At 37.6% G+C, this 107,091-nt stretch overlaps 2 protein-coding genes across 2 annotated transcripts; both read right to left on the reverse strand.

Moving 5' to 3' along the window:
- Positions 1–40,468: 40,468 nt before the first annotated feature.
- Positions 40,469–52,521, reverse strand: LOC149842979 (subtilisin-like protease SBT4.14). Its single transcript, XM_090000799.1, has 9 exons — positions 52,446–52,521; positions 52,206–52,349; positions 44,231–44,336; positions 43,638–44,160; positions 43,421–43,521; positions 42,875–43,096; positions 42,151–42,259; positions 41,773–41,986; positions 40,469–41,031 (listed from the first exon to the last, which is right to left on the reverse strand). Exons 1-9 carry the CDS (start codon positions 52,519–52,521, stop codon positions 40,469–40,471), a joined length of 2,058 nt encoding a protein of 685 aa, XP_089856925.1.
- Positions 52,522–57,875: 5,354 nt separating this feature from the next.
- On the reverse strand, positions 57,876–87,776 carry LOC149842980 (arginosuccinate synthase family). Its single transcript, XM_089999529.1, has 10 exons — positions 87,536–87,776; positions 85,649–85,707; positions 85,433–85,514; positions 78,444–78,582; positions 77,813–77,861; positions 67,087–67,269; positions 65,035–65,109; positions 64,763–64,948; positions 62,506–62,594; positions 57,876–58,566 (listed from the first exon to the last, which is right to left on the reverse strand). The coding sequence occupies exons 1-10, from the start codon at positions 87,603–87,605 to the stop codon at positions 58,014–58,016; spliced, it is 1,485 nt and encodes a 494-aa protein (XP_089855655.1). The 5' UTR covers positions 87,606–87,776; the 3' UTR covers positions 57,876–58,013.
- Between the last annotated feature and the right edge of the window lie 19,315 nt (positions 87,777–107,091).

Genomic DNA, 107,091 nt, shown 5'->3' on the forward strand with positions numbered 1-107,091 from the left:
TACTACTGCTACCATTTTGATGTAGGATTGGTTGGAAAACATCATGTGGCACCAACCATGATTGTTTGGGAAAGCTAGGTTTATATATATATATATATATATATATATATATATATATATATATATATATATATATATATATATATATATATACAGAGAGAGCGAGAGAGTGCTAAATGAAGCATGTTATATGGGTTGTATGAATTTTTTTTGTTTTATTTTAAAAGTTTGATCATACAGATGAGATCTGTGTGCCTGGTATTATACGGATCAAGGCATGTAGTGTTTGGTTTCAAGACATGGTTGGTTTTTATATTGTTTGAAAAATTGATGGCCAAAAATCATAAATCTTCAAGACTCCAAATATATATCATGATAGACTGCACCTGTCGATGGATTTAGAGAGGGAGAGAGAGGGAGAGAGAGAAAGGAGAACATTCACCATTCAACATTACCAAAATACATCCAACAGAATATTGGATGGGAGAGAAACAAAAGAGAGAGAGAGAGAGAGAGAGAGAGAGAGAGAGACCTGCCGGTTACAGATGCAAGCATGTGATGGTGCGTGTCTGAGAGAAAATTGGATGGCACGTCTCCCATGTACACGATGTATGACTGCCAATGTTAGACAGTTTAATATATGAAATGATTAATCTATGTCAAGTATCAACAGAAAATCTTAAGTTATGTGAACCACCAATAATTGCTTGAGATTTATGACTTCCAAATAATCAAATAGGCAAAATGATATCCAATTGACTCACTAGCTACCTACTTGTGAGAAATAAATTTGAGCTAGTCTCATCAATTACTTTCCTTCCTTTCCGTGGTGCTACTGCAATGGACCACCGTGAGTAATAGGAAGCAAATTATGAAGGACATTTTTGAAGTACCCATTTTTCTTTATCTGTTTGGCAAAAGATACTTGGAAGAAATTGGTAAAATGGATTTGGTAGGAAAAATAAGGGAATTTATTTGAAAGGAATTTGGATTCTTTTTCTTTGACTGCCTTTTACATGCATGCCAAACGGAAAAACAAATGCATTTTGGAATCCTTAATTCCCAAGAATCGCTCTACTTCCCAAGCAGAACCTTCACTTTTGCTAGACACAATGGAGGGCAAGGAGAAGATCGGTAAGTTGTTTTCACGTGGTAAGTATTAATAAGGTGATCAGTTGCTAGCCTGTGGTTGAGATCTTTTTCCCTTAAATTCTGGATGTTAGAAAACTTTCTGCATTTAGACAATCATAAAGATACCCTTGGCATTACAAAGAATGGAAAATCAATATATGAGCTGGATCCCAGCAACCTGGATCCGAACTTGAATTTAATGCTGCAAATATGGATCCGAACTGAAATTGCAGTAGAGTTGAACTCGTATATGAAGTTTTATATGGTAGTACTGATTCTGACAGTGTTTGTAAACGAGAGTTTTCATGGAAATAAGCATAAATAGGTTGATTTGTATTGTTGTATATATTCCCACACATGCATGGATCTAAATAGATTCAGATTGAGTCCAAAATAACATAAATATGAAGTCGATCTAAATATATAAGTAGATCTTATTTTAAAATTCATGTATGGGTAGCATGTCTAATTTGTAGTTTGGATCAAAAGTCCGTCTGGATCCAGTCCCATTGATGACCATTTCTGATCAATTAGACAAATCGTGCTTGGAGATCCATTTGTTAAAACAGGCAGGCTTAAGCCCTGGACAATGGAGCAGGGCCCAATTCTGGCATAGGTGAGGTTGGTCCAGATCTGACTCAATTCCTAATTTTCGTCATTTCTTTTTTGTAAACCCTAAATGTAGAACCACCCATCTTATACGTTTTGAACCGATTGATTGCCCTATTAATTGGGAATTAGGGTATCTTCAAAGGACTTGCTGTCAATTAGTAAATTGAACATATTTACAGCCTACAATTGTTGTCTTAAAACTAAAAGGCTCATCAAGTGGTTGGAATACCATGAGCTTCGGGTCCTATGATTCGGTTCAATTTCAAGGGGTATCCAAGCTTTTGGCTTGAACCACCTTGAACTGTGTCAAACGTAAAAAAGCTAATGGAAAGTGAAGATGATCATGCTTATCCTCAGCTTTGTACAAAAAATTCTCCAATAAACAAGGAACTGATTATATGAATTTTTAGGGTAAAATGATCCGCCCCAACCCCAAATTATTTGTTCCAAATCTGTCATATTCGGATATGGATTATCTGAATATCAGATTTTATAGGTCAGATCTACTTCGGAATAGGATTGAAGCTTCAGACCCATTTTTCACCCCTACGCTATGCCACTTTTCAATGATCAGATCCAGTGTCGATTCAATCAAGACCGGATCCATATCCGGACCTGTTTTGATCCCAAGGTAAAACTCAGTCAATGATTTTGTTAGTGTAAGTGAAACATAGACCTTGACAGACCATAAATTGTGTGCCTGGAAAGTAGTCAGTCTTCCATGCTCTTGTGGACATTCAGGGATTCCATGGAGCCAAACGTTTGCTTTGAACCTTGCAATGTTGTCCCTAAATGTGGGTCAATGTTTCCATTCCCAGCCATGTACTGGACCTGCTACTTGGCCCACAACCTACCGAGCAAGTTCATTTGGCTTCGCCAAAAATATTAAAAAATAAAAAACCAGTAACACTACAACAAAGCAGTAGATTAGCGACGACCACATTCCGTCGCTAACAGGCGTAGCGACGGATTAGCGACGACGAGGCGACGGTATGCTTACGTCGCGAATTTTTCGACGCTAACTGGCGACAGATTGATTCCGTCGCTAATTGCGACGGACTAACGAGTGTTGTATTCCGTCGCTAATTGTGACGGACTAACGAGCGTTGTATTCCGTCGGTACTAAACGGCGACCACGGCTTGGCGACGGATTTACTTCCGTTGCTATGCCGTCGCTAGATTTATATGAATAGCGACGGATGGTTCTGTCGCTAATCCATCGCAAACATGAAAAAAAATTAAAAAAAAAATATTTGAAAATTAAATACCGAGAACGGTACAATTTATATTTCCTGTAAATAAAAAACAAACCACACAAAAAATTCCATATAACAAGAATCTACAACAATTAATCGTTCCACCTTAAAATTAACAAGTTTAATTATTTACAATTCAACAATTACAATTAGGAAACATAAAAAAATAGAACTTCTTCAACACAGTTCTCTAATCATCGCCAAGATTTTGTGCGTCTTCTTGTTCATTGTCTTTATCTGTCCCTTCAGCTCCGCTACGTTGATTATCGCTAGCAGCCTACACAAGAAAAGAATAGTCAGTATTGATAAACAAAATATAATGAAATAAATTACACACTATATGTGATTCTATCATGTGCTCATGTGTGATCTAAAGCAATAAAAAAACTCTATATGTGATTCTATCTTGCTCATATGTGCTCTAAGGCAGGCAAAAAGTTATATATGTGATTTTATCATGCTCATATGTGTGCTAAGGCAGTCAAAAAATTAAATATGTGATTATAGCATGTTCATATGTGTTCTAAGGCAGCTAGAAAAACTCTATGTGTGATTCTACCATGCTCAGATGTGCTTTAAGGCAGGCAAAAAACTATATATGTGATTCGATCATGCTCGTATGTGTGCTAAGGCAGTCAAAAAATTGAATATGTGATTATAGCATGCTCATATGTTCTCTAAGGCAGGCAAAGCAAAAAAATTTATATGTGATTCTATCATAAATGATATATGTTCTAAGGCAGTAAAAAAACTCTATATGTGATTTGTGCATGCTCATATGTGTTTTAAGGTAGTCAAAAAACTGAATATGTGATTATAACATGCTCATATGTGTTCTTAGGCAGTCAAAAAACTGAATATGTGATTATAGCATGCTCATATGTGTTCTAAGGCAGTCAAAAAAACTTTATATGTGATTCTATCATGCTCATATGTGTTCTTAGGCAGTCAAAAAACTGAATATGTGATTATAGCATGCTCATATGTGCTCTAAGGCAGGCAAAAAATTGAATATGTGATTATAGCTTGCTCATATGTGCTCTAAGGCAATAAAAAAACTCTATATGTTATTATAGCATGCTCATATGTGCTCTAAGGCAGGCAAAAAACTCTATATCTGATTTTATCATGCTCATATGTGCTCTAAGGTAGGCAAAAAGTTATATATGTGATTCGATTATGCTCATATGTGTTCTAAGGCAGACAAAAAACTGAATATGTGATTATACCTGAGAGAGACCTGGAATCAAAGATCCTCTGTTCAGAACAAGATTGTTGATCTCATTTCGGAGAAAGGGGGCGACGGTGTCATGGAAGTAGTTATTCAGTGATTCTGTAACGATCTGGCGTACATCATCACCGGAAAGAATAGTTTGTTGCTTTGAGCTTATGTCGGCGCAAAAAGTCGGTGAGCCGTAACTGGAAGAAGCAATAACTGGTGAAGTGTTCATATTACTCCCAAACCCGAACACGTGACCTTTTTTGGGTTCACCTGCTGCAGTCACCCATGCTGTAGGATCAAATGATGGATACTGAGTAGCGTCGTCGTCATATCGCTCTACCATCTGTTGCTCATATGCCTCCTACAAAATAATGTTTAAAGTATTCATTAATAATTAATGATAACATTATGATAACTTGCATATATATTGCAATGATTATTAATAGAATAAATACATACCATTGTCGTTCTCGCCTTCTCTGATACGAAGACTCCCGTGGTCTTCCGTTTATGTGTTTCAACAAACACATCCTTATATGGTACACTGCCTCCTTTTTCTGCTTCCTGCGAAGTTAAATGACAAAAGATTTAGTACACAAGTTTGCAACAATACTTATAAAATTAATATTATATATTGATGAGTTACCATTTTCTTCAGGTGGCTCCCAAATGTCTTAGATCCACCTGTGTGTAGATGGGCTTCGGGCTTCTTCGATCGATTTTGTGCAGCCTTCGTAGAGCGATTTCTAAATGCATCTCCCGCCCACTTATCGCAGATTTCATCCCAGTAATCTCTCCTGATAGTAATAGGGTCATGGCCCTTCCATAGTATTGAACACATTATCAAACACATTTTTCTCTACATGCATCACATCCAAATTATGTTGTATCAATAGGGTCGGCCAATACGGTAGTTCCTAAAAAATAGATTTCTTCGACCAATTGTGATCCTTCCCAAATCCACGGAAGGGTGTAGGACTGCGGGCATCTGTTAATACATCTGGAAAGTATCGTAATCTTCTTAGAATCTCTATGCCAGACAATCTTGATGATGGACCTTCCGTTTCAGTTGTGCCTGCTTTAAACGCATTTTTTTGTTGTCGGAACGGATGATCGCTGGGTAGAAATCGACAATGGCACTCAAACCAGCAAGGCTTCCTTCTATGCCTCAATCTAAAAGCTTTGGAATCCTCCATGCAGTACGGACAAGCCAACCTCCCATGTGTGCTCCAACCAGATAGCATACCATATGCAGGGAAGTCACTGATTGTCCATAGAACAGCGGCCTTTATGTTGAAATTTTGTTTTTTGTGGGCATCATACGTGGTAACACCGTCATCCCACAGTACTTTTAGTTCATCAATTAATGGCCTTAGATATACATCAAGATTTTGGCCAGGTGAGGTCGGACCAAGGATCAACAGAGACAAGAAAAGATTTGGACGTTTCATACACAAGCTTGGTGGAAGGTTGTATGGAGTTATAAATACTGGCCAGCATGAGTATGGAGTTGATCTACCCCCAAATGGATTAAATTCATCTGTACATAGACCGATTCTAACATTTCGCACTTCCATTGCGAAGTTCTGATGAGTACGATCAAAGTGCTTCCAAGCTTCAGCGTCAACAGGATGCGTGATCTTGTTTTCATCGTGTCGAACTTTATTTGCATGCCATCTCATGTGTTTAGCTGTCCTTGAAGACATATACAATCGCTGCAATCTAGGAGTGATAGGAAAGTAGCGGAGCGACTTGTATGAAACTTCCTTTGATCTCGTGCTACCATTGCCTCTTGTCTTTGGCTTGAACCGAGGATGCCCACATGACCGGCATGATATGTTGTTTTCCTGCTCCTTGAAATACAACATGCAGTGATTTGGACAAGCATTAATCTTTTTGTAACCCATACCTAGAGCGTTGACAATAACTTTCGCACGATAGAAATTTTGTGGCAATTTCTCATCTTTGGGCAACATACTCTTCACAATCATGCACAAACGGTCAAAACATGATTGACTCAAATTATACTCGGACTTCAAATTCATTAGTTGAAGAACTGCAGACAAGATAGTGTGACTCACAACCGTTTCAAAGTGGCTCATCAGCATCTCTAAGTAAATCATAAAATCTACTAGCTGCATCGTTTGGTGATTCTTCATCTACGACAGTTCTTACATCACTAGAACTCATAGCAGAACCCAATTCTGTTCCTACGGCATCAAATATCAAATTCGTATATAGATTATCGTGCACCACATTCACCCGTGCATCAAAATCGTTTCTAAATTCTTCTCCATGAAACGTCCAGTTTTGATAATCACTCACAAAACCCTTCCTGTATAGGTGATGTCTAACGCCATGAGGTTCTAAAAATCGATTATTCTTACAAATCTTGCAGGGACACCTAATCCGACCTGTGGGATCCACTGTACTGACACTTGTCGTTGCAAATTCAATAAAACTGTCAACACCATCCATATATTCATGCGATAACTCATTGTTCACTATCCTACGGTACATCCATTCATGGTTTGCAGTCATTTTCTTATGATGTTACGAATAATAGCCTAACAAATTAAAAGAGAACAATCAGAATGCTACAATGAAGAACATGTCAAATTTATCATGCAATATATGATGTCATACAATAACAAGAATTTTGATGCATGCATTGATAACTTAATATTTTCATGTGCAAACTATTCATGACACGATACAATCATTTGAAACATGCTTTCATTATACAATTTCACATGGAAGTCATAATCAAATTGAAAGTTACATGCAAGCATGGATACAATTACATCAAACATTGCAATACATCGTAATCATTCATATCAAACAAATGGCAAACATGTACCTGCAGCAAACACACTTCAATATCTCACTAACTACTACCATGCCTAGCATGGACTCCGTACTCCAAAAATAAGAATACTTCAATATTCATACATTAAAATCATGCTCAGCATGATCTCCGAACTCCAACGAAGCAACCCTAAATATCAATAACTAAGTGAGTGTGTGAACAATAAAGTGTTACATCTAATAAATTAAATAACATGTGATACGCTTGCATCACTTACTCACCATGGGTATTTACCCGATTTGCATTGTTTTTGACACTTACTTACCACAGGTGGTTGAGCACGAGCTAGTTCCGTTGAAAAATCTGCACAAAAAAATATTGTTTTAAAATGAAGTCACCACGAAAAAAAAACTGTTCTGGCAAGGGGTCGACTCCCCTGTTGTTCCGGCAGGGGGTCGACCCCCTTACGGAACATAGGGGGTTAACCCCCTTACGGAACGTAGGGAGTTAACTGACCCCCTGTTCGGGCAAGGGGTCGACCCCCAGCCTTTCCGTCAGTGAGTCGACCCCCTACCGGAACAGCAGGGGGTCGCCCCCCTGCCTGAGCAGGAAAGGCTTGACCCCCTGCCTGTTACGGCAGGTGGTTACACCCCCTACCGGGGTCGACCCCCTGCCCGGGTCGACCCCCTGCCGGAAAGGCAGGGGGAAAGCGTCCCCTGCCGAAAAACGCAGAGGGTTAGCCCTCTACCGGAAACGGGAGGGGGCTAACCCCCTGTCGGAAACGACAAGGGGTTAAACCCCTGCGTTTTCACGCATGGGGTTAATCCCCTGCGTGAACCAGGAGGGGGTTAACCCCCTGCCGGAAACGGGAGGGGGTTAACCCCCTGTCGGAAAACGCAGGGGGTTAACCCCCTGCCAGAAAACGCAGGGGGTTAACCCTCTGCTGGAAAACGTAGGGGGTTAACCCCCGCGTTTTCGGGTAGGGGGTTAACCCCCTGCGTTTCCGGCAAGGGGGTCGGCCCCCGGCCGGAACAGCAAGGGGTTAACCCCCTGACTTTCCGACAGGGGGTCGACCCCCTGCGTTTCCGGTAGGGGGTCAACCCCCTGCCAGAAAACGCGGGGGGGGGGGGGGGGGGGGGGGCGTCCTTTACCTTTCTCCGGGCGGCGGGGCCGGCGGACGGTGGGACCGACGAACGGTGGGAGCGGGACCGGCGAACGGCGGGAGCAGCGAAAGAAGAAAAGGAAAAGCTGCCTGGGATTAGGGTTATTCGAAAGTTAGCGACGGATTAATTCCGTCGCTAAGCCAACGTAAAATAAAATTTACGAAAATAGCGACGGATGATATTCCGTCGCCACATCCATCGCTAAGTAGCGACGGACTAGATTCTGTCGCTAACTTCGTCGGTAAATGGTGCGACCGTAACGACAAAACAGTACGTCGCAACTTCCGTCGCTACTTAGCGACGGACTGGGCGACGAAATATATTCCGTCGCTATTTTCGTAAGCTTCATTAATTATAGCAACGGATTTTTGTCGCTCGCTAATCTGTCGCTAACTAGCGACGGAAAGATTTTGTCGCTAACGTCCGTCGCTAACAACGTATTTTCTTGTAGTGTAACAAAGACCATCATAAGTGTTTAATTTGGTACACCTCTCTTTCCATTTTTCAATCCACATATTCTTCTCGTTGGGAGTGTTAACTTGTACAGTGTAACTAGTGTCCTGCAATCCCGCGCTATAGATGTGTTTCGATATGGTCAATTTGCTAAGAATCTACAGTTGAATTATGCTTTTTTGACAAAATTACGTTAACTTTCTGATGAAAAACATGCTTTTTTGGGTTTAGAAAGATAACAATAATGATGGGATATTGATTTTTCAAACCCTAATAAAAAACCTGTTTATGTACCAAAAATTTGAATGATGCGAGACTAATTCACTTTATTCTTGACAGTTTTGCTCTTTTGTTTGGTCAAAATCATAGCAAACAATTGAATTTTTTGAGGTAACAACTTACATGGCACATGATTTTTTCAAGTGATAACTTACACAAGTAGTTTAACCAAGGCACCTAAATTTTTCAGGCAACAAAAAGGCAAAAATATTAAGAAAAAACTTAATGGGACAGATTTGTCATAGTTTCTAAGACCTTCTCAGAGGCTTATCTTTCCAAATTAAGTTTTGCTAGAGGCATTGTTGTTTATCTTGTGAATCATGTGAATTTAGCATTTAGGCAAAGCAAAAGTGTAATATCCAAAATTTTCTAAGTTCTTTTTTTATTAGCATTGTGGAATTTCTTGAAATTCGTGCCAATATAAAATCCTAATTTCTTTAAAAATGAATGTTTGAGTATATTCGTAAGGATTAAAGGGTTTAATTATATTGAATTATAGTAAATATAAACCCTACATGGTTTGGATATTTGAGAAAATTCTAAGTGATGTCTAATTGAAAACGTCTTACTTAAAAAGAAAATGTTGATTTCTCTTTTAAGTAAAATTATTTAAATAAAGTAAATTAACAAAAGTATATTTTAAAAATATACATATTAATATGCTTAATAAGATGGAATTAGCTTTTATTCAATTCCTTTATATTTTCACATGAGTTGTGGTTATATAAAACAAAAACGATTTTTAATTGGAATTTTATGATTATTAAATAATAGTTTAATATAATAGTTTTCTTTTTTATAAATTAAAAACCATTTTTAGTAGTTTAGTAGGAGCCCATAGGCGGGCCGTCCCATCCTATGTGGCATCTTACTTCAAATTCAAATTGAAAAAAAAGGTATAGTGATTTTCAAGGTTATTTAATGTTTGAAAAGTCAGTGTGGAGATCAAGGGCTCCAAATGAATTTCATTAATGAGATCAAGGGCTGGAATTAATTTCAGCCCATAACCTAATTTAAGAAGGGTCATAAAACCCTCCCATAGCCCATGCCCCTCTCATTTATGCTCAAAAAAAAAAAAGGAGAGCTTCTCTCTCCCCCAAAAACCCTCTTCTCTCTCTCCTCTCTTTTCCTTCCCTATTCTCTTCTTTTAGGGTTTCTTTTGGTTCTTGAGTGCAAGATCTAGAGCTCAAGGGGTGTGGAGAGGAGATCTAAGGTCCTCACCTTGCTGGAAGGAGGAGCTGATCAGTGGATCGAGCAAAAAGGGCCGTTCATCCATCAAGAAATACATTTTTTTCAACAAAAGGTAAGGTTTCTATGCTTTTCTTGCAAGAATGGAGTTCTTGGCATGGATTTTGATGCTTTTTCATGAGTTTAGATTATGATCAAACCCTCCTAACCGTGGGTTTGACTCAGATCTAATGATCCATGGCAAAAATACGTTTTCCCTTAAAGAAAAGCATTTTTGAAATCGGGTTTATCATAAAAATCGGTTTCTTAGAAATAGATTCGTAAAATATATTTGTATTTGATTTATTCCATGATTTTTATGCAAATATTAGTTTGGATTGATAGATTATGAAGTGTTCCATCTACTGTGAATATTTTAGAATTTTTGGAATTTTATTTCATGCGTATTTCCTATTTTTTTTAATTTTTCTTGGGATTCGGGTGACTCGGCTTGATTCACCCAAATGCATATCTCGGAATTCCAGGTTTTTCACTTGACCTCTGTTCAGTACAATGGTCGTTTCTCCCTCGTCCCGAGAAGTTTTGACAAATGAATTGTTGCGTTGGAAAGCTAACTCCATTGTGCATCTACTGTAGAAATTTGGGCTCTGTTCATGGAACGAGCACGTCTTTGTGACAGTCGAAACAAAAACTATTAGGTTTGTAGTAAAACATGCATAACTCCCTCATACAGAGAAGTTTTTACAAACGGTTTGCGGCTATGGATAGCTGACAACAATTCCTATATACTGTAAAAGTTTCAGCTCTATTCATGCAGTCAAAAAATTTTTGTGAGCTCTGTACCAGTCGGACAGAGTTATGAAATTGGAAAAATTAGGGCAAATTCATAAATCCAGGCTCAAAGGGTGCATAGTATATATGTTTTTATTCAATTTCTTTATAGAATTAGTATGCATTATGTGAATGATTATGCAGGTCTGATTTTATGCAATCTTATATGATTATGGTATGAATTGTAAATGGAAGGTTACACATTAAAGATTTAGGATCAAAAGGTCCAATAAATACAAGTTTATGTTTTAAATTCTAAAAATGTGTTGACTACATGTATGTTCATGATATCGTGATGATATGATTGTTTCATTGATATGGATGTTCATATATATTCTCCTTGTTGCATTGTCCATGTACATGCATATGCATTATGATGTGTGAAAATGAATAAGATGTTTATGCTACGCATGTGCTCTCCTCAAATGTCTGTTACAAGTTTAATTATATGACTTTGTCCAATGCTTTATAAGAATGCATCCATGACCATAAAGTGGTCTAAGTTTGATGTTGCATAAAAAGTATGACTGTAATCAAGTAATCATGTGACATTAAACTCAAGATACTTGCTTAGAGAGTAGCAGGTGATACAAAACTTTGTGGGGCAAGTTCTGTTACGGGCACAGAAGGTTGCTCCTCCCCTCCCACGATTTTAGGGGGAAAACCTCTGCATTAGACTGTAGCGTAAATGTTATAGTACTCATGAGGAAAAACTGATGCATCGGGTTGAAAGGTGTTGGGAATCTCTCTCATATTAACGTCCATCACCCCGTCTTAGTGAATGGACCTGGCCAGGCTAAAGCCACCCCTGTATGTAAAACACGTCCTGTGTCATGGTCCTGATCTGAGAATGTCTGTCTGTGTCGTATCAGCAGGGCTAAGAAGTGATAACTTAAATGGTGTGTGCATTAATTTGGCATCGCATGCATCATCTAATTAAGAAAATGTAACTAAAGATAAGAAAATATGCATGCATTGAAAGAGCTTCTGCATATGGTAAGTCATGCATTTTAATGGTTCATGCATTTTGTATTTTGAATGTATGGATTTATGTTTTTCTGTTAAATATAAAAATTCTAAACATACATGATTTGTTGTATGATTGTTTAAGTTAAATTCAATGTTAAACCATGAAATTTCTATTAATATCCTTGTCTTGTTATTCTGTCTTACAAGTTTAGCATAATTACTCTATTGAGACATGTTGTCTGACCCTATATGGTTTAAAAAATTTCAGGTAATGAGTAGGTACTTACGTGCGAAGGCGGAAGGTTGCGACGGGGACTGAGCCTACCTTTTCTCTGCTTCATGAATTCTGAACTCTTATTTTACTTTAATTCAATTCAATGACAAATGTGATAAATTTTGGATATTGTGGAACTTGATTTTATTTTATGCATGATTAATTAGTTGTTAAAGTTTAAATTCCATAATTATATGTTTGCAAGCATTCATCTGAAGTAGCACGCCAAGTTTTATGCCCAATGTGTTTTTAGGTTGTTAACTGCTAAAAGATTTAAATGTATTTCAAAAAAAAAAAATCCACCAATTTCGTGTTATAAAAATTGGGGTGTTACAAACATGGTATCAGAGCATAAAGAAAGTATGACTCAAAGCTCGTCCAACCGACCACCATCGCTGTAAGTATGCTTCCATTTTATTTGTTTTGATGACTTGTGAAAATTGTATGTCTGTAATTATTTCTGTTGTTATATGCGGCAAGAATCAGAACGTAGATCTAATAGGATCATATGAATGAGAATTTTTAGATTTATGTATAACTTATGAGTAATCTGAATCCATGTGTGTGTTTGTAGATGGCCGAAAAATAGTCCTCAGGTTGGACTGCTCAGAGGGGCTTCATTTTTTAAGCCCTCGCGAATCTGACGGCCTATTGTCAGAACCAGGCCGACAACGAGGGTAATGTCAATGGTGCAGGCCATCAGCATGATGGTCACATAGCGACACCAGTTGTCGCAACCAATGGAGCATCATACAAGCGCTTCATGGAGTTAAGTCCTTCTGCTTTCACTGGTAAGGAAGATCCGGATGCAGCGGAGGAATGGGTTCACGCCATAAGCGAGATTTTCGTGATTCTCGAGGTTCCCACTGAGAGGCAGGTTTTTTTTGCCACTTATCGGCTCCAAGAGGATGCCAAGAGTTGGTGGCAGACGACACGCGAGGTATGCTACACGCCTGAAGAGCGACGCGCCCTCACTTGGGAGGAGTTTACAGCGATATTCATGGACACCTACTTTCCTTAATACGCGCGCGATCATAAGAAACAAGAGTTTTTAGATCTTCGATAGGGGTCCATGAAGGTAGCAGAGTACACTACACGTTTCCGACATTTAGAGAAGTACTGTCCGCATACTTTTACCACTGACGAGGCGCGAGCTAAGAAGTATGTGCAGGGTTTACAAGATGGTCTGAGGACGATAGTGCTGACCAGCCGTCCTCAAAACCTCAACCAGGCCATCGAGATGGCCACAGTACTTCAGGTGGGGAAAACTAGAACCAACTTTTTGGTTTTCCAAAAATAATCTCGATAGATCGTAACGATGTTTTTGTGACGGAGGATGACTGGGAGTCTTCTAAAAAGACTCAGCCTAGCCGTTTCGACAAGTCAAAGGGCAATGGAAATAAGGCCCCTCGGCCAGCAGCGGAGAGTAGTAAGGCACCACCCGCAAAGAAGGCTAAGGAACAACAGGGCGGCACACCAGCACCGCAGTCTTATGCAGTATGTAAGCACTGCAACAAGAGGCACCCTAGAGTCTGCTATAGAGTCTTGGGTGCATGTCTAAGATGTGGAAAACATGGTCACTTCATCAAAGACTGCCCTATGAGGCCAGCTGAGGAAGGAGTTGCCCCTGTTCCTAGAGGACCACAGCAGCAGCGACCCCAGCAGTCCCAGCCGCAAGGCCAGAAGAAAGCTACTGGACGCGTATATGCGACTTCTGCAGAGGAGTTGCAAGAAGATGCCAACGTCATTGAAGGTACAATCCCTATTGCAAAGTTTGATACTAAAGTTCTTTTTTACACTGGTGCTACGCATTCCTTCATATCCGTACATTTTGCGAATTTGATTGGTGTCACGCCGACTTCTTTGGGATATACTCTGGAAGTTATCACACCTTCGAGTGGTAGCTCTATCGCTCGTACCTATCTATCTAGAGTAGAGGTTATGATTGCAGGGCAGAACCTCTCTGACAATCTTATCCTGTTGGATATGGTCGGTTATGATGTAATTCTTGGCATAGATTGGATGTATGAGCATTATGCTTCTATGCTTTGTCGTGAGCGACGCATTCAATTTGCTCGCCCTGATCAGCCTGTACTCGAGTACAAGGCATTTAAAAAGGAGAGCAAAGGACGACTTATCTCGGCATTAAAGGTGCACCGTTGTGTAGAAAAGGGGTGTGAGGCCTTTTTGGCCAGTGTTTCTTTGATAGACCCCAGTACTACACCACTGGAAGACTTGGACGTAGTTCGAGATTTTTCAGACATTTTTTCAGATGACCTGCCAGGCATACCGCCTACCAGAGAGGTGGACTTTGCGATAGAGTTGGTGCCTGGAACGGCCCCGATATCTAAAGCACCCTATCGTATGGCCCCAACAGAGTTAGAGGAGCTAAAGAAGCAACTGCAAGAATTGATGGATAAAGGCTTTATTCGGCCTAGTGTTTCACCTTGGGGAGCTCTAGTATTGTTCGTCAAAAAGAAGGATGGGTCAATGTGTATGTGCATTGACTATAGGTTGTTGAATCAGGTAACAATCAAAAACAAATATCCTCTTCCCAGGATCGATGATTTGTTTGATCAACTCCGAGAGGCCAAGGTCTTCTCCAAGATTGATCTTCGATCAGGGTACCATCAATTGAAGATCCAAGAATCTGACGTGCATAAGACAGCATTCAGGACGCGATACGACCATTACGATTTTTTGGTGATGCCTTTCGGGTTAACAAATGCCCCTGCGGCATTTATGGACCTGATGAATCGGATCTTTCGGCCTTACCTAGACCTTTTCATGATCGTATTTATAGACGATATCCTAATTTACTCTGAGAGCGAAGAAGATCATAAGAAGCATCTAAGGATTGTCCTCGAGGCACTTCGACAACATCAGCTATATGCTAAGTTCTTGAAGTTCGAGTTTTGGCTGAATCAAGTTATGTTCTTGGGTCACGTAATCTCTAAAGATGGGGTGTCAGTCGACCCTGCCAAGGTGGAAGCAGTCATAGATTGAAGACAGCCTAAGAGCGTATCAGATATACGCACTTTTCTCAGGCTTGCAGACTATTATCGTCGTTTCATTCAGGATTTTTCGAAGACCGCTTCACCTATGACGAAACTACTTCGTAAAGGAATTAAGTTTGTCTGGACCCAGCAATGCGAAGAAAGCTTTCTTGAGCTGAAGAAGAGGCTTACTACAACCCCTATACTCACATTGCTTTCTGAGCAGGGAGGCTTTGTGATTTATAGTGATGCATCAGGTACTGGTTTGGGATGCGTTTTAATGCAGCATGGCAAGGTGATCGCCTACGCATCACGTCAGCTGAAGGTGCATAAGCGAAACTACCCCACTCACGACTTGGAGCTTGCTGCAGTAGTCTTTGCACTAAAGGTATGGCGACATTATTTGTACGGCGAGCAATTTGAGGTCTTCTGGGATCATAAGAGCCTCAAGTATATCTTTTCACAGAAGGATTTGAACATGAGGCAAAGACGGTGGTTAGAATTTCTAAAAGATTACGACTTCTCCATTTTTTATCATCCAGGCAAAGCCAATGTAGTGGCTGATGCTTTGAGTAGAAAGGTTGGGAGCCTTGCGAGTTTTATCAGCAGTAAGTGGAAATTACTCGAAGACCTGATAGATTGGAAGCTCTTTGAAGCAGAATCGGGTCAGATTCAGATCGCTAGCATGGCAGTGCGGACAGAACTCATGGATCAGATCATCACCCAACAGAAGAATAATCTTGAATTCAATAAGATGATTGCAGCATGCAAGCAAGACCAGTCAACATTGCACTTAGAGGAGGATGGAAGCATCTGGTACGACCAGAGGCTCTGGGTGCCCGCAGAGCCCCAATTAAGGAAAGAGTTATTGGATGAGACGCATCGTACCGGATTCACTATACATCTCGGAAGCACCAAGATGTATAAGGATCTTCAGAGGAATTACTGGTGGCCCGACATGAAGAAGGATGTCGCTGAATACGTGTCGAGATGTTTAATCTGTCAGCAGGTCAAGATAGAGCACCAGAGACCAGGTGGTATGATGCAGTCGATTGAGATTCCACAGTGGAAGTGGGAAGACATTACCATGGACTTTGTGGTAGGTCTACCCAAGACACGCCAGCAGTATGACACCATTTGGGTGATTGTGGATCGCCTTACAAAGTTGGCACACTTCTTACCGACCAGGGCAAATTAAACCTTGGAGAGTTTGGCGGATTTATATGTCGACGAGATTGTCAGATTACATGGGATACCTATTTCGATTATCTCAGACAGGGATCTTACATTCACGTTAAAGTTTTGGGGACAACTTAAGAAAGCTTGGGGACAAAGCTTAAGTTTAGCACAACTTTTCACCCCCAGACGGATGGTCAGTCAGAGAGGACTATTCAAACACTCGATGATATGTTGCGAGCGTGTGCATTGGAGTGGAAAGGTGACTGGAGTAAGCACCTAAAGTTAGCTGAGTTTGCCTACAATAATAGTTATCATTCGAGTATCGACATGGCTCCATATGAGGCATTGTACGGGCAACCCTGTAGGTCCCCTGTTTGTTGGAGTGAGGTAGGTGATCGAACTGTTGAATCGCCTATAGTTTTGCAGCATTATACAGATCAAGTACAGTTGATTCGTAAGAGGCTTTTGACAGCGCAGAGCCGTCAGAAGAGTTATGCAGATCCAAAGAGGCGAGAGGTTTCTTTCGAGGTTGGTAATCATGTGTTTGTCAAAGTATCGCCAACCAAGAGCGTATTTCAATTCGGCAAGAAAGGGAAATTGAGTCTGAGGTATGTAGGACCATTCCTCATCCTTGAGAGGATAGGAGGCACCGCGTATAGATTGGCACTTCTCCTTCAGTTTTCCAACATCCACGATGTTTTCTGTAACGCCCCGGATTTCCAAAACAAAGCTAAGTTAAAATTTTCATGAATTTCTTTTTTTTTTCATTGCAGCGGAACTTAGAAAAGCTTTTAGCAGCGGAATAAGACGATAATGAGTCGTCAGTTTTAGAAAACTCCGAGCACGTTGCAGGTATGTGGCCAAGCAACTCATTGACCACCAAAGTGTTCCATTTTATCGAAAACATATGTTTATTACAACACTACTGCTTAGGAAAGCAGTGTAGGTTCAATAAAAAGGAAGCAGTACAACTCTGTCTAGAGAAACCCTGGAACTTGATGCCGCCTTGCTCCGCATATCGCCACGCAGGTTCAACACCTGAAATCCCCATTAAACGGGGTCAGAACCACTGATGGTCTGGTAAGTAGGCAAACACCTATCTATTCAACTCAAGTAAATGCATAGACCACTCAGGGTCGCAGTTCGTAATACGACGCTCAAGCCTCCATGACTTAGCGTATATCGCACAAGCCTCATCAGGGCTATGAGTTGAACATCCACGCAAGTCGTCATGACTTCGCATAAGCCTCTTCAGGGCTGTGAGTTAGAATAACCTCTCAAGTCTCTACGACTTAGCCTTGACTTCCTCAGAGTCACGAATGGATGTCTAGCTCAAGCCTTTATGCTTGGCACATCCGTATCCTACGAATCTAAGGACAGCTCTCCGAGCTTCACTTAGTCGTACGGATATCAATGGGGTTCTTTCCCAATCGGTCCAGTAGTATACCGACCATGACACCTTCACAAAGGTTATGCAGGACTGACTCAACAACGTCATCCACTCATACATTCAAAGTAGCGCTGTACCTAAGCTAATGCTTTGTTTCGATAATTGCACCTCCCCCTGGGCTTAGGGGACTCATATCTGGGCGACAACGCGACGATCTGGGGGTTGATTATTCTATGTATTTTAGATACCCCAGAGGCCTGTTGACCCCATCCCCCTAGTAGGACGGTACAACATACCGGAAGAGATCCTTACTAGGTATCCGAATGCATTCTGCTACTGCAGTAGTTGGGTTCAATCCTTAGATATTTAAGGATAACCACGACCTCCATACCTCTGAGTGACGAAGGCCATCAATGAACTCTATCAGGTTCGGGTGAAATATATGTCACTCAAGGCCGCGCCATCACCGTCTTCCTCGGTGAGAAATTCTGAAAGGGGCCTGCCGATCTTACAATTACTTGACGAACATTGCATGCCTATAGGGCAGCCTTTGAGAAGTATGTACCCGACCCCAATCAACCACACGGTTTTCACCGTGGAACAAAGGTTTTATTCATATGCATGCTTAACTCTGCTCTCAGCACTTCGGCCTTGACGAGCACTTCACCTCTTTCGGTGGAAACAACACACTCCGGCTCAGCGGCCCTTACGAGTCTGGTTGTCTGATAATTCTCAATGAGCATGCACATGACTCGATCTCTACGGATCGGCTACTTGGCGTATTTTTACGCAACGAACTCAGGACCTCGTCAAGGCGCTACCACTACTTTGGCGCAACGGCTCTTACAAGTATGATGCCCTTGCAGGTGTCAGGGAGACGAGTCATTCTGACATCGTTCCAACAAAGGACATCATTGTGCCACTTAACTGGTTTTGGCAGCTCTTCTGCCAACCATTCTGTCAACACCTTCTCTGTTCTACCGGCAGTGGTGCGACGAACCTTTCTACATTGTAGAAGGCGTTTCATAACTGGGTAGCACTTCTGCTACGTTCTTTCTGAGCCATTCTTAGCTCCTTCAGGAATTTCAGCAGCACTTCCTCACTTTTACGGAGAAAGCGTGCGTTTCTTTTATCCATTTCAGCGGCATCTCCCCTCTTTGGTGGGAAATCGCTACGCTTAACTCGGGAAATGGATGCGCACCGTTGTGCGTACTTTGCATCCATCAAGGTTGCAGGAACCTTGGGCCATAGCTAGGCCATACGTAATTGATTTAGTCTTTACGTAAAGAGCATTTTGCCAAAAGGCGAAGCCTTTCCAATAGGGGCTTCATTCGTCAAGCAGAATCTTGTACGAGGAGCGGTAAGGGAATCGCATGGGCGATTTTGGAGTTGATCTCCGGTTGAACGCTCACTTACGCGCCATATATGTAATATAAGCAGAAGCCTGTGCTTTATACAGCGGCGGCGTAAAGAAATGCATATACTATTGTTCAGGGTGTGTAACTGAACGAAATATTCTACATATATAACAAAGCAGAAGCCTTGGCATCGTTCGACGCGACGGCGTAAGTAAAGACATTGCAGAAAGCAGGAGCCTTGGCATCGTTCGACGCGACGGCGTAAGTAAATGCATAATCGGAAGTGCAGTAATCGGAAGTACAGAAAGCAGGGAGCCTTGGCATCATACGACGCGACGGCAAAGGTAAATTACATGGCCTGTGCGATATAAGACGCGTCGGCAGTATCAGCAGATATACACCTAGATCTGTATCCAACGATAGTTACGAGGCGAGTGAGTGAACACCGAAGTGTCCTAGAGGGCTCAACCAAGAACTAGGGTGAGATACTATTTTGAAGAACGCATATACTGCGTATTCGAACATATATATCCGACGATAGTTACGAGGCGAGCGCGTGAACACCGAAGTGTCCTAGAGGGCTCAACCAAGAACTAAAGCAAGATACTACTTCAGAAAGTATATTCTATATACAAACAGTCAAATACTTGAGAGAGATGGATCAACGAAGCGAACTTACTTCAAATCGTGGAAGAAACGGCTCCGGGTTGCTTCTTTGGCTTCGAGCCTGCCTTCGAGAGGTCAGACTAAGTCAGATGAAGCTGACTTAGTTGAGAAAGAGGTAGAGCAGGTCAAGCTACTCAACCTAAGTGGTTTGAACCTAACAGGGTTCAATCCAAGTCAACTGGGTTCAGCAGGTTCGAACTCAGCTCAAGTAGGCTAAGTCTGGGTTCAGAAATCCAAACCGGAATCTGGACCAAAAAGGACTTTGACTTTGACTTTAAACCCAACTAGGTTCAAGTCAAGTCAACTGGGTTTGGACCAGGTCAAGTGGGTTCAGACCCAGGTCAGGTGGGTTAGGACCAGGTCAGGCAGGCTCAGGCTAAGTCAGGCAGGCTCAGACCAGGTCAGGTGGGCTCAGGTGGGCTAGGCTAGGTAGGGGAGGTTTAGGAGAGAGAGAGAGAAGGCAAGAGAGAGAGGGGGTCGATTTTTATGAGAAGAGAGAGAGTGGGGAGGGCTATTTATAGCCCAAACCCACCTCCTCTTGGGTTTTTCCATGCCCAAACTACCCCCTTGGCTTCTTTTTAATTCCAAGAGGTTCCTTGGTGTGGGGCCCACTTGGATATTCCATGGGATATTTTTGTGGGTCCCACCAGATATTTTCTGAGGAATATTTCTGTGGGTCCCACCAATATTTCCGTGGGTCCCGCAAGAATTTCGGGTTTCCGGCGATTTTTTCCGAAAAATTCTGAGTACGCCATTTTCTTCGTATTGACGTAACTAAGAAAGTTGGCTCGTACGAATCTATTGATTTCGTTTAGTTAGGAAGTTATGGCTTCCCGAGTATTTGAGCATATATTCGCAATTCGACGAATACCCTAAGTATAACTGGCTCGCAGGAATTGATTCGTTTCGCATTCTGAGAAGAAATGCTATTTTTACCGGTAAATGCCTCATGAATTTTATTCAGATATTTTCTGAAAAATTGCGGGTCTTACATCATTACCCCCTTAAAGGAATTTCGTCCGCGAAATTCAGTTAAGATTACAAAGTGAAGAGTTCAGGATATTTATCCCGCATATCTGATTCGGGCTCCCAAGTGCAATCATCGACTCCGTGATGTTGCCATCTCACTTTAACAAGTGGGATGACCTTCGTTCTTAGCACTTGCTCCCGTCGGTCCATGATCTCCACTGGCCTTTCTTCTACCGTCATATCTTCTCGGATGTCAATGTCCTCATGTTGAATGACATGAGAAGGATCATGAACGTACTTTCGAAGCATTGATACGTGAAATACATCATGTATTTGCGCGTATTGTGGTGGCAATGCTACTTGGTAGGCAGTCTCTCCGATCCGGCTCAAAACTTCGAAGGGACCAACGAATCTGGGGCTGAGCTTCCCCTTCTTTCCAAAACGAAACACACTCTTGGTTGGAGAGACCTTGATAAAAACCTTATCTCCAACCGCAAAAGTGAGTTCCCTACGCCGCTGATCGGCGTAGCTCTTCTGTCGACTCTGAGCAGTCAGTAGCTTCTTTCTGATCATGTGGACTTGCTCAGTATAATGCTGCAACACAATGGGCGAGTCCAAGGTTCGCTCACCCACTTCACCCCAATGGATCGGTGATCTACAGGGTCGTCCATACAAGGCTTCATACGGCGCCATCCCAATGCTAGCGTGGTGGCTATTATTATAAGCAAATTCAGCCAACGCTAGGTGGGAATCCCAATCACCTTTCCATTCCAGCATACAGGCTCTGAGCATATCTTCAAGAGTCTGTATGGTTCGTTCTGATTGCCCATCTGTTTGGGGATGGAATGCTGTACTGAACTTGAGTTTCGTCCCCAGGGCTCTCTGAAGCTGCTCCCAAAAGTGAGAGGTGAACTTCGGGTCACGATCAGATATGATCGAAATCGGCACTCTATGGAGTCTAACGATTTCCCGAATGTAGATCTCTGCCAATCGTTCAGTTGAGTATCGAGTGTTGATTGGCAGAAAATGAGCAGACTTGGTGAGTCTGTCCACGATCACCCATATTGAGTCATGTTGTTTCTTGGATCGAGGCAATCCAACGATGAAATCCATCGTAATGCCTTCCCATTTCCATTCTGGAATCTCGATCCGTTGCATCTTTCCACCAGGGCGCTGATGTTCGATCTTAACTTGCTGGCAGATCAAACACTTCGAGACAAACGTAGCCACATCACGCTTCATACCCTTCCACCAGTACTTTCTCTGCAAATCTCGGAACATCTTCGTACCCCCAGGGTGGATAGTATATTTGCTACTATGGGCCTCCTGGAGTACTTCCTGTCTTAGCTCAGGGTTATTTGGAACCCAAATTCTTTCTTCCATCCATATTCCTCCATCTTCTTTCAAATGGAAGAAAGTGTTATCTTTTTCAGCACGAGCTTTCAATTCCAAGTACTGGGGATCCTTGAACTGTTCGGCTACGATGCGATCGAGGAACTCAATGTGGATCGTCAAACATGACATTTTGATTCTACCTGAATCAGCCAAAAATGGCTTCCACTTGACGAAATCCTCCATCAACTTCCATTGTCCGGTTAGGCTGGCCAGAGTGCCAACAGTCTTGCGACTAAGGGCATCTGCTACAACATTCGCCTTTCCAGGGTGATAGGAAAGCGTGAATTCATAATCTTTGAGGAATTCCAGCCATCGCCGTTGCCGCATATTGAGTTCTTTTTGAGAAAAGAGGTATTTTAGGCTTTTATGGTCCGACATGACCTCAAATTTCTCTCCATACAGGTAGTGTCGCCAGATTTTAAGCGCGAACACTACCGCGGCAAGCTCCAAGTCGTGGGTTGGATAGTTTTTCTCATGGACCCTCAACTGTCGTGATGCATAGGCGATTACTTTGCCATGCTGCATCAACACACAACCCAGACCTGTTCCTGAGGCATCGGTATATGCCACGAAGCCTCCCTGACCAGAAGGTAAGGTAAGGACAGGGACAGTGGTAAGCCTCTGTTTGAGAACCTCAAAGCACTCCTTACACTGGTCAGTCCATTCAAACTTGACTCCCTTTTTAAGTAATTTCGTCATCGGTACGGCGATTCGGGAGAAGTCTTGTATGAACTTCCGATAATATCCGGCAAGTCCAAGGAAGCTACGAACCTCAGTGATATTTTCTGGCTGCTTCCAGTCCATCACAGCTTCCACCTTCGCAGGATCCACTGCGATTCCATCTTTTGAGATCACATGACCAAGGAACATCACTTTATCTAGCCAGAATTCACATTTTGAAAACTTAGCATAGAGTTGGTTATCTTGAAGGGTTTTCAAGACGATTTTCAAGTGCTCCACGTGTTGTTCCTTGTTCTCAGAATATACGAGAATGTCATCAATAAAGACGATGACAAAGCTATCCAAATATGGTCTGAATATCCGGTTCATTAGATCCATAAAGGCAGCAGGCGCATTAGTGAGTCCGAAGGGCATTACTACGAACTCATAATGGCCGTATCTCGTTCTGAAGGCTGTCTTGGGTATATCCTCTTCCTTTACTCTGAGCTGATGGTATCCAGACCTGAGGTCGATCTTGGAGAACACTCTCGCTGTTCTGAGCTGATCGAATAAGTCCTCAATCCGAGGCAATGGGTACTTATTTTTAATGGTTGCCTGGTTAAGCATCCGATAATCGATGCATAACCGAAGGGATCCATCCTTCTTCTTTACAAATAGTACCGGGGCTCCCCATGGTGACATACTTGGTCGGATGAACCCTTGTTCCATCAGTTCTTCCAACTGACACTTCAACTCACTGAGTTCAGCTGGCGCCATTCGATACGGGGCTTTGGATATCGGCGCTGTTCCAGGTAAGGATTGAATTCCAAATTCAACCTCACGAAGTGGCGGAAGTCCTGGCAATTCCTCAGGAAACACATCGGGAAACTCCCGCACTACTTCCAAACTCTCAAGGGGTTGGTCGTTGGATTTTTCCACCGAGAGACTCAACAGGAAGGCCACACAACCCTTCCTAAGGTATTTTTGTACCTTAAGTGCTGATATGAGCCTTTTTTGTGGAACTGGTTTGGATAACCGGTATTCCATCTTAGGTAATCCGGGTCGAGATAGAATCACTCTGCCCTCGCGGCACAGAATCTTGGCATTATTCTGAGCCAACCAATTCATTCCCAGAATGACATCGTACTGTATCATATCGATCAGGATGGCATCAGTAGGCAAGTGTTGCCCTGCTATCTCAATATCCAAATTTTTCACACACCGGATACATTTGGTGCGTGAACCCAACGGGTTATATACTTCGATCATTTTATCAATCGGTTGCACCGAAGCGTGGAATTGTTCGGTGAAATCGTCAGAGATAAACGTATGAGTAGCACCACAATCAAACAAGACGTAAGCTGCATGTCCATTAACAGGTATGGTGCCTTCAATGAGGTCACCGGTTTCGACTTGTTCAGTCGTTACAGCGTATACACGACCTGCAGCAGGCCTTTGTTCTACTCTAGGTGGGGGTCGTTGGACTAGTGTTCGTTGTGGTACTTGTTGAGAGGGTCCGGCAGATCCGGCATTCCTCCTCTGCTCATCAATAAGCTTCTTCCTGCATTGTCTTGCAATGTGGCCCACTTTGCCACAGTAGAAGCATCCACCTGTGTCACGTGGACATGGTCCTCTTGCATGATTAACATGGCATTTTGGGCAGTTTGGGTTGGACTGCAGGTTGTTTGGAGCCATGTTCTGCCTCGGCCTTACAACTTGTTGAGTGTTGTTCCCACCTTGGAACCTTTTCTTCTGAAAGGGTTGTCGTGAACCCTGGCCACTTGGAAACATTCTCTTCTTGTTCCCACCATCAACTATGGGCCTTTTTGCTATGATCACTTTTGATCGCTCCCAATCCACTTGTATTTTTGAAGCTGCTGCCACAGCCGTTTGAAACGTTTGGGGCATGCTGGTGATAACCCGTGACCTTAGCCCTTCTCGCAGTCCATTGATGTACTTGTCGGCCCTTTCTTGGTCGGTCTCAAATAACCGGGAGCAGTACCGTTCAAGATTTTGAAATTTGGTGGTATAGTCAATCAGATTCATGCCACCCTGCTCCAATTCCAGAAACTCCATCTTCTTCTTGTTTCTGGAGTGTAATGGAAAGTAATTATCCATGAAAGCTCTCCGGAAGTCAGTCCAAGGAATGACTTCAACTTCCGAGAACTGGATAATCTTAGTGGTATCCCACCACTTCCGTGCGTTGTCTTTCAGCCTGTACGTGCCAAAGTTGGTCTTCTTTTCTTCTGGTACTCCCAGCACCAGGAAGGCACGTTCGGTTTCTTCGACCCAACTTTCTGCGAGCTCAGGATCGGCTCTGCCAATGAAAACTGGCGGGTCAAGCTTGAGGAACTTCTCATAAGTCACTCCTCCCAGGTGCTCGTTTCGTGGTGCGACTGGTTCTGGCCTCGTTTCACGGATGGCGGTAACCAGGTTGTTGAGTGTCTCCAACAGGAATCCTTGCGTATGGGACTCCTCGCTTGGTATGGTTCTCCTTGTCGTAGGAGTCATTTATCTATGCACACACAAGCACTTGTTTTTAGTTTCTCGATGTATATGAGGAAGTAAAAGCTTTATTTACTTAATATACATCACATTTACACAAGCATTGCCTTAAACAAAACGTCATGCCGCACTGGCAGACTTTAGGCAATGAGAAACTATATACATGAGTCTACTGACTCCAAAACATCACCAGTCTCTTTAAGACTTGGATTTCTTTGATGAAGACGAACTCCAAAAGGTCCATCTATTGCCACATGGCCTTGGTGCAGGCACTACTAGCTTCGGCTTGGGCGGCACTTCCGCACTAGCAAGCGAATACTGGGGATATATGAGAGACTCCAGTCCACTTTCCCAGTCAGCAAGATCAAGACTCTGGGAGTCTGGAATAATGATTGGCGAACAGAAAGAATCTCCTCTTTTGTTCCTGCCATTTAAGCTCGGCATATGTGATGCCGGATGGTAGCTTGGCGAGTGATAGACTTCTGCAGGGAAGTTCAAATCAAAATCCCTTAGCCTTGGTAATTCATCAAAAGATGTTGGGGTATGGTTGCTCCCAACACTAGAGTGATGCGGTCCACTGACACGCGAAGTCTCATCCCTGAGACCCTTTGAAGCCCGCCGACCCATATCGGCGGTATATTTCCTTTGGCATTCGTTGGCGGAATGCCCATCTTCGCCACAATATTGGCAGTCTTGGACTTCATACGGGCATATCCACTCATCGTGCATGACCTTGCAGCGATAGCAATATCCACGCGAGTCATGAGTTGCCATCTATACAAAGATGCACCCAGATCAGAACAAAAGTATAAAAATATATACTTACAGTGCGATATCGGTACCATGACGGATCTTGAACCAGGTTTCTCAGACTCATGCTTTGATACCAATTCTGTAACGCCCCGGATTTCCAAAACAAAGCTAAGTTAAAATTTTCATGAATTTCTTTTTTTTTCATTGCAGCGGAACTTAGAAAAGCTTTTAGCAGCGGAATAAGACGATAATGAGTCGTCAGTTTTAGAAAACTCCGAGCACGTTGCAGGTATGTGGCCAAGCAACTCATTGACCACCAAAGTGTTCCATTTTATCGAAAACATATGTTTATTACAACACTACTGCTTAGGAAAGCAGTGTAGGTTCAATAAAAAGGAAGCAGTACAACTCTGTCTAGAGAAACCCTGGAACTTGATGCCGCCTTGCTCCGCATATCGCCACGCAGGTTCAACACCTGAAATCCCCATTAAACGGGGTCAGAACCACTGATGGTCTGGTAAGTAGGCAAACACCTATCTATTCAACTCAAGTAAATGCATAGACCACTCAGGGTCGCAGTTCGTAATACGACGCTCAAGCCTCCATGACTTAGCGTATATCGCACAAGCCTCATCAGGGCTATGAGTTGAACATCCACGCAAGTCGTCATGACTTCGCATAAGCCTCTTCAGGGCTGTGAGTTAGAATAACCTCTCAAGTCTCTACGACTTAGCCTTGACTTCCTCAGAGTCACGAATGGATGTCTAGCTCAAGCCTTTATGCTTGGCACATCCGTATCCTACGAATCTAAGGACAGCTCTCCGAGCTTCACTTAGTCGTACGGATATCAATGGGGTTCTTTCCCAATCGGTCCAGTAGTATACCGACCATGACACCTTCACAAAGGTTATGCAGGACTGACTCAACAACGTCATCCACTCATACATTCAAAGTAGCGCTGTACCTAAGCTAATGCTTTGTTTCGATAATTGCACCTCCCCCTGGGCTTAGGGGACTCATATCTGGGCGACAACGCGACGATCTGGGGGTTGATTATTCTATGTATTTTAGATACCCCAGAGGCCTGTTGACCCCATCCCCCTAGTAGGACGGTACAACATACCGGAAGAGATCCTTACTAGGTATCCGAATGCATTCTGCTACTGCAGTAGTTGGGTTCAATCCTTAGATATTTAAGGATAACCACGACCTCCATACCTCTGAGTGACGAAGGCCATCAATGAACTCTATCAGGTTCGGGTGAAATATATGTCACTCAAGGCCGCGCCATCACCGTCTTCCTCGGTGAGAAATTCTGAAAGGGGCCTGCCGGTCTTACAATTACTTGACGAACATTGCATGCCTATAGGGCAGCCTTTGAGAAGTATGTACCCGACCCCAATCAACCACACGGTTTTCACCGTGGAACAAAGGTTTTATTCATATGCATGCTTAACTCTGCTCTCAGCACTTCGGCCTTGACGAGCACTTCACCTCTTTCGGTGGAAACAACACACTCCGGCTCAGCGGCCCTTACGAGTCTGGTTGTCTGATAATTCTCAATGAGCATGCACATGACTCGATCTCTACGGATCGGCTACTCGGCGTATTTTTACGCAACGAGCTCAGGACCTCGTCAAGGCGCTACCACTACTTTGGCGCAACGGCTCTTACAAGTATGATGCCCTTGCAGGTGTCAGGGAGACGAGTCATTCTGACATCGTTCCAACAAAGGACATCATTGTGCCACTTAACTGGTTTTGGCAGCTCTTCTGCCAACCATTCTGTCAACACCTTCTCTGTTCTACCGGCAGTGGTGCGACGAACCTTTCTACATTGTAGAAGGCGTTTCATAACTGGGTAGCACTTCTGCTACGTTCTTTCTGAGCCATTCTTAGCTCCTTCAGGAATTTCAGCAGCACTTCCTCTCTTTTACGGAGAAAGCGTGCGTTTCTTTTATCCATTTCAGCGGCATCTCCCCTCTTTGGTGGGAAATCGCTACGCTTAACTCGGGAAATGGATGCGCACCGTTGTGCGTACTTTGCATCCATCAAGGTTGCAGGAACCTTGGGCCATAGCTAGGCCATACGTAATTGATTTAGTCTTTACGTAAAGAGCATTTTGCCAAAAGGCGAAGCCTTTCCAATAGGGGCTTCATTCGTCAAGCAGAATCTTGTACGAGGAGCGGTAAGGGAATCGCATGGGCGATTTTGGAGTTGATCTCCGGTTGAACGCTCACTTACGCGCCATATATGTAATATAAGCAGAAGCCTGTGCTTTATACAGCGGCGGCGTAAAGAAATGCATATACTATTGTTCAGGGTGTGTAACTGAACGAAATATTCTACATATATAACAAAGCAGAAGCCTTGGCATCGTTCGACGCGACGGCGTAAGTAAAGACATTGCAGAAAGCAGGAGCCTTGGCATCGTTCGACGCGACGGCGTAAGTAAATGCATAATCGGAAGTGCAGTAATCGGAAGTACAGAAAGCAGGGAGCCTTGGCATCATACGACGCGACGGCAAAGGTAAATTACATGGCCTGTGCGATATAAGACGCGTCGGCAGTATCAGCAGATATACACCTAGATCTGTATCCAACGATAGTTACGAGGCGAGCGAGTGAACACCGAAGTGTCCTAGAGGGCTCAACCAAGAACTAGGGTGAGATACTATTTTGAAGAACGCATATACTGCGTATTCGAACATATATATCCGACGATAGTTACGAGGCGAGCGCGTGAACACCGAAGTGTCCTAGAGGGCTCAACCAAGAACTAAAGCAAGATACTACTTCAGAAAGTATATTCTATATACAAACAGTCAAATACTTGAGAGAGATGGATCAACGAAGCGAACTTACTTCAAATCGTGGAAGAAACGGCTCCGGGTTGCTTCTTTGGCTTCGAGCCTGCCTTCGAGAGGTCAGACTAAGTCAGATGAAGCTGACTTAGTTGAGAAAGAGGTAGAGCAGGTCAAGGTACTCAACCTAAGTGGTTTGAACCTAACAGGGTTCAATCCAAGTCAACTGGGTTCAGCAGGTTCGAACTCAGCTCAAGTAGGCTAAGTCTGGGTTCAGAAATCCAAACCGGAATCTGGACCAAAAAGGACTTTGACTTTGACTTTAAACCCAACTAGGTTCAAGTCAAGTCAACTGGGTTTGGACCAGGTCAAGTGGGTTCAGACCCAGGTCAGGTGGGTTAGGACCAGGTCAGGCAAGCTCAGGCTAAGTCAGGCAGGCTCAGACCAGGTCAGGTGGGCTCAGGTGGGCTAGGCTAGGTAGGGGAGGTTTAGGAGAGAGAGAGAGAAGGCAAGAGAGAGAGGGGGTCGATTTTTATGAGAAGAGAGAGAGTGGGGAGGGCTATTTATAGCCCAAACCCACCTCCTCTTGGGTTTTTCCATGCCCAAACTACCCCCTTGGCTTCTTTTTAATTCCAAGAGGTTCCTTGGTGTGGGGCCCACTTGGATATTCCATGGGATATTTTTGTGGGTCCCACCAGATATTTTCTGAGGAATATTTCTGTGGGTCCCACCAATATTTCCGTGGGTCCCGCAAGAATTTCGGGTTTCCGGCGATTTTTTCCGAAAAATTCTGAGTACGCCATTTTCTTCGTATTGACGTAACTAAGAAAGTTGGCTCGTACGAATCTATTGATTTCGTTTAGTTAGGAAGTTATGGCTTCCCGAGTATTTGAGCATATATTCGCAATTCGACGAATACCCTAAGTATAACTGGCTCGCAGGAATTGATTCGTTTCGCATTCTGAGAAGAAATGCTATTTTTACCGGTAAATGCCTCATGAATTTTATTCAGATATTTTCTGAAAAATTGCGGGTCTTACATTTTCCATGTGTCAATGTTGAAAAAATATGTACCAGATCCTACTCATGTTATTCAGTATGACGAGGTCGAGATTCAGAGAGATCTCACGTTTGAGGAACGACCGGTAGAGATAGTAGATCGACGGGAACAAGTGTTGTGATATAAGTCAATTCCACTTGTTAAAGTACGATGGCAACACCACGGGCTTGAGGAGTGTTCTTGGGAGCCCGAGGCCGATATGAGAGCTAAATATCAACACTTGTTCGGTACGTAATGTTAACTAAATTTCGAGGACAAAATTTTTTTAGGGGGATTAGATGTAATATCCGAATATTTCTAAGTTCTTTTTTTATTAGCATTGTGGAATTTCTTGAAATTCGTGCCAATATAAAATCCTAATTTTTTTAAAAATGAATGTTTGAGTATATTCGTAAGGATTAAGGGGTTTAATTATATTGAATTATAGTAAATATAAACCCTACATGGTTCGGATATTTGAGAAAATTCTAAGTGATGTCTAATTGAAAACGTCTTAATTAAAAAGAAAATGTTGATTTCTCTTTTAAGTAAAATTATTTAAATAAAGTAAATTAACAAAAGTAGATTTTAAAAATATACATATTAATATGCTTAATAAGATGAAATTAGCTTATATTCAATTCCTTTACATTTTCACATGAGTTGTGGTTATATAAAACAAAAATGATTTTTAATTGGAATTTTATGATTATTCAATAATAGTTTAATATAATAGTTTTCTTTTTTATAAATTAAAATCCATTTTTAGTAGTTTAGTAGGAGCCCATAGGTGGGCTGTCCCATCCTATGTGGCATCTTACTTCAAATTCAAATTGAAAATAAAGGTATAGTGATTTTCGAGATTATTTAAAGTTTGAAAAGTCAAAGTGGAGATCAAGGGCTCCAAATGAATTTCATTAATGAGATCAAGGGCTGGAATTAATTCCAGTACATAACCTAATTTAAGAAGGGTCATAAAACCCTCCCATAGCCCATGCCCCCCTCATTTGTGCAGGAAAAAAAAAAGGAGAGCTTCTCTCTCCCCAAAAAACCCTCTTCTCTCTCTCCTCTCTTTCCCTTCCCTATTCTCTTCTTTTAGGGTTTCTTTTGGTTCTTGAGTGCAAGATCCAGATCTCAAGGGGTGTGGAGAGGAGATCTAAGGTCCTCACCTTGCTGGAAGGAGGAGCTGATGGGTGGATCGAGCAAAAAAGGCCGTTCATCCATCAAGAAATACATTTTTTTTCAACAAAAGGTAGGGTTTCTATGCTTTTCTTGCAAGAACAGAGTTCTTGGCATGGATTTTGATGCTTTTTCATGAGTTTAGATCATGATCAAACCCTCCTAACCGTGGGTTTGACTCAGATCTAATGATCCATGGTAAAAACATGTTTTCCTCTAAAGACAACCATTTTTGGAATTGGGTTTATCATAAAAATCGGTTTCTTAGAAATAGATTCGTAAAATATATTTGTATTTGATTTATTCCTTGATTTTTATGCAAATATTAGTTTGGATTGATAGATTATGAAGTGTTCCATCTACTGTGAATATTTTAGAATTTTCGGAATTTTATTTCATGCGTATTTCCTATTTTTTTTAATTTTTCTTGGGATTCGGGTGACTCGGCTTGATTCACCCAAATGCATATCTCGGAATTCCAGGATTTTCACTTGACCTCTGTTCAGTACAATGGTCGTTTCTCCCTCGTCCCGAGAAGTTTTGACAAATGAATTGTTGCGTTGGAAAGCTAACTCCATTGTGCATCTACTGTAGAAATTTGGGCTCTGTTCATGGAACGAGCACGTCTTTGTGACAGTCGAAACAAAAACTGTTAGGTTTGTAGTAAAACATGCATAACTCCCTCATACAGAGAAGTTTTTACAAACGGTTTGCGGCTATGGATAGCTGACAACAATTCCTATATACTGTAAAAGTTTCAGCTCTATTCATGCAGTCAAAAAATTTTTGTGAGCTCTGTACCAGTCGGACAGAGTTATGAAATTGGAAAAATTAGGGCAAATTCATAAATCAAGGCTCAAAGGGTGCATAGTATATATGTTTTTATTCAATTTCTTTATAGAATTAGTATGCATTATGTGAATGATTATGCAGGTCTGATTTTATGCAATCTTATATGATTATGGTATGAATTGTAAATGGAAGGTTACACATTAAAGATTTAGGATCAAAAGGTCCAATAAATACAAGTTTATGTTTTAAATTCTAAAAATGTGTTGACTACATGTATGTTCATGATATCGTGATGATATGATTGTTTCATTGATATGGATGTTCATATATATTCTCCTTGTTGCATTGTCCATGTACATGCATATGCATTATGATGTGTGAAAATGAATAAGATGTTTATGCTACACATGTGCTCTGCTCAAATGTCTGTTACAAGTTTAATTATATGACTTTGTCCAATGCTTTATAAGAATGCATCCATGACCATAGAGTGGTCTAAGTTTGATGTTGCATAAAAAGTATGACTGTAATCAAGTAATCATGTGACATTAAACTCAAGATACTTGCTTGGAGAGTAGCAGATGATACAAAACTTCGTAGGGCAAGTTCTGTTATGGGCACAGAAGGTTGCTCCTCCCCTCCCACGATTTTATGGGGGAAACCTCTGCATTAGACTGCAGCGTAGAGGTTATAGTACTCATGAGGAAAAACTGATGCATCGGGTTGAAAGGTGTTGGGAATCTCTCTCATATTAACGTCCCTCACCCAGTCTTAGTGAATGGACCTGGCCAGGCTAAAGCCACCCCTGTATGTAAAACACGTCCTATGTCATGGTTCTGATCTGAGAATGTTTGCCTGTGTCGTATCAGCAGGGCTAAGAAGTGATAACTTAAATGTTGTGTGCATTAATTTGGCATCGCATGCATCATCTAATTAAGAAAACGTAACTAAAGATAAGAAAATATGCATGCATTGAAAGAGCTTCTGCATATGATAAGTCATGCATTTTAATGGTTCATGCATTTTGTATTTTGAATGTATGGATTTATGTTTTTCTGTTAAATATGAAAATTCTAAACATGCATGATTTGTTGTATGATTGTTTAAGATAAATTCAATGTTAAACCATGAAATTTCTATTAAAATCCTTGTCTTGTTATTCTGTCTTATAAGTTTAGCATAATTACTCTACTGAGACATGTTGTCTGACCCTATATGGTTTAAAAATTTTCAGGTAATGAGTAGGTACTTACGTGCGAAGGCAAAAGGTTGCGACGGGGACTGAGCCTACTTTTCCTCTGTTTTATGAATTCCGAACTATGATTTTACTTTAATTCAATTCAATGACAAATATGATAAATTTTGGATATTATGAAACTTGATTTTATTTCATGCATGGTTAATTAGTTGTTAAAGTTTAAATTCCATAATTATATGTTTGCAAGCATTCATCCGAAGTAGCACGCCAAGTTTTATGCCCAATGTGTTTTTCCGCTGTTAACAGCTAAAAGATTTAAATGTATTTCAAAAAAAAAAATCCACCAATTTCGGGTTATAAAAATTGGGGTGTTACAAAAAGGCATGAATTCGATAATTGGTTTGATTACCTTTGGTAATGGCGCTAGAAACGATTGAACCTCGTACCGATGAGTGAATCGCGTCTCCCCATTTTCTCATAAATTTCAAAATGGAGGTGAGTAATTTCAAAATATCTCACAAAAGGTCAAATGAGACCTAGCGAGAGTTTTTCTCTTTTTTTCTTAGAAAGGAAGAAAAGAAAAAATTTTGCAACGATCACAAAAACCCATAAAATTTTGATATTTTTAAGAAGAATAAACACAAATTTAATGTTAAAATATTATTTGAACTTAAGATATGATTAAATTGTAATTCGAGCTTTAATCTAGATTTAGAAGAAATTTCAAATTAGGAATTTATTTTGAATCGGGTTTTAATTTTTAATTAGATTTAATCTAGATTTAATTTGAATCTAATTTTGGAGTTTATTGTGAATAGAATTTTGAGTTTTGATCTAGTTCAAATTTGACTTAATCGTCAATTTGAATTTAAATGTAACACCTTTGACTTTTTAGATCATTTTTAATGAATAAAATAATATTAATAAGGATTTTTATATGAAAGAAACATAAAAATGCAAATTAGTCTAGGTTGAATTTGAAAAGATATTTTATAAAGAATCAAAGTTGATTTTATTGAAGTTTTCTTTCAAAATTAAATTTATAAAAAAGTTAAAATTTTAATAAAATAATTGGCAAATTGTGTCGAAATAAAGTCAAATACGATTTTAGATGAATTTAGGTTTTATTTGATGTGTATGTGATGTCATTTTATTAAGTTAAAATTTGGTTTGTCTGGATTTGAAATCCATTCTAAAATAGCATAAAATAATAAATATATATTTTATAGAATGAAAAACTTGAATTAACTAAGTTTAATAGAATGATAGAGGTCCACATGTGGGGTGTCCCCCTATGTGGGCCCATCTTATGTGCCAGCTCATGTTGGAATTAAATTTAAAAGTTGTAAGTTAGAATCCCTGAAAATTGATATTTCAAAAGTTTCCTAAAAATAAAACAAACAAAGAGAGAAAAAATATATATAAGTTAAAACTTAACAAATAAGTGATGTGTGTTAGGCTAAGTTGTTTTGAAATTTAGAAAGTTTGGGCTGAAAAATTTGGAATTAGAAAGTTTTGTAAAGGAGACAAAAACTATATAAAGAGCCAAGAGGGGCTCATGCCCCCCCCGTTATTGGTATGTTTAGAATTTTTAGCCTTCTCTCTCTACTCTTCTCTACTCTTCTCTTCTCTCTCTTATTTTCTCTCTTTTTTATCTTTCCTTATTGCTTCTATCCTTCCACTATTAAGTGTAGGAGGTTTGAACATCCGTTGAAGTTAGGTTGATCAAGGAGTTGCAGCCACACAATCGAAAGAGTTTTAAAAATAGTTTATTTGAAAAAATGTTTTTGAAATCATGTAAGTATTTTTCAAAACTTTATCCTTGTTGTACATATTGAAGTGGTGGAACTAATATGCTTATAAGTAAGTATACATTCAGTTCGTCATGGTTAATAAAAAATATATATATATGAGAAAGAACACTTATGTTTGTTTTTACTAACCAAACTGGTTTTCAAAAGAACATAAATATGATTTTTGTTTCAAAACCAACGGTGACCTTGAATAAATCAAAATTGGGGTTTTGTTTAAAATGAACCCATAAAAAGAAAAGAAAAAAAAATTGCTTTCATGAATCAGTGAAAAGAAAATATGGAACATGTGTTAGTCATTTCACCCGAATGTTTATTCTCTACTATGTGAAAGGTATGACATATGTCGGGTAAATAGATCATATCTACCTCATTCGAAGGAGATTTTATAAACGGTTTATAGTGTTGGAAAGCTGAGGAAATTTCATATATTTTAGAAAAAAATTAAACTTTGTTCTTAGAATGTGCATAGAACAATGACAATTAGAACAATCAAGTATACATGAGCCTAAATCGATCATATCTCCTTAATCCAAAAGAGTTTTTATTAACAGTTTGCGGTATTGGAAAGCTGGTAAAATTTCTTACATTTTGTAAAAATTTAAACTTAGTTCTTACACTGTCAAGAGAGTTGTCACAGTCGAAACAACAGAGCATATATGGGCCTAAGCGAATCTTGAACCATGTATGAATTGATTAAGCAATACATGCAGTGAATGTATGATCTGAGCCTATATTTTTAAATGCTAAATAAGCATGCAGATGCAACCTATAATGTTGTGTTTATGCAGGTACTAAGTGCCTAAAGGAACATGACATGAAAAGAGAAATTTTTGCATGTGCATGATTGAATGGACATTGCTATTGAAGTGCATGTGTTATGCATTACGTGTTTATATGATTGTGTAAGAATGCATATAGTTAATCATGATCAATGCCTATAAGTGAATGCATAAATGAGTTTGATATGTTATAATTGCATGTGTTGCATGATAGTATCTTTGGCATTGAATTTTGCATTCTTGATCCCAAATTAAAAGTCTAAAATTATATTCATTCTGTATATGCATGGATAAATAATAGACTTAATCATGTAAACATTGATTCTATTGAGCTTACAATGAGAGGGTAAGTAGTACTTTCGACTTCCTGGAACTTGTTTTGAGCATCGAAGGTTGCTCCTTCTTAGCCACGAAAATAGGAAAATGCCTCCACATTAGTCGTGGGGTGGTAGGTCACGAAACACATGAGTAGAAGTTTGATGCATCAGGAAAGAAGCGTTGGGAGCTCTCTCCCGGGACAAGTGAAAGGTGTCCCTCTAGAGCATAACCATAAATTGTTTGAATGTACCTCCTAAGTCATGGTCATGATCTTGATCTAGGTATTGTTTGTGTAATACCCACAGGGTTAAGAAATGATAAACTTAATTGTTTGTGCATTTATTTAAGCATGGCATGCATCACGTAAAACAATAACCTAAATAAAAACAATTAAAGTCACTTATGCATGAAAGATCTTATGTCCTTGAATGGTCAGTGCATTTACGTTTATCTAATCATGCATAAGATTATAACTATTTATAAATGATATTCTTGTGATGCGCTGTGATGATATGTATATTTGAATGAATAATTGACAACATCATTCTGTGAGTTTGTTGAAATATGATAATGTATACTAGTTTTGGTTTACCTGTGTCGTTATTTCCAATCAGGCTTTCACGAGTCTGACCCATTTTATGGATTTTCAAGTGAGGTATGATGTATAGCTGCAGAGCGAATGTGGAATGCTCCGACGTTGTTGAGAGCCAATATTTTTCTTTTTTGAGGATAGTTTTGAAAAAATATGTATTGTTATTTTAGATTGAAAATACTCTGATATGATTTTTTAATTATTGAGACTGAATTAAATTTTAATAGTGAATGTTATTCGTATTATAGTTCAGTTATGATGATTGTTTATACTGTAACACACCCAGAATATTTAACCCAAATAAAAAGGTTGTTTTCACTACTTTTAAAAGAAAAAAAAATTCAAAATTTTTTTGGTTAAAATTTTGGTGCGTTGCTCCATTGGGTTCACTATATCGGACCTGAATAGAGTCTTAATCTTGTGACAACTCTGACAGTTTTTGTTGTGCTCATCAAAGTCATTAGGAGGGCTACCAAAGTCCATAGTAAGTTTACTTTTATTTATTTTTATTTTATTTATTGGGGTGTGTTTAATCTGTAATTTCTATATTTTTGTTTGTTTTCTATATTTTCTAGTGTTGGTGTTGACATATACCATCGACCATGTTTTTATTTTTAGAAAAGCAAATCGAGGTATGTTGGATCGTATGACAGAGGAATCAAAAGATGAAAGTTGCACCCTTGAATCATCTGATCCTTGCTCACAAAAGGAAGAAACGCTCGAATTCTTGAAGAACGAAACCCATAACTTTCAAGAATCTAATCCCAAATCTATATTTTTAAATATTTATTTAAAACTCATTTTCAAAATCTTTCCAAAAATAAGGATCTAGATACCCGATGGAATCCCATAAATATTTTAAAAAGTCGATGGGAAAGCCATCGACCCCTAGGGCTTTCAAATGGGCTAAGTGCTAGACCACTTGTTTAATTTCACAGAGTGAGAAAGGCCAGTGTAGTACCTTTAAAACTTCAAGCTTTTATCCGATATTGACCTTGTCATGTATGCGTTATGATTAAAATCTTAGAATTATAAGATGATGCACCACATATTTTCTTGTCCCATCCTTGGTTTCAAAAAATATTTGGATTGCCATGATGGGGTTTTTAGTCTAATTTGAAGCTCTGTGTACTCAATTAGAGATCTCATATCGACTTAAAATTTAGTGCCAAAAGGAAAAAAGTGGCAGATTATTTGAAGCTGGTGGATTAATCTTGTGTAGTGCTTGTTTTGGTAGGGACGAAACCCAAGGACTTTTAAGAGTAATCTTGCAATACTTTGAACAATTTAGTTTTTATTGAAAAATCTTGGAAAACTATTAATATATACTTATAAGTCAAAAAAATTTAAAAAAATATTGTATTAATATCAGGTTTTTACAATAACAATTCTTTAAAATATCATGTTAAAATTTTCACTTTCTTGAAATATATATTTTAGATCTTGATTCAGATATGATTCTGATTTTGACCCAGATATGGATTTGTTATTAGCATTTCAGGTTCAGATTAGGATCTCCATGATAATGCAGAGTGCAAGGAGAGTGGCACAACAAAACTCACTCACACACCAAAATGCCCACACCAGCACAGTGATGTAGCCCATTCACTATCTCAAATGAAGCTTGTCCCTCGTGGCGGCCTGCAATGGGTTTCTGCTACTCTCAATATTTGTCATAGTTAATTAAATTCAAAATTACTTGTACTACCTAAGAATCCTTGCACCGATTGGATCCTTTTGCATATATTTTTGTTATTTGAATTTTAAATTGGATTTCAGTTTTTTTATTAGGCTTTAGGTTCATTTTGGATTCATAAACTTTTTCCTTTTTCTATAAACAATCATTGTTCAAACAAATTTGGGACGATTAGAGATTTATTTTTTATTCTTTTAAGCTTCCAAAATTTTCATTTTATCTTCAGTCGATTTTTAGTGTTTTGATAGTTTAGTATGCAATAGCATAGATCGTGGTGTAGTTTTTACTATCCCACTCTGAACCCTTGCATCATATTCATTAATCATTTGGAAGAAAATCACTATTTGAGGGATCTTTAATCCCATGAACCATCCACACAGGCACTTGTGTGTGCATAAGTAAAGCAAAGATATAATCCAACCAAAAGAAGGTCCAAAATCTATAACCAATGATTATCAGGCAACTATCCTTCTCCAATATTTGAGTGTTTCATCAACTAAATCTTATATATTTATTATTTATAATTTATTTAACAAGATATATGTTTTGTGAAGATTTTATTTTTTGAGAAGAAAGGCAAACATTCTCATTTTGTAGAAATTAATTCATGACATATACAAATATAATTAAAAACACGGTGATTGAGACAGCTGAATTAGAGATGAGCTATCAAAAGAGGTCCCAATTCTAGAACCGCTAAACATGAGCATTTTGAACCAACATGTCCGGAAGCAAGACGGTGCTCCTGTTTTTTGCTTTCTTCAATATCATCGATTCTCTACACTCGTTGGTGGTTCTAACCTGTAATAACTTTATGCTTGAGGTTGCCCAATAAAAAACAATCTCATTCTTGTGTAACCAAATCAGCTGCGATTGAAATCAAAACCCAGCTACTCCACTCGTAGTCTCCTTTGCCCGATCCTTTTGGTAGAGGAACACATCTCACAGACTGCAAAAACTATCAGTCATAACCTCGTTCTAGAAGAACTCCTGCAGCTTCCTAAACCATATGCACCCAGCGAAGAGGTGCTCATTAGATTCCACAACACACACACAAAAATAGCACCGACTAACCAGTTGAAACCCCATCAATTGAAGATTGTCATCAATTTTTGCCATGCCGTGGAGAACGATTCACCCTTGGAGGAAGGTCGCCCCCCCCCCCGTGATAGTGATCAGGTAGCCAGGTCGCAAAAAGGGTGGCCTGTATCTAGTAACAAGAGGTCATATTTTACTCTCCATCTTTCTCGTATTTTCACCTTATTTTGTCATTATTGTTCCTAATCCTCATTCTAGACAATGATCACAGCAAATCCCGAAGTTGTTGGCTAAACTATGTTGTCTAGCTACATTAATCTGCCATTGTCCCTCAACCGACCAACTGTTGTGAAGTTTTTACATCTGAACATGTTTTTCAAAAAGTGGAAAGGGATGACTCACAATGCATTTAAAATTTACAATACAAAGTATTATAATCCGTTAATGTTTAGCACTTAATTTAATGACATACCAAAATCTTAAAAATTCATAATCTAAAACATACTTTTTACTTCCTTAAAAGAATATTAATTAAAAAATAAAAAATAAAAACAATATGTATTGTCTGATTGAAGAAAAACTCAACTGTTGGAGAATATATAAACACCATATGATAATCCATGATTGTAGAGGGTGTTCAAGTTCAGCTCATTTCTTGATTGAATTGAGCCATGGTTGAGTTCGTGAAAAGCCTGAGCCAAACAAGCAAAGTACAAGCTAGTTCATTTACAATATATATATATATATATACTTGTTCATAGTTGAAAATAATAGAATTTACAACATAAACCTACTAAGCCAAACTCAAACTCGGCTCATTTACAAAATAAATTATTGTTTCAAACTTATAACGAATAGGATTTGAACTCTAAACTTATTGCGTGCAGGCTAAACACTTCAACCATGCATTGTTTCATTTCCAAGCGCAAGCTTTAAGATTTGAATATGAAGCATTTAGGAAACTGAAGAAGAAGAAAGTAATAATTGAAGAGAGAAAAAAGTAACATTAAAAAGGGTAGATAAAGCCTGCATTTTTGCTCATCCTTGAGCCTCTTCTCCAAAATAAGTGATAAATAAGTTTTACATGAAAAAATAATTACTAAAAGAACAATTCTTCTTATAAAGTAAAAGTGTAATTTCAATATCATGAAAGTTTGACATTTTACATGTGGGTGATTCCTTGGAATGGAGCCAATTGATATACAACGATGGGACTTCTGACTTTATGTTTTGAATCATCCCAAACAAGTGAAGCTGATGCCATAGGATTGGTGCCAAGAGGATCACCATTCACCTCTACCTTAAAGGATAGACGTTGTCCCCGTCTGCTAAATAAGAGAGTTTCTGGTGTGACACTGATCTTAAGCCCACTTGGGACATTGACCATTGCTTTGTAGACTGAAGTTGTTGCACCAACATTGGTCACTGTGCGATAGAACACGGCATGGATCGGGTCGGATCCATTGTTAACTTGGACCTGCATCGATGGGTAGTTGAGACCATCATAGCCTTGGCCGGCAGGTATGGCGGAGCAGTTGTTATATTGACCACCAGTCACGATTCCCAAGGCAGCACCATCTATGTGATCTTTACAGAGAAATTGGGCGTATGACAATTGGTCCATGTCATACACTAGGCCTGGGTGAACAGCATGTCTTGGATTAAATAGACCCGAACCGTAGGCAAATTCTGCGTCCTCATTCAGCCTTGGGTCCATCATCTTTGCTGGAAATGAGAAAGAAAAACGGTTAAAGATATGGTATAGGCACCTTTGAATCTTCAGACATAATGGGCTATCTGGGTTAGCAACTTCCAAGGTTAGGCACATCTAGAGCAGTTACGGTCATGGGTTGTATTCAATCCATCTTGTACATCTCACTTGGAAACCATGAGAATGTTAAAGCGGGGGGCCATACATAGATAGCTCCATCAAGTGAGATGTGCAGTTGCGATGGAATATAACATCATATCAAATAGCATGACAACTGCCCTCGTTGCAACTATTTGTAAGCACCTGCCATGGTTTTTTTTTTCCCTTATATTGGCAAAAATAGGCACCTACCATGTTGAGAATTGAGTATTCATTTCAATGGAGAGAGCAGAGACATTTTGCAGATTATTTTTATGAATTGCAATATAGAACTATTGGCATGTTATTTGGCGAATCTCTAATTATATTTTTGTTTGCAAAAGGCAAATCAATGGATTTCCAAATTCACACATTTACAGACCGAAGCAAATTAAAAAAAAAACAGAGAACAACACTACTATTTTGATGCAATCTACCAACTATAGAATTCTTTGAGTGAAGTAAAGGATCAAACTTACGAAACCACAAAGACAGATCTATACATCTACAATCAGATACTAGTGTGTATTTTATTTGTTTTAAGGCATCATTGTCAATGCAAAGCAACTATTATAGAGGAAAAATATCAAATAAAACAAAATAGAAAACAAATTTACCTGTGGTCATGAGAGCAGACTTGATTGCAGCAGGAGACCAACGAGGGTGGAAAGACTTGACGTATGCAGCCGCACCACTCACATGAGGACATGACATTGAAGTTCCAGACATTATATTATAGTTAACCATTCGTTCGTCATCCTTCTTCCCAGTCATTGAAGATAATGGTGTATATGCGGCCAGAATATCTAGCCCAAGGGCAGTGATATCAGGCTGTAATCAAGGGTATGGTTATTAGATCAAGCAACAATGATTAGCACTATCCGATCATTTAGAGGACAGAAGGGGATGCATGGCATCCAGTCATTGGGCAGAGTACCTATTCAGCCAATGACCCGATTTGCTCTCCCTTTTAAGCATGTAAAATACTGCATTACCTTGAGGATTCTTGGTGAGAGTGTATTCGGGCCACGAGATGAGAAAGATGCAATTTGTGGAATGCTCACATTAACTGTATAAGACTTGTATATAACTGCATAAGGCGACCTTCAAGAAAAATAGAGGAAAAATCAATTTTAATGGATGATGTTTGGAACAATCTTTGTGCAACAAGTATATACGTGATGTAATATAGCAATTCATAGAGCTTTGGAGAATAATTAAGATGGCAAAATCAGGTTTTTGGAAGGTCTGTTGGCTTCAGTCTCCCATTGCAGACAACATTGTCAAGAGTTGGCAGTCTTATTGATGTGGCCAAATATCGTGGGTGGGCTTTAATTAGAGTTCCAGATATGACTACTCCATTGCTTAACTTTATATTGACATCGAATTGCTTCCCAAATACGAATTCGGGTGATATTCAAGGATGGGTATGTGTCACAAATAACCCTATCCTCCTCTGGAATTAGCTAGATGAACAAGGTTAGGGGCCCAACCGAGAAGGAAGGAGTTGTAGGCTGACAGAGAAGGATCGTCACGTACGATACACGCCACCGCGCAACAACAACAACAACAACAACAACTACGCAATTGCGCAAAAAGGGAGTGAAGATGATTGTATAGTGGTGGTCAATGCATGGAAGCCTCTCACTTCAAGGTTTCATTGTAACCGTTACCCATGTCAGGAATTTAAGTGAGGAGATCGAGTTTCAATTTACTTACCTAGTGGAATTGATGTAATCATTTATTGTTATTGATTTGTTGGTATCCACTAAAACTGCTGGTAGAGCAAAAGGGAAAGCTGTGTCTTGGCTTTTGTAACTCTGAAAGATGATTCCAACCCCTCCAATGTCCCTAACACTGGAGTCAAGGTCTCCTTTTACCAAATCACAAAGAACAATCTTCCCTTTCACCTTGTTGGGATCTAGAGTCTGATCACAAAAACTGCAAACAAATTGTTATGCAATCATGAGTACAAGCTATAATCCTATTGCAGACATTTTATAGGGTAAGAATCTTCAACCCACTTTTGAAAAATATTTTTTGACAAATATAACCGTACGGATCGGATCTCTATGGTCAAAAACCTAAGGATTGCCTCTTGTAGCGAATTCTTTTAACGTGTACGTGAGATTTTATATATATATATATATATATATATATATATATATATACACTACACGTGCAAACGAACCCCAAGAATTTCTAAAAATTATCTTAACTTTCCTGAGGAACGCAAAGACTATACAAGTATGCAGTTGTTCTTACGTTGGATATGGCCCGTAGCCACCTGAACTGCTTCCTGCCTGGGCCCCAGTGATGAGTGGGTAATATTTCTTATTCGGGGAATAAGTATTTAATGATATGCCCTGTCATTTTAAAAAGAAGAACCAAATTAACAAACTTAATATATAAGCTAAAACAAGCGACCTAGCTAGAAAAAAAGATTGTGAAGAAAATTTTTAGTGAAGAGCCAAAGGTATACTGTAATCTGCATGCCATTGCCCAGTGCAAGTTTGGTTCTGAACTGCCGATCAATGGAACTCGCCGCCACCGTAAGGATCCATGGTGACACATTCTCCACCATGCCAGGGTCAGGGCCATCGTTCCCGGCCGACGCCACCGTGATAATTCCCTTACTCATGGCATGAAACGACCCGATCGATATTGCATCCTTGAGGTATCCATTGTTCATGCCGCCTATGGAGATTGAGATCACATCAACACCATCGGCGATGGCATCGTCGAAGGCAGAAAGAATGTCGATGTTGGAGCAGCCAGTGTCTTCCCAGCATACCTTGTATGCAGCAAGGCGAGCTGCAGGGACTGCACCCCGCGCAGTGTTATTAGCAAGCCCATACATGCTTGCGTTTGGAACTTGGACACTAGCTGCAGTTGATGCTGTGTGGGTGTCATGACCCTTAGTGTCAACTGTAGATAGTATATCAGAGGGTTGAAGTTGCGTGAAGGGTCCGTCTATTCTATAATAGTTGGCTCCGATGAGTTTGCTGTGTCAATTTAATTATTGAAGGTTGGGAGTGTAAATCTTTGATTGAATCAGAGAGAGAGAGAGCATACTTGTTACACCCACTAAAATGCTCAGATCTTTCACATGTGCCCTTCCATTTAGCAGGAGGAGGTCCAAGATCCTTGTCGTCAAAGCTCTGTGAATGGGGGCTGATACCTATGTTTATATGAGGAAAGATGGCATCATTTTCTTGAAAAGAATCAATTTTATGAAAGAAAGAAGAAGAAGAGCTCCTTCAAAATAAAATAAAAAAAAAAGAGCAACAAATGTGACTGGGTCAAGTTGGCTAGAAAACCAAGGAACAACTTATTCATATCTAATCAAACCATTCAAAGCAGGTTATATGTTCCCCCCCGAACAGGGCAGTTAGCTACATCTCATGATCGGGGGTCCCAAAGAGCACCACGTATGTAAGCATGTGCATCTCGTATCCCCATGTTTGTCAGCATTAATTAGCGTTGGAGTTTGATAAGATTGCAAAGACTTAAGTACCCTCTCCTCCATTGGTGCAAAAAAAAATGACGGTTCTTGAAAAGGAGTGGTTGTAAAGACTTAAGTGCCCCGAAGATGATTATTTAAGACCCAGTCTCTGCACTGCAGGATTATCCGAGAAAGAAATCTCCCCTGGAGGAGGCCATGAACATCAACCCTCTCACTCTCTCTCTCCCTTCTATTTCTGCTTCTGTGCACATCCATTAGAAGATCATACATTGCTCCATAAAACACCGACTGACCTGTACATTGACTCTTGTGAAGCCTGATTCAGAGTTTCTATCCTTACAGGAGGAGGGTTTGGGGGCTTCTCCCAGCGTGGGTATCATCATTCAACTAAATGAGTTGTAGATCCTGATTCAGAGTTTTTACCCTTACAAGAGAGGGGTAAAAACTCATCTCACTCTCTCTCCCTTCTCTCTCTACTTTTGTGCACATCCAACAAACGATCCAATATTTCTCCATCAAACACCGACTGACCTGCACACAGACTGTAGCATCGTTCAACTTGATGAGTTGTGGAGCCTGATTTAGAGTTTTTGCCCTTACAGGAGGGGGGTTTGGGGGCTCCTCCCAGCGTGAGTAGCATCATTCAACTTGAAGAGTTGTGGAGTCTGATTCAAAGTTTTTACCCATTCATATTTTAAGGCATTAGATCTCATGTTTGAACATCCACGCATGTGCAGTTTGCTTTCATCATTTTCAGTTGCTTTCTAGATTATACTTTAAATTCTTGTACATCTTAGATCTATCGATTTGTATGTAACCAGAGCTCATTTTAATTTGAATTTTTTACTGAAACTTTATGCATATATTTTCATGCTCTCCACCAAAAATCACATCATTCTGAGTTTGTTTTACTCACTTTAAAAATCGAGATTCAAAACCTGTTATTTTGCACCGTCACGATTTTAGCAGAATCAGGACCAACTTGCGGAAGTGATTTCTCCCTAACCAGAGATGATCTTTACGATCCGTAAAAAGGGTTGTTTTTAAATTGAATCTAGTTTGTCCATACCAAATTTCAGCGATTTCTATGGTGTTTTCATACCAGTTTTGGGTCAAAAACCATAACCCTGTCACCCTGTGTCATTTTAACGGCTCAGATTTTGGTCCATTTTGTTTGAATTTTATTTTCCTAATGGGAGATCATTTTTCAATTCTGTAAAACAGGTTCTCTTTGTTTATGTGTCTAGTTTATCTCTGTAAATTTTCAGAATTTTTCATGGTCAATTATTATTTTATTTTGATTAAAAACCAGAACCTTGTATCCAGATTTTATAAATGTTCTGATTTTGGCACCCATATCAAGACTGTTGTAGCACTTCTTCAACAAATCGTTATTTGATTGGCAATATTCTTCAGCAAATTGTTGTTATGATTTTTTTGAGTCTCTAATGAGTCCCTACTATGATTTGTAGTATTTTTGGGTCTCCAACGAGCCTTACAATGATTTATAGTGTTGTCCGATCTTTTAACTATGATTTATAGTGCTTTGGGGTCTCCAACGAGCCCCATAACGATTTGTAGGGTTTTTCGGTCTTTTAACTATGATTTATAGTATTTTTGGGTCTCTAACGAGACCCACAGCGATTTATAGTGTTGCTGGACCTCGCTATAGCGATTTGTAGTGTTTCTCGCTAAACACTACAACGATTTGTGATACAAATCGCTATCCGAATCAGGACCAACTTGTCAGGGCCATATCTCCCTAACCAGAGATCGGATTTCAAATCCGTAAAAAATGGTGTCTTTGTTATAAAGTCTAGTTTATTCCTGTAAATTTTCAGCGATTTCTATGGTCATTTGATACCTAATTTAGATCTAAAACCAGACCCTTATCAGTCTGTCTTATTTGAGTGACATAGGTTTTTATTTCATTTTGTAAGAGTCATATCTCCCCAACGAAAGATCATTTTCCAAATCCGTAAAAAGGGTTTTCTTACTCTATGTGTCTAGTTTATATCTAGAAAGTTTTATAACTGTTTATGCTTATTTGATATTGCAAACCTGTTAAAAATCGAGACACATAGAGGAAGTTTCAAACTTTTTAAGGTTTATAACATTTTATAACATGTCTCAGTTTTTAACAAGTTTGAAATATCAAATGAGCATAAAAAGTTATAAAACTTTCTATATATAAACTAGACACATAGAGGAAAAAAACCTTTTTTACGGATTTGAAAAATGATCTTTCGTTGGGGAGATATGACTCTTACAAAATGAAATAAAAACCTATGTCACTCAAATAAGGCAGACTGATAGGGGTCTGGTTTTAGATCCAAATGGGGTATTAAATGACCATAGAAATCGCTGAAAATTAATAGGAATAAACTAGACTTCATAACGAAGACACCACTTTTTACGGATTTGAAATCTGATCTCTGGTTAGGGAGATATGACCCTGACAAGTTGATCCTGATTCGGATAGTGATTTGTATCACAAATCACTGTAGTGTTTAGCGAGAAACACTACAAATCGCTATAGCGAGGTCCAGCAACACTACAAATCGCTGTGGGTCTCTTTAGAGACCCGAAAACACTATAAATCATAGTTAAAAGACCGAAAAACACTACAAATCGTTATTTGATTGACAATATTCCCAACGGAAGATCATTTTTCAAATCCGTAAAAAGGGTTTTTTTCCTCTATGTGTCTAGTTTATATCTGGAAAGTTTTATAACTTTTTATGCACATTTGATATTTCAAACCTGTTAAAAACTGAGACATGTTATAAAATGTTATAAAACTTAGAAAATTTGAAACTTCCTCTATGTGTCTCAATTTTTAACAGGTTTGCAATATCAAATGAGCATAAAAAGTTATAAAACTTTCCAGATATAAACTAGACACATAGAGGAAGAAAACCCTTTTTACGGATTTAAAAAATGATCTTCCGTTGGGGAGATATGACTCTTACAAAATGAAATAAAAACCTATGTCACTCAAATAAGACAGACTGATAGGGGTCTGGTTTTAGATCCAAATGAGGTATCAAATTACCATAGAAATCGCTGAAAATTTACAGGAACACCACTTTTTACGGATTTGAAATCCGATCTCTGGTTAGGGAGATATGGCCCTGACAAGTTGGTCCTGATTTGGATAGCGATTTGTATCACAAATCGCTGTAGTGTTTAGCGAGAAACACTACAAATCGCTATAGCGAGGTTAAACAACACTATAAATCCTTGTGGGTCTCGTTAGAGACCCAAAAACACTATAAATCATAGTTAAAAGATCGAAAAACACTACAAATCGTTGTGGGGCTCGTTGGAGACCCCAAAGCACTATAAATCATAGTTAAAAGATCGGACAACACTATAAATCATTGTGAGGCTCGTTGGAGACCCAAAAATACTACAAATCATAGTAGGGACTCATTAGAGACTCAAAAAAATCATAACAACAATTTGCTGAAGAATATTGTCAATTAAATAACGATTTGTAGTGTTTTTCGGTCTTTTAACTATTATTTATAGTGTTTTCGGGTCTTTAACGAGACCCACAGTGATTTATAGTGTTGCTTGACCTCGCTATAGCGATTTGTAGTGTTTCTCACTAAACACTACAGCGATTAATCACAAATCGCTATCTGAATCAGGACCAACTTGTCAGGGTCATATCTCCCTAACCAGAGATTTGATTTCAAATCCGTAAAAAGTGGTGTCTTCGTTATGAAGTCTATTTTTTTCCTGTAAATTTTTCAGCGATTTTTATGGTAATTTGATCCCCCATTTGGATCTAAAACCAGACCCCTATCAGTCTGCCTTATTTGAGTGACATAGGTTTTTATTTCATTTTGTAAGTCATATCTCCCCAACGCAAGATCATTTTTCAAATCCGTAAAAAGGGTTTTCTTCCTCTATGTGTCTAGTTTATATCTGAAAAGTTTTATAACTTTTTATGCTCATTTGATATTTCAAACCTGTTAAAAACCGAGACATGTTATGAAATGTTATAAAACTTAAAAAGTTTGAAACTTCCTCTATGTGTCTCGATTTTTAATAGGTTTGCAATATCAAATGAGCATAAAAAGGTATAAAACTTTCCAGATATAAACTAGACACATAGAGGAAGAAAACCCTTTTTACGGATTTGGAAAATGATCTTCCGTTGGGGAGATATGACTCTTACAAAATGAAATAAAAACCTATGTCACTCAAATAAGATAGACTGATAGGGGTCTGGTTTTAGATCCAAATGGGGTATCAAATGACCATAGAAATCTCTGAAAATTTACAAGAATAAACTAGACTTCATAACAAAGACACCATTTTTTACGGATTTGAAATCCGATCTCTGGTTAGGGAGATATGGCCCTGACAAGTTGGTCCTGATTCGGATAGCGATTTGTATCACAAATCGCTGTAGTGTTTAGCGAGAAACACTACAAATCGCTATAGCAAGATCCAGCAACACTATAAATCGTTGTGGGTCTCGTTAGAGACCCAAAAATACTATAAATCATAGTTAAAAGACCGAAAAATACTATAAATCGTTGTGGGGCTCGTTGGAGACCACAAAGCACTATAAATCATAGTTAAAAGATCAGACAATAGTATAAATCATTGTGAGGCTCGTTGGAGACCCAAAAATACTACAAATCATAGTAGGGACTCATTAGAGACTCAAAAAAATCATAACAACAATTTGCTAAAGAATATTGTCAATCAAATAACGATTTGTAGTGTTTTTCGGTCTTTTAACTATGATTTATAGTGTTTTCGGGTCTCTAAAGAGACCCACAGCGATTTGTAGTGTTGCTGGACCTCGCTATAGCGATTTGTAGTGTTTCTCGCTAAACACTACAGTGATTTGTGATACAAATCACTATCCGAATCAGGATCAACTTGTCAGGGTCATATCTCCCTAACCAGAGATCAGATTTCAAATCTGTAAAAAGTGGTGTCTTCGTTATGAAGTCTAGTTTATTCCTATTAATTTTCAGCGATTTGTATGGTCATTTAATACCCCATTTGGATCTAAAACCAGACCCCTATCAGTCTGCCTTATTTGAGTGACATAGGTTTTTATTTCATTTTGTAAGAGTCATATCTCCCCAACGGAAGATCATTTTTCAAATCCGTAAAAAAGGTTTTTTTCCTCTATGTGTCTAGTTTATATCTAGAAAGTTTTATAACTTTTTATGCTCATTTGATATTTCAAACTTGTTAAAAACTGAGACATGTTATAAAATGTTATAAACCTTAAAAAGTTTGAAACTTCCTCTATGTGTCTCGATTTTTAACAGGTTTGCAATATCAAATAAGCATAAACAGTTATAAAACTTTCTAGATATAAACTAGACACATAGAGGAAGAAAACCCTTTTTACGGATTTGGAAAATGATCTTTCGTTGGGGAGATATGACTCTTACAAAATGAAATAAAAACCTATGTCACTCAAATAAGACAGACTGATAAGGGTCTGGTTTTAGATCTAAATTAGGTATCAAATGACCATAGAAATCGCTTAAAATTTACAGGAATAAACTAGACTTTATAACAAAGACACCACTTTTTACGGATTTGAAATCCGATCTCTGGTTAGGGAGATATGGCCCTGACAAGTTGGTCCTGATTCGGATAGCGATTTGTATCACAAATCGTTGTAGTGTTTAGCGAGAAACACTACAAATCGCTATAGCGAGGTCCAGCAACACTATAAATCGCTGTGGGTCTCGTTAGAGACCCAAAAATACTATAAATCATAGTTAAAAGACCAAAAAACCCTACAAATCGTTATGGGGCTCGTTGGAGACCCCAAAGCACTATAAATCATAGTTAAAAGATCGGACAACACTATAAATCATTGTAAGGCTCGTTGGAGACCCAAAAATACTACAAATCATAATAGGGACTCATTAGAGACTCAAAAAAATCATAACAACAATTTGCTGAAGAATATTGCCAATCAAATTACGATTTGTTGAAGAAGTGCTACAACAGTCATGATATGGGGGCCAAAATCAGAACATTTATAAAATTTGGATACAAGGTTCTCGTATTTAATCAAAATAAAATAGTAATTGACCATGAAAAATTCTGAAAATTTACAGGGATGAACTAGACACATAAACGAAGAGAACTCGTTTTACAGAATTGAAAAATGATCTCCCATTAGGAAAATTGAATTCAAACAAAATGGATCAAAATCTGAGGCGTTAAAATGACACAGGGTGACAGGGTTATGGTTTTTGACCCGAAACTGGTATGAAAACACCATAGAAATCGCTGAAATTTAGTATGAACAAACTATATTCAATTTAAAAAACAACCCTTTTTACGGATCGTAAAGATCATCTATGGTTAGGGAGAAATCACTTCTGCAAGTTGGTCCTGATTCTGCTAAAATCCTGACGATGCAAAATAACAGGTTTTGAATCTCGATTTTTAAAGTGGGTCAAACAAACTCAGAATGGTCTGATTTTTTGGTGGAGAGCATGAAGACATACTCATAAAGTTGCAGTAAAAAAATCAGATTAAAATGAGCTCTGGTTACATACAAATCGATAGATCTAAAATGCACCAGAATTCAAAGTATAATCTAGAAAGCAACTGAACATGATGAAAGCAAACTGCACATGCGTGGATGTTCAAACATGAGATCTAATGCCTTAAAATATGAATGGGTAAAAACTTTGAATCAGACTCCACAACTCATCAAGTTGAATGATGCTACCCACGTTGGGAGGAGCCCCCAGACCGCTCTCCTATAAGGGTAAAAACTCTGAATCAGGATCTACAACTCATTTAGTTGAATGATGCTACCCACGCTGGGATGAACCCCCGGACCCCCCTCCTGTAAGGGCAAAAACTCTAAATCAGGCACATAAGTAGAGAGAGAAGGGAGAGAGAGTGAGAGGGTTGGTGTTCATGGCCTTCTCCAGGAGGAACCCTTTACCTCCCTTGATTTCTTCTCTAGAGAGAGAGAGGGTTTTACTGTGTTTTACGAAGAAGGAAGAAGAAGAAGATGACGATGGAGCAATGTAGGATCGTCTGTTGGATGTGCACAGAAGTAGAGAGAGAAGGGAGAGAGAGTGAGAGGGTTGATGTTCATGGCCTTCTCCAGGAAGAACTCTTTGTTTCCCTTGATTTCTTCTCTAGAGAGAGAGAGAGGGTTTTACAGTGTTTTACGGAGAAAGAAGAAGAAGACATGTTTGTCCTTTTTTTGAACAGAAAAAGAAAAAGACTTTGAAGAGTCAACATCATCCTCGACTTTCTGGATGGAGGACATGTTTGTCCTTTTTTTGAACTGTTTGTTTTTTCTTTTTTGAATGAAAGGCATTTTTGTCATTTTCTCAAACCATCACTTTATGGAGAAGAATAGCAAGAAAGGGTACTTAAGTCTTTGCAACAACACCAGAGTCCGATGCAAAGTTATGTCAACATACACGAGAATACGAGCCCCATGTGCTTGTATACGTGGTGCTCATTCAAATCCCCGAACACAGACGTGGGATTCAGTGAATCAACGGGGGCGAACATACACCACCCTTGCTTACATTCATAATACCCTTTAATGCTTACCTGTGTCCAAAACTCCAATGATGACATCACTTTCAAACTTGAGCTGCCTTTTTACATTCAAAGGGAAGCCGACGAAATCCCACGATCTTGTGGTGTGAAGCTTGTGATAGGAATTAGGAAATACTGATGTCACGCCTTCAGTTTCTGCACATTATTAAGTAATAGTATATTAAACAAGCTAAACTATTGGAAAAATTGATTGTGTATACAATAGTCAATGTACTTGTGTTTCATACTAACCAGCTAATCTTTTTGCTTCATCCGGTGAGAGTTTTGCAGCGAATGCATTGAAACTTCGCTTGTAACTGTAGACCATTGTCTCTCTTGCAATGTCATGGCTGCCAAAATGAATTTCATGAAATTAAAGAAAATTGCTCATCACATGCTCAAGGAATGCCAATAATTAATTGTGAACGAGTGGAAACTTTTTTCATAGTATACACATTTATGATTTAGTATCAATAACAAATAAATTTTCGAAACTTAAGTTTGATAGGAAAACTCATTCATTTGAGATACTACTGCTACCATTTTGATGTAGGATTGGTTGGAAAACATCATGTGGCACCAGCCACGATTGTTTGGGCAAGCTAGGTTTATATATATATATATATATATATATATATATATATATATATAGAGAGAGAGAGAGAGAGAGAGAGAGAGAGAGAATGCTAAATGAAGCATGTTATATGGGTTGTATGAATTTTTTTATTTTATTTTAAAAGTTTGATCATACAGATGAGATCTGTGTGCCTGGTATTATACGGATCAAGTCATGTAGTGTTTGGTTTCAAGACATGGTTGGTTTTTATAATGTTTGAAAAATTGATGGCCAAAAATCATAAATCTTCAAGACTCCAAATATATATCATGATAGACTGCACCTGTCGATGGATTTAGAGAGGGAGAGAGAGAGAGAGAGAAAGGAGAACATTCACCATTCAACATTACCAAAATACATCAACCAAAATATTGGATGGGAGAGAAACAGAGAGAGAGAGAGAGAGAGACCTGCCGGTTACAGATGCAAGCATGTGATGGTGCGTGTCTGAGAGAAAATTGGATGGCACGTCTCCCATGTACACGATGTATGACTGCCAATGTTAGACAGTTTAATATATGAAATGATTAATCTATGTCAAGTATCAACAGAAAATCTTAAGTCATGTGAACCAATAATAATTGCTTGAGATTTATGACTTCCAAATAATCAAATAGGCAAAATGATATCCAATTGACTCACTAGCTACCTACTTGTGAGAAATAAATTTGAGCTAGTCTCATCAATTACTTACCTTCCTTTCCGTGGTGCTACTGCAATGGACCACCGTGAGTAATAGGAAGCAAATTATGAAGGACATTTTTGAAGTACCCATTTTTCTTTATCTGTTTGGCAAAAGATACTTGGAAGAAATTGGTAAAATGGATTTGGTAGGAAAAATAAGGGAATTTATTTGAAAGGAATTTGGATTCTTTTTCTTTGACTGCCTTTTACATGACATCGCTCCATCAACTTTTATTCTTGTCTATCTACCAAAAGTGATTTGTAAAACAGGATGACCTAAGGTGAAAAGATTGAGAACATGTTAGAAGGATGTTATGTCATATAAGTATAGTGTATGTAGTGAGTTTGGCCACAATAAGTATAAACACAAATAACAATATGTTTGTTTACCTATGCTTTGCAAAATGTGTATTTATTAATAGTTGTTTAATAAATTGCTTATTAGTATTTATCTTTTTTTTAATGAACTACTCAAATATCTTATTTTATTTATTTGTTAAGAGTTATTTAAAGAATTGCTTCTTTGTATTTATCTATTATTTTTTAATAAACTTCTCTAATGTCTTATTTGTTAAAGAGTTCACTTTTTTACAAGGTGGTTTGGCTTCGACTGATACACCCATTGGAAGTCATACTCTACACATAATTGAACTTCACAATTTTGAAAACATTGGATGTAAATTTGAGCAAATTGTTAAAGATTATATGTAAATTTGATAGAATTGTCAAAGATTGTATGTAGACCCTATTAAAATTATTCTGTAAATATACTTTAAATATTAATTTCTTTTTTAATATTATGTATATTTTATATGTTTAATTTCATACTGTGAAAGATGTGTAAGCATCACATTTTAATGTTAGTATGGACATTCACAAAAATATATTTTGGTCATATATTGCATTCATTCTATTCATTTAAGAAATGAATTTATTCATACATTGTATTCATTTTATTCATTCAAAACTTACATTGCATTAATTTTCTTCATTCAAAAAATGGACCTACTTATACATTGCATTTATTTCATTCATTAAAAACTGAACTTGCTTGTACATTTTATTCATTCATTCAAAACTAAACGTGTTCACATATTACATTCATTCATTCAAAACTGAACTTGCTCATATATTGCATTTATTTCATTCATTCAAAAAATAAACATGCTCATACAATTGCATTCATTCTATTTATTAAAAAAATGAATTTACTCATACATTGCATTCATTTCATTAATTAAAAAATAAATTTGCTCACGCAATCATTCATTCATTTAAAACTGAACTTTCTTATAAATTGCATTCATTCCATTTATTCAAAAAATGAACATGCCCATGCAATTGTAATAACCAACTGATCAACTGTAATTGCTAAGCGTTCATTGATTTCCTATCTCACCCATACCATATGATCAAACTTTGACTTTTCAAACGTCTTGTGTGAATCCATAGATCGAGATTCACATCGATGGTCTTCCTTATGAGCATAAGTTGAGCGTATTATATGTGTGATACCAAGACTGTGTGCTATAGTCAAGCACTGAATGCTTCTGCATAATACAAGATACACAACATAATACAAAAAATTTGGCTACAGAACAGGAACGATGATGCATAATATAAGATACGCAACATATAATCACACAGACACTTCATAAAAGAACTAATTTATGCCAATGTTTAAAAACACAATTGATTCAAGCCGTTGTTTCAAAAAAAATAATAGGTCCAGCCGTTAATTATGTGCTTATTAAAAAAAATAATAGGTTTATCCATAAAAAAATAATAGTTTTTTTAAATTTACATACATTCTTTGGAAATTTTATCAATTTTACATCCAGTGTCTAATATCTTGTCATCTTTTGCTTCTTGTATATCACTTCTAACTGCTTGTTTAACTTTGCAACCAATGGCTTCTTCTTCAGCTATAAAAGTAATCAAATAAATGTCGTCACTAAATAACATCGCTTCTACATCATCATCATCTAAAACATCTATTCATATTTTTTGGCTGTCTACATTTGAAAAATAGCTATACTGAAAGCTCAATAACTCTTCTGGATAACCAGTGTTACGAGACAGCAAAGCCACACATTCATTAAAGCTACTATTTTTGAAAATCACTATAGATCTCTAAGTAGGATGATCAGTGCTACGATAGTATATTTTTATCTTTTTAAAGACTATCATTAACGGTATATACCAACCACACAACATATCATTCATCTAATGAAAATAACATGAGAGAAAAGACTATCTATATTAAAAATAATAATAGATTCATGCCAAAAAAATTAAAAAATAATTGTTTTAGCCATTAATGATATGCTTATTGGAATATATCATCGTCGATGATGTTTTGGGTGCTTAAATTTATTACTACAATACAAACAAATATATATCTATAAAAAAAAAAACTAACTGTAGCAAACCTTAAATAATAAATCTGAATGCAAATATTAAATAAAACATAAGAGAGAACTTGTAACTGAAACCTGTCGAAACTTCATAAATATTGCACATGAAATTCTCAATATTTCAAAAGACTTAAATATGAACCTCTCCATATTTTTGTGAATATCCCTATTAGCATTAAATGTGACACTTTGATATTTAAAATGATGCTTTGATATTTAAAAAGTGATGGTTCACGTTTTACGGTTTATTTTCACCTTTAAAAAGCGACAGTAAGTATATCGTTAATGGTTGAAACAACAAGAAAAAAAATGTCATGGAGGTGGAGAAGATTTTGAAGAAGATAGGAGGTGGAGATGCTTAGGTGGTGAATGATGTTGATGATCCTTAGCCAAAGGAGAAAGACCCCTATTGTAAAGAGTGTGCATGAATCTAGAGTTTATAATTATTAATTTCATACATACGGATTCCAACAACTTTACAGATCAAAGTGAAATTTTAGGCAAGATTGCAAATAATGGGAAAATAAATCAATATGCCCTATTCATGGGCAACTCCCTGATTCAGAAGGTAGCTAAAAAAGGTGGAAGTTGCAAATATTTCCCACCCAAATGACAGAATGGGTTTCTTCTTCAATTTTTACCGAGTTAATGAAAAGCTACAACATATGCATGATTTTGTGATGGGAAGAGAAGTCACTTTCACCAATCCAAACGGGATCTGAAAATAATGGATTAGATCTGAGCAAGTTTTATGGGCCCCATTTGAGTGCATGATTGGAGTTAACGGCACAAATTTGTTTTCTTCAGCAGACGGTCTGGGCCATGAGATTTTGGGCATGACAATTCTTGATCACCAAAACTCAGGCATACAGTGAAACCCCCACCTTCCCCACCATCAAGTTCTAGCAAGTGGATCCAATTGAAGGAGACCCTGTTGGGTGGGGACTCAAGACTAGGCTGGTAACTAAGCTGAACTAACCAAATGGTGGATGTTTAAGCTCAACCCATTTTTATGACAAGCCAAGTCAAGGTAGAGCTCATGGTGGGACAGAGTTAAACGAGTCACTGCCTTGTCTACAAAAAAAATACTTTTAAAAAATTAAACATAGAATTTGAACTCTAAACCTACAGAGCCAAGCTCAAACTAGCTCAGTTATAAGATAAATACGTTCCTGCAAAGCAAAGCAATAAGATTTGAACTCTAAACTTACTGGCTTAATGCTTGCAAGCCAAACACTTGAACCATCAAACCTCTGTGATATAAAATATGTAAATTATATTTATAAACAGTTTTTTTTTACTAGTTAGTGAGCCTATACAAACTAAGCCCAGTCGAATACTCCTTGTCCATTATTCAGCTTGCCAGGCCTACTTCACAAGTTCAAACAAGCTCTTTACAAGCTGAACATGTGCCGGGACACAAGTGGCTCTTCTCATTTTCCAGCCCTACTCGGGACAACCATATCCACTCAACTATTGCATGGCATTGCCATCACACAATTTTCAGCTGGTTCCAAGCCATTCATTCTTCATTCACACGATAAACATTGCAACTAAGGAATATTCATGGATGAAACCATGCAATGACCGTACGATTAGCATAAATGATCAGCATCACTCCATCAGGCATAACCATTGAGCAAGTGACAGGGAATCTTAAGATAAAAACCCAGCTAACAACATTGTTGGAGCACTGCCATTGGCCAAAGCAGATGAAATGATGAGCCTTATCACCATCCCCACTGTGATAGGTCGTCACCACCATCCATCATTGTTATCCCCACCATCCATCGTAGCACTCAGCGTGGCCCACTATTCAACATGAATAGTAATTTCAGGAAAACTGACCATCCACAAATCATGCCTCAAATATTCATCTCTCTCTCTCTCTCTCTCTCTCTCTCTCTCTCTCTCTCTCTCTCTCTCTCTCTCTCTCTCTCTCTCGTATGACAGACAAGCAGCAAGTTCATCAAAATCACACTCAAATGGAGAAAATGATATTAGAAACGCTAAGTACGGAATACAAAAGTCTCTGTTTTGCTCCATGCCAAAGGAGAATACGATCAACAATAATTCAATAAGCACACAAAAGGATGGGATAACTCAGAGCCCCTTCTCTTGCATGGCACGGACTCTAGTTGGGAGTCCGTAAAGCCGAATAAATCCAGCTGCATCTGCCTGATCATAGCTCCCACCGCTCTCAAAGGATGATATATCTTGCCGGTACAAGCTGTTAGGGCTCTTCCGGCTGGCCACAGTGACTGAACCTTTGTATAGCTTCAACACAACAGAACCGCTTGTCTTTTCAGTGATCTTTTCCATGAAAGCATCCATTGATTGCCTAAGCGGATCGAACCAACGTCCAGCATATACTAACTCCGCATACTTAAGGGCCAGGGAATCCTTAACCTGCATTGTTTCTCTATCAAGTGTCAATGATTCCAACTCACGCGTTGCTGCGAACAGAATGGTGCCTCCTGGTGTCTCGTATACACCCCGACTTTTCATGCCAACCAGCCGATTTTCAACCATGTCAATACGGCCAACCCCATGCCTCCCACCTATGTCATTCAACTTCGAAAGCATGGTTGCCGGTGATAGCTGTTCACCGTTAACTGAAACTGGTAAACCAGCTACTATGCCAATCTCAATGTACCTAAGGTAATTATCAAGAAGATAACACATTATGAACTTCGACAGAAAGTGCTGGTTATCATTTTAACTAAAAAAAACATATAGCATAAAAGTCCAAATGTGTAATGAAACTTCAAGCTCAAAATAACACCCTGGACTAGTTTGGTTAATAACATTCAAATGGCAATTCCGATAAAGGCATCCACGGAAGAACTATGCTGCACGATTAAATGGAGATGCACCAATGAAATATTGTATCCATTGGGTAACTTGATTTTGTTCCATACCTAATGTAAGGTAAAATTATCAAGTTTTCAATCACAAGGCAAGCAAAGTTTTAAACAATACAACCAAGACGGGGCTTGGATAAAACTCAGACCTGATTTTGCCAGTTCTCAATATTGAAAGTCTATATAATATAGTGTATTATAGAGTTATGTAAAGTAACTTAACAGGCTAATATGTACATACCTTATAAAAAAGAGGTATACTAGTTTTTTTGTTTTTTTGTCTTTTGATGTTTAAAACGGGTCAACCCTTATTATTGTATAGTGCTCTCATTTCACGGTAAGAACATAGGAGTTCTCTCCTTTGTGTTGTGCCTCCTCTAGCCCTATCCTCTGTCCCTCCTTTCTCTTTGCTTTTCTAACATGGTACCAGAGCTGGGTGCAAGGAGAGGATGTTAAATCTAGAAGAACGAAGACTTGGAATCAACAGCTGTTGATGTCAGCTGACGTCATCTACTGTAACGACTGGCCCAATCTGGCCAGTTTTGATGAATTTGTTGCTTTGGGTTGCTCGAGGCTGATTTTAGACAACATTTAAAACAAACCTCACTTCATTTGGAGCTTATTTGGATTTTATATGATTTTTTCAAGAATTTCTGGAATTCTTGAAAAGTTTGGTCCAGATTTGGAAAGTAGGGTAAAAGCAAAATTGACAGATGACTCCAAAAAAGTAAATTTCCCCATGGAGGCAAACTTGAACATGAGAGCAACTAATGGTGTTGAACTAAAAGATCATGTAGTATACAAATACTTAGTAGGGAGCCTTACCAGATATAACTCATGCCGTTCATGTAGTGAGTCAATTTATAAATGCTCCTAGATCAGTTCACTCGGCAGTCGTACTCAGCATCATCAAGTATGTCAAATATTCTATGCACTATGGCATAATTTTCTCATGTTCGTCTGACAAAGAGTTTAAAGCCTTCTGTGATGATGACTTTGGAGGTTCTACTAAAGATAGTCTTTCCACTATACGGTTTTGTGTATTCCTTGGAAGCTCTCTGATCTCGTGGAAAAGCAAGAAGCAACAAAGAGTTGCATTGTCCACTGCATAAGTTGAATACAGAGGGATGACTCAAGTTGTGGCTGATATTATTTGAATTTGATGGTTATTAAAAGAATTGAAAATTCCATGTGAAATGAAAATTCAGCTATATTGTGACAATATGAGTGTTATTCATATTGCAAATAACCCAGAGTTTCATGAGAGCACTAAGCACATTGAAATAGATTGTGATTATACAAGAAGGGCTTATGAAGGTGGAATTATAACTTTAGAGCATGTCAGCTCAAAGAATCATATTGCAGATGTGTTTAGAAAGTGTTTCTTTTCTTTCCAAACTTGGATGTAAACTTGGAATGATTCCTTTACATCCAAGTTTGAAGGGGAGTATTGAAAGTTTATATAATATAGTGTATTATAGAGTTATGTAAAGTAACTTAATAGGCTAATATGTACATACCCTGTAGAAAAGGGGTATACTAGTCTTTTTATTTTTTTGTCTTTTGATGTCTAAAGGGGGTTGACCCTTATTATTGTATAGTGCTCTCATTTTTTGGTAAGAAGAACACACGAGTTCTTTCCTTTGTGTTGTGCCTCCTCTAACCCTAACCACTCTCCCTCCTTTCTCTTTGCTTTTCTAACACTCAATTCTGACAATGGTCTGATTCCAGGTTGAGGTAAGCAGGAGCCTGTCTGCACCAAATTGAGTGACCCTGAAAACATAACAATAACATTTTCTTTTATAGTCCAAGGGAAGCCAACCACCCCCACCCCCAAAAAACCAAAAAATCACCCACTGCACATTGGCTGGCCTCCGGTTGGAAAAACCCTTGAGGTCACCCTGCCCAAAAGGGCGTACACCCAGTTTCAACCTTGCAGCAAGGGATGCCACCAGTGGGTTTCAAATTTGTGACCGACCCGTCAACTTGTGACATTCACAACTCTATGGTAGCAATTTTTCCTGAAGAAAATTTTTAATCCAGGAAATTGGCTTACGTTTCCATGAATATGAAGTTGTATAAATCAGAGTTACCAGTCGAGGAAGCGGGAGCGGGAAGCGATACGGGAAGCGGGAGCGGGAAGCGAGGCACTTTAAAAAATTTAGGAAGCGGGGAAGCGTGGGACCACTTAGAAGAAAATTCTGAACCATCTCGGAAACGACCTAGGAAGCGACCTAGGAAGCGAACCGGAAGCGAGGGGAAGCGAAAAAAAATGAAAAAAATGGGGAAGCGAGGGGGAAGTGAGGGGGAAGCGTGGGAAAAGCGTGGGGGAAACGTGGGGGAAGCGTGGGGGAAGCACGCTTCCCATTTATGGGAAGCGCGTTTCCCATAAAAGGGGGACGCGCTTCCCAAAAAAGGGGGACGCTTCCCCTCACGCTTCGGAAGCGCGATGTTTCGCGCTTCCCCTTTTGCTTAGGCGCTTCCGGTAACTCTGGTATAAATGCATAATGCATAACCAAGGTATTCGCTTTGGCATGCACACAACAAGATTGTAACTTTATTCCCTAGGACCATTTGGCATCATGCCACCAACCAACTCTGATAACCAACTGGCTGCCAAGTTAAACTCCCCTCACTACAAATTTCAGTCTAGCATGCAAATAATTCCTAAGAACACATCATTAGTGTGTGTTTTGAGGATAAGAATAAGAAGTTTATTACCATCCAAAATTAACCTTCAAGAAAAAAAATGCCAAAATCTATGTTTTTGAAGTGTTTTAATAATGAAATTCCTCTTAAGCTGCTAACATCAGACCAGAATTCACATGAGGAAGGTTTTGTTGTGCCTGTACTTCTGGAATCCAAGAAGCATGTGCCCTTATGAAGAACAATAAACAGGAAAGCTTAGGTGAGCTTGGATTTCCAACGCAATTTTAACTTTTGTTTTTTGTAGAAAACATGATTTATATACGCATCAAAATTATATTGCTTGCATGTGGAACTGAGAGAGAGAGAGAGAGAGAGAGAGAGAGAGCAAGAAAGAAGCAGTGCAAGAAAAGATGTAAAAATAAAGAAACTCTTAAGTTCATGATTTTAACCATTTTGCTAGTTATTTAAAATTATTTGTCTTTCAAGTTCAAGAAAGAATCATGTTTTTTTTTTGTGTTTATGACACTTAAAAGCATTATGTTTTGAAAGCATATAAGATAAAAGATCTGGCCTTCAAGTGAGTACCTGAAAAGTATAAACTCTTAGTCATAAACTGAATGAAATAGTGCCTAAAGGAAAGAGGGGTTAGCACAATGAGCAGAATGTAACACACCCAAACTTTTCAGATTGGGGATATCAATTGCTATTTTCTGTTTTCGGTAATTAAGATACAGGTTTCAACTTTTCACCAACAAATGGAAGAACATGTCATGCTAGTTTAATCATCTTTCATCCTGAACAATAACAATTCATAAGTTTCACCTACAAATGAACTTTAAGAAATATTTTGACACAACTAACAACAGAATTCAGGAAGCAGAGACCAGAAAATGGTTGTTGATGCACTAGAAATAAAGCATCAAAAGACTATGTTTGACATCAAATGATAAAAAAAGTACAACAGGAAACATATTAATAGATGAAGATAGGCAATTAACAGTCTTTTTACAAACATTTTCTAATAAATGGATAGTTGCACTATACAAGACAAGCTACAAAATCAAATGGATAAGGAAACTTACTCTGGTTTGTCAGGTGCATCTTCTGGATCAGCTGTCATCATATACATATCTTTGCTTGGTTCATTGGCTGGGTCCTCTAAAATATCTCCCTTCAATTATATTTCAAAATTTTAGAAAAAAAAAAGTCCATACAGTATCTCCCCAGAAAAAATTGCAAAGTTCCCAAGCTAACTTGTTTTTTTCTGACTACTTGCCATCTCACTTTGCTTATCCATGGTTATATAAACACAGTTACCAGAGATTTTAAAAAAAAACACCAAAAAGAGCTGAAGGAATTTAACTGCTTGAGAATCTAGATTTGGGCCTCAATAAATTTGCTTAATGAAAATAAAATAAAAAGGACCTTACAACCAGAAAAAGAGAAAACAAGATACTGCACCATGTTAGAAGGAATAAAGACACATTATACATATTTTGATTTTATTAATATAGAAAGTCATCATATTGTCACAAAAGGAAGGTGAGAGCCAACAAACTTTTGCCTATCCTGGCTAATGATTTGTACTGCTAAATATCAATAATAAATCAGAATAGCAGCAGAACTGCATAAAGCCAACAATATATAAAATTAGAGTTACCAAAAGAATACAATATTCCCTACTACTTACACATGTTCACTTGTTTAAGGGATTTTGTAAAGAAGAATTAATTCAGCAAATTAGAAATGCTAGTTAAAGCAACTTTTTTCAAAGAAACAACACACAACACACATGCATGTGTGCACGCATGCACACACGCACATGATCACGTGTGCACACACACAGCTATCCAAGTGTGCATGTGTGTGTATGTGCACACACAAACACAGCCATCCAAGTGGTGAAAGGTAATGAGCCACCTAAATTATTATGAAGCCCTTACCGCAAACCCTAATAACATCAACAAACTCAATTGCACCTCTTATCATCTAACACAGTGGCTCTTCAAAATCCGTGATGATCTGTTGCTGAGGAAGAGATCATGTTTTCATTTTTCCTTCCTCCAGTTCTTTAGGTAAAAGAGAAATCCATCCCTGGTGATATATTTTTCAGGCCAAGAAGAAGACTGATCATGTGCCTCCAAGGGTTCAGATTCAGGGAATTCAATTCTAGTAATATCTTTGCTGCAGCTGAAAGCAGCCAAATATTTAGTGGAATTAAGTACAAATCCACTCAAGAATATGGATCGAAGTACACACCAATACTCTTTGCTCCTTGGTGAAGAAAGTATTGGATAGTTCCATGATATAAAATTTGGAGGATCAGTTTGCTAGAGAAGGTGAGATGTTGAAGAAATAATGACATTGAATGGGATAAAGAAAGGAAAATGTAGAGAGAACAAGGAACAAAAATCCATAGGATGAATAGGGCTTGTTGACTTCCTTTAAAGAAGAAGAACATGGAGGTCAGAGATGGTAACTGATTAGACTTGACTTTACCTTTCTAACAATTTTTTTCTTTTTTGTTTGAGAATTGGGAACCAGAACTTTGTTTTTGTTTTAGAATTAGGAATGAGATCTCTGTCCAGCTTCATGTTTACGTCTGATGAATAAGAAGAAAGAAAGGACTAAGAAGACCATATCTGCATCAGGCATGAGTAAGAAGCCAATCAAAAAACACTACAAATAATTGTCAAATAGTAGATAGTAAATCTGTCTATGATAAAACCAGGGAATGGTTACATATGTTCTACTGAAGATGATTAGTGAGATAAACAACTATATTGCATTAAATGAATGATCACTTGGGTTTTTTTAACAATAAGGTTGCCTTGTATGTAAGGCTATCCTGTGATTCCCAATATCTAGTTGGTATGTGAGGTCCTTGAACAAAAAGAACTACAAAGAATTACTTGAACAAATGTGTCTCGTCAAGAGTTACAAAAGGAAATCAATATGTTTGGGTCAATAAAAAAGAAATCCATATGTTGAAGCAACAGGCAGGCTCAAGTTCAATCCTTATGGTGAGTTCATATAGACAAGGGAAATAAGCAACCAAGACATGAGATCCATAGGCCCTACAAATCCAAGAGCTCTAATGTTCAATGAACAGCTTTTGTTTTCTTGAAATTTTCCACCAGTTTGTATTATATGAAATTTGCTCCATGGTCTTTTGCTGCTCCCTGCCTTCCCAAAACTAATAAGTTTACAGCTTCCACAATAGTAATCAGGTGAATCGCCAAAATACAGTTCCAGTAACACATGAATTTTCCAAACCACTGCCATGAAACTCCTTGAACATTAACAGTGCCATGGAAAACATGATTCCATCAGAATTACCTCATGGCTAAGGTGCCACAGATTCCGATCTCGACTATAGATAGATTTCTTTGTTACAGGAACAGGGATATTGTGCTTCTTCGCATATTCTACTGCATCTTCTCGACCTCTGATATCCCATTCACGCCATGGGGCCACAACATTGAGTTGAGGATTCAAAGCAAAGAAAGTCAGCTCAAACCTGACCTGCACAACAGTATATATTGCTCATGTATACCTGACAAGTGACAATGAAACTGAAGAAAAGCCTTTCCTTAAAGAAAGCCTCTTACTTGATCATTCCCCTTTCCTGTACATCCATGCGATACAGCATCAGCACCAACTTCTCTGGCAACATCAACCATAGCCTGCCAAATTGAGGAGAATGATATACTAGTGCTAAACCGAAGATATTAGACCAACAGAGAAAGCAAAAAAGGAGGAAAGAGACATGAGATATGTGTTGATCTATGAGTGGATTACTGAGTAGAGACATCAACCCTCCATGAGCAACATCGGAAACAGTTTCCATAGCACAACTACTGCAGTTGCTAGCTGTTGTAAAGCATTAAACAATTTAACCTGTTCAATTATTCGTGTCATGCAAAAATAGCTAGCTTTGTCGATTGCTTTAACTAATCCAATCAATTTACGTGCAGCAATTAGAACTTTATGCAAGAACTATGATGTTACGAACTGCATTTCTACAAAAAGCAGAAGACCGATTAAGTGCTGTGCCTTCTGTGTGAAGGCAACTGTAGTTTCCTTGTTTTAATTGGGTCAAGGTATAAATGACAACTCATTTTAAAAAAAATGTATTCACTTTATAAGCCTCAAAGGACATTCAGGCAATTCATTTAAAAGAAAAAGACATGGCTAGAATGTTCAAGATTTTTCCTCATTACAAGAGGAACATGTACAACAATATTTACCCATGCATGTATAATTCAGAGATTTTAATCCTAAAGTTCATTTCTTATTTTCTATTTAGTAGTTACTATAGTATTAGTGAATAATGGTCTTCGTTTTGATTTTAGCTGTTATTGACAGCTTTCGTTTTTGCATCTACTGCATGCATATTAGATAGATTTCATAACTGAATAGTAGAAATAAGAAAAGTATTTAGATCTTATGAGTTTTCTGAACATGTGTTCTCTGTTTTTAAAAGATGAAGAATTAGTCAGTTAATCTTGGATGTAATATAACATTGTTGATTGTACAGTGTGATAGTTTTGATTCTTTTTTTATTTCTAAATTTGAGAGAAGGTTCCAAGTAGGGTTGGATGTTGGGTTCGGTACCCAATGGATAGTCGAGTGTGTGACCCAAGAAAGTGCAAGATTGAGCTGCTGGTGAAGTCCAAAGCTTGATACGTCTCAAGCAGAGTTACCGGAAGCGCCTAGGCAAAAGGGGAAGCGCGCTTCCCCGAAGCGCGCTTCGGAAGCGCGAAACGTCGCGCTTCCGAAGCGTGAGGGGAAGCGTCCCCCTTTTTTGGGAAGCGCGCTTCCCTTTTATGGGAAGCGCTTCCCCCACGCTTTCCCCACGCTTCCCCCACGTTTCCCCCACGCTTCCCCCTCGCTTCCCCATTTTTTCATTTTTTTCGCTTCCCCTCGCTTTCGGTTCGCTTCCTAGGTCGTTTCCGAGACGGTTCGGAATTTTCTTCTAAGTGGTCCCACGCTTCCCCGCTTCCTAAATTTTTTAAAGTGCCTCGCTTCCCGCTCCCGCTTCCTCGACTGGTAACTCTGGTCTCAAGGCCTAACCCAGCCCAAGTAGTAAACAGGTCTAGGTTCTAGTAGACACAAGTAACTATGTCAATGGAGTCTGACCCAAAAGATCCAATTACAGTCTGACTTAAAAAAAAAAAGCTTGACCCAACCTGTCCTGGACCCGGCACAACAAGATTCGGCCCAAACCCGGTCTTTGACAAGGGCCAGTTGGCCCGATGTCCATCCCTAATTCCCGTAAGTTGAATCAATGCTCCCAAATTACTTCTTGTTTTATATGGATCTAAAAGCCCTATATTTCCACTTTTGCTTTCCACAAAGATGAATAGAACCATTCAACATTCTATGAACACTTTTCAAGAACCAGCCAAAAAGAATCAAGTCTCAGTAGGCACGGGTCCAAAGTTCTTCAAGAGTTCCCCCTTGGACAAGAATTATGTTTTCATCCATACGTGCCCTCTAATTACTCCAATATTGTTAAAAAACCAGTCTTTCATGAACATGCAATATGAGCAATCGATGGCCAAAAAATATGAGGAAGTATCTAAGAGAAGGTCAAATTCTTGTTTAGAAAGAAGTAAGCTTACATGTTACCTGGATGTAAACAAAGGATAGAATCTCACCTTTGCTATAATAGGGCGGGCCATTGAAGTCCCCAGCAAATATTTTCTTTCATAGATTGCACCAGCTCGTAGACATGGAAATATGTACTCTCTCACAAATTCCTCCTTCAAATCTCTAACAACTAATTGACTTGCACCACTAGCCTTAGCTTTAGCTTCCAAACCATCTAGTTCCTGTATGCCCTACAGGAAAGAATAACACAAACCAGTCAACATGAAGGCTCTAAAATAGAAAATCTAGTGAGTTCACAACATCAAATCAGGTGGAAATTGAAAATGAAATTTGTTTCCCTTCTTGATAAATGTTGATTGGTTTATCACTTAATTGATGTAGGGGCATTTTAATACTCTATTTATTCTGTATTTTACACTCGATATGCAAGAGGGCCAAAAATATCTGTTTTAAGACGACAAATAGAGGTTTTGTTTAGAAGACATGAAGGACAAATAAAAGGATAAGTCCTAAACCTGCCCAAAGAAACAAGAATAGTCAAGATGCGAATTGACATGGTTAACTACAATTGTGTATCATATTTATCAGATATGACACCAGAATCCCAGACAAATGAACAAACATGCAAATATCACATCTATATATTGAATATACTATTTCTAGTGTTCTGTCTTTTGCTGATAACCTGACTATCTACCATGTTGAAGTTTCTACTTTTGAAGGCTCAGAAAGTAATTTAAGCTATCAGTGAAGGTACAGATAGTATCAATGTGGTGGTAGAGAATCAAAATTGGCCTATGTGATGGTTTGTGAAAAAGTGCCATTTCTTGGTAGCATGTCATATATTTACTTGTCAACGCAATGTAGCAGGAATTAGGCATGACAATGATGTGATAATGATCATGTCACATATCTACTTGCCGACCTCATCAAACTCAACTTTTATGACTGAAGATGAAATGTTAATGGCCAATAATATAATGGTAATTGTTTTTAAAAATGACTGCAAAATAAAGCCCTGACCATGTTCTGCCATGTCCCCCCCCCCCCTCCACCCCCAGCACAAAAAGAAAATCTTCACCTTTTTGCTAATTTGTAAAGCATCCCTCTTTTGTACAAATAGCAGTGCCAAACTGCAGGAACACCTTTAAGTTTTATTCTAACCCTCATGTCCAAAGCTATCAGTTTTCAATTCAAAGTCTCCAGTTTCTTTGTTAATCCGTTGAAACATCCCTGTTTTCTACAAGTGGTAGTGCAAAACCACAGGGTATTTTAGGTTATATTATAGATCAACACATCGCTACTTGTGCTTCTTATATTGAAACATGATAATTATACTTTGACTTTTCACAATGGGCTATTCAAAGCAGTGCCAAACTGCAGGAATGCCTTTAATTTTTTTATCCTAACCCTCAAAACCATCCACCCTCATGTTCAAAGGTATCAGTTTTCTTCTCAAAGTCTCCAACTTTTTTGTTAATCAGTTGAAAGTTGAAACATCCCTGTTTTCTACATGTGATAGTGCAAAACTGCAGGCTCTTTTAGGTTCTATTATAGATCAACTCATCTCTACTTGTGCTTCTTATATTGAAACATGTAATATAGTGTGTGTTTCCTTCATTGTAAATTCTAAGATTTCTGAAAATTTGGCTAAGTATTTTGTAAATTTGATAAAATCTTCGACTTTAGGCAATGTCAGTGAGTATGGGCGTGGCCCATGACCCTTTCACAAGACCAAAATGAGGCAAATAAGAATTGGTAAAACTTTTTGTTTTTTACTTTTAAAATCAAGCAATAATCGAGCAAAATTTGGGTTAAATTCGGGTGAAATTCGGAGGCAAAAATCAAGTAATATATCATTAGATGCGTCTCGAAATTCTAAAAACATTGATATTTTGCTTTTTTGAATTCGGGTTAGAGTTGGCCCAAAATTGCATTTTTTCAAAAATGACCCACCTCGATGTGATCAGTTTCGGATTGGATTGGATCGGATCCGATCAGTTTGATCCAAGTTGATATGGATCTGGACACAGTCCAACGCCCATATTAATTAGGATCTGATCCAGGTTGAGATCCATATGGATTTTGAATATGGATTTGGATATGGATCCAAATCCGAAATCCAAATTCAACCAATTTAAAGTTTTAAACTCAATATAAAAGTTAAATTGAGTCAAATTCTATGTTAAAAAGACACCCAGAGGGGGGAGATACCCTCCTTAAAAATTTATTATTTAATCAACAACAACTACGCCTTCATCCCAAAACAATTGGGCTCGACGATATGAACCAAAAAAGAAAATCATTCTGGGTCCTCCACATGAATCCTTCTCCTCCAATCATTTCTATCCAATGCTATGTCCTCGGTGAGGTTTTTGCCATTTCTCCATCCTTCTAACTGGAGCATCATTAGGCCTTCTCCGAATATGCCCAAACCACCGTAAACGATTTTCTCTCATCTTATTTTCAATGGATGCAACGCCTACCTTCTTACGTATCTCCTCATTTTGAATCTTATCTTTTATTGTATTTTCACACATCCATCGAAGCATACGCATCTCAGCTACACTCATTTTTTGAATATGATGTCTCTTTGCAGCCCAGCATTCCGTACCATATAGTAAAGCGGGCCTAATTGTCATCCTATAAAACTTTTCCTTCAACCACAATGGCATTCTACGATTGCACAACACTCCAGTTGCACTTTTCCATTTCGTCCACCCAACCTTTATCCTATGGTTTACATCTCCATCAATTTCTCCATCCTTTTGAATGATAGATCCCAAATATTTGAAATAGTCATCCACCGATATTTCTTGCTCGCCAAGCTTCACTACACTCTCATCACTACTGTGTTGCTTACTAAACCGACATTCCATATATTATGTCTTACTCTTAATCAACGTAAAACCTCTTGCTTCCAATGTCTGTCTCCATAATTCTAACTTAGCATTAACCTCAGCTCTAGACTCATCAATCAAAACAATATCATCAGCAAACAACATACACCACGGCACATTTTCTTGAATTGTTTTCGTAAGCTCATCCATCACTATAACAAATAAGAAAGGGCTTAATGTAGATCCTTGTTGTAACCCAACTGTTATAGGAAAATTGTTTGTCACCCCTCCACAAGTGCGGACATTGGTTACTACTCCTTCGTACATATCTTTAATTATACTAATGTACTTGAGAGAAACACCTTTCTTCATCATTGTCCACCAGAGAACATCCCTAGGTACTCTATCGTATGTCTTCTCTAAATCAATAAAAACCATATGCAAATCTTTGTTCCTCTCTCTATATCTCTCAATAATTTGTCTAAGAAGATGTATAGCTTTCATAGTTGATCTTCCAGGCATAAAACCAAATTGATTCTCCGTTATCATGACAACCTTCCTCAACCTATGCTCAATCACCCTCTCCCAAAGTTTCATAGTATGACTCATGAGTTTTATACCACGATAGTTTGTGCAATCTTGTATGTCACCCTTATTCTTATATAGAGGCACCAAAGTACTCTTCCTCCACTCGTTAGGCATCTTATTTATCCGCCAAATCTTGTTAAAAAGATTTGTCAACCATTCTAAACCACTCTCACCCAAGCATTTCCAAGCCTCGATAGGTATACCATCTGGTCCAACTGCCTTTCTTGATTTCATTTTCTTTAAAGCCTCTGCAATTTCTTTCTTTTGAATCTTGCGCATGAAGTCACGATTCATCTCATGAAAAGGAATGGAGAAATCTCCAAGATCCTGAGCATGACTTCCATTAAAAAGCTTATCAAAATAATCTTTCCATCTCTCCTTAATCTCCTCATCTTTGACTAAAACCTTTTGAGTTTCATCTTTGATGCATCTAATCATACCCAGATCCCTCGATTTCCTATCTCTCATCTTTGCAAGCCTATAAATATCCTTCTCGCCCTCTTTGGTATCCAACTTGTCATAAACCTTCTTATATACCTTATCCCTAGCGTTTCGAACTACTTTCTTAGCTTCCTTTTTTGTTATCATATACTTTTTCAAATTCTCATTATCACGACTTTTACTTAGATTTCTATAACACTCTCTTTTAACCTTAATAGCTAATTTGACATCCTCGTTCCACCATGATGTATCCTTACGTAGCGGTGCACCGCCTTTAGACTCACTCAATACCTCCTTAGCCACCTTTCTCATGCAACCCACTATCATATTTCACATTGATTCTGAATCCTCCTCGAGACACCAATCAGCTTCCTTAACTACCTGCTCTACAAACATTCCTTGTTTAGCTCCTTTCAGTGCCCACCACTTAATTCTAGGATCTATCTTATGTCTATCCCTTTTGCGGCATTTTCTAATTCTAAGATCTAAAATTAAGACTCTATGTTGTGTAGCTGCACTTTCTCCCGGTAGAACCTTAGAATCGATACAACAACCCTTATCTCTCTTTTTAAGTAGGAAAAAATCTATCTGACTCGTATTAACCCCACTTTTAAATGTTACTAGATGAGACTCCCTCTTCCTAAACCAAGTGTTGGCTACGATCATATCATAGGACAAACCAAAATCTAAAATCCTTTCTCCACTTTCGTTTTTTTCTCCTATACCATAACCTCCATGGATACTCTCAAATCCATCCCTATTAATGCCTACATGCCCATTAAGGTCACCGCCGATGAAAATCTTTTCTCCATGAGATATCCCTTGTACTACTCCGTCTAAATCTTTTCAAAATTGACGCTTGATGGAAACATCTAAACCTACTTGAGGTGCATAAACACTAATAATATTAATAATATCCGTACCTAATACCAATTTAATAAGTAAAATCCTATCACCCTTCATACGGATCTCAACTAAATTATCTATAAACTCACGACTAATAACAATCCCTACTTCATTCCTATTCTTATTTATTCTTGTATACCAAATCTTATATCCCCAAGGGTCTATCACTTTTGCCTTCTCACCTACCCATTTGGTCTCTTGTAAACATAAAATATCAATCTTTCTCCTGCACATAACATCTACTAACTCTACCAACTTACCAGTTAAAGACCCTATGTTCCAAGTGGCTAACCTAATTTTCTGGTCTTGAACTATCGTCTTTACCTTCACACGTCCAACAAAGTGAGGGAACCCTTGCCTATTTGACACCACATTCGGGCGCCGGTGTGACCCGTCGCTCCTGGGCGATGACCTAGCAACCCTTGGCCATTTATCACTGCCTCCGAGCCTATAGAGTACAGTGTGTCGCTCAGTAGGGAATGCCCTAACAAAATTCTCATATTGGTTGATATTCAAAAAGGGTGTGACTAAGTTTTTATGTTGGCTGTCACTGGCCTACCGCAACCCTCCTCCTTTATTAGGGCTTGGGACCGAACATAAAGAGAAAAAAAGAGATTTACACCCAAAAAAAAACCTTGGTGATGAATCATAACCAAAACCGAAATGCAGCACAATAAAAAACAGTGATCAAATCAGATAGATCCTATTTGTGTGAGGAAAGCATACCTGGGGGCCTCAACAGTGCTTGGAAACCGAAGATCGTGTAGGGTTCTCCGACGAACAGTCGTAGGTGTTTCCTAGAAAAAAAAAACATAGAAAGAAACCACCGTGCAGGAAAATGCCACAATCGTGAGGGAAGAGGTCAGAAACCACCGTGTAGGAAAAGCCCCAATCGTGAGGGAAGAGACCGAAAACCACCGTGCAGGAAAAGCTCCAATCGTGAGGGAAGAGGCCGGAAACCACCGTGCAGGGAAAGCCCCAATCGTGAAGGAAGAGGCCTCTTTCTGATCTGCCAGGCCCCAGTATAGACGGAAAATAAACCCTCACTCAAGTTCTTCCGTTCGATCTGGTCGTGCTACAGGAGGCTTGCTTCCACCTGGTGGTCGGTGTCAGGGGCCCTATTGTGAAGTGTCGCTGAGGGAAAGACTAGGTCGTCGGCGGCACCAAAGCTCCTTGCAGAGGCTGGGTCGCTGGCAACACTCGCTAGAGGTTGAGAGAAGGCGAGGGCTCGTGGTCGTCGGTGGTGGCCGGTGCTGGGTGGCGTGCGTCGGTGGTGGCCGACGATGGGGGTGGGGCTAAGGGTTTGGGAGTGTTGAGAGAGAGAGAGACCAGCGACGATGGTGGCCGATGCTGGGTGGCGTGTGACGATGGTGGTCGATGCTGGGTGGCGTGCGACGATGGTGGCCAGTGTTGGGTGGCGTGCGTCGGTGGTGGCCGAAGCTGGGTAGCAAACTTACAAAACCCTTTCCTTTTACGTAATTAATAAATTATATTAATTAATAAATTAAGAATTTTAATTATCTGGATAAATGAGAGATTCCACATTTGGTAGAACTCTACCTAGATAGGAGTTCTAGATAGATCCCAAATTAGTTAAAAAAGAAATAAAATAAAATAAGAGATAATATGAGAGTAAATAGGAGTAGTTAGAGAGAAATAGAGTTCTATATTTTGTAGAACTCTATCCTCTATAAAAGGACTCTAGAAGAGACATCACCCTCTCTTTAGAAGACTAAAAAAAATTTATAAAAGGGTCTAACTCGCCCCTGTCTAGATTTTGTTTTTTAGAAAGAGGGAGAGAGAGAAGGAAGAAGGGAAAAAAAAGAAAAGAAAGAAAGAGAGAAAGAAAAAAAAAGAGAAGAGAAAAAGGAAAGGAAAGAAGAAGGAAAAGAAAGAAAGGAGGATCCCTTTTTGTTCCGATGGTCCGATGAAGTTTTTCAGCTCTTTTTCCATATTCGATCGAAGGTACGGGTTCCTCTATTGATTCGAACGGGGAGAAATAGCCTGAATCAGATTTATGTGATATTTTTGGTGAAAAAAGAAAAAGAAAAATCTGATTTTTATGAATATTTATAAATACATGATTTTCAACATGTATATATATATATATATGCAGATTTACTTTTTATGAAGGACGATTTTCACTATGTATCAAAAATCTGATTTTATACCTGTCGATCCATTGAAATCATGCATTAAATATGTAGAGGCTATTTCATGTTCAGTAAAAATGAATGCAATAAAATCAGATTTGTTTACCTCGTATGCATACCGTGTGTGTGTGTGTGTGTATATATATATATACTCATCGGTTCAGACCTGCCACGTGTACCTGTGGACAGATATGTTCGACTCTACATGTGGACAGATCTGCTGATTTTCATAGGTGCGCAGATCTGGTCCAAATCTGTCGAATTTTTTTTATGTGTATCTGATCGGACCGTGTTCAAGTACACCGATTCGAATGAGATCTGCCCAATGATGGAACTAGGCATATCTGGTCCAGATCTGTTGAATATATATATATATATATATATATATATATATATATATATATATATATATTCTAGACTTCGATTCAGACCTTTCCAGCTTTATGCACTTGTATTTAAATGTGTTATGTTGTCTTATTGAATGTGTTCTTAATAGCTATCATATTGAATGTATTTTTAAGAGATGTCATATTAAATGTTATTTTTTTTTAGAAATGTCATATTGAATGTGTTTTTAAAACTGTTCAGCAGATTTATTTCTTTTCCAGCACTATCTATGTTCATGATAAAGTGTTGTTTGAAACTGTCATGTTTATGTTATATCAAAGTCTTTTGTTGGACAGTGATAGACTGTCAAAAACAGTCTAATATTGGTACCCGACTAGTAAAAAAGAAAATGATTTTTGGCAGCATCTAGCGGCAAATCTTGTCATGAACATTAGTTGTTGTCCACAGCGTGTAACTGCAAATTTCTGCAGCAACAACATGTTGCTGCATGTTACCAACCAGCACACAACATGCTATTAACAGTAGGATGCGGTGCTGGTAACGCAGCAAATGACTGAGCTGCCGACCCACGTTAGGGTGGACAGATCTGTCTAGGATTGTTTTGTTATGACCAGCTGACAACTGACAGTTGAAAATCATGTTTTACCATATGTTCTAACAGTCGATGTATGGGCTGATCCTATTGGTCGCTATACTCGAAACCATGCACCCCACTCACATGGGTTATGAGTATGTAATCGGTAAGCACATGCACAGATGTTCTATGCGACAAAAATAACTTTTTAATTGAGTCTTACTGTTCTTTTTGTAAATGGGTGTTACGGTTCAAGTATGCAGACACGTATGGGATACGTGGGGGCTGCTGGTTTATACATGTGCATATTCTCTTGAAATTTTTCAGATCTGTCAGGTTTGCAGTGATTGTTGGAATATTTACTTCTATTATGTGCTTGAATGAAAACATGGCCAGACTTTTATGTACACAACTTTTTGCACATAAACCAGATTTCATGTTTTCACCATGCTCAAGGTCATACGCATATGGGTTGTAGAATTATGCATCCTACTCCGTATTTAGATTGGTTATATATGCTAATGCAACTTAACATCATATTGGCATAAATGTACACATCATGAATACGTCATTTTCGAAGTTATTTTGATGTTGCATTAACATGATCATGTGCATGTTTGGGTGTTATGCATGAGATGGATCATGAAGAAAAAATGAATGTTGCCAGCATTTGTTCGTATGCATATGCAATTTGTTTTATATGTGCATTCTTGTTACGTGTGAATCAACGTGCATTGTAGACATGTTTGAATAATTGTATGTTTGCATGTTCACTGAAGAGTTCGCATAAAATGCATCAGTGGTTAGATATAAACCATTGTAGGCCATGTGGGTCAGGAGCATGTGTTGCTCCAAGATTAGTGTTTATGCGTTGCAAAATTGACTCTTCAAATTATTGCCTTTCTAAATTAATTGCACTGTTAAAATTGTAATGGGCCAGGTCCCGTGTTGTATTTTACATGTTGATTTGCAAAACGATTTTTATGTAAAGAATTTGACTTTTGATAAAAAAAAGATAAAAAGGATAAACAGTATAATTAATATTTTTTTTTCTTGATATCCCTTTCACAGTGTGAGAATCCTAGATGGCGGTTTTGGAAAAATCGTAAGGATACTAAAATCCGTGTGTGTTTGTGTCCCTAAACCCGATATAGTGGTTTGCCTCCCGGCCACGGTTTTAAAGAGTTTTCAGTCACTTTGCCTAGGAGTGGTACTGTGACACAGTTGTTGTTATTGGTATACTAAAAAATGACATCAGTGGATATTAATTTTTCTGATGTCCCAACATTAAATGTTGATTTTTAATGTTTTAATGGATGGTGTTGATTCCTGATATCGATCGATGAACAAGTTGATATCGATCGATGAACAAGTGTGGAACCCAGTAATAAAATACAAATTGTGTGCTAAACTACAACTGAGAACCTAAATTGGACTTCGAGAATTGTTGTACCCATTTTGAATATCGGCGGGTTTAATTTAAAGTGAAACTAAAATTGTGTGCATTTAATAAAGACATGCATGCAAAAGAGAACTCTAATAATAACTTAATAAATTGTTTATGCATGTGCATTGAATCATGCATCTCTACTGTTCTGCATTACTTCATGCATTCTTACTTGTTCTATTTCATATGAGAAATTGTTATTGCATGATACCTTACTTTTAGATGCTTAAATAATAAATGAATTATAAGATTTTATTCTTATATTCTTTTGAATGTCTTGCATGAATTTGATTTATACTCTTTCTTGTTTATTTAAATTTTTAGAGGAATTCGTACAAAGAATCTTTGATTTTTACACAGTATTTTCAATGTTTTTCTCAAGACCTCGAGCTCAGTGATGGGGATGACTGCCACAGGGAGCCTGTGAGATCGCGTGACTTATTTTTGTTATTTCTGGATAATGTGGCTCTATGATTTCATACTTTAATTTAATTTTATTCTAAGAGCTTTGTTTATTGATTAATAAAGTTGGTTATTCGTTGGTTGGTTCAATGTAAAGATCACTTGTGGTTTGGAAGTTGTAAAGTCTGTGAAGCCCCGGATCTTTGGATTTTGGTTTCCACAATTGTTTAAAAAAAAATCACTTTTCATAGGAATGAGTTGGGGTCGTTACAAAACATGATAAGTACACTTTGACTTTTTACAATGGGTTATTCAGAGCAACAATTTAGCAGACATAATCTACATGATAACATTTGAGATGAAAAATAGAACATTCTTTCCAATTAAATGCGGCATTTCCAAATTCCACTTAGGCATTTTATCTGGTGCAAATAGGCAAGATAATAACTCTTGATGTATGTCAAAAAAAATTCTTTTTTCCCATTGGCCAATAGAAAGAAGAGAGGAAAAAGGAAAAAAATGATTAAAGAAAAAGCATATGGAGAAAAACAATAAGTAAAAACTTCTCAAAGATTGAAAAGAAGCAGTACAGGAACAAGAGACAAAGAATGGACGAGAAACCAAATAGACTGAGAAGTGAGAAGAAGTTAAGAGCAGCACATGTAGTGGCATGAACCAACAAAGTTTTCTTCATCTTCATCTTCCTTCTTTTTCCTTTTCCTTTGGTTTGTGCATATGTGTGCAGGTGGATAGGTGTAGAACCAGGCCTAACATCAAACCGTTCATGATATATGTCATCCTCAGTTAATAAGTATGCATTCCATTCAAAAAGGCTCCCTTACAAACACCTAATGATGATAACACGTAAAGTTTTGACAACCTGTGAAAGTAAACTCATAATGGCATCAAACATTAGACCTCGAAGCAAAAAGACAGTTGGTCATCCCTTTTCAGTGAAAAAGACAAAAACCTCATATCTATGATATATAATCTTTATAACTAACAGTTTTTGCACCTTATTATGGTAAAACAAAACCAACATTACATACCAATAATTCACAATCTATCAAGTACCTGACCAACATCAGCAGTAAAGCAGACCACATCGCAACCATAGTTCTCCCTGCAACATATCAAAAAGCAATATATGGAGATATTTGTATTTATAACTGTATTAGCAGTTGACAACAGGTAAAGGAGTATTATGAGTGTATCACATGTCATGAATGGCACAGGTTCATGGTGATAGATCGCGGATAGCCCACCCAATGGGTAGAACATGCGACCTATAGACAAGCAAAGCATAGGCATTCAAAATTATCCCCCACCATGCAAGATGGTCCATCCACTATAAGCCCTCATTGGGGCCTATCTAGACTGCAAAAAATAAACTAATATCACTTACAAACAGTAAAATTGTCACCTCATATGCATTTTTACTTCCACGAAAAGTTAGACATGGATCATGTCCTTTAAAATAAACAACATGCATTAGGCCTATACCTGGGTCTATCCCAAGCCTAGCCCATTGAACAAAACATATGAATGTAGAACATTTTGGACATAAATAAAGCTCATTGAAGCTTCATACTCTGCAGGGAGTGATGCAGCCAAAATAACTGAATATTCATACCACAAATTTAAAATTAACAATTTAAAAATATCCTATCAATGAAATAAAAAAAATTTATAAAATGAAATGCACCTTAGCCATGGAACAATAACTGAAGTGTCCAAGCCACCACTATAGGCTAAAACCACTTTGTTCAACTTCCCTCGTAGACCTCCACCCTTCACCGGTGTAGATGAAACTTTATCACTCTGAGAGGCTACCATCCTAATAACTGCAGTAACATGCGCAAGTTGTCAGTAAAAGGCAAGTAAAATACAAAAGGTCATCTTTGTACTTCACAAAAGGAAGCAGGAAAAAGCACATCTTGAAGGTCTAAAATCTACTTGAAATGTATCTAAGCATCCAGAACAAAAACCCTTATGGCATAGTTGGCTACGATTCAGAAAGTGCAATGTGAGCCAATAGACTAATACCTTGGCAAGTCCAGTCCACTCCAAAAATCCGAAAAATCATGTACAACATAATTTAGTACATTTGAGTTCCTAGTAATCCTAATAAAAGCTAATTTCCTAAACATCAGAAGAATCGGTAGCATATCTTAAGAAACTTAAGAAAAACATTTGAACAATCACTACTTGAAGTTATTCAGCCAACACTAGCCTAGAGAAGAGTTCCAACTCTAGGTGACCAAAACAGATTCCTGTATGGGCCTAGTAAGCATTTAAGAGCATAACTGGCACATTTCCAGACTACTATAGCACACAAGTAGGAGAACTAGCTAGAACTCATTGTAAAATTGTCTATGAAAAGACAATACGCATACGAGCACAAAAAATATAGAAAAGATGTGCACGAAGGCACTCTCACAACACTTGAACAAATACGCAAAAGCGTAAAAATAATAAACATGCACAATGGCATGTATTTTATAGAAGGAACCGAATGCTTGAGGCTCTCAAGCTTAGGAAAAACAAGAGGGGATCACCCCTATTTATACAAGAAGAAGAGGGTGCAAAGGGGCTCCCAAAGGAGTCGTTGGGGAGCCCCCAACGGTCACTTTTGTGACCGTTGGGGACCCCCCAACGGTCACTTTTGTGACCGTTGGGGACCCCCCAACGACTCTATTGGGGGATCCCCAATGCACCTTTTGTGAAAAGGTGAAAAGAAATAAAAATAAAAATAAAAAGGATAAAAAATAAAAAGAAAAGATACAACATATCCCTATTGGAATATGCGCAAAAAAGGAAATTTACAATAATACCCTTATCGGATGAACAAAAAGAAAATAATATATAAATATATATACTTATATATATAGAGATACTTATACATATAAATATTATATATATATGTATCTCTAAGTATATAAGTATATATATTTATATTTACATCAACGTTTTTAGGAGGAGATACATTTTAACACCCCCCCTCAAACTTACGGTGTGATAACCACAAGTTTGCCAAGGAGGAAATGAAATCTGGGCGAACATAGAGCTTTGGTGAAGAAGTCAGCAAGCTGATACTCAGACGTTACATATGGTAGATCAATGACCTTCTTCAAGTATTCTTCTCTGACATAATGACAGTCCATCTCTATATGCTTTGTTCGCTCGTGAAAGGTGTGATTCTTGGCAATATAAATTGCATTTTTATTGTCACAGCACAGCTTTGTTGGTTCTCTGATAAACACTCTCATATCTTCCAAAAGACTTCGAATCCATACAATTTCCATGGTGGTAGATGACATGGCTCTATATTCGGCTTCAGTGGATGACAGGGAGACCTTTTGTTGCTTTTTGCATCGCCATGAGATTAAGGACTCACCTAAGAAAACACAGAAACCAGTGGTGGAGTGACGGTTACTAGGGCCACCTCCCCAATCTAAGTCAATATAAGCAAGCAATTTCAATTCAGAGGATGAGGATAGAAATACTCCCTTATTTACCGTTCCCTTCAAATATCTGATGATGCGGAGCACAGCACTCATATGAGTGGTTGTAGGAGCATGCTGAAACTGACTGGCGATGTGTATAGCATGTGACAAGTCGGGTCGAGTAATGCTAAGATACATTAAAGACCCTACCAACTGCCTGTAAGGAGTAGGATCGGTTAGAGGAACACCGTCGTCAATCTTCATTTTTGCTCCCACAACTTCAGGAGTTTCGCATACTTTGTCATCAGAAATACCTGACCTGTCAATAATCTTGCAGGCAAGTTTAGACTGAGATAGAAAATAACCACGTTGCGAATAGGCAACCTCAATTCCAAGAAAATATGTCAGAAAATCTAAGTCTGACATCTCAAATTTTGAAGTCAAGACGGACTTAATACCCTTGACTCCTTGAACATCATCACCTGTTATTAACATGTCATCAACGTAAAGTAATAAAATTACAATCCCTGCATTAGATTTTCTAGTAAACAAAGCAGTGTCAGTATAACATGATGAAAAACCATTTTCCAACATTACACTGGTAAATCTATCATACCAGGCTTTGGGGGCCTGCTTTAAGCCATAGAGAGCCTTACGAAGACGAAGAACTTTATCCTTAGGAATTATCATGCCTGGTGGGGCATCCATATATACTTCTTCGTTAAGATCATCATTTAGAAAAGCATTTTTAACATCCATTTGAAAAATGTTCCAATTTTTAATAGATGCAATAGTAATAAGACACCTAACGGTAACCATCCGAGCTACAGGGGCAAAGGTTTCTTCGTAATCAATTACATACTCTTGCCCATACCATTTAGCAACTAAGCGAGCTTTATACCTTTCTAGAGAACCATCACTCTTAGTTTTAACTTTAAAGACCCACCGACAGCCTATAGTTTTCTTTCCTATAGGTAGAGTTTGAAAATCCCAAGTTCCTTCCTTTTCAAGAGCATTAAGTTCACTTTGCATGGCTTCTTGTCATTCTATACATTTTTTAGCTTCTTCAAAATTTCTTGGTTCAAAATAAGAATGAATGGCACTAAGACAAGCCCTATATCGGGGTGAAAAAGAATCAAACGATACAAAGCGAGTTGGAGGTCTTCTATTTCTTTCAGATCTTCTATGGTCAAGAGGAGTGGAAAGCTCACTATATTGATCAATAGCACTTCTAAAGGTGTCTTGGTTTCTACGAGAGTAGGTTATAGGCTCACTTGGAACTCTACTTTCTGGATCATTATGTTCACCAATATCTTCATCATTTTCCTCATCATGGTTTAATGATACATCATCATCACTGGATATGTCATCATTACTAGATAAAAAGTCGAATAAGGAGTAATCAAAATTTTCTTGTTGAGAAACATTTTTTTCAAAACCACTCTCATTTTCTAAAAAGGTTACATTTCTAGAGACATATAGCTTATCCTCTCGAAGATCGTAACAACGAAACCCTTTTTGAGTTTCGGAATAACCAAGAAAAGCACAAGGAATAGCCTTGGGTGAAAGCTTGTCATTCTTATCCGTAAGTATGAAACACTTACATCCGAAGACTCTTAACCTATTATAATCAGGTTCAAGCTTATGTAATATCTCAAAAGGAGATATTTTACCTAATAACCTATGGTAGACGATTTATTAAATAAACAGAAGCAAGGGCTGCTTCAGCCCAAAAGTTTTTAGGAATATTTTGAGATATAAGAAGAGTCCTAGTGGTCTCAATAATGTGCCTATGTTTTCTTTCAGCCAACCCATTCTGTTGAGGTGTTTTAGGACAAGACCTTTGGTGAATAATACTGTGATCCTCAAGATATACCTTAAATTGATTGGAGAGATATTCTCCCCCAGAGTCACTTCTAAAAATCTTTATGTTGCTATTGAATTGATTCTTAATCATTGAGTGAAAATTTTTAAAACATGAAAACACTTCATGTTTAAACTTAAGAAAATATATCCACGAGTATCGGGAAAAGTCATCCACAAATATTACATAATAAGAAAAACCTCCTTTTGAAACAACAGGTGCGGGTCCCCAAACATCTGAGTGAACAATTTCGAAAGTTTTGGAAGAGAACATAGTTTTTTGCTCAAAAGGTAAGCTTCGCATTTTTCCGAGAATGCAGTCATTACAAGAAAAAGAGTTTTTACATAGGTCTTTTGCAAAATGTAAATATGATAACTTGGTGATATTAGGATGACCAAGTCTTTTGTGCCATATATTTATATCCTTATGTCGGGCAACATTACACAAAACTTTTGGAACTTGAAGAGATTTCATATAGTATAGATCTCCTCTTCTAAAGCCTTCCCCAATCAATTTCCCAGACTGGCGATCCTGTATTAAGCATTTATCACAAGAGAATTTAATATCACAGCCATGGTCCGTGAGTTGAGAAACAGAGAGAAGGTTTAAGTTAAGTTTAGGTATAAATCTGATTTTTGGAATAGAAAACTCTTGAGTTTCAAAATTACCTATTCCTTTAATTTCAAGAGAGGTTCCATCAGCAGTGGAGACATAAGATGGGGAACTATTTTTCAAAAAATCGGAAAGTGACAAAAAGTTTGGGGACATATGAAAAGATGCACCAGAGTCCAAAAGCCAAGAGATTTTACCTGGAGGAGAAGAAGTGGATACGGCCGCACCGGAGGTAGATCCCTTGAGGAGAGGTTGAAGGGCTTCCACTATTTGATTTATAGAAAGGGTTCCACTTGAAGATGCCTCATCCTTCTGTGGTACACCAGTGGTAGCCATAGCTAGAAGTTTCTTCCATTTAGGACATACGGGTTTGATGTGTCCCGGTTCTTTACAAAAATGACAAATAGTTTTGCTATAGTCCCTTCTTCCTCTTTGACCACCATTTTCACCTTGATTTTGGAATTTAAAATGAGGGGGACGATAGGTTCTTACATTGTTTCCGGGTCTTGATACGGCATTGACCTCACTATGTTCTTCAATATTACAAGGGACCGCAAGGACATTTGGTCCTTGTTTACATAAATTCATACGAGTCTCTTCACCACTTAACTTGGTGAGAACATCTTCAAGAGAAGGGGGAGAGAAAGAGGAGAGAAGAGATGACCTTATTTGCTCAAATTCGGGCCTTAGCCCATTCAAAAAATTGAAGAACCGATCTTCTTCAAGTTGCTTATGACGGAGCTCAATTGCCTCTCCACTCCATTTTGGTTCAAGCATTGCAAGCTCATCCCAAATAGAGGAAAGATCGGCAAAGTAATCCCTAATCGTCGTTTCACCTTTGGAGAGAGAGATAGCCTTCTTTTGAAGGTAATATTTATGAGAGAGATCCCTTGAGGTGTACATTTTTTCAAGATAATGCCAAGCTTCCGATGCCTTTTTGAATTTAATAATGTTGGCATTAATCTTGGTTTCTACGGATGAGAAAAACCATGAGAGAATCTTGAAATTCTTCATTTCCCATTCATCGTGTTTCTTGGAGTATTCTTCAAGAGCTTTGGTTCTTTCTTCTCCCTCAAGAATCTTGATTTCGCCTTCTTTTACTATGGTAATCTTGGGTTCCGGTTCCGGAATTGTGCCAAGAACATATCTCCATAGGCCTTTCCCTTTTATATGAGCCTCCATATTTCCGGCCCAAACATGATAGTTGGACCCATTTAATTTGAAACCAAGAGCAAAATGGGACTCTTTTTCGCCCATTAGAGAGAAAAGAGATAGAGAAAAAAGCGTACCAACACAATATTTCCAATACCAACTTTGGCAAGATTCTTCTAAAATATTTGAGAAGAAAGATCCACCACTTCAAACTTCAAAGATCGAAAGGCACGTTTTTCGAGGCACTCGAAAAAAGGAGAATCCCACGATCTTCAATAATCAACCTTGCTTTGATACCATGTAAAATTGTCTATGAAAAGACAATACGCATACGAGCACAAAAAATATAGAAAAGATGTGCATGAAGGCACTCTCACAACACTTGAACAAATACGCAAAAGCGTAAAAATAATAAACATGCACAATGGCATGTATTTTATAGAAGGAACCGAATGCTTGAGGCTCTCAAGCTTAGGAAAAACAAGAGGGGATCACCCCTATTTATACAAGAAGAAGAGGGTGCAAAGGGGCTCCCAAAGGAGTCGTTGGGGAGCCCCCAACGGTCACTTTTGTGACCGTTGGGGACCCCCCAACGACTCTATTGGGGGATCCCCAATGCACCTTTTGCGAAAAGGTGAAAAGAAATAAAAATAAAAAATAAAAAGGATAAAAAATAAAAGAAAAGATACAACATATTCCTATTGGAATATGCGCAAAAAAGGAAATTTACAATAATACCCTTATCGGATGAACAAAAAGAAAATAATATATAAATATATATACTTATATATATAGAGATACTTATACATATAAATATTATATGTATATGTATCTCTAAGTATATAAGTATATATATTTATATTTACATCAACGTTTTTAGGAGGAGATACATTTTAACACTCATGACCTAGTTAATTTGCCTGATTCCACATTGAACAATGATTAATTTGTGTCAGTTAAGTTCAGGCACAAAAATTGGAACTCTACTCTTGCATAACGCTTTTGTTAGAAAATAAAAATACTATTTTCAATTGAGACATATCACATATGGCCCGGTTAGTCAGGAAGGTCATAGTAAATTATATATCTTTTCTTAAAGCTACACTTGGTGCTGGCCTAATAACTATGCCACACGGATACTCCATTTTCACTCCTGTTCCGTACCCCTTTATGTACAATTCATATTGGAAACTTCATAAAAATAGCTGTATAAATGTGACATAGCCTAATAGCCTAATTGGCAGGACTAGACCCAAACCAATAATTATCTAGATTTGGCTGCTTTCTTATCATTTTCTACCAAACCCAGCTCGGTGGGCCATCAGGCTGCCCGAACCAGTGCAAACTCCTAAAGCCAAGTCACTATTCTTTCCATTTGTTGAACGGACTTAGTAAATAATCCACTAGTTTGACTATGTGTAAGGAATCAATATCCTAATCCTTAAAGGACAAGCATTGAACCTATGAAAGTGGAAAGACTAATCATAGTGAATGGCGAGCAAGACTTATAGAACTGTAAAGCAAATGCAGAAGAGTAACAGGTGGCCATAACTTGTAAACTATAAAAATTAGGTAACAGAAAAGTTCCATAAGTACCAACTCATTATATAATAGACATACCTCGGTCACCTGCGACAGGATTAAAGGTCTGAAACTGATGAACAATTCCATTCCCATGCATGCTGGTTGATACTGCCCCAACCTGGTACAAAACTGCCATTATTAATACCCAGGTGATCAACATAAACAGGATGTCAAATTAACCAAAATGAAAATGTAAAAAGTGTAATCCAGACAGCCATGAAAGACAAAAATTAACACATGAAATGGCATTACCTCTTGATAGTCATGTGATTTCCTTGAGCAACAAACATTATCCCTAGGCAAACACTTCACTGGAAAAATTTACAAAACAGAACACCAACAAACACAATCAACACCAGAGGTAGAAAAATCACAACTTTTATCACATAAAAGATAAAACTATCTATATATATATAGATAACGTCTGTATGTACAATCTAGTTGACTAATGTGATTATTTTTATTTTTATTATTTTTTCTGCAAATCCAACCCTGTAGATGTGATCTACATGGTTCATTTAGTGGAGATCGGTAGATCAATGCCTGGATCATCGGATTCCGAAGTGTGAGCAGGTTTTACTGGCAATTCACAAATTGACTCATTGGATCATGCTTGTTCGATGACAAAACATGATCCAGCAGCCAATTTCTAACAAATTGACCATGCTGAACACACACACACACACACACACACACACACACACACACACACACACAGTCCCAAAACCTTGCCATTACTCAAAAAAACAGGCTAAAAAAATGAACTGTGACAATTCATAAATCACAACACATAACAAAGGTAAAACCACACTTTTTACTGATAATCCCATGTTCTTGCCAAATGATACTTTTAAACAGGGACAAGAAAGGAAACCATTAAGGCCATACCTATTTAGTTGGGAAATGTGGCAAACGGTCAATTGCAACAAAACTACGCATAAAGGAAACTCTGAGCCCTTTCCTGTTTAGCGGGAAACTATGGTAATCACTCCAAAATGACAATTGTTTTTAATTCTTTACAAGTAATTTTTTCCACTTTTTCGTTCTTTGTTTCTCTTTTTTTTTTAGTTTATTCCACTGTGGTTCTTCTTCCCTCTTTTTCCATTGGAGATTTTTTCCTGAGTGTTGATATATGAGGCTAACATCTTCAATAAGTCCATCCTCTACTGTATCATTTGTTTTTATTTTCATTTTTATTTCTTGCATAGGTTGACAATATTTTGAGATCTATTGACCATTTTTTGGAGGAAACAAAGGGTCTTAACCACAAAAGTCAATTTGCGCCAGCTGTTAGTTAATTACAGTCACAGAGACTAACAAATTGCTTGAATTGTTCAGCGGATCAACTCCTAGCTGATCAAGAAAATAAGATTAAGCAGGATTTTGATATGTGAATGCTTTAGTTTTGATACTTACTCTTTATGGTTCCTCTTAGCATTTTAATTGCAAACATTGTTTATCTACTTTTTAATATCAATTAAAGTTTATAGTCAATTTATTGATTTAGTAACATGAATTTAATTGTTAATTTACATATTTTAGCAATCACTAAATTGTCGATAAATTAATGGCAATCTTTTTATAGCCAAAATGTGATATGGATGACCATCGATAAGTTGCCAATACACACACACTCACTCACTTACACACACAATCTTTTTAACTTCTAAACACAATAAAAAACTCCAAAACACTCTTTTTTCAAAACCCACCTTCACCAAAACTACTAAACTTCAAGTGTCTCAAAATACATATGTATCCATTTTACTCATAGCCTTCCGAACCCGCCCAACATTATAATCATATAAATAATGGCTCATGTTTTCATGCCGTTAGATCAATTTTACAAAGACATGTTTCTATGTTCGCAAGATGCCAAAATCAAATTTTTATATTAAATTTCTGATACAGACAACCAACCAACAAAAGAAGAAACCAAAAATGGTGCAAGCAATGAAAGGGAAAGAATGACCACTTTGGCCGAATCAATCGTTCACTAAACAGGCATTTTAGTAATGAATTTAAAAAAAAAAATCTAAAATAAAATAGAATGCAAGATCCATGAAGAACACAACGAACAAGGATAAAATTTGACATTAGACCAAAAATAGTAAGAGAGGGGGGGAAAAAAGAAGCTACCTTGCTTAATGGAAGCATGGATTGGGAGACCAGTGACATTTGCAGAGGAGATTGCATGGAGTTGAGCCATCGATTTGGGGTTTTCCTCGGAAGACAAGCAGAAGAATTAGGGTTTCTGGTAAGGAAAGTGAGACTTAAATAGTTAAACCCCAGCAAACGAAGTGGACTCCGAAGTGGTCTCTCTCTCTCTCTCTCTCTCTCTCTCTCTCTCACACACACACACACACACACACATACACGTAGTATTTTTTCTATTTATTTTAGAATTCAAAAAAATGGACTCGGGTATGATTGAGTCGGTTCTGAATTGCAATCCGTCATAGACTCGGTTTCAGAGCCCATGGAGACTTTTGTTGGTCAAAGCTAAGTCTTATATGTCTCATGAAGTCGGTTCGGACTTGGCAGCGTGGGGAATTGAGTTATGCAGGCAAAGGCGTCATGGACTCGGTCTTGCGTTTGACCCTGAGGCATTAAGTGCAGGCGTAGCCATCACGTCAAGCTCTGGTCAGACCTTGTAGGACTCAGTGAAAACCAAGACTAGGGGCCTAGCCCACTCTACCCACCAGGGCTTGACCAAACGGTCCCATTCAGCTCAGGCTCCAAAAGAAGTGTGCTTGTGCATATAAATGGATTGAACTCGGGCTAGGGTTCAAATGTCTCGGCTTAGTTCTATGGCGATCGAGTCTTTGACCGATTGTATACCGGACTGAGATGCTACTGATTGATTCCGAGTCTTGGTTGGTAGGGGGCAAATTTCTAAGGGCAAAAAACAGAAACATTGGGTCATATTCTTAATAAAGAAAAAGAGAGGATTTGGGCCCAACCAAGCGAAAGAGACAATGTAATTTGCTTTGGAATATTTATTGTGGCGGGCAGTCAGTTTTGCACTGCAGGGTCGGTGGGGGGCTGTCCTTTCAAGATTTTTTTTTTAATTAAAAAATAAGGCAGACCGACGCCTAGCATAGGCCATGACGGCGACAGTCCTAGACCCGGAGCAATGTTGTGCGAATCGGCTTGATCGTATCGGCATAAAATCGATATGATACTGACCTTTTTTAATAAATGTAAAAAATAACTTAAAATTAATTTTTAATATTATTTTAATGGTTTTAACACGTGTTATATTCTGATTGACATGTAATCTTTTTTAATTATTTTCTTTTTTATGATTCAAAATGATTCACTTGAGAATCGGTAATGGACACCTGAATAGTTGGACAAACGATTCGATAGCAGATACGATTTTAACATCAGTTTTGGGCTTCTTGGACAATGACCGTAGGCACTACAAGCTGAGCCAGTGTAATTAGGTCTTCGATCTCAAATGCAGCTTTTAAATAGAAAAGATCCAGTGCGATGTGATTGCATACTTTTGGTGTGCTTCTGCACCTGATCACCCTCCATCTTTGTGATATAACCTGTCAGCTGGAGACAGGATGCAGCAGGACACCAAAAGTCTGCAATCACAATCCACCTGATCCTCAGTTGTTTTCTCAAGTAATAAATCTAACAAAAGGGCACACTTCATTATTATGAAACGGGTCTATAACCGAACTAAAAGGCTATCCTGGGTCAGGATTCTAAACTAAACTAAATAGTGGATCCAATAAGCTTATAAGATTGGATACCCCAGTACGACCCAGACAATGCTTTGTTATTTTTTTTGTCTCCAATCCAAATTCGATTCAGACATGATCAAACAAGTTAGTTTTCAACATATGATATATGTATAATTAAGGTTGATCATCTGGTTGGGCCGGGCTGGATCAAGTCTAGGGACCCAATGGGCCAAGGAGAAGGCTTGACCTGGTGACCACCCAGCATGGGTCTTATCATGCTGAGGCCAAAGAGTTGGTCTCTTTTATATGCAGGTAACCAGGTCGGGCTCAGGTTAGGTCCGGCAGGGTCCATTAAAGTAAGAGATCACCCAGGGTCTGAGCCCAACCCAATTTGCTTTATGTATTAATGAGAGCAAAATGGGCAAAGTCAAGCATATTTAAGGAGAGCCAATTTATGTGTAAAAATGATGTGTTTCTAAAAATGCTCCACAATTTAGCAAATTCTCCAAATGGACAATCTCATAAATTTTCAATTTTTTCTTGATGCTTTTACCTCTTACAGATACGAATTTTTGATTTTCGCACGTCATGATACTCCCACAAAACTTGTCATCAAATTCGCATGAGGTTGCGATTTTTCAAAAAAGATTACAAAATTCCAAAAAAAATAAAATTTTCATCATGAGTTTCGTGCGATCATCTGCAAAAATCATAAAAATTATGGAAGTCTGATATTTATGAAATTGCATATAAGTATCACATGAAGTATTGCAAAATTCTAAAATATTTGTGAAAGTTCATACGAGCAAAATATAAAAGCAAAAGCTAGGGTTTCATAGGAACTAGATTTTTTGTGGTTTTCCACTAGTGAGAATTATGATCATTTTTTCAGGGTCAAGTATAAGTGGTAAGAAGATCGACGGCAACAAATCGACAACGAGTTTTTCTGTTAAGGGCATCCTATGATATGGGTGAGATAGAAAATGAAATATGCAACTCATTCTCGTCATAGAAAATGAGAACGATGATGATGTATCTTTCTACTGTTGTATAAGACATTTCTTACTTTTGTACATGTTTGTTAACTCATTTTGTATATGTTTGTTCACTTGGTATATGAATTTATAGGTATGTCTTTTTTATATGCAATACTTAGGATTAGGCGAACCAAAAAATAAGGGTTGAGCTGATGGCAATAAAAGTTGATGATGGAGAATGCACTTGCGCTTGTGGATGAGAGCTGATGAAGGTGACCATTGCGCTTGCGACAATGAAAGTTGATGATGAGTTTTGTCATATATATGTATTTGTTTATGAATAAATTGTGTATATAACAGGGAATGAAGTTGTTTAATTCTTGTTTTTTGAGGAGAATAGATTGTGTATATAACAGGGAATGAAGTTTGATTCTTGTTTTATAATAGGTGATTGATTTAATTATGAGAATGAATTGTGTATATAACAGTGAATAAAGTTGTTTGATTTTATTTTTTATTGATATGTGTTGTTTATGTAAAAGTACATGCAAACTTTGCAAATTATGACTTTTCACATCAAGAAGAAATTTTGCAAGGTACATGCAAATTTCAGTTCATTCTTTTTAAATAAAAAAAGAATTTCATAAGGTACATGCTCATTTAAATTCATTCTTTTTAAATCAATAAGGAATTTTGCATGGTACCTGCAAAATTTTGGTAAAGTCTGATATTGTAAAATTTCTTATTAGCATCGCACTGGTATTATAAATTTTTTTTCTTACAAAATTTCTTATTCGCTTCCATCATTCGCCAAAGATTCGCTAGAAAAATCATTAGAGGAGGCCAAAATTCGGGGTTTGCAAAAATAGGGCATCCATATGCAAAAAGGAGTTAAGAGAAGAAGCATCATTCTTTCACAAAATGAAGTCAGTCATACATTGCATTCATTCCATTCTTTTACAAAATGAAGATTCTCATACATTACATTTATTTCATTCTTTTACAAAATGAAGATTCATGTACATCTTATTCAAGTGAAGTTGCTTATACTTTGCATTCATTTGATCCTTTCATAAAATGAAATCGCTCATACATTGCATTTATTTCATTTTTTCACAAGAATGTTGTTTCTCATTGCTTCTTTGATGGTGAGAAAATAGAGATACGTCAACTTTATGTTGATCGAACGCTAACCGTGAGATACGTTGACTTTTTATTGATGTTTCTAAATGCATTGAATACTCAAACATTACTTCCTAATCATGTTTCTGCCTATTGTGGCCAATCTCGTGACTTATATTGCACTTATATGGCACTACCTCCTTGTGTTTCGTTCTTCGTCTCTTCACTTTAGGTTCTCCTGCTTTCTTAATTGGCGTTGGTAGTAAGATGAGAATAAGAGTTGGAAGAGTAATGTGTGGGACATTATTGGTTATCAGATTAAATTAATAAGTACCATATGCAGCTTGATACGATCAGCTACATAGAATTTGTCATAGTAATCATCTGAAAGATTGCCCTTATACAAAATGCATGTGATGGAATGCTCGTAAGAAATTATGTTAACCTGTCACTCTTCATAAGAGCATTTTATACTCTCAAGATCAACACAGTAGTTGTGCTTCTGGTTACAGGCTTCATAATGATGGTAGAAGTAATGCACTAATACCACACGTAGCTTTTGTGCTTCTATTTGACACTCTTTAATCTTTGTAATTACCTCTGAAACCATAATGACAATCATTTTGTTTTCGTTTGTCCTTCTTTTCTCTTAAAACTTTATCAACATTAAACGAAGCTTCTCAATAAGTGGTATTAAGGGCTTGTCACGCATGGAGAGAATCTAAGAATTAAAGTACTCTATTATATTAGAGATTAAGCACCCATACCTTCTAGCGAGAAAACAATTGTTAGCCCAATATATCAGTTCTACCTTATCAGCAACATATTTGTATGCTTATTCACTTTGCTCATAAATCTTTGAAATATAAAAATGACATTGTTGTCTCGTGGGTGCTTTGATGGCGCACCACCAGTATGCATTAAGTGGTGCACCAAATTTCCCTGAAAAGTTCTCAGTCAGGTGCTTTATGCAATATTCATAATTACAATTACACCATATGTGAGGGACATCATACATAAGTCTATTGTGCCTATCTGAGATACTTGTCAATTGTTGTTTAACTTTGAGCTTATCATTATCGTAGATATTTATTTGATTTTTCACATGCCCCCAAAACCATTTCTATGACTTATTCGACTCCTTATCCATCACTCTAAACGTTACAAGAAATATATCATCAGAAGCATCAATCGTGTGGGCAGACAACAAAATACCTATGTATTTTTCTTTTAGGAAGGTGTCATCTACCATAAGAAGTAGAGGGCATTCTTTGACAAACCCATCGATGTGTGATAAGAAGGAAAAGAACATATACTTAAATCTATTGTTTGTATCAGTCTTAATGAATGCTATCAATCTAGGGTTAGCCATCATCAAATGATGACAACAAGTGAGAAGCATCTTGAAGGACTCCTCGAATGAGCTATATAGCATCAACCTAGTCAATTCATGTCCAAGACATGCTTGTTTGTAAGAAACTTCCACACCTACATCGCGATTGAGGTCATTCATGATTTCTCTTGGAGTCATCTTTGGGTTATCGTGTAAACATCCGTGAATAACATGTGAAATCTACTTCAAAGGCACTTTTCTTGTAACAAAGTTGCCCACTAATCCACTACATATATGCTCGCTTTGATACCTCTTCACTTTGAAGAATGTTGCTTTGTGCATTTTTGTAAAGTGGATCTTTTAGAAGTAATCTACCATAGTTGTGGGTTCTTTCTCGTGCATACGAGAGTGACTATGTTACTGCAACTCTTCGCAAATTTTGTTTCAAGGTTATTTCTAACTACATAATCTCTCAAAAACTTGTGACACTACATAAGAACAGTAAACCTTTTGTTGCAAGCAATTTCTTGATCATTTGACTATGTTGATAGGTACTGAAATTGTTTGCATTCATTAAGTTTTTCATTGTGCAATTCATCATACAACTGAGAAACCTTTGTATTAATTATTTTCAATTGTTCTTCAATGAATAAAAATTCATTTATTGAGAACCAAGGGTTTGACTTTCTAAATGTCATTAGCATGTCGTTCTCATCTATTAGTACTTGCTCCAAATCATCACTAATTTAGTCCTCTCTTATCATTTCTCAGTTCGACTCAGTCGACATGATATACCCAAAATCATCGCTATCATTTGATTATACATTGTGCTTGTTATCGTTGCTATCACAAAATGACTGATTGACTGCATAAAGTAAATCAAAACTCGTTGTATCTTTGGTTCTCTTTGCTTTAAAAAATGTAATATTCATGCATTACCGACTTTCAAGATTAACCAAAAAAATAACACCTCTAGTTCAAGCATAAATTAGAAAGATCGTCAACCTTTACCTAGATTAATTATTTTCATTGGAAGGTTGGGTGTCATACAATATCCTGCGATGAAGATCACTGGCATTGGTTTGTCCAAGTGGTTCCATATCGTTTGCAGTGATCCTCTCATCATTAACTATTAAGAACAGTGGGATGTTCACTAGATGAGTGAGCTCAATCGTTGGTGGCTGAAATAAATGCATATTATCCACAAGATTTTCATTATTATATTCTTGTATATCACTTTCGATCACGTCTTATATATCACTTTGGACTGTCACTTAATGTTTAACTATGCATCCTCCAACTTTTTATTTAACTTCGTAAACATTGTCAATTCATGTAGCTTTACTAGCAACTAAGTAAATGTTGCCCCTATGTAACATTGGTTGTACATCATCATCATCAAAGAGATGTATCTATATATCTTCATCATCTAATTTTGGAGTGCACTTATACTAGAGGACCATTAACTCTTCTATATATATGGTTTTACGAGACATTAATGTTATAAATTCCTTATAGTTGTTTTTAGAGATCATTATAGATCTCCACAGAAATGCTCAATGCTATAATAATTTATAAATATCAATTCAGAAGTCATCATAACTTCCTATACCAACCACACAATGTATCACTCAGCTAAACCCTCTAAAAACCAACAACCCATAATAAACCATAATACTCCCATAATCAACCCCTATTCAATGCTTATGCATAGTCAATCCCAACCAAATAAACAAAGATAAATATTGACAAAATCATTGAATATTAACAAACAACAGACAAAATCTCTAAAGATCGTAAACCCTAAATAGTTAATAGAAAAAAAAGATACCGCAACCTTAATAGCTAACTGAAAAAGTGGAGGAGAAGGATACCGTAACCTTGCATGAGGTGGAGCGAACATGTATGATCTGCAATTTTTCAATAAACTTCTAAATTAAAATAAGATGTATTTTTATGTATTTTCATCATATTAATCGAGAACGCAAAACAAAGGGATTTTGTAAAGCCAATTATACTTAGAACGTATATATCTTCAAGGATATATGCTCAAAACATCTAAAGAGCCATATCACATTCATTTGGCAAAATGAGAGAATTTTGCAAAGACAATCTACTTTGTCTCATTGAGATGAAGAGAATAGCGTACTCACTTTTTTCGTAAAAAATATTGGCGAAACCTCGAAAATATGCGGGCCCCAAATAAATATTTTGTGGGCCTCATATAAACTCACACAAAAATATCTTGTAGGCTCCATATAAATATCTCATAAAATATCTAGGTAAGCCTCACAAGGAACATCTCAGTCTTTATACAAAAAGGTAAGGGCAAAATGGAAAGAAGGGGCATACTTATCCCTTGAGGTGGGGGCCCACACCTAAGGTCTATAAATAAGACCCCACCCTCTCTTTTAGAAATTGCCATCCCTCTCTCTACTCTCTCACTCTCTAGTTTTCTCTCTCCCATCTCTCATCTTTCTCTCTCTTGATTCTAGCCTGAATTAAGCCCACTGGAGGTGAGCTTGAACCTGCCTGACCTAGCTTGAGCCCACTTGGGTTAAGCTTACTTGACCAGCCATGTTAGCTTTTCTCTCTCTTCTTTTATTTTTGGTCTTAGCCTGGGTCAAGCCCACTTGACCTAGATTGAGCTCACTTGAGGTGAACTTAGACCTACTTGACCTAGACTGAGCCTAGTTGTATCAAGACCACTTAACCTTGACAACTTGACTTTTTCTATCTTATCTTGACTAGGTCCAACCCATCTGACCTAGATTGAACCCGCTTGAGGTAGGCTTAAACTCAGTTGGATTTAATCTAGGTATGATTTGTTCTTGGCCTATAGCACTTCGTTTATTCGTGCTGACGAGTTCGACACGAGACACTCTTGGTTATGATTGTACCAGACATAAGGACGTGTTGGCCATGACCTAGGAGTGCTTCTACGCATGCGTTAAGCCACCTTCGTGAGATTTTTGGTTGGTTTGCAAGTTGCTCTCTATTTCAAGTTATATTTGTTAAAATAATTGTCATGTACAGTGAGATTTCCCTTACCGTATACCTTTCTAAAATAATATCAGGTCCTAGTCCTTGGTTCACACCCAGAGTACCACAAGCTTGTTTCGATGTTCATGCACATGTTCTTATGACTATTTCTTGATATTTGTGGTGAATTATGTGTCATAGGGCTTAGTCCTTGGTTTACGCCCTCTAGGCCACCGCAAACTTGCTTAGGTGTTCACGCGCGTATCCTTGTAACTACTTCCTTATTTATTATATATATGTAAAAATATTTATGTAGCTTTACGCACTTTACTTAGCCCAATGCGTGGTTTTATTCACTGGACTCTTATTACGCACTCACCTCAATGCGTGGTTCCATTCACTAGGCCCTACTTTACTCACTTTACTTTGCCATCGTGCTATTATGTACACAGGCTCCTGCTTTATGCTATTTACTTTGTCGTCGTGCTATTATATACACACTCTTACTTTAAATAAATATAATTGAGTTATAATAAGCGTACAAATGGTAACTGATCCCTATCACTCAAAGTGATTCAAAAGCCTTGCCTCATTCAAAACATTGTTTGATGAAGAAACCCCTATTGAAAAGGTTTCAGATTTATGTAAAACCATATTTACGTAAACATCTAAGTCACTAGTGTAAGGCCTACCTAAGGCCTAGGTTTTCGATAAACCATGGGAGATGCAATGTATGCATAACAGTGCACATCTATCCAAAAATGAATGTAGCAATTTCTCCGTTAAATAGAAGAGATGCTGCCAAAATTTCTAACAAGGTACTCTTTGAGCTAAAAAGAAATATAGCATTTTTCTCGTTAAACAGGAGAGATGCTGCCAAAATTTCTAGCAAAATACTCACCTAAGCTAATATGGATGACACAACAATGACCTTATTGTTGGAACCCTCCCATAAGAGTTTGTTTCATTTTTGCCTTCAAGGGCGTCGTACTCGTAAGGGTCGTTATGCTAGAGTAGTTATTGTGTCTTGTTAGGCCAGTTCTTGTTGCGGCTAAATACGATCGAACAGTCGATCAAAAGTGATCCTTAATCATGCATGCCTCTATAAACTACTGTCACATGAATATTACTCGTAAGCGTCGTTGTACCAGAGTTGGTTATCAACTCGCAAGAGGTGAAGCACTCAAGAAGGCCATAAACACCAAGAGCGATGTTTGCATGCATATAAACAAACATAATGATAGTTTTTGTCCACACAAGAACTGGTATGTGCTTCGAAAAGTGATTGGGGTTGGGTTTACATTTTCTTTTATGCAGAATACACTGGATTGCCTATATGGCACTCGATGTTCTAATAATAGAGATTATGTCATCAAATCTCTTTAAGACTTATGCTTATCGTGGAAGACGATGATGATACTACCTCGAGTAACATACTTTATTTTATGAACCAAAGAGTTCAGGCGGTCTCTCGATCACTCGGAAGTCAGGAGGTCGGGTTATCCCTAAGACCTAGAGATAGACCCCGCTATAGCAATAAAAGGATGCATCTGAACCAGCCTGGCGGGGTCTCATGACAAGATCTGTCCACCCGTTACAGACAGGGTCACTGAGGCTTCTGGGCACACAAAAATACATAGCATAATAAACACCCAAACAACTTTGTTTGATGCCGAAGTTAAGTTCTCCTTCGTACCAAGGGGCGAACTCATAATTATCGAAACAATGTATTAGTTATAGGCACACTGACGAATGTACGGTAGTACTACTCATGCATCACCCTATATAAGGTATTGATGTCAGTATACTGTTGGACTGATCGGGAAAAAGACCCAAATTGTATCTGTGTGGCTAAGCTAGACTCAAGGATCTTCTGCTTCGATCCATGGGATACCCAAATGCTAAGTCGTAGAGACTTGTGTTACGATGATTTCAACTGCGGTAATAAAGTCACTTTTATATTTTCAACATATTATACTTATTAGAATTGTAATGCTTTTCTACCAAACCAGTATTGGTTCTGGCCCTGTTTTATGGGAGATACAAGTACTGGATTTACGGTGTGATATACGGAGCAGGGTGGCATCAAGATCCAGGGTTTCTCTAGACTTTGTTGGACATTTCATTTATAACCCCAGTGTCTACTAGTGTTTTACTAAGTAGTATTGTTTGTAATAAATAACTTATTTTGGTTTGCTTAAATAAACTATTTTAGTGGACAATGAATGATTGGCTACATACTTGTGACTTGCTTGACATCATCTAAAATTGATGACTAACTATCGTATATTTTCACTGCTAAAGTCTTTTCTAAATTTCGTTGTAAAAAAAAAACAATTCATGAAATTTAGACAGTTTTGTTTTGGAAATCTGGGGCATTACAGAACAACTTTTACGGGAATCACCGAAAGGGTTGGGGCTCTAGAGGGAGGAGGATTAGAGTTACTACTCTTTCCAAATACAAACGAGAAAAGGAAAAAAAACCTAAACACTCATTTATATAGGATAAAAATTCATAAGAAAAAGAAATTCGCAATACAGGTGTGATGTGAATAAGAACTTTTGCAATATTGGACTTTCACAAATATTTTAGAATTTCATAATACTTCATGCGTACACATCCATAATTTTGTAATTATTGGACTTCTATAAATTTTATGATTTTCGTAGGTGATCGCGTGAAACTCGTCAAGTTTCATAAATTTTTTAGAATTTTTCATATTTTTTTTTGAAAAATCACAACCTTAGATACAATTTTGTTGACGAGTTTTGTGGGCGTATTATCTTAGCATCATGTTGTGAGAAAATCAGAATGCACCTGCGAGGGATAAAAGCATCAAGAAAAATCCAGAACTTACAAAATTGTTCTTTTGGCAAATTTGGTAAATTATGGAGTATTCTTTAAGACAAGTTATTTTTGTTGTACAATATGATCATTTTTTATATTTAATAAGGGTAAACTAGTTAGTTTAAATTTATTAATTACGGTTAAAGAGGTAATAGTTACTAGGGGTATGAATTTGGATAGCTAAAGATAAAACTAGGTGCAATGATTTTGAATTATAAGTTGTTTTAAGTATGACTTTGATTTTTCAAAAGAAACCAGGTATGTTTTTGTAAACATCCCAATCAGCTAAAAACTAACCAAAACCAAATCGTACCTTCATTTGAACTTGAACCAATCTAACACAATTGAAATGGACTAAAAATTGAGAGCTCAAGTCAAAATGGAATTGCTTCATCTATCCGGCCATTAAAATTAATAACAACATTAGAGTAAGTCAATGGGTCACTCTTCTTTACCATTGAGTCACCCCCCTCCTTAGATGCTTTTGGGATGGGAGACAAGCTTGTGATGACAAACCCTTCAACCCTTTCTAAATATTCTGCCTTAGATATGTGTCACTTTAAAATTGTTAGTTGTTGTTTGGCCAATATTAAAGGTGTTTGTTGTTGATTGTTTATAAATGGTGCAATTTTTATGGAAAATGTTGGACACACAGATTTTTAGCATTGGATGTGACTCCTTCTTTATTCACGTGTCAAACTTATTTAGTGCTTCATAGTACATAGGATGACTCATTTTGTAATTTTTTTCTTTGGCTTTTTCTGTTGTGATTCAACTCTACAAGATAATAGGTGTGGACCCCTCTAACACAGTCTTCTCAGTGGCCATATTGTATTAAATAAATTCAAAAAAAATTACGATAATAAGACACATAATATAGGCAAACAGGTGAGAAACATAGATACAAGACACAAACTATTAAAAAAGCATTGCAAAAAATAAACAGAATAGCCTATTGACAATACAAAAACCCAAATCGTTAAGAAAATAACAAAAAAAAAAATCAAACATTGTTCCCATCATACCATGTCTATCATACAAGATACATAATATATAAACAACTAAACTGGAGGATAGAGGCATATAAATCATTGAAACAAATGAAATAGGCTATTAAACATGCAAAGATAACTTGAAAACCATGCAATTCTTCAACAAAATAACTAACCCGTGCAAATTGTGCAAAATAATAATTGATTCATGCCTCTGTTTAAAAAAAATAATTGGTTCAACCATTAAAGATGTGCTTACAAAAAAAATGACCGTCGATGATTATGGAATACTCGAGGATGAAGTATCCTTGATGAATTGCCAAAAAAGTCATCAATGAAAAATAGGTTGGGGATTACTTATTGGAGACCACAACGAACCTTAATTTATGCGAAAATAGCCCTGGGTGTGGACAAATCGGTTTTTATACTCAATCGTTTAGGAGTATGACCTTCATGAGGTATATGCATTGATCGCTAAATATATGCAACTTTAGTCTAGTATTTGCAAAGTCATGTGGTTCAGTTTAAGTTCGCATATATTTTTATGCGAACTTCGTGATGTATATGCAGATTAAGTAGGAAATATATGAGGTTACGAGGTTCAATTTAACAAGAGGTTCACAAAGTTTTTTATGCGAATTTTATATTATATATGCAAACTTAGTTACATATTTGCGAAGTTTTGAAACTTGGGTTTAACAGAATGTTCGCAAATATGATTATGTGAACTTCATGATGTTCACAAAAAAATGTCCAGACATCCTTTTAAGTAGATGTTTATGATACCCAACGAGCAGAGCAATATATCTCAAGAACTTTGTGAGTTTCGCACAGGCAAAGGCTAAAAAGGTCTTAATGAAGTTGGCTATGAAGCGGGTTTGAGTATGGGTCGGTTCAGGTATATAGTTGGGTAAGGTACACATTGGTTCATATTCGAGTGTATAATCGTTTTGAGTACATAGTTGGGTCGGGTTTGTTTCAGTTTTAAAATGTAGAGAATCATTTGGGTCCGGTTACATAATCAGGTCGGTCCATTCAGGTTTGGGTCTTCATTTACAATACCCAAGATCCAACATGCTTTCACTACGAGTCTATATTTTGAGCCCGACCCAAACCCACGGGTCCACCAATATTGGTTCGGGTATAATCAGTTTAGGACATCATGTCAGGTCGGATATACCAGACCCAATTACACCCCAACTCTTATCTTTTCACTCAAATATTGGTTTGGTACATCACATTTTCATAATTGCCATTCTTTCCTTATCCATTAGGGATGAAAACGAGTGGAAGTTTTAACCAGGTTTAAATTGGATTCAACTCACATTACCAGATCCAGATAGTATATATCTAAATCTAGTTCATATAAAGAATAAACAAAGTCAGGGTCTTTTTTAGTTCTGGGTTAGAATCAGTTAAGCACATGGATGGTCCTAGGTCATAATGGATTCAAACTTGAGTCATTTATCTTTCCCCTTAAAATTCAGTTTGTTTTACCCATTTTCCTAGATTGATTAATATAGGGTCCCATTTTTTAAGAGAATTCTGAGCATTGAAGCTATCTTGATATGATCCATATACAAATCCCATTTCAAGTCGGATTCAGATTTGAAACCTAATCCATCCTTCAAAAGTTGGAACCAATATTGGGCCTATCCTCAAGTGATCCATATCCAACCCATTTTCAACATTATTATTTATAATAGGTGTAACTAGGTTGGCTCAGGTATGTAACGACCCCAATTGACCACACAAAAAATTATGATTTTTTTTTTAACAATTGTAGAAAACCTCCCAAGGACCTGGGGTACATCACAGATTTAATATATGAATTTGTAAACACCCCAAAATTTCAACCTTCGCTCATAAACCCTTTCCTCTTGCCACTGGGACCCACTCTTTGCGACCTTCAGGGAACCAATTGATCGATATCTGAGCTAGGGTTGTTCATAGCCCAAATTTTACAATAAATTTCAATACTCCATCCTACAATCAAGATTCAATCCTCATTTTGGCTCAATCTCAATTATCAGTTCTCATCCTCAGATAAGAATTTCCAATCCTTTGTGTCTGTCAGGGGTTCAGGATTCCAAGTCCCTCATCCAGGGTTTACATTTCATGTGTCATTACGTATCACTGCATGCATTTGGCATATCATCTCATATCATTTCATGGCATTGTATGTCATTGCATGGCATTTTCGAGATCCAACACTCTGGTTTTTCAAAATATTTAATTCAAATTTGATTTTAAAAGTTTCTTTCAAAATCAATTCCAAATACCTGGGTTTTAAATCAATATTTTGCCATTTCTTAACCCCCAGGATCTTATATTTCTTTATTTTAAAATATTTTTTTTACAAAATGATCTGAATTCATTTTAAGATCAATTTTTAACTGATCTTAGTTCTCAGATGAGACCCATCTAGGTGGTGTCGCTTATAGATTTTTTCATTCCTCAAATTTCTCAAATTTTTAGAGTCCTAGTCGGATAAGGACTCTATCTTTTTACTTTTTAAACCTTCTTCAAAATTTTATTTTGGTTTTAAATTAGAGGTAGTTCTACCCCTTGTCCATTCCTTTCATTTTGGCCAAAATCTCAGAGTTTCAGTCAGATTAGGACTCTTTTTCAGAGTTTGAATCGGATCAGGACACTACTTTTCACTTCTATTTTTATCTCTTTCCGAGAAAACCTTTCAAAACCTTTCATTTTGGCCAAAATTTTAGAGTTTCAGTTGGACTAGGACTCTGCCCCAGAGTCTTAATCGAATCAAAACCCTATCATGATTTCTTTTTTTTACTTCATTTTTCACTTGTTTTCAAAAGTCCTTTTTAAAATCTCGTCATTTGCTTCTCAGAAAACCAAAAATTCTCAGAGCTCTAATTGAATTAAGACTCTTCCCCAGAGTCCTAGTGGAATCAAGACTCTGAAATTGACTTAATTTATATCTTATTTTCAACTGCTTTCTAAAACCCTCTCATTTGTTTTCTAGAAAACCCTAAAGTTTAGGAGTTTTAGTCAAATTAGGACTTTGTCCCAGAGTCCCAGTTGGATCAGGACTCTAATTCTGATTTCAGTTTTCATCTTGTTTTCAACTATTTTTGCAAAAAGCTCTCAAATATCTTCTTGTCTGTTTTTAGAAAAATCAAAATTTCTAGAGTTCTAGTCAAATTAGGACTCTGCCTCAGAGTCCTGATCGGATCAGGTCTCTGTTCTGATTTCTGTTTTAACTCTCATTTTCACTTGTTTTTAAGACCTTTTTGCCTATTTTTTTTTTAAAAATTCAATTTTGTAGAGTTTCAAACAACTTAGGACTTTATTTCAAGAGTTTTAGTTGAACTAGGACTCTGACCCTAACTTCGTTTTTTAGCTCATTTTATTAAATTCTGAGAAAACCTTTTAAAATTCTTTTATTTATCTTTCAAAAATCTAGAGTTTCAGTCCGATCAGGACTCTTTCACAAAATTCTAATCCAGTTAAGACTATATTTTGAATTTTGTTTCTAATTTCATTTTCATTCTCTTAACTTGTTTTTCAAAAATTAGTCTATTTTGCAGAATTCCAGTTGATTCAGGACTCTCTTTCAGAGTTTCAGTTGATTTAGGATTCTAACCCTGACTGTATTTTTTGACTTATTTTTACTAAATTTGAGAAAATCTTTCAAAAACTTCTTTGTTTTGCTTTCAAAAAACCTAAATCTCAGAGTTCTAGTTGGTTTAGAACTCTAGCATAGAATTTCAGTTCGCTTAGGACTCTATTCTCAAAACTTTTGAATTTCATCTGGTGATTTTAACTCCATTTTAAAACCATTTTCAGTCTTTATTTCAACTTTTTCAAAACCCTGATGTGGGACCCACTCAGTTGGCACCACACTTGGAAGAGTTCTGATCTAGTCAGAACTCTGTTTGGTTCAAAAAAATTCAATTTCAGATCTCATTCTAAATCTCTTTTAAAAACCTTTATTCTTAAGTTTTAAAATCATTTTTGAAAAATCAAGTGGGGCGCACTATGGGTGGCGCTATATTTGAAAGAGTTAGAGTTAGCTTAGGGTTAGTCAGTGTTCTAGTTTGGTTAGGAGTTTAGAAGAGTCAAAATTGGTTTTAAAATTTTATTTTCACTTTGGTTTTTAAAGTTTTTAAAATTAGGGTTCTAAAAATCAAATGTGGGCCACACTAGTTGGCACCACATTTGGAAGTTTCTCAAACCTTTTATAATTTCAATTAAGTTAATTAGGGTTAGCTAGTTAGAGTCCCTTTAGGGTTAGGATCCCACCAAAAATCGCCCCCCATATGGCTTATCCAAACCAAATTAGGATTTTTTTCTTTCTAAAATAGCCTTTTGAAAATCAATTTAAAGGAGACCAAAGGGAGGGTCGACCCCTATGCTCTCTCTCTCTCCCTTTCTTGTTGCTTCTCTCTCCTCTCATCATCCTCTCCTTCCTCTATTAAAGCTGTAGCAACCCAAGGTAAGTTTTATTTATTTATTTTTATTATTTTACTAAGTTTATTACAAGTTTTTCATGAATTTCACCACTATTGCCCCTTATTTGTTGGATTCAAGCTTAGCTGTCGTTGAAGAACCATAAAATTGATTCAAGAAAGTGATGTAACGCTGTTTGAGGATGTTTTTCATGATTCCAATCCATTGAAATCATTGTAAATATCATTTTTTATATTTAAGCCAAATAAAAGATGAGATTCGCCCCTTCAATGGGTCGAATCCCTCTTTTCGAAGGCTAAATCAAATTCTAACCGTGTATTCCCTGATTTTTTTTGTCATATTAATGTTTATTTTACTCATTCAAGCATTAAATCCAAATTCGTGGTATTATTTAAATGTTTTTCTTAATATTTTTCATGTTTAGATTAGGGTTTTTCAAGTTTTATCGATAATATGCGATCTTCGATTCTAGGCACGCGGGAACAATGTTATTTCATGTATGTTTTTCTATAAAAAAAATCTGATTTTTTTAGGGTTAAACCATGAGCAAGTCAGTGATTTTCTGTAAAAAAATCAAATTATTTTGGGTTATGTAACTCTGCCAAAAAATAAAAACCAAACCCTGCTTTTTAAACCTTAAAATCCCTATATGGATTCAGAAATGACTTGTTGAGTCAATATCTCTCTCATCGATGTTCTGATCGATGATCTGTAAGTTGTAGTGTCTTAGTTATCATGTCTAGTATTTTCTGTAAAAATTTTGAATTTTATTCATCTGTTTTTTTATTTTTCCTCTGTTATAAAGTAGAATCTGTTTTACAGAGCCTATTATGCATTGTCTAAACCGTAGGTCGACTTGTGTCAATCGTATTGCCTTCACCAAAGATTCGATTGATGATCCGTAAAAAATAAAACCTTTATATGTGTGTATAATTTCAACTGCTAAAATTTTATAATTTTTGAATATGATTTGCTATATTTCCCTATACCCGAAACCGGATGTATTTATTTTAACTCGTTATATATTCATCAGAATTGAGCATATATTGTCGGAATGATATCGCCCTAACCGGAGATGATTTTTCTGATCTGTAAAAATGTAAATCTTTGTTTTTATGTCTAGTGTCTCTCTGTAAATATTTATGAATTTTTATGGTGATTTGATACCCAATTTGGGTCTGACACCGTGACAGATATGTGCATGTGGGCAAAATCACGTATTTTAGGGTTTTTATTCAATTTTCATATTAAATTAATGCCAAAAATATATTTTTTGAATGCAATTTAATTTTAGAGTAATCATAACTATCCATGTTGATTTTTACAGATTTTTAAATTGATATATTATTTGATTAAATCATGAAAATAGGGTGTCGGCGGAGTCCCGATTCGAGTAAAACACGGGCAAAATCACTATTTTTGTGATATTTCAATTTTTTGATAAAATGTTTCATGTTTTTAATGTTTTATCATGTTTATAATCATGTTATGGTGATTCACACCCAGTTTGGAGTTTATTTGAATCTATTTGAGCCCTAAATCCAAAGTTTTGTCAAAATCTTTTTTGAAAACCCTGATTTCAAGGCCATAGTCTTATTTTTAGGGGTATTTTTGTTATTTTTCTCCAAATTCTGAATTTCAAAGTTGTTTATATTTTTTATTTCTTCAATTTTATATCATGTTTTTTTATGTTTATTTCAGAGAAACATGGAAAAAGGCTTATATCCAAATAAATCTAGTAATTTTTAGATATTATTAGATAAATCCAGAAAAGCTGACATATATTCACTAACAAGTTTGCTAGTTTTATAGGAACATCCAAGATTGTATTTTCTCCTTATTTTATTCTTTTCAATTATGCAAATTGTAAAATGTAAATATTGGAATAAGAGTTTATTTTTCTGCTTAGAATAGGACTGCATTGCATATAGTTTACTTTTTTTTATATAAATGTCAATGTGTGATGGATGATGATTCATGCATATTCGAACTCATCATCGTATACACGAATGGCACATGCACTAGCTTCTAAGAAGTTGATAAACTCGATGGATTTTGTATTTGTGGTCATAGTTAAAATACGAATGAAACCCAGATTTATCATCTTTTTTCTAAGCCATAAATGGCCTACACTCTTAGGCTTTTTTAGAAACCATTGCATATGTTAAAGTTTTCCCAAATATTTTTCTCTTTAAGAACCAAATGAGATATATTTAATACGTATTCATGGCCATAGTCAAGGATATATAAAGAATCTATTTCATCTAAATTCTATAAGACACAAAAATCTCTTTTTCAAATATTTTGCTCAAATTCTTCAGAAAATACTTTCTCAAAATTGCATTCATGCATCATCTAGGTCAGAGTGCATCATGAATAGCTTTTTACAGGGCTACACGCCCACCCTTTTATTAATTCAAGATTTCAAATCTCAGAAATCGATTTTCTCAAAATCTCCAAAGTTTTCTTCAGAATCAATTTTCTCAAAACATAAAGATTTCCTCATAAAACAATTTTCCTTTTCTTCAGAAAAGTTTTCCAAATGCAATTCACGATTTTCAAGATGTCTTTATTTACAAATTCCTCCAAGTATTTTTCAAATTTCTGAAGCAAACATCATTTTTTCAATCTGCATTTTTCAAAATTTCACAGCACATGCCTGATTCTTTGTGCATTTAGGAATATAATATTGATTTAGACAAGTTGAGCAAAGTAAAGCACTAGATTGATCCTTGGTTCGATTACCCCTGGTTATGGTGCCAGGAACGATTGAACCTCGTACCGACAGGCGAGTCCCATTCTTTAGAATTATTCTGCATTTTAAAACGGAGGTGAGTTATTTTCAAAATCTTTTTCAAAAGTCAGTTTGACTTGCAAAAGTAAAATTTTGCAATGATAACAGGTTTGGCGACCATGATGGGACCCATCTTTGCCTGATCAATCTAATGCTCTGCTCTGATCAAATTGTCAAAATCGTGTTCTATAATGTTAGCTTTATATCTTGTGAACCTAGGAACCTAGAATCAAGCCCAACTGACATGAATTTCATATAGACTTAAGCATGGTTTGGTAGGACTGATTGAGGAGGCATTATTCATGTTCACTTAGACTTAGGTCAAATACAATCCTCCTCAATCTAGGATCTAATGGAAAACAATGTTTGCTTCTCATAAAATTTTTAAAATTCTACTTCTTTAGGTCATTAGAGCCTTCTGTTTTCTTGCTTGTTCATCATATTTTAAAAATAACCCCACCTACTTTTACCGGGTCACCACATTGTTGAACTTTTTTTTAGAACCATAG

Source organism: Nuphar pumila, chromosome 3 (assembly GCF_984573655.1).
Source record: "Nuphar pumila chromosome 3, dmNupPumi1.hap1.1, whole genome shotgun sequence".
NCBI lineage: Eukaryota > Viridiplantae > Streptophyta > Magnoliopsida > Nymphaeales > Nymphaeaceae > Nuphar > Nuphar pumila.

Excerpts from the sequence above, each read along its gene's own strand:
- LOC149842979 (XM_090000799.1), bottom strand. The coding sequence starts at position 52,521 with ATGGTCTACAGTTACAAGCGAAGTTTCAATGCATTCGCTGCAAAACTC. Across the intron at positions 44,337-52,205 it reads CATTGGAGTTTTGGACACAG|GTATCAGCCCCCATTCACAG; the intron begins GTAAGCATTAAA and ends ATATAAACATAG. Across the intron at positions 43,522-43,637 it reads GCAATGGCATGCAGATTACA|GGCATATCATTAAATACTTA; the intron begins GTATACCTTTGG and ends TTAAAATGACAG.
- LOC149842980 (XM_089999529.1), bottom strand. The coding sequence starts at position 87,605 with ATGGCTCAACTCCATGCAATCTCCTCTGCAAATGTCACTGGTCTCCCA. Across the intron at positions 85,708-87,535 it reads CCATGCTTCCATTAAGCAAG|TGAAGTGTTTGCCTAGGGAT; the intron begins GTAGCTTCTTTT and ends AAATTTTTCCAG. Across the intron at positions 65,110-67,086 it reads CCCGCCCTATTATAGCAAAG|GCTATGGTTGATGTTGCCAG; the intron begins GTGAGATTCTAT and ends TCAATTTGGCAG.